This window comes from Mytilus edulis, chromosome 3 (genome assembly GCF_963676685.1).
Source record: "Mytilus edulis chromosome 3, xbMytEdul2.2, whole genome shotgun sequence".
NCBI classification, from domain to species: domain Eukaryota; kingdom Metazoa; phylum Mollusca; class Bivalvia; order Mytilida; family Mytilidae; genus Mytilus; species Mytilus edulis.
Genome location: NC_092346.1, coordinates 33,741,914 through 33,886,092, shown reverse-complemented (window position 1 = coordinate 33,886,092; position 144,179 = coordinate 33,741,914). Strand labels below are relative to the sequence as shown.

General features: G+C 32.9%; 1 protein-coding gene and 1 long non-coding RNA gene across 4 annotated transcripts; one reads left to right on the top strand and one right to left on the bottom strand.

Annotated features, from left to right (window-relative positions):
* The first annotated feature begins 24,088 nt into the window (after window positions 1–24,088).
* On the top strand, window positions 24,089–32,480 carry LOC139516282 (uncharacterized). 3 transcript variants are annotated; one of them, XR_011662936.1, is made up of 4 exons: window positions 24,330–24,530; window positions 29,807–30,087; window positions 31,232–31,468; window positions 32,136–32,480. It is a non-coding gene; the product is annotated as an uncharacterized lncRNA (long non-coding RNA). The 3 variants fall into 3 exon arrangements; XR_011662937.1 differs by having other exon boundaries at window positions 24,334–24,530; window positions 29,807–29,922; window positions 32,136–32,478; XR_011662938.1 differs by lacking the exons at window positions 24,330–24,530; window positions 29,807–30,087 and adding an exon at window positions 24,089–24,263 and having other exon boundaries at window positions 32,136–32,477.
* A 12,436-nt stretch (window positions 32,481–44,916) lies between these two features.
* LOC139516284 (neuroendocrine convertase 2-like) lies at window positions 44,917–139,683 on the bottom strand. Its single transcript, XM_071306289.1, has 16 exons — window positions 139,402–139,683; window positions 136,531–136,647; window positions 116,914–116,994; window positions 114,706–114,834; window positions 106,036–106,100; window positions 97,114–97,202; window positions 74,893–75,065; window positions 73,624–73,827; window positions 71,822–71,925; window positions 68,648–68,757; window positions 67,097–67,214; window positions 61,535–61,851; window positions 55,688–55,744; window positions 53,436–53,927; window positions 52,383–52,436; window positions 44,917–46,159 (listed from the first exon to the last, which is right to left on the bottom strand). The coding sequence occupies exons 1-16, from the start codon at window positions 139,579–139,581 to the stop codon at window positions 46,023–46,025; spliced, it is 2,427 nt and encodes an 808-aa protein (XP_071162390.1). The 5' UTR covers window positions 139,582–139,683; the 3' UTR covers window positions 44,917–46,022.
* Between the last annotated feature and the right edge of the window lie 4,496 nt (window positions 139,684–144,179).

Genomic DNA, 144,179 nt, shown 5'->3' with positions numbered 1-144,179 from the left:
ATACTACTGTTGCCTTTATTCATGATGATAATGTGTACGTTAAATCCATGCCTCTATAAGAGTATTTAAGAGGTGCAAATTTTTGTGTTATCATTATCTTTTTGATGCAGGACTGATGCCATGACTTTACCTACGACAAAGATAAAAGGCAATAGGATGTTTTAATGCTAGACAGTGACCTACGTCTACGTGAACGCCAGAATGCAATAAACAGTACAAATGACCGATCACGTACTGGTTGCCCCAGATTAACAACATTGCGTCATATCGCTACATCTTACGACAATATTTGCAGAATCTGTTCCTCTGTGCAACTCATATTGCTCGTCAGACATAAGGAATAAACCAGAGACAAGTCAGTGATGATACAGTCCGGCGTCGATTGAAATCTCGTAACCTGAGTTGTCGTAGTCCTGCCAGGGGACCTGTTATGACACGACCTCATCGCCATGAACGACTGAAGTGGGCCACCCATCGACAAAATTGAAGACATCAGCAGTGGAGAACGGTTATCTGTATAGACGAATTTCAAATGCAAATGGTAGGACACGGATCTGGAAAAACAGGGCGAAAGTTATGCAGATAATTGTATAATACAAAGAGATCCATGGGGAGGTCCAAGCTTTATAGAGTGGAGCGGAATCGGCTTGAACCATAAATTAGGACCTGCCGTCTTCCGGAATCTTGGACCAGGTAGAGGAAATAGTGTTAACGCAGCCCGGTATACTGATCAAGTTCTGCGACCATATGTTGTGCCACATTTTGCACGTTATAAAACAACACTTTCAAGCATGACAATGCACGTGTGCATACATCCAGAGCTACAATGGACTTTCTACAGCTAACAAACATTACAGTTATGTCTTTGACTGCTCTTAGTCCGGACTTAAGCCCCATAGAACAACCATGGTACGAGACTCAGATAAAACTGAATGACGTCTATCCAGATCAGACAACTGCTGTTGAACTTCGAGCATCTTTTTTGCAGGTGTTGGCTAACATTCCTATGCACTTTATCAACCGTCTGATTCATTCCATGTTCAGGAGATGCCGTTCCGTAATCAACGCTAATGGCGACAACACACACTACTGACTGGTGACCTGTACTAATTAATCATGTGATATGTTGGTGAAAAACTTTATCAATGAACAGTGAATGAACTGAAATGATGGGAATTTGTTAAATAACAAGGACATTTAAACGCCCATTAAAAAAGATATAGCATTTATTCTTTCATCATTTTTACCTTAAATTACTGCGACTCTCTTTTGCGGTTCAGTATATAAATATTCATATCTGTGTAATTTTGATTGACTGATCAATCGCGAGACTTTAATATCATATTTATATCCGTATAACATGTATAAAATGCAACAGCTATGACAGCAGGTGCTATACGTGACAATTTACAAATAATGCATTGAAAAAACAACTGAATGTTACGGTTGTAGCATAATATATAATTAAAAGAATAAAATGCTCTTTTTTTAATTGTTAAATCAATGACCGTTTTCCCGCTTTATGCAAACTGTGCTTTAATCAATGCGTTTAAACTTCAATAAAACAAATGAATGGGTTGATTGCTTACCTGTTACCGATAATATGTAAATAGTAAATGTAAATTTAGGACCAATTTCAATTAATAATTAATACAACTGGTAGATCGCCCGGGATTGGTTGAATATAAATGTTACTTTATTATGATTATTTAATACCACTAGACCATGTAGACTATTCTGCATATTGGGCGGACAGAGATGATGCGCGAGATATCAACATTACTGACCATGGTAACCGATGATATGATGGAAAGACACGAAAAATGTTTATTTTGAAACATGCCACTATTAGACATGTTCACCATAAACCGAAACCGAAACCGATACCGAAACCGAAACCGAAACCAAAAATAATAATAAGGTAAATGGTAAATGTTAATTATGTTTCATTAACTCAACCCTTTTACTTCATTTTATTGTTTGAAATTTAAAACACTATATAGAGTTTGTCTTCAGTTAAAAAAATAACATGAATCTATCAAAAAAGCAAAATTGAATTCAACGAGTTTTAAATACACTTAAGTTATTAATCTACATTTAAGATTTGGACGTAAATTTATTATTGATAATGTACATTAATCATGAATGAAGTTTAGTCTAAGGGAAAGAACTGTACATAGTTTTATAATGTATTCAATATCGATCCGAAAATATGTATATATAAAGGGAACCTTTAACTAACACTTGAACGGAAACAAATACTTATAAAGTCAAACAACTTTTATTTAATTATAATTAAGGGACTACTGGTAATCTGTTTCAGAAGAAGGGGGTCCAAAAAGATTGATGGTGCTATCGGCAAAATAAATTTCAACAGTATGATATACATGTTCATGCTTTCACTCTCCTTTCCTTTTTCTTTTCTTTTTTCTGGAACACGTTTGATTACCCCTCTTGATGTGCTAGATTCTTCAATATTCATCCTCAACTTTAAAGCAAATTATTTCATTTTTTAAATTGCTATCAAGAAAATAAAATCTGACTTTAACACATTTGTAATGGACATACTATTTACAGTAGCCTTTTATATTTTTCAAAGTATGGCTTATAACTATTTGTTCTTGGTTTTAGAAAAACTCTATTTCATGAAGCAATCCATGACATTTTGTCAATTCTTCATCAAGCTTTCAGATCATTGATAACATATCCGTCAGTTGAAAAATGGGAATCTACGAAGGGTGATTGGCCAGAATTGGAAGAAACTGTTGGATATATTGATGGCACCTACCATATAGCAAATCGTCAACCACAAACCAGGCATGATTTTATAGTGGACATCGTCGTATACACTATATTCATGTACACTTAAGTAATAAGAGACACAAGAAAGAAAATAAGATACATCAAATATGTTTTCTAGGTCATAACAATGACGCGATGACTTACAGATTGATGGATGCGATCGGTTCACACTATATTTCACCGTTTTCTCGTGATTGTTACTTACTTGACGATATCATATATCCATTAGAACATCCTATTGTAATACTATATACCAGGGGCGGATCCAGCCATTTTAATTTTAAAAAGGGGGGTTCCTTACCCAGGACAAAGGGGGGGGGGGGGAGATTCCAATTACATGTTCCCATTCAATTGCATTGATCGTCCAAAAAAAGGGGGGGTTCCAACCCCCTCCCCCCCCCCCCTGGATCCGCGCCTGTATACTGTACAGGCAGCTACGCAACTAACATTCATTTATCTACGATGAACGCGAATGAAAAGATTCGTGCAGAAGAGTTTATGTAGAGCATTCCATAAAATGAATATACATTCATCAAATATTTAATAGATTCTCTTTATAGACATAGAACATTATTGCACCTGTTATAGCACTATGTGAAGCTATTACCGTACAACAAAACCTGCTTAATTTACATCATAAATAAATTGTCTCAACATCTTAAATTGTATATTACTTTGGTGTAATCAAATAACGGTTAACTTTAACTTTGCTTTTTGATAGACTATTTGAATTGATGAATTGAAGTAAAACTCTGTCTTTAGTAACAAATTGTTGAGTAAAAAGGTTAAACTAATTAACATTATAAACATTTATCATTCCCTTCTATTTTCCGACGTAGTCGGTATAGTTTCGGTTTGTGCCCTTTGAACTTAAGGACGCTTAACTATGGCAACAGAATACGCATGCTCGAAAATACTTTCTGTGATTGGGCAAAATGCTGTCATGATTAGTGATTTGGTTGTGTTTGAAAAAAACGTCTCGTTAATTATATCGTGATGAAAAGCAAGTGAAAAACTATAAATATTTGAACTAGATCTTACAAAGATTTATATTTTTATTAAAATAATTGTTTCTCCAATAGCTCTTTGCATCCATGACAGCTGATTATTCGGGACAATTATATAATCTTTAATGTAAACTTTGTTGTACGAACGTAAAATTGAGAATGGAAATGGGGAATGTGTCAAAGAGACAACAACCCGACCAAATAAAAAACAACAGCAGAGGGTCACCAACAGGTCTTCAATGTAGCGAGAAATTCCCGCACCCGGAGGCGTCCTTCAGCTGGCCCCTAAACAAATATATACTAGTCCAGTGATAATGAACGCCATACTAATTTCCAAATTGTACACAAGAAACTAAAATTAAAATAATACAAGACTAACAAAGGCCAGAGGCTCCTGACTTGGGACAGGCGCAAAAATGCGGCGGGGTTAAACATGTTTGTGAGATCTCAACCCTCCCCCTATACCTCTAACCAATGTAGTAAAGTAAACGCATAACAATACGCACATTAAAATTCAGTTCAAGAGAAATCCGAGTCTGATGTCAGAAGATGTAACCAAAGAAAATAAACAAAATGACAATAATACATAAATAACAACAGACTACTAGCAGTTAACTGACATGCCAGCTCCAGACTTCAATTAAACTGACTGAAAGATTATGATTTCATCATATGAACATCAGGCACAATCCGTCCCGTTAGGGGTTTAGTATCATACCATCATAACATATATGAGAAGAACATAACCCGTGTCATGCCAACAACTGTTTTTAGAATAAATGTGTTTAGTTCCGATGCAAAGACCTTATCAGTGACTCAATATTAACGCCAAAATATGCAATCTTTAATGACTTGACAACAGTATCGTAATTATATCCCTTCTTAATAAGTCTATTCAAAGGTTTTGTAAGTTTCTGAGGTGAATACTGACACCTTTGTGCTTTATAAAGAATATTACCATAAAAAATTGGATATGAAATACCTGAACGTATTAGAAGTCTGCATGTTGAGCTATATTTACGAATGATGTCTTTATACCGATGATAAAATTTAGTAAATGTTTTGACTAGTTTGTGATATCGAAAACCCTGGTGTAATAATTTTTCAGTAATACATAAATTTCTCTCGTTAAAATTTAAAACATTGTTACATATACGAGCGAATCGTACAAGTTGAGATATATAAACACCATAAGATGGTGACAAGGGAACGTCACCATCTAAAAACGGATAGTTAACGATAGGAAATGAAAAATCATCCCTTTTATCATAAATTTTAGTATTCAGCTTTCCATTAGTGATATAGATATCAAGATCGAGAAAAGGGCAGTGGTCATTGTTAGTATTAGCTTTATTTAAAGTAAGTTCAACAGGATACATTTCAATAATATACATACTGAAGTCGTCATTATTAAGAGCCAAAATGTCATCCAAATATCTAAAAGTATTATTAAATTTGTTTATCAGATGTTGTTTCGATGGGTCTTTGCTTATTTTTGTCATAAATTGTAACTCATAACAATACAAAAACAGGTCCGCAAGAAGTGGTGCACAGTTAGTCCCCATTGGAATTCCGATAATCTGACGATATACGGAATTTCCAAAGCGAACACAAATGTTATCTAGTAAAAATTCAAGGGCATAATATATAGTATCAAAGCATGTCCAATTATATGACTTTGAGAACGTACCTACGCAAGTGAGATTTCCGCGGGGTTTTGGTGAATGTAAACAGAAAGATACGAAGACCTTAAGTCATTGTGCTTCTGAAGGTTATCGAAATGATAGTTTTAAACATATATTCAAATTAAAATACGTCGGATATTTTTTTTTAAAGATAGTTCTTGTTGGTTTTGGTATCGGTTTCGGTTTCGAAATCGGCTTATGCTGAACATGTCTATTGACAAGAGGTTGTTTTACGTATTACGCGAAAAGGATCCTCGCTACACGAGGCATCCTTGATTTATAAACAGGACGTGGCTGGGTATTTATACATATCATAAACCAAAACCGATGCCCCTCTTCATAAAACAAATCATCAAAGTTTATATAGCAGACAATATTTTCAAACTCAAGTCAACTATTTCCTTTCAATAACATCATATGTAAAGCAAATACTTCGCAACCGAATTACACCAAAAGCTTGGAAATCTGTAGTCAAAATGTTTTCAGTACAGAATGTGAAACTTGGGGTAACTATATATTTTTTTTTCTTCATATGTATTGTTTACCACTGAGGATGTACCACCACACAAAAGAACATTGTATGTCGTTGAAACCCTTCCATGTTTTAATCTTCAATCAATGTAATAAGAAATCGAAAATCAAAGAACGTTAAATCAAATCATTACATAAAAAGCAATGCATTGTATAATAATTGTTTAGTAGAATAATTTACAAAAAACACTTATGAAAAAGCAAAGCCAAATAAAATAAATTACGATTTCATAGAATAATGATACATGTATTTAAATCAATGGTTGGTTAGTTAAAAATAATAAGAACAACACATTTAATATTTGCATGCGGGCCGAAGTGCTTTTCTAGAATAATTTTACCTAAAAAACGCCCTAAGCCGAAAATTCGAAAACGATGATCAATTTGAAACTATTCTACCTGACATTGAGCAAAATTTCCAATGTTGTTCTTAAAATTAAATTGAGCAAAAATCTCCGATTCACTTCTGTCTACTAGTATTTTCAAGTATTAAAAGCAATCATAAGCTTAAAAAACATTCAGTGGATTATCGGATTTACAAAATTGAGATTGAGATGTAAATGGTTATGTCCCTTGTTTGTAGAGTGAATGTGTTTTTGAGCTCCGATAATTCGTCGATTTTCTGTTGTAAAACATTCTTGGAGCCAAATTGTTTTTGGATTTTCGTATGCATAGAGGATCTATTAATGATGCCACTCTAGAAAAATAGATCAGTGTTTAGGTGCGGTCTTTGAAAACCACCGTGTGAAAAGCAATGGCCCAAATGTAGCCTTTTCAATAGTCGTCTGGCGCGAAAAGGACGATAACTCAATTCTAGAATTTATTATTTTTGGAGACGGTCAATTTCCGGAATTGCATGCTTTATAATCACGATTTTTTCTTTTGCCGTCTACGACAGAACTATTGCTGCATTCTTTGACAGAAGGTATATTTAACAAGCCAGTATTATCAATGTATTATCGTGGTATATTTGTTAGAAATGTTGGATATCTGAATTAATTGTAATTTTGGCAAGGACAATTCGACACTTCCCCTGTAAACATGATTTTGTAAAAATATCACTTATCGGCATCTCCGGGCGGCAAACCAGATCAATTTCCTGATGATCTTTACTACAGCCTTCTGATTGTTATAAATTGCTACATATTACCGCTTTTTTTTTCAAATCAATGTTTGTTTATATTATCAACAAATGTGAGTAACATTCTAGGTCGAGTTGTCGTTCGTAGTGTATAGTATGTTTTGAAACCATTGTTTGTCTCTGGTCCAGGTTAGCAGTTGTTTAACAACAATAAGCAACTGAAACACATGTTATCTTCAGTTTGTGTGTTTTTCTCTCTTTCTAATTAGTAATTGTTTATAATAACAAAATGTTTTAAATACATTTGGAAGACAGGATTGTCATGTAATTGTTATTTCCCTTGTTTAATAATAGAAATTGCGTGTTTCTATATTACATGATTTACATGACACTATTCAGTACATATTTATTAAATTGAATAGATGTTGTTGTTTTGCATTTATTTGTAAAAGATGAATATTTATGTTTCAATATTTGCATCGTTGCTTATTATTTATAACCTTTGTTGAAAGACTTAATCATTTTATATAAGTTGTTTGGATATATGTTGTTTGGAAATAAAAACAAGCACGACAGTGACCAGGTGAATGTTTATGCAACACAGGTTATTGTCAAAGTTAAACAAGCATTTCCGAATGCGCATATTGGTGTGTGTTGTATCATTCCGAGAAAAGGTAACAGTAACCATATTCACACAGTCAATGAAACAGTTACACATGTTGATGTGTGCTGACGCCAATGTCTGTAGAGAAAGACAGTAAACAAATTAAACCAGGTTCTCAAGATGATTATGAGTAATAATACACAAACCGAAATTACTATCGTATTTGCTACTTTTTATGTAAAACAATAAAAACAAATCAATCCAAAAAATGTTATATGTACATATGTTTTATTCTACTGATTTGCAGCTTTTGAATTGTTATTGTAGATTATTTTTCTATCTATTATACTTCAAACTGTATCGATATATCTGTATTGTTATTATTTTAGGTGGACAATTTGAAATGTGTTAACCAAATGTGTATTGTTATAATTGGTCAATGACTCGTAAAATTGAAAGTAAACTTAAAACGGTGGCTTTCAGTGTATATGTTCCGGACCATATGAGTATTTGGACCATACGCGTATGGTCATGACCATATGGGTATATTATAGGATTAAACACATTTTTTCTAGAGGTTATTGATGTGTAAACCGGGGCGATTAACTCACAAACTGAATAAAAAGTCCGAAGGACTTTTATGTCAAGTTTGTGAGTAAGAGACCAGGTTTACACATCAATAACCTCTAGAAAAATGTGTTTAATTCTTATAATTCTGCATCCAAACATACGCAATTATTAATTCACATTATTTGATTGATGGCTGCTATATTTACCATCAAAAGCACAATGGCATGTCGTAACTAAGCAGTGGCCGCCATTTTGACTTTCTAAAAACCATAAATGTCCGATAAATGCAACAGAATCTAAAATGAAATAGCACCTACCTCAAAAACTTTATTTTAATTAAATAATATCCGAATTTGAAGCGTACACGTAACGAAATAATCTCTCCCTTGAATATTTTCATTCGTATGACGTCGTGTTTTTCCATGACGTAAATTCGCCAAATCCTTCATGAAATTTCGCGGAATTTTATTCAAATTTTATTTTTATACATTTTCGAAGCTTTTGTGCATTTATTTTGTTTCTTTTTTTTGTTAAATATGCATTTGAATAGAAACAACTGTTATGCAATTGTTTTATAGTCTCAATTGGATGAAAATCACAGTATCCCTGCAAAAATGTGTATCGCGCATGAATAGATTACGAAAGTAGTTTCGGAAACATGGTTTATCGAAGTGTAAACCAAGAGAAAAATTCCCAATTGACCAATCCAATTCAAGTATTTATAGATATGCAAATGATATAAGTATTATACTCATATGGTCCGACCATACGCGTATGGTCCGACCGTACGCGTATGGTCGGCGTAATTAACACTCTGTTACAGTTTACTTTCAATACTTCTAAACCCTTCATATGGTATGATCGTTCATTTAAAAGACGCTATCATATAGGTAATTTTATTATTATATTAAAATAAAACGATTAGCCAAATAAAAGTTTCACACAGTTAATGTTACCAACTTGTCAAAACTATAATAAACACATTTTATACCGATGGTCATTACCGATAGTCATTACCGATTTGTTATTACGAGAGAATGGCAATATGTCGACTTAAAAAAATAAAAAATAAAAAATTTCTTGATGAACTGTTATACAAGAAGTCACTGGAAAGTAACATAGTTTATTAAGTTATCTAGTGAGTATTGTGTATTGCAGTCATGCTACGTACGATATTTGAGCTCTAGACCGTCTTAAAAACACCGTAGACATATCGGAATGACCAAACACCTCGGTATCACTGTACGCAGCTACAAAAAGGTTAGCCTTTCACTCGCAAACAAAAGGTGTAAATGAAAAGGATCACGTGCACAACCAAGACTTGCAAATGCAAAAAAGTTATGATACCGTGTGGAAGTAAATGTCACCCCAAGCCTACATGCAAGAATGTAATTTGCGATGAAAACTAACTATGGCATCATTATCTAATTTTTACGTAGTATTTGAATTATAAAAATAATACATTGTATTGTAACCATTATTGTTTTTTCAGATAAAGTTTTTGTATTATTGAAACGTGTATAATGTAATAAAAAAATATACCTACATGGTCCAAATACTCATATGGTCCGGCCCGTTAATAACCAAACGAGTATTATACTCATATGGTCCGGAACATATATAAAGTACAAATCCAGCTAGTTCATTGTCACTATCATATGCGAGCGTATCTATTGTAGACTAAAGGATCATGAACAAACTGTATTTGTTTACGTTTTGAAAATACCAAAATAATTGATTTGAAGGTAATTTTCGACATAGTTTCATTGTGATATGTCTTTTTACTGTACAAAAACAGCATTCAACTTCAAATAAGTGTTATAAAAGCAATACAATATAGCATATCGATTATTGAAAGCGATCCATTTTATCTATAAATGCTATGCATTATCTCTATTAGTGCAATAATTTCTGATGTGGAATTTTGGAAGATGCGTGGAATTTTTATTATAGATTGATGGATAAATGGAGACTTGCAACAAATGGAAAAACTTAATTGATGACTAGTATTTATGATATTTTCAAATTGAAATACATTCATTCTTCATCAAATATATAGCTATTCAAGCTTATAATAAAAACGCTTTTCAAAATGTCATATTGTATTCTTTTTCGATATTTTTTTTGCAGTTAAAGATTGATATTGTGCCGTTTAAATGCAGTTCCGGAACAAAAATCGTGGCTATGAATTTTGTTCCAATTAATATTAAAAGTTTTAAAAAAGTTAAATAAGTTCCTGTGATATTTGTTTTAAACGAGTATGCACATATTTCATAGAAATCAATGAATAAATTCCCACAAAATATTTTTGTTCTTGTTACACTTAAATTATAATGCTTCCTGTTACACTTGAACCATAATGCAAGCTTAATGCTGTACTGAGTGTGCTTGCGAAGCATCGGGGCAATATCTCGAGTAAACATGAGTAGTATACATGTTTTTTTTCTAAATAGTTACTTTAAATCAGTAATCCGATTAAATTTTAGGATTTACTACATTATTTTATTTTTGTTCTAATATTGGGTAGACCTACATCTGAATGTGCAAGGCTTTGTCATACTTTAAGGATGTTTGCTCCTCAAATTCAAAATAACAAGAAAGTTTTCCTGAGTGTTTTTTTTTAAAGTTCATTCATAGGCAAGTCAAAAAATAAAAAAAAATATATAGGTCCGTGTGCTTATTTTTCCGTACCGCAGCTCTTTATTGTTCATGAAAATGGCTTTTGCATAAATATCTGCCTTTTCCAGAAATCTGTATATGTCCATTAGAAGAAACAAAAAACAATCATTTCAATAAGTATGAACTCTTTTTATTGAAATAATGCTGAAAAAAATGTCATTGTTTCATTTTACATAAAAAAAATCGTAAACAAGTAATTTTTCACAGTTATTGACCTGTTTGAATTTATAAAAAACAAGAAAGTACGGGAAAACATATGACATCCAACAAAACTGTTTGAAACATGGTTTAAAAATAACAAGAAATTTACAATAATTTCTGAAATTTTTTATTTGGGTTTAACCTTGAAATTAAGAAAGAAAAAAGTATAGGTCCGTGTGCAGCGAACATCCTTAAACGAAATGTCAACTCACAAAATTGTACTAAAATCAAGGTGAATGTAATTAATGTCTACTTGATGCAACTGACTTACTAATTTCAAATTGAAACATCCCACATTATTTTCTGAGACATCAAGAGAAAGAGAAAGAACTATTTGAATTCGAGATCAAGAAGTTTTTTTTTTTATTTTTTCAATATAAAGATATTACAAACGCCATAGCATGTACGGTGATATAGGATTATTACTGAAGTCAAACTTCGCTAGTATTCCTCACAGACAATCCTTATAACACGTATAACTATATAATGCAAAAGAAAGTCATCTAAGACTCATCGGTGGCCTTCGGCTGTTATCTGCTCTTTGGTTGAGTTGTTGTCTCTTCGACATATTCCCCATTTCTCTATTTCTTTTTAATAAATCGTATTATGAAAACGAACTTTTGTAGTGTTCTATAGGTAAGGCTCTCAAACATGAACTAAAACTACCTGTTGACCGGTTAGTTGGTTGAACGACTATCCGAGTAACCGGTTAGGCAAAATTGTGCGTTTTTTATCCCTTTTTATCCCATCTCGTTTCGGTTTGAGCCATAGATAGATATAAGAAGATGTCAGATTATTATACTTCACGTTAAAATGCCATATTTGATAGGCTGATGCGAGGGTGTTAATTTACTCAATCTCATGGCTGAGAGGGTGACAGTATTTTTGGAATGTTACCCTCTCGTCTAGACCAATCAAAAATCGATAGTTTAAAGAACAATGAATTGATTTACGTTTTCATTGGCTCAGATTTTATTATTTGACAGTCAAAATGAAAATAATAAACATCTTGCTTTTGTTGGGTTTTTATACGCCCGTCAAAATTTTGACAGGACGTATTATGGTATACAAATGTCCGGTGTCCGTCCGTCTGTCCGTCCGTCGTACCGTCCTTCCGTCCGTCCGTCTGTCCTTCTGTCTGTTCGTTCAGGTTAAAGTTTTTGGTCAAGGTCGATTTTGATGAAGTTGAAGTCCAATCAACTTCAAACTTAGTACACATGTTTCCTATGATATGATCTTTCTAATTTAATTGCCAAATTAGACTTTTGACCCCAATTTCATGGTCCACTGAACATAGAAAATAATAGTGCAAGTTTCAGGTTAAAGTTGATGGTCAAGGTCGATTTTGATGAAGTTGAAGTCCAATCAACTTCAAACTTAGTACACATGTTTCATATGATATGATCTTTCTAATTTAATTGCCAAATTAGACTTTTGACCCCAATTTCATGGTCCACTGAACATAGAAAATAATAGTGCAAGTTTCAGGTTAAAGTTTTTGGTCAAGGTAGTTTTTGATGAAGTTGAAGTCCAATTACCTTCAAACTTAGTACACATGTTCCCTATGATATGATCTTTCTAATTTAATTGCCAAATTAGACTTTTGACCCCAATTTCACGATCCACTGAACATAGAAAATAATAGTGCAAGTTTCAGGTTAAAGTTTTTGGTCAAGGTAGTTTTTGATGAAGTTGAAATCCAATTAACTTCAAACTAAGTACACATGTTCCCTATGATATGATCATCCTAATTTAATTGCCAAATTAGACTTTTGACCCCAATTTCACGGTCCACTGAACATAGAAAATAATAGTGAAAGTTTCAGGTTAAAGTTTTTGGTCAAGGTAGTTTTTGATGAAGTTGAAGTCCAATCAACTTCAAACTTAGTACACATGTTCCCTATGATATGATCTTTCTAATTTAATTGCCAAATTAGAGTTATGACCCCAATTTCATGGTCCACTGAACATAGAAAATGATAATGCGAGTGGGGCATCTGTGTACTATGGACACATTCTTGTTTGTTTGTAAAATTAAAATGCGGGACTACAATGACGGTTTCTTTTACACCTATCATCGATTGAACTTTAAAAAATAAATTTCCAAATCGGCAACAAAAAACTATTAGACGAATTAAGTTTTGAAGTAAATCATAGATTGCATGTTTATCAAGGACAATAATGACCTCACACAGGTCATTATTTTATGCCTTGGAGCATATATCATTGAAACATGGTATCGTCCAGGTTGATTCTGAAAAAGAATGACCTGTCGTTCTGAAAGAAAATAACTCCATATAGGTATATAAGAATTTCGAACAGCGGTATATTATAGTCGCCTTTATCAAGTTCTTCATTACATTTGAGAACGAGCATGCGTTTATTATAATTTATTTAAGAATTGAATGCTCTTTTTTGTAAATTTTTTGGGGGGGTAAAAGGGGTTGACCGAAGTTCATTTTGTATGAAACGCAGACAAAAATGTGCGCACGGTCAACGCTTTTACAACCCTATAAAGTTACAAAAAAAAAAGCATTCAATACTTATAATTACATTTGTACCTATAGGATCATGAAAACACGCCTTTTATCAAGTTTTTATTTCATTTAGTTGTGCACTTTATTGTGGGACCTCGTGTCATGATGAATGAAAAGTTGCATTGTGTAATGCAATTGATTAAGGAATATCATGAGATTGCTAGTTAGCCAATCAGAATAACGTATTATAATGAAACATACATCTGATGTAATTATTAAAACATGAAAACAAAACAAAAAACACAAAAAAGTCATACATTTCTTTAACAACCCATTTTGATCCTTACAAAATAGACCTATTGCCAAAAGTATGCATACATGAATGAAACAAATAGTAGGCTCCAAATCACAAAATTACTTAAAAAGCTTTATGAATTGCAAGACCAATTTTAAAACTTTTTTCATTATGCTGTCATTATTTCATCAGTCATTTTCAATTTTAAAGATGTAAATTGATCATCAACGTATAAAGATATATATATGTGAAATCAACATGGATGGCTTGTTTAATTGCGTCCATTTACGAGAAGTTCCTAATATAACCATAAAAAATCTATTTACGAAAAATACTGTTATTTAATTTATCGTCAATACAAAACATAACATTAGAGTTTGAGCGTAGGTAGATTTGCATGTTAATTTATACAGATAAATAATTCTAGATACCTACGCGAAAGTAACAACCGAGTAAAAGAAAAGTTAATCATTTATCCATGTATCGGGATATGACTGTGCTATTACAAGTATTCTGATGATCTATTTTTTTAATAAATTATCGTTGATCAACTAAACGAGATTGATTTTCGCGCTCGAACCGGTGTCTTATAGCCATTTCCCCCCATGCCAATTTTGAGAGTGAGAAAAGCAATTGAGTTGAGATGATCAACGATAATTTATTAAAAAAATAGATCATCAGAATACTTGTAATAGCACAGTCATATCCCGATACATGGATAAATGATTAACTTTTCTTTTACTCGGTTGTTACTTTCGCGTAGGTATCTAGAATTATTTATCTGTATAAATTAACATGCAAATCTATGACGACGTTGTTACTTTCATTGATAATTTTTCATACCACTCGACTCCGATGAGTTAGGAAACTATCAGTCAGCAAAACCAAAGGACAATTTTTTTAAATAGTGATAATGGTTCTTATCTAAGTTGTCAGTATCTAAATCAAATTATCTTTATACGCTCTATCTGTAAAAGAAGATACCTTTTCGAATATATGTGGCTGCAAAAGGGGCATACGTCACACAGGCTGCGTGTTGACACGTTCCATTCAGTGTACTTTGTACTATCTGCATCTAGTTAAACGGAAACGGAACGATAAATGAGTTTGAAAACTATAACACACATATGACAAACGCAATATAATTTGAAATGACGGTATTGTAAAATATTAGAAGAAAAAGTCTGAAAATAAAAAAAAATAGCAACATATACAACGATTAAAGTCTGTATAAAGGAAGAAAATCAATTTGGTCATGTTGCATAACACGACAGGTGTTTCTGGTTGAGCAGATATCGTTCACCTTTTCATAAAACCTCCTGTCCATGTTTCAGGGGGTTGAGGAGTTCTTGTTAAATGTCTAGTTTTCTGTATAGTGTCTTGTTGACTTGTTTTCCTTTCACCCTTTGACGTGCAAGAGATATGACTCTCTCCTAACATGAGTCAGCCATTTATCGTCTCCTTCCGACGACTATTATCGTTTCTCAAGACCATACTCGCAAATGGTGTCGAGGGAGAGCCGAAAATTCAGTCCCTGAAATTTACTCACCGGAACGGGGACCGAAGCAGGAACCTTTGTGTTAGTAGTCCAGTACTACACTACACCACAGCATTAATGTTATATTATGTTATTGACAACGAACATGGAGATCTGATAGATCTGGCATCATTCTAGAACGTATCCTTAACCTTGAATATGGTGTGTCAGCTAAACATAAGAACAAACTATAAAACTCAGTCGAAAATGCCTAAGTTATCAGATGGATGCACCAGAGGGATACACCAGATGGATACACATAGAAAAACATTAGCAAATCTAACAAAAACACAGAATGGCCGGTTACTTATTGTTCCAAAAACAAAACGACACTTAGTACAGATCTGAGAGTGTCCATAGATACTTACAGTTAGTTAAAGCCAATAAGAACTAATAAAAAAATCATTGATCTAGGACTAAAATGTCAATCAGTACACATTCAACATCCAATGGATTTAGTGTACAGACGTCACTAAAAACACGACCTTTTGCAATTTTAAACTATTATAGGTATCGACAGTTTGTAGTACCGTGAGGGTATATATGTATAATATCTAGTATGGTTCTATTTACTAATAACTGGTTCAATATTAATACACAAAAAAAAACAATATTGAAAGATTTAATGACAGTGTTGCATACTATGTAATTCCTTTTAGAATAAGTTAAACTTTATTAAAATAGAAATAAAAATGGAAATGGGGCATGCGTCAAAGAGACAACAACCCGACAAAGGAGCAAACAACATCGAAGGTCGTCAATGTGTTATTTTTAAAAAAGAATGGATAAATTTACATGTATCGTATATTAATCCCGGGCTTGGTGTACAACATAAACGCAAAATTTAAGATATTTCGTTTTAAATAGGTTTTTTACCGGTACAGACAAACATGCAGACAACATCTTTGTATCTACGTAAGAATTCACTAAAGGTTTTACCTAATTTGTGATAACGAAATCTCTGACTTTACAATTTACAAGAAATACATAGATAGCGTTCATTGAAATCTATAACGTCACTACAAACATAAGCATAGCGAACTAGTTAGGTCATAAAAACACTGTAAGACGGTGCAAAGGGAACATCAACGTCTAAAAAGGGTAAATAAAATAGGAAAAATTCATCCCCTTTGTCGTAATTTTTTGTCAATCTAGAATTTTTCTAAATCTAGAAAAGGAATATTATTTCTGTAAGTATTTGATTTATTAAAAGAAAATGCCTTTGAGTAAATTTCTGCAGTATAGTTAGAGAATTCTTGATTATTTAACGTAATAAAAGTATCACCAAGATAATAGTAAGTGTTATCAAATTTATAAACTAAATAGAATTTGTTGGTTCTTTACTGAGTTTGGACATAAACTGTAATTCAAAGCAGCAAATAAATAAGTCTGCTAATCAAGGGGCACAACTGTTGCCCAAAGTAATACAAACAAACTGTTCTCAAGGAGAAAATTAAGTGCTTGCATTACACACCTCCAGTAAGTATTTCTAGCATATTTCTTATTCGAGAACAAAGGCTTCACAAGAATTGCAGGGAATAAATTTGCTACCAGATTTATCAAACGACCATATAATTAGTTAAGAAAACTTGGGTTTGATAAGATTGTGTTGAAGTCAAGCATAAAGAGTGGAAAAGACAAACCTGTCAACCGAATCAAAAAGAACACCAAAAGAACGTAATTCATCTACATCATCCAATGATTTTTGTTATCTCCAAAAATAGGTAATCTAACTGTTTTCATATGTTATTTGGCATAAATTGACGATAAGTTCCTTGATAGTAGTTTATAAACTGGTTAAAAGCACTGAATTGCTTCTTATACTCCATGTTGGGGTCATTTTAAAGCCGACTAAACGGTAATGTTTTTCTTTTTAATTACTGAAAGCCTTACGGTTGCCCAAAATTGCCCACATCCACTACATTTGAATTTCATTGAATAGTTGTCTTATTTGCAATCATACCACTTGTTGTTATTTTTTTTTTTTGTAGCGTTTCCAAAAATTAAATCAAAAAATGTTTTTAAATTTGATGTATGATGTCCTTGTTGACGTATTTTTCTTTTTTGACCTCTGTTTTAAATTTTTATATAAAAAACAAGATGTTGTATGATTTCAAATGAGACAACTCTCTACACGAGACCAAATTACACAGATACATGTATAAACAACTTTAGTCACCGTACGGGCTTCAACAATTAGCAAAAACCATACCGCATAATCAGCTATTAAATTCCCCGAAAGGAAATGTTGGTTTTTGTTTCCAAAGTCTCATTTCAATGTTAACGTCACTCTTGGTTTTTTTTATAATTTTGTTCAATTTTGCCCTAAAGGCTGCCAATAGTTTTCATTTTATAAAACATAAAAACAAATTATAGACATCTCCTTTATAGGTTTATTTTACTAATCATGCGGTTCTAATTCCTAAACAAGATCATTTAAGTATAATATACTTATTATAATGAACTTTATAAAGTCATTATTCTCCCTTCGTTGGCATTTAAACGTTTTATTGAAAACCAAATACCATAAAAAGAGAGAAGAAAAAAGTGCCTGCACCTTTAAAAGTATTTTTAAAACTAAAATGGGACTTACATCATGGGGTTCTGAATAGGATTTGCTCTTAAAAATAAACTAAGTACATTTCTGTAATTGAAAAGAATAGGACTTACATTCTGGGGTTCTGAACGGGATTTGCTTTAAAAAGAGACTAAGTACATTTCAGCAATTGGCAATTGCAAAGAATGTGACTTATATTATAGGGTTTTGAACGGGATTTTGTTGGATGGATTTTTTTTTGTATTCTAAAATTGTCCTTCTTCTTCATTGCAACATATTTTATTATACTCTAAATAAGATAAACAATTATATTGTAGAAAAGTTTCAATCCTCATGACGATTGTGTATTTTAAAATTAAACAACTTTTTCAATTCAAAACCTGTCCTTCATCTACTTAGCTATAATGAAATTGTTGATTTTTTTAACGATTGTATTTTAGGCAGTCAGAGGGAAGCAGGAATAACAGTGCCACATTAGTAAAACTCATACACAGTAAACAATGGAAATATCATGTTTTGGTTGTTGTTTTTTATTGCAATCGCTCGTTCGTTAAATATGGATATTGATTTAAGAGAAATAATTTGTTGCTTAAATAGTTATGCTATTTTTTTTATGAATACAAACATTTTTCCTTATTTGTTATGACATCGTTTTATTTTGGTCGCCGAAACGCTATAGGGCTCTGTCAAATAGACACTCTAAATTCGTTTATGATTACATAAGCCTCAACTCGTAGTTTAACATTTGAGTTCATAGTTAAATTTTGACTACATTAATTCAGCTAACATTAATTTACCACTAAGTTCAACCATTAAGTTATCATATCTTATATTTCAATGTTAATGTCATGGTTCACGGTAAATAGTCATGTTTAAATTTGTATGAATGAGTATATAGTGACGATTTTTTTTCTATTTCACCAATTTTGAAAGTAATTGAAATTTTTTTTTTCTAATATAAATTATTAAAACGCTATGGTTAATTTAGACTTATCCTAAACGTTCCGTTATACATTGATCATTTAATTTCTTTCATGATTAACGCTTCATAGAGTCCGCTATAAAATACTTAATTATGCTGTATTAGTCACGATTTTTTTCATTGACTGGAAAAGTGGTCAGCGACCTGTATGATAGTAATGACATTGTAGTTACAAATGTAAAACAGGTTAAAAAAAAAACTGCAGCTTAGCTTTTGCGCAAATTGGCATTCCATTTGCAAAAAACAAATTTTTCATTTGCGCCTCAAACCCTATTTCAATTGCGCAAAAAAAGGTCAATATAAGTAAATAGTATTAAACATATTACCAAAAAAGGACTTGATAATAAAGACAGTTTTTGTTTGCCAAATTAAATATGTTCTTCAGAAATCAGTCGATATTAATATTGAATCACACAAATAATCAGTTGAGCGGGCAACCGACCCCCTCCCCTGGATGCGCCTATGGTAAGGTTAAAACCACAGTTCTGCTGTGAAATCTACCTCATCATAACACCTAACACATAACACATATAAAACATGAATGAAAGCTGGAGTAATTCTAAGCCCGATATACTATAAAGTATTGTGTGTGTACTACATGTACCTGTAGTTAGTTCAGTCATGTAGTAATTCGATATAAAAAAATAAAAATGAGAATGATTGCTTTTGAAAAAATGGAATAATATACATAAAAGTATACAAAGGGGAACAATTGCAAGTTTTGTGACTGGATTTCGCTTCTTATTACGCATTTCAATTTTCATTCTTTTATCTATCTTTTCAAACGGTAATTGCGACAAAACAGGTGCTCGTTTAAATTTTAGAACTTTACGACGTCATAATACGAAATCATAAAACCCGCATCAGGGTTCTTTTTGTTAGATATTTCAGTTCTTACTTAAACACGAGAACGTACCAATAAACAAGAGTAAGTTCCTCCTCCATACAATTTTACTCGTATACGTTTATCGTTCTAAGTAAAACAAGACAACGTATCAAAAGATAAGAGTAAGTTCCTTCTCCATACCATACTACTAGTAGACGTTTATTGTTCTAAGTAAAACAAGAAAACGTATCAAAAGACGAGAGTAAGTTCCTTCTCCATACCATACTACTATTATACGTTTATTGTTCTAAGTAAAATAAGAGAACGTATCAAAAGACAAGAGTAAGTTCCTTCTCCATACCATACTACTAGTAGACGTTTATTGTTCTAAGTAAAACAAGGGAACGTATCAAAAGACGAGAATAAGTTCCTTCTCCATACCATACTACTAGTATACGTTTATTGTTTTAAGTAAAACAAGAGAACGTTTCAAAAGACAGGAGTATATCATTCATCAACATATATTGATGTAAGCAGGTTTGATACTTGCGTGTAGCTTGCTTTGAGTAACTGCGAACATTCTTTGATTAGGTTTTTTATATTCCCTGGTCAAAATCCCTCTCAGTGATTGTAGTTTGTTGAGTCATTAGGGAACGACCATTTAACTTCTAGGGGGAAGGGGGTTATGTTTTTTTTCTCAAAAATATCCTGAACCCCAATTTGATGAAAACAATATTCTGGTCACGTGTGACAAAACAAAATGTTCTGCATTCTGAATGAAAATTTCACCAATACCTTATAGTGTAAAATTATCAAATCTAAACAAGCACCTGTTTTTTCGTCATTACCGTTTGAAAAGATAGATAAAAGAATGAAAAACGTATAAAAATTTTATATTATCAAATACAAAAATATTTTATTTTGTACCTTTAATGCATAACATGAAGCGTAATCCAGACAACAAACTTGCAGTTTTTCCCCTTTGTATATGTGTACTAATTCATAATTTTAAAGTATATAATACAATTGAGAATGGAAATGGGAAATGTGTCCAAAAAACTAAAAATCACAAAAATACTGGACTCCGAGGAAAATTCAATCGGAAAGTCCCTAGCCAAATGGCAAAATCAAATGACAAAAAACATCAAATGAATGGAAAACAACTGTCATATTCCTGACTTGGTACAGGCATTATCAAATGTAGACAATGGTGGATTGAACCTGGTTTTATAGCTCTAACTTCTCACTTGTACGCCAGTCGCATCAAATTTAATAATATTGATATTGCTGCGTGAACAAAACAAACATACAAAGTAGGTAAAAATGTCACAAATAAGGGTAAAAAATAAAAAACAGAGACAAAGTGATTAAAAATTGATTTAGAGTTGTCTCTCTTTGTCTGTTGTTAATTGTAATTCACAAGTACCAAATTTAAAATACTACAGACTTTCTGTATATTATACTCATTTGTGTAGAAATTCCATCCTTTGTTTTTCATTTATAACTTTTACAACTATCATTCTTATTACACATACATTTTATTACAACAACTTGTATTTACATTTTCATGACCAGAATATACATTTTGTACATTTTTACTTAGTCTACAGAGTATTCTAAAATATTTTGTTGAGGCGCCAGGGTGACTACCAATTACCTATACACAATGGCTATCAGCTGACCTATGTTAACATAGTGTCATTAAACCCCTGGTAGTTAAACACGGTTACACCACCACCTACCATTGGGAGTGACCGGGGGAAACACTTGTTTTACCAATGCTTCAGTTATTAGTGCCCCACCTGTTGGCATATGTAGGCCTTCCCTCTATAAGATACGGTGGAGTAGGTCCCATCTGAAGATCCCACCGTTACCACGAACCACATTTTCAAAACCTGCAAATTGTAGAACTTGTCAGGCCTAGAGCAAGGGCCGAGTGAAATAATCCCTCAATCTCTACCAGTCTCCCTGGACCGCCACACGAAAGCCCGTCAGCTACCAAATTTGACGTGGGTCTCACCTCCACAAAATTTTCATTATTTAATCATTGGAAAAGTTGATTTTGTTGTGCGTAGGAAAGACTCAACCCCCGTCCCCTCTTCCAGTTTGTGATAAATCGGTTCCATCTGTTCTGTATAATGACACTTCACTTGCACTAATGTTTTCATGTGAAATGGTTTTCCATTCAAAAGTTTTTGTTCACTGATTTCACTCTTTTTCTCTTCTGTTCGATTATTACACCTGCATTAAAGGATGCAAAATGTCAATATCTGCGCTGTAGCATTGAAGACCATATCATAATAACACTTTTAGATAAAGCCTGGTAACGTGTGATAAAACATTTTACATTTTAATTAAACCCTTCCCTGTCAATTCTAAAGCTGTCAAATCATTAGCTTCACAGTGAATAATAATAAAATTAAGAAAAGGTAAACAATGTCTTTTTGCATCCAGTAGGGAGTTCAAATCTTTAATCTGTAAACCAGGTTGCCCAATCCAGTATGTTGTAACACAGTTGGACTCAAATGCCAGGTTGGTCATACTATATTTCTTCGCCTCTATATTGTCCCAATGAACAAGGGAACTTCCAACAATCCATAAAATCTTTGGACCTTTGAAAACTTGTTAGCCTTTTGAAACTAGAAAAATTGCAACCTAATATAGCGAGAATAAGCATGCGATTTCCATCTGACTAATTTCACGATTAACTCCTCTGAGACCCCCTCCCCTGTCTGCATAGTTCCGTGGCTCCGCCAATTCAAAAACTATGTGACCTAAAATGAACTTTACTAATATGATGAAAATGTGAAGACTTTTCCAGTATACTGCTGAATTGGTATCTAGTTCAAGGCATACCGTTATATTGAATACACACATCTGTTTTGTTACAGGTAGGTCTACCTTTAAGTATTCGTTAGTGAGTCGTATCAGACAGTAGTTTTTTCTGTTCTCATGTATCAGAATTTTAAAAGAAATGCACTACGAAATCATTGTGGTCTCGGACCTCATACTAAATTCCGAATTATACACAAGAAACTAAAATAAAAAATACTTGATCTAAAACAACCTATCATATCTGATAACAATTGCACTGTAATTGGTGCTCTAATGTCATTACGGTTCCCTCCTTGAACTATTTTTATTCCTTCTTATGACCTGCCAATTATAAAGAATTTGGTAGTATTCTGTATGCCTTGTATTTTATGATGGTATGAAACTCCGGATATATAAGATGATATTGTATCACCAGAAAGACTTTGTACTGAAAACAAGCAATACAATATAGCAAATCATTGACTGGCACTGGCCAATGCTGTTTCAATTTGTAAGATGATCTAAAATTATAAAGTTTTGACACAGCCAAATTCTATGATTTTTGTGTCCCACTTCCTGTGTTTTATTAACCATACTTTTCCCTTCAACTCCGTCTTTCTTTTGTGTGATTTCTTCGTTCCGCACTCCCTGTCCTTCTTTCCTACTGGTCGTCCTTCTATTCTTTCCAATGGCCCTTGATGGCGATCCCCTGGTGTAATATTTTTTTTTAGTAATACAGAGATTGCTTTCGTTGAAATCAAATATTTTTTTACATACACCAACGGATCGTATACAAGTTGAGGTATATAAACACCTTGAGATGGTGACAAGGCGTAGAACGTCACCATCTTAAAATGGATGATTAACAAAAGGAAATGAAAAATCGTCTCTTTTATCATACATTTTGGTATTAAACTTCTCGTTAAAGTTATAGTTACCAGGATACAGGAAAGGGCAATGTTCAATGTGTTAGTATTACCTCTATTTAAAATCCGTTCGGCAGGATATATCTCCTAAGTGTACATACTTTTTTTTTTGTTTTTTTTTAAATATTATGTCGGTTTTTTTTATCTGGCCAACATTTGTAACTACCATGTCATAACTATCATAAAGGTCCATGACCTTTTTTGAAGTCATTTTCCACTCAGTGAATATCTCGAATCGTTTATAATACAGCACATCAAAAACGAATCTTTGAATTATAAAAATCATAATAAATTAAATGTCAAATATATTAACGTTTAATGGGTTTAAATTAACATCAGTATTCAACGAATTTATTAAAAAATCAATTTTCAATTACTTTGATACAATAGAGAGAATCGTCCCAACAAACACCTTCACGCACCATATACGGACGTGCCTATTTCACCGTGAACCATGAATTCAAAGTAATATTTACATATAAAATATGATAACTTCATGGTTGAACTTACAGTAGGACAACCGGAAGCGCCTGAGTAAGGATTTCGCCGCTCAGTGATACGGTTCACTAGACGGCGTTGTCAACACGTAATGGCGGCCATTATTTGACGTTGGATTTGGCATTCCAAGCTGAAAAGTTGCATTTATGACATTCTTGGATGCTTAAACTTTATGCTAAACAACACAAAAGGTAAAGGTATATTCCAGATATTTAAGTTAATTATTATCAAACTAAGTCGGATCAAAAAAATTGATTTAAACGGCAAAGATAAAATGTAAAATTATATAAAACATGAAAATTGAAATCCAATATATCATCATTTCCTTTCCATATATTAGTATTGAATCAACTATTTACTGGTGAATTACATTCGGATTTCGGTCTAAGGTATCCGCACTTGTCTCCGGAAATATTATACCCACACAAGTTGTCAACATCCGTTTTTAACTGGTCAGGGTGTTCTTCTAGTCTCGATAACCCAGACGCATATTTAAATATAGCGTCTGGGGTGATTAACCGGACTGGTCAGATATTTATAGGGGGCGTAACAAATAATTAAATATAGAACATATCTATAAATAGCACTTCCGTTATCCCCATTATATTTAAAAAAAATAATAATAACAACAGTAAAGATCAGTAAACAGTGTAACGTTACATGTATATCTATTAAAACTGACATTCTTGTAGCTGATCCTGTTGCCCAACTTGCAGATGGGCAATCTTAAAAGAACGATAAAAAATACTGTAATTAGCGGCGATCTTTTTTTCTGAATTTTTGTCACATGTAAAAAAAAATTAAAGACATGATTTTTTTTCGTGGGAAAAATTTGGTTGATTATATCATATAAGGAAACACTGTAGCATGACTGTATACTGCCCTCCTTATAACAAGTTCTGGATCCGCCACTGGTCGTGTATAGAGCAGGGCCGTAACTACATTGAGGCAAATGAGGCAAATGCCTCATGTTGGAAATAAAAAAAAAAAAAAGAACTGAAACAAGATTGTCTTCATATCAACCTGACTGATTGTGTTCACGGAAAGTTTCTTGCAATAGTCCGCAAATAGTCAACAAATAACATAAGGACCTAAGAGCTACGGTTCCGCAGCTAGCAAGAAGCAAGTTCTCTTTACTCTCTGATGTCACCCCTGCATGTTTTTCGTGATTCATGTTTCTATTTTACTTTTAGTTTTCAGAGTTAATGGTCTTTTGTTTGTACTTTTGTGTCCCGGGTTTGTCTTTTGTTCATTTATTGTCCTACGTTATAACTATAGTCTGCAGAGTGTTGACTTTCATTTGTAAAGTATTGTTTTGCAATGTTGCATGTCCACCGATGTCCAGACATTGTACGAGAAAATATTTTAAGAATATACGATGCTACTGGACATAGAAAAAAATTGTCGTTTCTGCATGGAGAATTGAACTTGATCATGTTGATATCAAAGAATACAAAACTGGCTCTTTTTTTGTAGATAAAACTAGGTAACTGACATGGTTTAAATTAAAGTAAGACCACCAATTTCCCGGTATCAAATCATCTTTAAAAAAACGTCAATGTATTGCCATATGACCTTTTACATTGAAGGGTTAAACTTGCATGAAAACGTGACCCTTAAACTGAAAATAAAAGAATATGGAGTAAACGTCACGTGCACAGGACCTTATCTGACACAAAGGCATAGAAAAAATACAAATGATCAATGGCCAAAGTTTTTTTCCTGTCCTTCATCTTGATAATTGATGGATCATTAATACCGTAAAACAAGGTCAAGATGGTCCTTAGTGTCGGCTTAAGCAGTACTAGTACTTAAACTGTATACCACTGCACTGTCACTATATGTAAATCTAGTCACAAAAAAATCACCAAAGTCTGAATTACTATATATATCAAGCACAATACAAGACAAGAGCAGACAGACATAATGATTATGAGAATTTCGGTTTTTGCTTTATCCTACATATCGGTCTACTTTTAATGTTGTCCCCGTAAAACCTAAAAGCCTTAAATTACAATGAATCTGTGTTTTTGCTTTGAGACAAGAATATTGTCGAAAGAAATAGCTAAAAATTAATTGCGTTTCAATGTAAGAAAGCGTTCTGGAAACGCTTAGAATGCACGATTTTGCGTAATTTTTCTCAGAGCGTCTGGGCTCTTTGAGCGGCCCCCCAGACCCCTCGCCAAAAATTTTTCGCCTCGCTACGCTCGGCGAATATATTTTGCCTCAATATTTAAAGAAGCTAGTTACGGCCCTGTAGAGGATACCACGCTCTCTGTGCGCTAAGAGAGGGATCCGTAGGTGGACCGTTGTACATAATCCAATATACCTTAATTTTCTGGCGAGTTATAATTTCTCGAACATGTATTCCCAACGGGCTATAATTTAGGACCTCATCTTTATAATTATTGTTATTTTTTTTTCGTCCTGAACATTACCATTATTTACCACAAGACGATAACCAAGCAACCCAACTTGAAGATCTATTTTTATATTTTAACACACCACGTTTAATATTCTCTTATCTTCATACTATAAACTACCATTTTTCTCTATTTTCATATTATAGCACACCACTATATATATTCTCTATTCTTTATATTGTATCACATCGTCCTGAACATGCATGAAATATTTGCCACTTGACGTTAAGCAACCAACAGTCGGTATATTGTAGCCACGTTAGTCTGTATTCCTTAATTTTAATTTTTATCCATTTTTCTTAGTTTTGTCTCATTCTTATTTCTGTAAATTCTTGTTATAATTTATGCTTTCCTTTTTATAATAATATTTCAAATATCTGACGCACTTACCTTACTCGAAAAGCACACATCAAGTTACGTTTATAGAAAGAAAAACAACTCTAAGATTACAATGTAAAATTGAAAAACCCTGTTTAACAACTTATCACTGGCAGATCAGTGAGATCACACAATGAGTCAACTCAATTTTTATTTACAAAATTAACTGATCTTAAAATTGCTAACGACAGAATAGTCTGAATGTTTCACCAATAATCTATATCGCCTAATCCTTTTGGGAAGAAAACATTTGGGGACCAACCTTCACACAATACCACTTTGCCAGTCTCCGTGTCTATGAAGAAATACAGAAGTTAACCAGTCATTCATGAAACCCAATACTCTTTGAATGCATGTTTGAATCAATCACATTGAAAAGGTGGAATGGGATTTATCCCATACTGCATGATAACTTATACAAAAAATAACTGAAAAGTGTATTCTCCTACTACAAACTATTATAATATCCATCATGACATTTGTATAAAAGGGCAGCTTCACAAAAACAACAACTTCGAATTCTCCTGTACATGTGAACCTTTATATAAAATAAGGAGATTGCTAATGAGGCAACAACCCAGCAGAGTTCAAATGACATGGATATTCGCAAATAGAATCACTGCTCGGCCTCCAATATTAAGAAAACTCCATACCATATAGTTAACTGAGAAGGGCCAGACATGTAAATGAGATACAACGCAAACATGAAAACTGTTAAATTGTTTATATGATTTTTAATTTGTTAATACAAATCTTTAAAATTCTCCGACATATCTGACAACCATGTGTTTCTTGATGTTTGTTTCATTTACTTAATATATGTCTGTGTACCTTTTTTCGCTTTGTGGTTGCTGTCAAAATAATGTTAACCCAACATTTTTGATACTGTGATTTATTTATAATGATTGCTGCTGCAGTAATTAAAAAAAAAATCTTTGAATCTTTTTTCTTATAAAATTGAAGCTGTTTATGATACAATGAAAATTCGAATATTTATATAGTTGTTTTAATTCTTCACATTTTACACATAACAACTGTGTCCCGAAATCATCATTGGTTTGTCTACAAAATAAAGTAAATGTTAAAATCATATTAATTTTTGGTCACCAGCATAGCATATATGAAAAACAAAATGTTTGGAAAAAAACATAAATCATATAGAAATATACATTTAGAAATGTCTTGGTGCAAGCTGAATTCCGCTACGGGATGCGAGATTATCTCGCTGTGGTGATGACACGACCCATTGGTGGCATTGGGTTGTTTCCTGCTCTCTTGTCGGGTTAATGTCTCTTTGACACATTCCCTGTCTGTATTCTCTATCAAAATTATGCATGAATTTTTATCATTGTTAAAGGCCATACATGCAGTTGCCTGTACTTGCTCTCATCCACCTCCTTTGAACTTGGGATGGATAGTTGTCTCATTGGTATTCATACCGCATGTTCTTGCTTGTATAATGTTGACCTTTTGGTACTTTTTTCTCAATTTTTGTTTAAGTCAACAAGATGTCCTCTTAATCATGTTGATGTCTACTTTTGGTAATGTATGTCATTGGGTTCACCGGTTGCTGCCTCATTGACACCTCCTTTCATTGATGCTGCATCTATTGTTTTACTGTCTTGTTTTACATCAAAAACAAATTTACAGTGTATTCCTCATGCCATGGTTTTGTTTCAAGGTTTAGATAGCCAATTGGTATATATTCACTGACAACATTTGTATTCTTTTAAGGACTTTTTTTAGTGTGAAAAAAATGCCTCTTAAAGTGCAAAAAAGTATTTTTCGTTTTTAAGTTGACCAGTCCAGACTTTGTTTACTAACAGTATATTTTAATTACTTTTCATAACAACGTGTCGCACTTCTTAAATGTTTGTATAAGCTAAATGCATTTGTTTAAAAAAAAAAATCGAGCATAAATCATTTTGACCGTTTGGTGTATGTACAAAATCAGTGGCATCTTCTAGATATACTTTGTTTGTTTTTCGTCTGCTTATGTTTTTGAATTGCGTTCCCTTCTTCAAATGTGTACAACATTGCGCATCTCTCCTCCCCCCCTTTTTTTTTTACACATATCAAAATGCAAACTCCTTTATACACTACATATAAATACAACAAACTTATCTTGGATGAAGTTCATATTTCGGCGTCATATTACTTTTCCGTCAAGTATTTTTAAAGTTAACAACCCCAAAATGTATTTATAGCGTACACACGACTGTTCGAGTGGTCCCAGTCAATACAAAAATTGCCATTTATTGTATGATTATTAACTTGCTTACGTAGCACGGACATGCATGAAAGAATATATAACTACTCGTTGTTTCAGTTTGCATTAAAATTTATGTAACAGTTTGTGGTGTTATATCATCTTACCAAGGTTTGGTGTGCTGTTATTTTCCTTCGCGGTCATGGAAGCCATGCTGTCTGGTGTTTTCCACGACTTGTATGTCGTCACAAACAAAATATAAATAGCTTTAAACAACAATCGGTACACTCGGGCTTTTCAATAGTATTATCGTAATATAATTTCTTCCGAAGTGAGGCCCCTCATGGGGGGGGTCCTAGTAATCACATAATCACCATCTTTTTGCCAATATAATCACATCATCATTAAATATTTGCTTATCTTTAGTAATCAAATAATCATAAACTAAAAATACAGTCCTAGGTAATCAAATAATCATGAAATATTTGGCTTAATAATCAAATAATCATTAAAAAAAATGGCCAAGTAATCACATAATCAAAAACCCCATGAGGGCCCTCCGAAGTCAATAACCAACTTCTTGGTTATTCGTCTTGGACATTATCTTTAAAAACAAGCTAAAAAAGCCGATACTATTCCGAATGTCATAAATTACCATTTTTATATCACTTGTCATCCAGACGCTCTACTTTGAAAAATAAAGCGGCTGGATGATCGAGACTAGGTGTTCTTCACGATCTCCATGGAAGATATTCACGCTTTCACTTTTTGCTCAGATAACAGAACATTGTAAATCTCTAACTGCAAATACTGACCAAAATGAATCAAATTCGAAAGCACGTAGGATCACGTTTCATGCCGATTGCAAGTTCTCTAAAAAGGGGGGTAATTTCAAGGCCCCAAAAAGTGCAAAATATAGGCTACTGAGGCTATACGAATTTTAATGAACGTCTCGGGTTCAACTCAAAAGTGGACCCACTTTTACTGTTGGCTGTTTTATACCAGGTATAATATTTCATTTGGAAAAAAAATATTTGTGTCCCTGATGATTTCATATATTACAATTATACAGCCGGACAGCAAACCCCTGATTTGTCCGTTAAAAACCCGGATTTATTATTCGAGAATCAAGTGGAGATAATTTAAGAGAACGTCGTCAACAGATGTCGCTGCGTAGAAAAAATAATGGCAGTGGCTATTTGACCGGCATTGGCTAAATAGCAAATATGCTATTTGACCGGCACCGGCAAAATAGCAAATTTGCTATTTAGCCGGCACTGAATAAAACTGTTCATTGATGTGATTAATAGAGAATAAAAAAGCTTAGTAATAATTTAAAATCATTTTATCATGAAATCAAGCATTAAAAATATAGTCCAATAATTTTTTTTATTGAAGATGCTCATAAATAAATAATTTATAACTTTATAATATTAATTAAAAGCATGAAAACACATTTGTATATGTTCCGGACCATATGAATATTTGGACCATACGCGTATGGTCATGACCAAATGCGTATACTCATATGGTCCGACCATACGCGTATAGGCTATAGTCATATATATACAACTAATCATGCTAATTAGAAATGATAATCCATTGACAATATTAATTACTTTCAAAAAATGTACTCCAACTTACATTTGTAATTAATATCATAATATTATCAAATTAATGGTGTTATGACAGTGGTGGTTCATGGATTCAAATTAAAACTAGGTTGTGAGTGACCCGAAAATGTATAAAATTTCAGCTTGCATATATTTATGTACATTATTATGATATGTTTGCTTTGCCTGCAACTTTTATGTATTGAGCAGAAATTTATAAAAATAGATATATAAAATTGAGAATGGAAATGGGTAATGTGTCAAAGAAACAGCAACCCAACCAAAGAGCAGACCACAGTCGACAGCCACCAATGGGTCTTCATTGGAGCAAGAAAATATGTTTTCTCTTGGTAATTTATTTGACAAATTTGTATTCATGTGAAAAAACTATGTGAATTAAGTTTTTTATCCTTCATTGAACTTTTGATGTCGTCCCTAATAACAATGCAAAGTTAATTAAATTAATTAAATTTTGCTTTGAATAATTAAGTATAATAGATTTAGTAATTGTATTTACATTTGCTTTATATTTACAGGATGGAGAAAGATGTTCACTATGAATCAAAAATTCAAAACAGAGGACTTTTTAATATATATCAACAAAAACACTATCAGAACATGCACATATACATGTATACAATGTATGATATACATACAGCAAGAAAACAGTAATCAAAAGGAAATGGAATGTCAAAGACAAGTAATGTTGAAAGTAAAATTATTTTGTTTAAAATAGAAAACAATATGACTAGAATATATTAAAATGATTAAGGGTAAGTAATTCAAATCTGTCTGTTCAGGGTAACACCAGTGGGTTTATATTTACAATGCGCTATGATTTCAATCCCACGAATATGAAACAAAACATGATGGACATTATGAATTAACACTATTTTGATAATGAAAAAGACTGAAAATATTTTACATTTAACAGTCCGACAAGAAATTGCCAATGGAATACATTTGGAATGGAAGTTAAAATTTATAGTTTATACATGTAGGTCCAAGAATCATACACAGACTTTTAAGGCCAAATAGTATACTTTTAATAGTTTAAAGATTTTATACTACAACTTAACAAGTATTATCTATGCTGTATAATTTCAAGATAGTTTCATTTGGATTTAAAACCTAATTTCAAGAATGAAGGGTGCAGTAATTTAAAATTCATTTATCATGTTTTTAAAGATTAAAAACAATATAAGGGAATTAACTCTTACATGATGGGCATCATATCCATGAGAATGTCAGAAGTGTTTTAATAAACTTGAACATTTTTTCAGATAAGAGAATGACTTAAGCAGACCATTATTGGGTCAAAAATGCCCATAACAATGAAATATAATTATCATTTATCATTACTTTTTATCAACAAACTTAATTTAATAACAAAATAGCAAACTTAATTTAATAACAAAATATGTTTTTTTTTATTTTCAGTACACTGTCAGCATGGTCAGAAGAATAATTTTACTGGAGGATGAAAATTTTGATACCTGGAATCAGTAATGTATATGAAAATGAAAATGAGATATATTCATGTACAGAATGGTAACCGAGGTGGTTCAAGTGTTTATTAGCAGACATTTTTGTTGAACTTATGCAGGATTGAATAAATGAAACTTAAGCTGACTATGGGCTGAATGTGTAGTAAAAAGAGGATTTTGAAATATGCAAGATTCATCAACATCAATTATTAAAATGTGCACAAGTGAAATGTCACCATATTTAGAAAAAAAAATCAGATTATTGACTCAGTTGTTTTCATGAAAAAAAAGTTTCAAAGCAATATCACTGTTGTATAATTAATTAGATTCCTCATTTTTGTCGAGCCTGCAAAGAAACCTCTAAAAAGGGAAAGTGATCCGGCTGCTTTGGAAGCGGAGTTAGCTAACTACTCAAAACCTTTATATCTTAGAAGGTTGAAAACCTGGATGCTTCATCCTTGGTATATAGATGCCTCATGTACCATAAGTTTTCGTCAGTCACATGTCCAATGTCCTTGACCTCATTTATGTTTCAGTGACTTCTTGAAAAAAAAGTTAAGATTTTTTGTAATGTTAAATTCTCTCTCATTATAAGTAATAGGATAACTATATTTGGTATGTCATACCTTGCTAGATCCTCATGCCCGTCAGACAGTTTTCACTTGACCTCATTTCATGGATCAGTGAACAAGGATAAGTTTTGGTGGGTCAAGTCCATATCTCAGATATTATAAGCAAAAGGTCTAGGATATTTGGTGTATGGAAGGACTGTAAGGTGTACATGTCCAACTCGCAGGTGTCATCTGACCTTGAATTATTTTCATGGTTCAGTGGTTATAGTTAAGTTTTTGTGTTTTGGTCTGTTTTTCTTATACTGTAAGCAATAGGTCTACTGTATTTGGTGTATGGATTGATTGTAAGGTGTCCATGTCTAGCTGACAGGTGTCATCTAAACTTGACCTCATTTTCATGGTTCAGTGGTAAAAGTTAAGTTTTTGAGTTTTGGTCTTTTTTTCTAATCCTAATACTATATGTAATTGGTAAACTATATTTGGTGTATGGAAATATTTTAAGATCTATATGTCAGTCACACAGGTTTTATTTGAACTTGATTTCATTTTCATGGTTCATTGGTCAATGTTTAGTTTACTTGGTTAATGTTAAGTTTGTGTGACAGTTGTAATAAAGCTTTATATTTAGAACTATCAACATAATATTAATGATTAGTAAAGAAGGCGAGACATTTCAGCGTGTGCACTCTTGTATTGTATACTTCTGAAAAACGAATATATCATCCCTCTGGACTCAAGTGTTTCCCTTTTATTTTACATGCATGTAGTTTAAAGAAATCTCACTTTTACCTTTTGGCTAATTCAAGTTTTCCCATTCCAGAATTATTTGACTTTTTTCATGGTAAATTAGACTTTTACCTTTTACCCATATGTTGTAAAACTCTATTTTGATTCGATATTTTTTCAAGAATTGAATCACAAGGATGAATTTGATCAAATAAGCTCACTTTTGGATATATTTTATCACATACATGTATCACATACTTAAATAATCTGTTAAATTGAAAATGGAAATGAGCAAGGTGTTAAAGAGACAACCCAATCAAAGAGCAGAAAACATGTCTGACAGAGCAGAACCAATAGTGTGCTTAGATTGATTCCCTTCACTTTTGCCCTATTATTGAGATTTAGTGAAAGGATTTAATTATTTTATCCCTATCAATTTAGGGAGAGGGGAATCAGTATTCAACACTGCATTACTACATGTATATATCCTACCACCAGTTACAAATGTATGATACAAACAACCATGCAACATACCCCCTGTGACTGAGAGGAGAAAAGAGATGCACAACATACAAAACATATTCCATATGGCTAGCTACATTGCATCATTTGAAATACTTCATTGATTTTTTAAAGTGGAACAGTTTTTTGTAAGAAGTTATTTGTTAAAGGTACTACAGTTCCCTTTCAGTTTGCCTGCTTAAGGCTTGATTACAGTTCTTATATGAAAATCAGAAGTTTGGGTATGATTGCCAATGAAACAACTCCTCACCAGATACTAAATGACTAAATATAGATCTCCGACAACCTTCAACATTTATTTTAGAAGAACCAATAATGTATAGTAAGCTACATATATATATATATAAAAGACCTCTAAATAACATGACACAAGACGACCTGAAAAGGAATCTTCTGGGTCTGTATCCAAAAGTGAAATATGTTTAAAAATAAAAGCATATGATGCAAGGGATGCAGATTTATAAATAGTCAATCCAGAAAAAAATCCTACTATAGATCTCTAATGTTATGGTTTATCAAAAAGTTGGAAACAAACTTTTACATACTTCATTCAAATAATTTACATTAAACAAAATAACAAAAAAAAGATGAACAGATACTGTTGAATGGATATAAAGGTAAAGCACCTAGGACAGACAAGTACTAGTACAAACACACCAGGATTTTCTTCGAATTTTCACACCTAGTCATACATAGAATAGCAAATGGTCGTTCCCCCCTTTTCCCCTATGCATAGATACATGTATATTACTATATATGTAACACTAATATAGTAATTATAAATAATCATTTTCCTAAGAAACTGCAGATTTAAAATATGTAAAGTCATGATATGATTGAACCTTCACTGCAAATCAAAAATTGAGAACCATAAGCCCCTAAAAATTACGCATGCCTTTTATAAAATTAAAAGAGCCCCCCCCCCCCCCCCACCTTTTGACAAAACAAAAAGAAACAAAACAAACCCAAACACATAACGTAACGATAACTGTATCAATGAACGAAAAGAAAATTATTAAAGAAATCGATATGACCAAACAGATAAGTTGTTCATTTTAAAAACTAAGCGGTAACAATATGCACGAAATTATAAATCTTTTCTCAACTTTAAGTGTCAATCTCATGATGATGATGTAGTAGGCCTTTAAAAACTGTTAGTTTACCAAGTAAGGCCTGTTTTGGTATAACGTTGATATGGATTCAACATATCGCATGACTTTCTTGACATTAAGATAAACAAAATTGATACAAAGAAGAAAAGACTCCAACTTTTATTGACATTTTACGTTGACATTTTCGGCGCCGGAAATTGACAACGTTGATCTATGTATTGACACAACATCGGATGGGGTCGATTCCGGCATATTCTGTTAAAAAAATCAGTAGCACTTAAAATTTATTAATGTCTTAAAATATATTCATTTTGTTTCAATGATATTGAGTTGATAATTAATTTCGAGAGATGAATAGCTATCGTGTACTTCAGAAACAAGGGGAAAGGAGGACCACGCCCCCATAGTGGGGACATACAAAATAAAGATGACCGTTCTCCATTTCTACTCGATAGAAGTGTCTAATTTTTTCATAACATCTGCATTATGTACCAAAGATTATAAAATGAAAGTATAAAAAAAATCGAGGCGGAGATTTTTTGGAATCAGCTAATAATTATAGAAGACAAATAGACGTAATAGAGAAATAGGCGAAAATGGCCCCTTCTTCAATTTCGAAAAAAATCTATAATTTTACAATTTATTGACACAAATTGATATTTTTATAGGGGTTACATATATAAGGATTCAGCTATTCTTGATAGTTGAATGAATATTTACTTTAAAAACAGAATCTTTCCCAATTTCTAATTCTACCGGCCATGCAAGGAAAAACCTATAAAAAATTGAGACCCCTACTTTAAAATGGGTACAATTTTTTGCCCTAATTTGGACACCCCTTTTCTTTACGGATTTCGATGTGAAAAACTAGCGAAATTACGATGTAAAAATTTTAGGGTAATTGAAGGATAGGCTTTTTTTGTACCCCTTTTCAATATGGCTATTTAATTCTACAGTGCAGAAAATCGAAATCCGAAATTCTATGTTCACATGTGAAAAAATAAGATTTTCTTTTATTTTTTTGTTCAAACATGAAAATAATAAGTAAACTCATATATTTTCTCTTATAAATGTGCTTACAATCAACACCATTTACCGCCGGTACTTTGCTATAAACGAATGATTTTTTTTTACAAAAGCGCGCCATTTTTCGGCTGACGTCGGCCGACGCAAAATAGTCCAATTTTCGGCGTAGGACTACTGAGCGCCGCCGAATCACATTTTGGCCAAAAAGGCACATCCGGTTGTCCTACTGTTAGTGATAAATTAATGTTAGCTGAATAATGAAGTCAAGGTCAGATCCCGTTCACACTTGGACACTCTGATCGATTTAAACTAGAGCGGTGCACTTTAGATCGATTGAAACCCAATAAAAACGCTTTAAATCGATCTTAAATCGTTCGGTCTAGTCATATAAAACACCTAAAGAGGTACTTATAGTTCAGTTTGAGTCCATCTAAAGTAAACCTATCTTACTTTTAAAATTGAACGCATACATTGTGTAAGTAGATCTTAACTAGTTCGTTGGAATCGAAAATAATTTGTGAGCATGTATTAGGAAGAATTTTACGTGTGTTTTATAACAAAATTTATGACTTGTATAAAAGGGCTGAAAAACAATATGAACAGCATTATAAACATTTGAACTTGTAATTTAAGTTAAACAATGACTTCATGGATTGTGTTTTGCAAGAGTATGTATCTATGATGATAGACACTTGATACTGTATGTTGTGTGTAAAATGTACTTAGTAAATTTTTTGAAATACGACCTTTAAAGGCGCAGGCTCTTTTGTCTTCTCTTTTTATGGTATTTGGTTTTCAATATTAAAAGTTTAAATGTCACTGAAGGGAGAATGACGACTTTAATAAGTTTATTATAATATTTCCGTCAATATAAGATGTCATGATCGATCTTTTGTAGGCGTGACGTAGAAATTAGAACCACATGATTGGTGAAATAAAAGTACATTGGAGATGACTTTCGTGCAAAATTAAACAAACTTTAAAAAAAGCCGAGAAGGACGTAAAAATCAAAATCAGAGTTTAGAAACGAAAACAGACATAAAATTTAAAACAGTGGTCAAAAAACCGAAAAAAAAACCCATTAAATTTACAAACATTTTTTTTATTTTTGACAAACTATCAAAATCATCAACCGCGGATTTCCAGGCTTCTGACTTGGGAAAGGCACATGGCGTAGTAGGTAAAATTAGTTTATTCTAATGTATCGAAGTTTTCAAGTCTTTAACTGTGTTTAACCCAACACGTGAAGATTAATGTTTAAAGTAAACAGGAAGGGTATGTAGAGTTGCAGAACTGGTACTTTGTTGGTAACTTCGCTTGAGCTCAACAAGCAATGCATCATATAATGGGCAGCCATTTGGGGAAGGTTAACAATGGCCGAATTCTCCATAGAAATTAATATAGTTAATAACCATGTCACAATTGTTATTCCGAACTATGCAACGGTTACCGAGTAAACTACACGTATGTTTTTTTATTTATAGGTTTCTTTTATTAATCTCCGGAGTTCACCACAAGAAATATTATTAACTGTAAAATGAAAAGTAGCATGAAATGAAGTTAAAATGAATATGAGATCCCTGCATAATGTTCTTGACACCGTTTTGTTAAGGATCAACTTATTTCTAAATGAACACTGGAAAGTAGTTGTATAACGCTCTTCAAACAGAATATTTGCATTAAATTGAAAAAGATTCATGCATTTTGATATGTTTTTAATGACTTATTGGGAATATACGATATTGTCCTTCACTTAATTACAGTTATAAACTAAGACAAAAAGTCATTTTTAAAGCCTATAATGCCTTCAAATTTTCTGTAAAAAACCCGGACCATTTGTCTAAAAACCCGGACAAATTCACAGTTGCTCTCGAAAAAACCTAGACAATAACAAACACTGATTTATTTATTAAACACAAGGAAGTTGAGCTTCTTTGTTGATCAAAAAATACATAGTATTCAATATAAGATGGGTAGTAATGTTAAAAACTGTTATAATTACGAAATATCCGTTAATTGAACTTATCGCATGCTTTATCACTCGAAAAACCCGAACTACACTCGTAAAATATGGACCAAATCACTCGAAAAACCACGATCCTAGCCGGACATTATACCTAACGTGCATTTTTGCGAAAAATCAATTCTACCAGACATTATCATTTGGTCTACAAAAAAATCTAAAAAAGGGACCTGCACAAAGAATGACATGTATGCGTATAGTGGTAAGAAAATAAAGTTTGGTGCTTTAATATAATTTAGGTCTGAATATCATTTTAGCATGCTGCATGATTGTAATATATTTGCAACAATTTTTTTTTATAATCAACTGAACAATATAGGAGCACTTAGATTTATTTAATACTTGTATGCTTTAGTTTGTGGGCTGTGGAAGAATTTTAATATAACTAAAATCTTAACTGTTTTAAAAAAAAAATCGGACAACCCTTTGTTGGGATGCTGCCCTGAATTAGTAATTTTAAGGAAATTTTACAGTTTTTGGTTATTATCTTGAATATTATTATACATAAAGATAAATTGTAAACAGCAATAATGTTCAGCAAAGAAAGATCTACAAATAGGTCAACATGACTAAAATGGTCAATCGACAATGGGTAAAAATGTTCAACAGGTTAAGTAAGACCTATCTGCCCCGACATTTGCAGACTAAAAATAGAACATAGGGGTAAAATGCAGTTTTTTGTTTATATCACTGAAACTAAAGCAAAAGTGTAACAATTGCATTATTAAACGCATCAATTGTGAATTAAAACATCATTCATTTAAGCGACACAGGCTCCTTACAGCCTCTAGTTAATGAATGATCCTCATAACTTGGAAACTTAAAATCTAAAATTTATGAAAATTTAAAGGGAGCTCACATCAATAGATATAAACAATTCATAAATGTTTCATGAAAACTGCTTAAAGCCTTTTTGATTTTTCATCCAAAAACTTGAAAATCCCCTTTTTTATCAATAAAACCACAAAACCCAGAAACATTAAAATCTAAAATTTATGAAAATCAAAAAGGGAGTTTATTTCAATAGACAATATTAGCAATTCACCAAGTTTAATGCAAATTGATTATATTTAAAGCACCTTTGAGTTATTGTTTGATATGTTGATGACGGATGGACAGACGAATTGACAGAAAGACAGACGAATTGACAGAAAGACAGACGAATTGACAGAAAGACAGACAGAGGTATACCATAATACGTTTGTAAAAAACTATATATTATCAAGTGAGTCTTTTTATTATCAAAGAATATAGTGAATAGTAATAGCCTGGGTATGTATACATGTATATGAAAAATCATTTAATGAAACTTAATTTACTACATGATTTTTTTAATCCGACCAGAAAGTACTTCCTTTCATCACCTTGTTTTATTCTAATTTAAAGAGGTGATGTATGTACAAGTATTGATGAATATGGTGTTGATGATAACATTACATTTTGGATTTTAAATTGTTGTTCAAATTTCTAGCCAGGGGAAATAGCTGTTGTTAAAAACAGTTCCTAAATTGATTAAATACAATAGATTGATACAAAAAAAAATAGGTCTAGGTTGGTTAAGACTTGGTCGAGTATGGTTCAAACTAGGTCGAGTATAGTTCAGACTAGGTCGAGCATGGTTCAGACTAGGTCGAGTATGGTTCAGTGATGTATAAAAAAGTTCTGGTCGAGTAAAGGTCGAATACAGGTTCAGACTGTTAAGTATGGTTCAGACTACAGTCGAGTAATATCAAGTAAATTTCAGACCAATTCAGACTGGTCGAGTAAAAATCAGTACAGTCGAGTACAAATATAGGTCATTTCAGTCAGACTTTTACTGGTTTGTAGTGCTAAGAATGCAAAATTTCGCATGTACTCATGTCATCCCATCCTGAAATATTTGACTGGTTCACAGAAGGAACAGTTTTTGCTCTTACTCATTAATAAAACGCGATCAGCGCAGTAGCGAAACATACATATTTAAAAGCCTATGCATGGTTTGACAAAGACGGGGGTCGTCATCAGGACCTCCGCACTTGAGACAAGTTGCTATGCTATCACATTTGCATTCAGAATACATCGTGGATATCACATGAACATTAATGAGTTAAATTTATTTTTGACTGCGTAAGGTCCATTGATAAAAAGTTCCTGCACATTTTAGAACTATACATCCAATAATTGAGTACTGCAAAGTGGGGAACATTAATCTTATCAAGACATTTATTGACACTACAAAAAGAGGACGTTTGACAAGGACAAAATGTTGGCCCATACAAGAAATTATGTGAGGAATATATAACCACAAGTAGGGCGTGGTACTCATTAAACCCCATTCAAACTGGACGTGGTAACGTATTTACACATCACGTACAGCCAATCAACAGACCATTCTTCTTTTCAGTATGGGTTTTACGGCCTGCTTACATAGGTTTAGCTAATCACAAATATATACGTTATGGGCCGGTCATATGCGTGTTATTACTTATGATCAAAAATCAAGGACAGAAGATGCGAATCATAACATTTATTATTCGCTATTCGTAAAGTACTAGCCTGTGTTACGTCATTTAATCTATATCCTCATAAAACTGTTGCCATGAATAGAATATACATACTTACATTACAAGTAATTGTTAATACTCATTTGCTACTTACTTTTTTTAAGCTTTCACATTTAAATTCCAGGTACTCCTTACAAAACCATCCCAGAGGATCTTCTTTCCGTATTGTTCTAAAACAACATTTATCTGAATATGATCCTTTTTCTGAATTTTTTCTGTCTATGAAGAAACAACATCAAAAAAGTTTCTGTGGTGCACACTGAATAACCAGCGTAGCGGCTTATTTAAAAGTGTGCACCACATTTTTTAGGTTATTTCGAATAGACAGAGAAAATATTACAGTCATTCCTTAAAATGTAATTCTAAATTCCATTTTTAAAGAGTAAATCATGAAAAAACTTTAATGACGTCACAGTCACATGACCAAAATATGTCTTTGAGCTGATAGATAAAAAAAAACAATTTCAGCCAATCAGAAGACGTGTTATATCCAAAATTAAATTATGAACTAGTGACAGAGAATACACCGTTTAAATAATAATAAAAGAATACTCATAACAGTTTAGTTTCATGAATTTAATACGGAAATTGAAAACAATTCAGAGAAAGTAAAAACTTCCAACTATTCCATATCTTGACAAATTCTTTCTTCCAAACTTTCTGCTTGAATAATTAAGAATAAACCGACGTTTTTGTTAATCATTTTCAGTACTCTAACACGAATAGGCTGATTTTTCTTTTGTGAACTGTGTGTGGTTTAAAATACAAAGTTTTGGTCGACCCGGTGATAAGTCTCATACACATAAATTGAAGGTTTATGTCTTTTTTTTCAATCGGAAAAAATGCCTTTTTTTGGCAATTGCATGAAGTCATCGGCTACATGTAGTCATGTTTTATTTTGGATTTATAGCACAAACAATTGCTAAGGAAGTTGCATATTTCAAATGTTTTATTATCAAAAATGTAAAAAAAACAACATATCACAGTTAGAGTAAGTAATGTATATAAAAATATATATATGAGTTTATTTTACAATTACATTTTAGAATTTATTCACGACGAAAAATTCTCTTTGTTACTCTTTTATTGCTGCGGGTTTTTTTGTTTGTTCATGCTTTTAAAAAGACAATCGTCACGTACGTATATAAATATCAAAATATCTACTTTACAATTACCCACGTAATGTTTTATAAAAACAAAAAATATATGTGTAAAAATCTATGCATTATAATTTCAAGCATGTCAATGCTATTATATACTTAACAACACAAATAACGCACCACATCTTACCATATGTAGTAGCTTCACACTATCTTGTTTTTACAACAAAAATAATTTAAGTATATAACCTTGAAATTAATGCAGACTTTACAGTAAAAATTTAATTATAGTGGTGATGTTCCAGACCATATGAGTATTTGGACTGTACGCGTACGGTCCGGACCGTATACGTATACTCGTACGGTCCGACCATACGCGTACCGTCGGACCGTATGAGTATACGCGTACGGTCCAGTATGAGCTAACCATACATGTTATTTGATCATATGGGTTAAATTGAAACAAGCATTTATCACAATCTTTATTTTTAGTTTTACAAATTGTTATTGATAATTTATTACAATTAGATAGATAAAATGAACAAACGAACAATTGAAATTAAGTATTTGTTTAATTTTATATCTGAATCCTATGTGGGTACTCCCGCTCAAGGTGACACAATTCAAGTAACGTAATATTTTTTACATTTTCATGTATGCAGTTCATGCATGTTCCTTTGCATTTGCATGTTTTGGTAAAGTTGCTAAATATTCTAAAACAATTGACCTCCCACATTATGTTTACTTCCGATATCCTCAATTTCAGTGATCATATGAAATCAACCGTGTGATTATTTTGAAAAAGTACGCATACGGTCCAGACCGTACGCGTACGGTCCAAATACTCATACGGTCTGGAACAGTGACCATAAAGTCAAAAATCAAAAGTCTGAGATAAGCCAATTTCAAATTGGTCACTGATTAGAATTCGATTAAAACACTGAAAATCAAAGTCATTTCCGTTTTGTAGGTTGATACTCACGACTTTAATTTTCACAAATTTGGGCAACATTTGTTTGTTTTTGGTTAATAATGTGCTTTTGATATGTCAGGCAAAAAAATAAAATTCTAATCTTCACAGAATTTGGTATTTATGACTTCAGAAACGTTGTGTCAAACTTTTGATTCATTTGAAATATTGTTTTAAGTAACATGAAATAGAAATTTATACTCCAAAGAAATTACTGGATGTGGTGCGTTTCTTTTCTTGTGAAGTATAAATGTACAATCAGTAAATTTTTTGGTAAATTTGAAAACTTTGCATACTAAGTCTTGTACTTACAATTGAAATGGTGTTGGCTGCAAAGATTGTAAGTATATTTGCACCTGCATACTATTAATACCTACTTAACGTAAAGCTGCGAATATTACAAGAACATACATGAAAATAACGTTTTGCTGATATATAAGAATATACATTGTACCATGATCATGTGGACCAAAACTAATAGGATATTTCATGTTGCATGATTATAAGATGCCAGTATAATGTAATAGTACTCAGAGAGCATATCACCGTACTCGGACATAGTTTTCGTTTTCCGAGCCGACCAGTCTTTGCTTCAATCATGATTGTCATGTGCAAAATAGCTGTTTACCTTAACTAGATCAGGTCATATTTGTTTGCGATTATAAAGATTGGATCTTTTCTTGTGTTTTCCTACTTTTAGTAAAATGTTATACTTTACCAAACTCCGAAACAGTGGCAGTTTAGCAAAGCAACGTCACCGCTGTTTCAGAGTTTAATATTTTACGTTTGTGTCTGACATTATCAAAGCAAATGAGTGTCGGTTCTGTGCATTACATATGTATCAGTTAAATGGTTAAACTACTTCCTATTTTTCCGAATAGCTACTTAATAAAATGAATACTCTGTTTTTATACATTTTTGTATGCTGCAGTTACATAATATACGCATTTTCCTTGTTTACTTATGAAAAGAACAACTTATATAAATGAAATTCGAGCAGATGGAATAACAAATGTACACTCTGGACACCACAACAAATGTTATAAACAATACAGTATTAAATCATACACACATATCAAGATAAAAAAAATTATAATTAATAATGCTTAGTAAATATCACTAGATATAGTAAACTACAAAAAATATCACAGAAATGTTCGGTATAACTAAATATGGAATCATGTTTTTTAAACGTCTTATCAAAAGCAAATTCGTGGAAAATGGTTGAGCTTAGCTTAAAACTGACCGAGTAGTGTTAAACAAATTTTGAAACATTATTTGAAAATGTGAAATATCTAAAACGAAGCGAGCAACACAGTGACATTCTGCAATAAATCGTTTGCTGAAGACCGATTTTGATTTTGGCATGTTGGGACACAGTGACATTCTCCGATAAATCGTTTGCTGCAGACCTATTGTTATTCCAGCATGTAATGACACAGTGACATTCTCCGATAAATTGTTTCCTGAAGACCGATTGAGATTCCAGCATGTAAGGACACAGTGACATTTTCCGATAAAACGTCTGTTGAAGACCGATTGTGATTCCAGCATATAAGGACACAGTGACATTCTCCGATAAATCGTTTGCTGAAGACCGATTGTGATTCCAGCATGTAAGGACACAGTGACATTCTCCGATGATTTTTTTGCAGAAGACCGATTGTGATTCCGGCCTGTAAGGACACAGTGACATTTTCCGATAAATCTTTTGCAAAAGACCGATTGAGATTACGGCATGTTAGAAATCTCCAATGTTTCTTCAATTGACTTAAACTAACATGGTTCAGTGAAGAATAAAAGGAAGTTACAATTTTTAACAATAATTTTCATTTGTATGCCATGGGAATGCAAATGTTTACATTGTAACTCTATCATATAACAGGCTATTATTTGAACTTGGAATTATTATCAATTATGGAATTTACATAATTTCTTGGTTTGATTTTTTTTTTTTTAATAAATTCCATGTTTATTCTATACTTTAATGTTCTGTACTGTGCACAACACTTTCTATTACAAAGAAGATAGTACATTTTCAATAGACTGTACTGTGCCGCGCACAACACAATCTATACAAAATACATTGTATGGAAAGTGTTATGAACAGCTCAAAACATTATAATACCAAATAAACATGGAATTTATTAAAAATTTCAAGCACAAGAAATTATGCAAATTCCATAATTAAAAATAATTCCAAGTTCAATTAATAGACTGTTATATCCATAAAGACATATAAAATGGTAGGTAAAATAATGCAAATGCAAGGCAGTTCCAAAATTTGAAATGTGTAAATTTTGATTTCCCCTTCTTAAAGCTGGACAGAGAATTTATTTTTCTCCTGAAGGGATCAATTTGAAACGGATCTGAGTCTGATTTCTTTTTCAGCTATCACTCAAAAAAAATCAAAATTTTTCATTTCAAAAAAACATTATATCAGATTTAAATGTATTTGATAGGATGAACGTTATATACAACATAGTTACATAAAGTACGTTTTACATGAATTGACCTAGCTTGCCATGGTAAAGTTTAACAATTAGGAGAATTAATATATTGTTTACACATGTTTTCTAACAATAACATTTCAAATAAATCAATGAAAAAATAAACAAAAAGTAGAAAAATATTAAATTACAGTAACACTACATGTATAAAGCAAGGATATCTAATAAACGATTGCAAAAGGAGACAGCAGCTAACCATGCACTAAAAACAATAAAACAAGGCTATAAATAGCTCATTATTAAGTATTTCTCTTATTTTCATAACAAAATCTACAAAAACAATCGGCAACAATTTCACATCTCAATATTGGAAACAAAACCTAAAGGATTTAGCATTTTTGTTTTTAAAAACAGATATATCACTCTGAAAATTATGTGTACACGTACTATCACTCTGAAAATTATGTGTGCACTTTCTTGCATTCACTCTGAAAAGTATGTGTACACATATAACTGCTTCACATTTAACTTTTTAACGTGAAAAAAAATGTAAGAACATGTAACATTCGTTTTCGGACAGCAAATAACTGCAAATTATGGTCCCAAATCACGGAATAATTACGACTTTAACCTTTACATTTGAATCTTGACACTTTTGTAGTGTTAAATTAATTTAAAGATACAGTTATGAATTCTCTTATAATATAAAAACAAGTATCCGTTTGAAAATGTCTGGCTTTCCATGTTGTTTTTGATTATGTGTATACTGATATCATTGTCAAGTGTCATCTTCATCCTAGATCGATGGATGCACGGCAGGTTTTCCAGGAGATGTACAACCACAAACATTTCGTAATACAAAGAATGCGACAACAGCAACCACTAAAACAGCACTTGTAACTGTCCCGGCTATAATAGCTGAATATTTGCTCGCTGAAAAAAAAAACGATACCACTAAAAAATGTTTTGAATAAAGAATTATTTAATTCCACTGCTTAACGTTATGTCAGTTTCAATAAGAGTTTCTCTATCCACACAAAAGGCGCTAAATTTATTTCGAAGGTGATCCAATTAAATTGGTCTGCTGGTGGATCAAAATAAAAATGTTAATTTCTGCCATTGTCGCATCATTGTCAGAAAAAAATAACAACAAGGACAACGTACCCCTTTACTTATACTCCCGTTTCACAATATTTAATATATTAATTTTAGTATCAACTTTGATTTCTATTTTACATTGCACATGTTGCAAGACCATTTAGATTTAATTTTGTTCCGGTCCCGAGGACAATCCGTATCAAATTTGTTGTTTACAGAATTTTGAAAATGGGATTTTTTCCCAACAGTTATAAATTCATTAATCATCAGTAATCGAAAGCTTACTATTAAGGTGTTGGGGGCGAGCGCTCATAAACATGTTTAACCCCATCACATTCTTCACGCGCCTTGCTCAAGTTCGGAGGTTGTCGTTGGTTCATGTCTGTCATGTTTGTATTTTGTAAATTTTTTTGTTATAAATTGGGTCGTTTATTTCTAGTTTCAATTGTTTCACATTTTTCATTCGTGGCCTTTTATAGTCGAGTATACTGTATGGGTTTTTCTCATTGTTTATTGCTTATATTCACATCGTTTGAACTCTGGTTGAATCATACCACATCTCCTTATTCTTATATTCTTCAAATATAACTTTTAAATATCAAACAGTATTAAACGGTGTTAACAGACATTTGTAGGGAAGACACATTTCACGAATATTTCTATTTGCCGAAAGATGGTTTTAAGAAAGTTGTAATTCTTAGATGTTGTATGTGGGTATTCGGAGTCAAGCGTCTTAGATTTGTATTTTACCGACAGATGTAAAATGATTTGGAAAATCGGATTCCGTTTATTCCAAAATAAAACAATCTAAGCTTCATGAAAGGTTATGAAAAAATCTGAACATAGCTGCACGACCAGATCAATTTTGTAAAGATTTGCATCAAATGACGTTGCTAACCGAAGCGAATGTATTTTGTTTCAGCATTACAATAATTAATTTTACTTCCAGCAGAAATTCTACTATGGTTAACTATGTATTCTAATATGACGTGATTATTTCGCTTTGTAAACAACACTGTGATAAAATTCTCGATATATCTACACTTAGCGCAGACTCAGAGATATACATCATAATGGCTGTTACAATATACTTCCCACGTAAATCTACATGTATTCGAACCTATTTGCAGACCCTTTGCCAATTTTGTTGTTTTAAAAAGTGCAATTAAAAAAAGACCAATTAACTGTTATTCGTATTCGGATGCATAATAAAAAGAAGTAATGCACAAGAGCTCGGAGAAAACAACAAAATAAAAATATAATAAAATTCCGCGAAAGTCTATTAATTTTTTTTGGCGCATTTAAGTCATTTCAAAACATGACGTCATACAAATGAAACCGCTAAAGTTGAAAGTTTTCAGTTACGTGAACCATCGAAGTTCGTATGATATTGTATTAAACTGATTTTTGAGGTGGGTTTTGTTTTATTTTCTTTTCTATTGCATATTTGCATATTTACTCATTTCAGCAAGTCAACATGGCGGCTCCTTAGTTACGAATGTCAACTTTGGATTTGACGGAAGCTTACGAGAAAATCATGTAAATTAAAAATGGCAAATGTCGGGTTCGAGAATTAGAAGAATTAAACAGGGTTTTTTTTCTAGCTGTTATTCACGAAATTACCCATGCAAGCTACGGATTTATTTAGATATTTGAGCTTTATCTAACAGGGAGTAAAAAAGATCAGCAACACACACACCAAACCAACCCTCGCTTCAGTATTTTAATGACCGTATTTGTCCTATTAGAATCGAAATAATTCATGGAAGCCATAGATTGTTGGAAATTTACACATGGCCTGGGCTGTGATATTCGTTAATTTTATCCCTCGCTAACGCTCAGGATAAAATTCGAATATCACGGCCCAGGCCATGTGTAAATTTCCAACAATCTATGGCTGCCATGAATTATTTCTCAATTATATAATAAATCCTCAAAATTTCAAATAACATCTGTCATAATTGCGGGATTGGGCTATTTTCAGGAACCTTCAATTTGGAAATCTGTTAAAAAATAAGGCATTTATATAGTTACAACCCTAAACATGCTAAAGTAAATTTTATTAAAAATGGCCCTACTCTGCAATAAATTTGGAGGTAGTTGGCACTACATCAGTGTTTCGTAAACATGGTAAAAGAGACGATAAAATAACTATCTCCATGTTCCGTAAACATGGTAAAAGAGACGATAAAATAACTATCTCCATGTTCCGTAAACATGGTAAAAGAGACGATAAAATAACTACCTCCATGTTCTGTAAAGATGGTAAAAGAGACGAAAAAAAACACTGCCTCCATGTTCCGTAAACACGGTAAATAGAGGCAATAGTAGTATACCGGTGTTCAAAAGTCATAAATCGTAAAAAAGACGATAAAATAACTAAAGTTGTAGATTTCTTTATCCAAGGTATAAAGATAAACAAAAAATACCTCAATCAGTAAATTAATAATCTTTGAATTTTTCCGATTAATATATTAATTTTAAGAGACTTGGGGTGATTCAAAGCTTGACTTATTATATAGATTATGGCTGTCTTTTGTTGAAAACTATTTCTAAAATATATTGCCTTTAGATGTCTTGTTGTTATTATATTTACGTTGCAGTATCGTTAACTTAAACGTTTGTTCATATATATAAATTTATGAAAATTGTAATTTTTATGGAAGTGTTTAACTTTAGTGGTTACTTTGTAAAACTCTGTTTTTAATTATTAGGTGGTTTGTAATAAAAACCTATTTGTAGTTTGCTATAAAAAAAAAATATAAAAATAAACAAGCATTCTAAGAGTAATTTGCATGGCAATACATAGCCCCCTTCTGGTTAAAAGATCATTGTACTGGAACAAAATGCTAATTTGATTTATAACTTGTCATGATGTAAAACTACAAAACAAATATCAAATCAGTATCTTCAATCATGACGAAAAAAAAGAGTGGAAAACTGATTATTTGAGTTAATTTTCCAAGTCCAAGGATCATAACTCTGCAAAAAAATCATTTAAACTTAACAAAATTCGAACTTGATCTATAACTCGTCATGTTAAAATTGTACATGTATACAAAATATCAAATTAATATCGTCTAGCATGATTAAAAACATGCCTAAAACTGATTACTTGCTTGGATTTTCTAATACCGTGTTAACACTACGAAATCTGCTCTGGGTCAAACCCGGGATAATTAATCCGAATTAATTACCCCATTTCACATTTGATGAAAAATTAATCCAGTTTGGGATTTTCCGTCAACAAAAATAGAAATGCAAGCGCCAAAATTGTAACCCACATCTGTCCACTGTATATATTTACATTCTTATTATTCTCACAGTTGCATTATTTCATAAGTCTGAAATTCTTCACCGCAATCCTGATCGACTGCTTCGGAGGAACTCCACATGAACCACTTTCCGTGTTTTCAAAGAACGTCATTTAAAAAAAAAAAAACAAAAAAAAAAAAAGAAAAAAAACAAAAAAAGAAAAAAAAAAAGAACGTCATTTTATCCAAATTGCCCCCATTTGCCCCCAAAGAAGCGACGGAATTCTTAAAGGTTTTGAACAATTCGTATTCTCATCATTTGTCATTATGCAGGTCTTTCAACATAGCTAAATACTCTTATCCCTCTTGCTGCCGCTTATTTGATATGGTTATATTTCGTGTGCTAGAAAATATAGGAGCTGGACGTCTGTGACGTGAAACGTCAGAATATAACGTCATTCAATATGTGACGTCATTCAATAATTACTTTACATTGAAGACCTATAACCCGTTCACACTATGCCTTTTTAAACCGGGGTCGACACGAATTAGTTAATCCGGGTTAAATTTAGGTAGTGTGAACGCATTATCCCGCGGCGAACCCGGATTAAAATTACCCCTTATTTGAGGTGGAGTTAATGTGGGGCAACCCGGGTTAACTACTTCACTTCTAAATGTGAACGCAAAGTGAAGTTAATGTGAGGTTGTTGCTATAGTGATATATATGACGTTTGCTTAAATAAGTCTTCAATGTGACGTCTCCTGCCCTCCCCCCCCCCCCCCGAATATCAAACGGTCGCCCCCTAATAGGTAAAATAGTCCCAATATGGGTACAGCAGTCATCACTGTGTCACAATCTCAAAACAAACAATTTCCTATCGTTAATTATCCGTTTTTAGATGGTGACGTTCCCTTAAAGCTTGTCACCATCTTACGGTGTTTATATATCTCAACTTGTACGATTCGCTCGTGTATGTAACAATGTTTTAGATTTTAACGAGAGAAATTTATGTATTAATGAAAAATTATTACACCAGGGTTTTCGATATCACAAACTAGTCAAAACATTTACTAAATTTTATCATCGGTATAAAGACATCATTCGTAAATATAGCTCAACATGCAGACTTCTTATACGTTCAGGTATTTCACATCCAATTTTTTATAAAAATATTCTTTATAAAGCACAAAGGTGTCAGTATTCACCTCAGAAACTTACAAAACCTTTGAATAGACTTATTAAGAAGGGATATAATTACGATACTGTTGTCAAGTCATTAAAGATTGCATATTTTGGCGTTAATATTGAGTCACTGATAAGGTCTTTGCGTCGGAACTAAACACATTTATTCTAAAAACAGTTGTTGGCATGACACGGGTCATGTTCTTCTCATATATGTTATGATGGTATGATACTAAACCCCTAACGGGAAGGATTGTGCCTGATGTTCATATGATGAAATCATAATCTTTCAGTCAGTTTAATTGAAGTCTGGAGCTGGCATGTCAGTTAACTGATAGTAGTCTGTTGTTATTTATGTATTATTGTCATTTTGTTTATTTTCTTTGGTTACATCTTCTGACATCAGACTCGGACTTCTCTTGAACTGAATTTTAATGTGCGTATTGTTATGCGTTTACTTTTCTACATTGGTTAGAGGTATAGGGGGAGGGTTGAGATCTCACAAACATGTTTAACCCCGCCGCATTTTTGCGCCTGTCCCAAGTCAGGAGCCTCTGGCCTTTGTTAGTCTTGTATTATTTTAATTTTAGTTTCTTGTGTACAATCTGGAAATTAGTATGGCGTTCATTATCACTGAACTAGTATATATTTGTTTAGGGGCCAGCTGAAGGACGCCTCCGGGTGCAGGAATTTCTCGCTACATTGAAGACCTGTTGGTGACCTTCTGCTGTTGTTTTTTTATTTGGTCGGGTTGTTGTCTCTTTGACACATTCCCCATTTCCATTCTCAATTTTAAATATTTTTTAAAAGCAAAAAAAGCATCTATAAAATTTAAAAACAACATTCATTGCTTCGCGTGTTGTTATGTGTATATATATATTAATCTATGTTGAAAAACCTGCATAATGACAAACGATGAAACTTATATCATTTCCGTCGCTTTTTTGGGCTAAAAATGGGAGCAATTTGGATAAAATTTCAGACTATAAAATAATGCATCTGTGATGAAAAAAAAATGTAAATATGTACAATGGACAGATGCGGGTTACAATTTTGGCGCTAACATTTCTATTTTTGTTGAGAGGGAAAATCCCAAACCGGGCTAATTTTTTATCAAGTGTGAACTGGGGTAACTAATTCGGGTTAATTAACCCGGGTTCGACCCTGTGCAGTTTTTATAGTGTGAACACGGTAATATTATATCAAAGCCTGTAATTTAGTGGTTGTCGTTTGTTGCTGTTTCTCATATTTGTTTTTTGTTTAGTTCGTTAGTTTGTGTCGTTTAAATGGTTTTACATTTGTCATTTCGAGGCCTTTTATAAATTTCCAAGCGGTATTGCTTTTGCTCACTGTTGAAGGCCGTACGGTGACCTATAATTGGGGAGAGGATCTGTACAACGTCAATATTGCGAATAAACTGGTGACACAGAGACGTCTAGCCTATACATAATTTACAAACAGGGGTGATTCATCCTTCATTTTGCTGTTGTATAGATGAAAATTTGGATATTTGAGAAAAAACAGACATATTACTAGTATAATCATGGAATAATCTTTCAATTACGTTAACAATTTTGGTTTTGTTTTGTACTGTACCCTCATGTGTACATAGTGTACTCACCAGATCTTGATCCGACATTGCTCATACTATTGGTAGTATTCATGGTGTTTGTTTCTGTTGCAATAAAAAAAGTGTATTATATCAATTATATATAAATAAGAGAAAGGAATGTAATGCGTACGCAATAACTATGTATGTAAGGATATTTTGGGTACATACGTCAATGCGACAGACAACGACCAAAATAAACAGATACATCCATAGAACTAATAACTCTGTTTTTATACACAAAATACATCGATAGAACTAATCACTCTGTTTTCATTGTTTTCATACACAAAATACATAGATAGAACTAATAACTCTGTTTTCAGGGAGCTACCAATTTATTTTTATGGGGGGGGGGGGGGGGGGGGGAGCTAGGATGAAATTTGAAAAAAATAGGCAGAACAGGAGTTTTGAGTAAAAAAGAAAAAGCATGATGGGATTCTTTGCCAAAAAAAAAAGCAGGATGACAATTTGTGTAAAAGAAAGTCAGAAAAAACTAATAAAAAAAAAATGCAGGACCGAACAGAGTGAAATATAAAAATGCAGGACAGAGATTACAACTAAAAAAAAATGCAGGACAAACTTTTTCATCCTAGTCCCCCCCTGTCTCAATTATCAGACAGATATCTAGTTATTAGTTCTATTTTATCTGAAATTATGCGAGGAGGTTTACTCCAGAATTTAAATGACTTTTTTTAATAACCAAAGAATCAGACAACTGAATAGTGCCTAATCAATGCGAATCCGTGATTTATGTACCTTTGTTTATTTGACTGTATATTCATTGTAAAGTCACCGACGGTGGCAGGATTCAAATGATACATTTAAACGGAAATGATCAGTTCATCAATGATGTAATTGTACTAAAAACTAAAGTTACAAGTCTTTTAGGCAGAATATGCGTTCGAGTTATTTACATTAATTTGTCACTATGTATGCCCGTACACTATTACTCATTTGGCTTGTAAAAATGTCGGTGTCAAACGTACGTGGTACAGGTTATTCTAAAGTCATTTATTGGTATGCTACACGTAACTTAATTATGATACAAACTTCACTACTTACCCTGAGTAACAGATGTAGCTGGAGATGTTACCAGAGTATCTTGTGTTGTTATAACTGTAGTTTCTACAATATTCGTTGATGTAATTTTGGTGTCTGTAGTTGTTTTTGTTGTTAGTATGTCAGCATTAGTTGTTGCTTTTGTTGTTATGCTATCAGTAGTTATTTTTCGTGTTGTTACAGCGTCAGTAGTTGTTTTTGTTCTTGGTACGTCTGCAGTAGTTTTTGCTGTTGTTGTTAGGCTGTCAGTAGTTGTTTTTCGTGTTGTTACAGCGTCAGTAGTTGGTTTTGTTGTTGGTATGTCAGCAGTAGTTGTTGCTGTTGTTGTTAGGCTGTCAGTAGTTATTTTTCGTGTTGTTACAGCGTCAGTAGTTGGTTTTGTTGTTGGTATGTCAGCAGTAGTTGCTGCTGTTGTTATTAGGCTGTCAGTAGTTATTTTTCGTGTTGTTACAGCGTCAGTAGTTGGTTCTGTTGTTACAACGTTATTTTCTTGTGCTGTAAAAATAAAAGACTGAATGTTTGATTATTGCTTAACATATAATTATACGTAATAACAAGCGAGCCGACATTTCCAAATATAGATTTTGATATTCTAAAAAAACTTTCTTTATATGAGTTAGACGATAGAAGTTTACATAGCGTTCATACTAAACTACTAGTCAATACATTTGTTAATAACTTTTCGTCCAATCAAATATAACCATTTAAAACATTAGTCATCTTTACTTATACTAGTCATCATTAGTGCAGCACACAACATTTAAAATCATAGTTTGGGTTTCCATGTGAAAATTGTGATCTATGACATCAATATTTTCTGATAACTTTGTTTAAATAATCGGAGAATACAGAATGAACTGATGAGAAGAATGGTATATTGTTGGTCCTCATCAGAAACCCCTCCTGCCCCATAGCATCGTCATTGTTATACGCTGTAAGCAGTTATATAAAATGTAGGTAATTCCAACAAATTCCTAGAGAAGATTTTCTGAATTTTCGACAATTATTTTTTTTTATATATGACCTTATAAAAGCTGGGGTCACACATTCACGATTTTTGCTGCCGTCCTTGACAAGACCATTAAAATTTGTCAAAAGTCTGATCAAGATCCTATGAATCGTGGCTGGAAATTCAAACTTTAATTAAAATCTGTAAAAACATTTATTGAATCACGAAAACAATCAGATATTGTTCAGGAAACGCCCAAATTCAGCCGTTTCCAATCGAATTTGTCCCGATCATCCCGTTTTCGATTCGATTCTAATCCGATTTGTATCTTTCGCATGGTACAAAACGACCAAATCTGTCCCGACAGCGTCCCGATTCTACCAAATGTGATCCGACAGAGATCAGACAGAGACCAGACAGTGAACCAATGTTGACAGAAGATACCCGTTAGAAAACTGTCGCTAAATTAGGTATGATCATGTATAGTCGGAATGCAATTCTATCACAGTCTGCTGTACCGCATTGCAAACGGTTTTGTCTAGACTCCGTCGTATTGTCATCTGTAATTGTCGGGACTTTGACGTGTATATCATTGTCGAATTTCGTATTAACAACGGGACTATTCCGGAACGGTTTCGGCAAATACTGTTCGCATTTGGCCAGATCTGTATGAAATCTGGACTCAATCGTAAAAAATACAGCAATAAAAAATCTCACGATCATGCACGTTCCAGAGGACAACGTCCAGAAAACGCAGAATTTTGTTACGATTTTAATCCGATACATCAGAATCTGTCACGACATAGTCACGAATGTATTCAGACTATACACAATCGGCTGAATTTCCCCGAATATTACGGGACACACTTAACTGTCGGGGTGATTGGCCGACCTCTTTGGACCATTCCTGATCCATAGGAATTTGTAACGAACGAAGATGACTTCTGTAAGACCACGTTAGGACATTCCAGATCAATGAGGATAGTAATTCGACTTTTTAAATTTTCGTATCTTAGCGCTGTCTGATCTCAATCGGGAGCCATAATCGGCACTGTGTGAACCCCGTATTATGTGGTTTTTCAAAACCTTTTTATGTAAATTTTACATAATTATATGTACACATATATCACATATAGTTATTGATATATATTTCAAATAAATGTATGTAAAATATTGTAACTCAGTGAAAAAGTAGTGTTTGTTAAGTTAAACAAAATTAAAGTTATATCACATATTAGCGTCGAGTAGCATGCTGTTCGGAGCTTGAACTGCCGGTGATTTTGAATCAAGTATACGTAATACCCACCTAACCATGGGTCTGCTGTAGTTCCGTAAAATGTAAGGGACCAGCTGTCTAAGGTTTCTGGAAATACAATGTTAATCCAATAAGATATATAATGTTCTATTTTTATCAGTTATCCATATATAAATTAAGTCATATTAAAAAGATAAACATTACCAAATACATTAATTAAACATATATAGTAAAAGAGTGTGAGTTGGAGCTGAAAATGTCCTAAAAGAGCATCCAGAAATAGCAAAGATGAACTTTGACTCAGGGGCTGCAACATCATCTTGAGGACAATTACATAATGTAATGAATTAAAACATTAACCAGACTAAGGTATCATTAGAATTATGCAAACACAAAAGCACTGGCGACTGAACGGATTGTACTCCGGGAACCTAAAGTCATCTAGTCCATTCACGCATCAACCCATTTGAAGCTACACTATGTGGTATGTAGATATAAAAATAAGAAGATGTGGTATGATTGCCAATGAGACAACTCTCCACCAGAGACCAAATGACACAGAAATTAACAACTATAGGTCACCGTACAGCTTTCAACAAGATGAGTAAAATTCATACCGCATAGTCAGCTATAAAAGGCCCCGAAATGTTAAATGTAAAACAATTCAAACGAGAAAACTAACGGCCTGATTTATGTAAAAAAATAATGAATAGGAAGCAAATATGATATACAGCAACAAGCGACAACCACTGAATTACAGGCTCCTGAGTTGGGACAGGTACGTACAGAATGTGGCGGGGTTAGGTTAGTTTGAAGGCGCCAATCCCCCCTCACCTTGGACAGTGGTGCAACAGTTCAACACAAGAACAAACTATAAAAATCAGTCGAAAAGGGCTAAATTTTGACATCAGATGGATACAAAGCAGAAATACATCTAACAAAAACACAGAGTGGACGTGACAGGGTACTTATACCTCCACACAACAAAAAGACACTACGTATAGATCCGAGAGTACTCACAGTTACTGACAGCTAGTTCAAAGCCAATAAAAACTAATAAAACAAATAATAATGCGTCTAAAACTAAAATAGATAGTTTATTAGTAGCTTCAATTAAAAACTAAAGTTAAATGCTTAAAAAATCAAGGGGCAATTAGGAAGCGAGACACATAAAAAAAAACAATCACACACACACTCATACCGATTTATATTAATCTCAATGACATGATCAGATAAGCGCTCATTTAAAAAAAAAACGCCACTGATGAGTCTTATTTAGACGAAACGCGTCTGGTATCTGGTGATATTTTACAATCACTAGGTCGATGCCACTTTTAGTGGACGCCCACGAGGGTATTGCTAATCCAGTAGTCAGCACTATTTTGTTGAGATAAAATATTATTTAAATGTTTATTTTCTGTAGATTTACTGTTTATAAAATATGAATTATTCCAAAATGAGGGTTGAGGAAGACAAAAGGAGTTTGCAAGTCAACAGGTGGCACAAACTTGAGTGCGTTGTAACTAAGGTCAGTTACAGTTGGTGTATAAGTATGTGTATCGTTTTGTCTTTGTGATCAGAATGCGTATGGTTAATTATTTTCAATATAGTTATTTAACAGTTGTGATGATCCTTAATTTCCTGGTGACAGAAGATGAGTAGACACTAGACAGGTTGTCGTCAATAAACTTCACTGGTTGAACCATTATGAACAAGAATGTGTTCATAGTACACGGATGCCCCACTAGCACCATCATTTTCTATGTTTAGTGGACCATGATATTGGGGTAAAAACTCTAGTTTAACATTTAAATTAGAAAAATCATATCATAGGAAACATGTATACTAAGTTTCAAGTTGATTGGACTTCAACTTCATCAAAAACTACCTTGACCAAAAACTTTAACCTGAAGCGGGACAGACGGACGAACGGACGGACGAACGACCGGTACGACGGACGAATGAACGGACGCACAGACCAGAAAAAATAATGCCCCTCTACTATGGTAGGTGGGGCATAAAAAAATAAACGGTTGACTGAAGCGAAATCTCGGCGAATATAAACAAGGATAACTTTGTGTGTACAACTATAATTAAATAAATATAATATAACTAATACTAGTATACGGTCAAATCAAAAAGCTATTTCCGGAATACTTCCGGATTGTGAACACAAATGAATTACAAGTTTGAGCTTTCTAAAAAGCTATGGACTGCTTCGCGCTATCCTAATTTAAGGTAATATGTCTGCATATGTTTGTTGATTTAGTATTGGAAATGTGGTATTTTTAGATATTGATTGATATACAATGGATGTACTTTAAGGGTGTGCGTTATACACCCATGCTTTTAAAAATGTTTAATTACTTGTTGAAAATTAAAACAATTATAAATTGACACGACTCTTGATTTGTGCCTCTCTGGAGGTGTGCCTAGATTGTCAGAAGTTATGAAATACAGATAATGCATTTTTGTAAACATTGTATAGGAACATTGTTTAGCAAACCAAATCATGCATATTGCAGAGTAACAAAGCAAATAAACACATATTGATAATTGATATTTCAATATTGAATTTATCTGTGAAATATATGCATAACAAAACGAACATGAATTAATGACAGTTGATCGGAACTGAAATACACATAGTTAATTTTCCGGCATTTGATGTCTCATCCAGGACGAGAAAGTCTGTAATTCTTTATCTCATTTAGGCCAATAAATAGTGCTGCATCTCAGCCGCATCATAATGCAACCAATCAGAATCTAAATGTGATAAGTAATTAATTCAAGATGGCGTGTATGTCGACTGAAACTAATAGCTCCGTACCGTGATGCGAAGAAACTAGTATAATGAACCATAGGTGTAATCCACTGACCAGTATAGGTTGCACGGTAGTATTTACAATCCGGAATTTAGTTGCTCTTTTGTGTGCCTTATTTAAGTCAATGTATCTGAAGACTGTAATTGGACATAAAACAAGAATGTGTCCAAAGTACACGGATGCCTCACTCGCACAATCCTTTACCATGTTCCATGGACCGTGAAATTGGGTAATAATCTAATTTGGCATTAAAATTAGAAAGATTATACTATAGGGAACATATGTACTAAGTTTCAAGTTGATTGGACTTCAATTTTATCAAAAACTACCTTGACCAAAAGCTTTAACCTGAAACTCCCACTTTCATTTTCTATGCTCAGTGGACCGTGAAATTGGGGTCAAAAGTCTAATTTGGCTTTAAGATTAAAAAAATCATATCATAAGCAACAAGTTTACTAAGTTTCAAGTTGATTGGACTTCAGCTTCATCAAAAACTACCTTGACCAAAAACTTTAACCTGAAACTCCCACTTTCATTTTCTATGATCAGTGGACGGTGAAATTGGGGTCAAAAGTCTAATTTGGCTTAAAATTAGAAAGATCTTATCATAAGCAACAAGTGTACTAAGTTTCAAGTTGATTGTACTTCAGCTTCATCAAAAACTACCTCGACCAAAAACTTTAACCTGAAACTCCCACTTTCATTTTCTATGCTCAGTGGACCGTGAAATTGGGGTCAAAAGTCTAATTTGGCTTTAAAATTAGAAAGATCATACCATAAGCAACAAGTGTACTAAGTTTCAAGTTGATTGGACTTCAGCTTCATCAAAAACTACCTTGATCAAAAACTTTAACCTGAAACTCCCACTTTCATTTTCTATGTACAGTGGAACGTGAAATTGGGGTCAAAAGTGTAATTTGGCTTTAAAATTAAAAAGATCATATCATAAGCAACAAGTGTCCTAAGTTTCAAGTTGATTGGACTTCAGGTTCATCGAAAACTACTTTGACCAAAAACTTTAACCTGAACGGACGGACGGACGACCGGAAGCACAGACGGACGGACGAACGGAGCTACAGACCAGAAAACATAATGCCCCTCTACTATCGTAGGTGAGGCATAAAAAAAGTATCTACTGAACATACTTTCTCAAGCTGAGGGATGAACCAGGTGTAGAAAAATATGAAATAATTTTACAAACAGATGAAAATGATTTTTGAGATTATTTTTTTATTTTTGTATTTACTGCATAAGAAAAGACCTAAACATACTAGTGGTCTTGATAGCAGAAAAAGTAACTGTCATAATACATATTGATATCTATTTCTGAATATTATAATGAATGTACTTCAGTTAACTGTGTGAATAGATTTTTGGGCAGTGTTAGAAAGTGGTAAAAATTCTAAAAAAGGCTATCATTATCCTTATGGGACAGGAAATACTACCGTGCCACCTATATCCATGACCTTTCATGCTTCAAAACATCGTGCGTATAGTTTGACGAGATGTAGTTTTAAATTCCATGAGTGGAATGTTAGAAACTACTTCTTTTGCTATGTATTAAGATCAGACAAATGGTGTAAGAGCCTTCTTTATGTTTCAAATTTCTTGGAATTTAGGATTTGGTTAGACAAGACAAAGATTCATGTGAGTATTGTGTATGCAGGCTTAGAGTTCAAGAATTTTACTCAAAATATATTTCTAAACACTATTGACAGTTTACCTTCCTTATCTACGTTCCATGCACTACAAACCAGTAAAAGTCTGAAATGGCCTATATCTGTCATCGACTGTACTGATTTTTACTCGACCAGTCTGAATTGGTCTGAATTTTACTCGACATTACTCGACCCCAGTCTTAACCATACTCGACTGTACTGATTTGTACTTGACCCTTATATTTGCCATTGAAAATAGTCTAACCTATTACTTGACTTGTCTGAAACAGTCGTAACCCATTCTCGACCTGTACTAGACCTTTTTTTTTTCAGTCTAAACCATACTCGACCAAAGGTATGAACATTACTCGACCAGTCTGAACCAAACTTGACCAAATAACCTCTACTTTTTTTTAAATTTAACTGTTAAAATAAATTTCTTTTTAACTGACATGACAATTCAGCCACAATAGAATAAAAAAAGATATATAAAAACAGATTTTTACATCTACATGATTCTCAGATTAATCAAATAATCTTATAATAATTTAATGATATTAATTTTAAAGGTTTAGCTTTTTGTTAAAAAAAGATATCTTTTACCGAAAACCCCACCTATACTGAGAGTAATAAAACCTTGTTAAGGTGCTTCTTGTTTGGCAAGTTTTGTTTTTTTAACTTAATTTTCCAAAATTCCTAAATAAAAACTACATAGGTTTAATGGTAACACACAATAGTTATGTAATTATCTTTTTAATGATGTAACAACAGCCAACAAAATCAGTGAAATTGTTTAACCTTTTATTAGTAAAATCAAAAAGGGATAAAAAATTAAAGAAATTAATAAAATTGTTCTTCTGATAAGTGGTGAAGTTAAAGTAATACCTCCTGCAAACTCAGTAGAAAGATCACACCTGGTCAGACATGTCAGAGAGTATTAAATTCTAAATAACACTCATTCAAAATTGCAACATCCTGTTTAACTTAAATCGCAAGGCCTTTTGAATTCACTAGATAAGTAATACACGAGTTTAAGAAATTTATGGCTTTCTCTTTACTTGTAAAACACACATGTACTGAGGTAAGTAAACCTTATTAAAGTGCGTCTTGTGAGCCATGTCTTTAATTTAAAAAAAAATTATTTAAATTTAATTGAAATAAATTTTTACTGCAACTTTGGAACACAAGCAGGGTAAGCCTTTCGCTTTATCTACAAGGACTTTTTATGGCTTTTAATACTCTTCAAATTCGTATTTGATTTGACCTTCCAACTGTTTTGTTTCGAACGCCATTGACGAGTCTTATGTAGACAAAACGCGCATCTAGCGTACCAAGTTTATCCCTGTTATGTTTATGAGAATGTTTTATTATGCTTTGACATCAAAACTACAAAAGTTAAAATTATATTGGTTTACCAGTTACGACATTTGAGAACGCCAAGTTTGGTCTTATTTCCAGGGTCCAGCTTCCAATGGGATTTTCATTCCAAAAATGAACTGACATAAAATCCCAGGTTAGACTCCCTGCTGCAGAATTATCGGTAGCGTCCTTATTTCTGTAGTGCAACAGATGACTTTTGGTACCAGATGGAGATACCAAGTACATCTCCGTAACACCTCTGGAGCTTGTGTAGGAGAATGTAATGTCAGCTACCACGTGCTCAAGATAGTTTACCGATGAACAATCACCAGATGTTACAGCAATAGAATCAGAGGCCGTAGTACTGGTGCTCCTGTAAGGTACACATGATACTTTTACAAAATTTTGAATTACACGCCGGTGACTTATTGTTGCTTACACCTGCATAAATTGGTCTCTTGTCGATAGTTGTCTAAATTGCAATCATGCCACATCTTCCTATTTTTATATAAATCTCAAAATATTTTGCAAGAATTGTTTTTTTAAGTAAGGCTATAGAATTATCTAGCAAAATGTGTAATGCCTAGAAAAGAACGCATTGTGAAACATTTTAAAAGTTAGTTTAAGGAAAAGTGATAACCATGAGCAAATCCTTAAATGATCTTTTAACTGTTTATACAGAAAAAAAGCTTCTTGTGCAAAAATGTGAGTTTTTATGTGTTCAGGTTATTGTATAATCACTAGCTTGGTTTATTTGTGTTGACTATTTTGTCAATTTTTTCATCTAATAGCGGTAAAAAATCTACCCATATTTATAAGATCTATGAAATTGAAGTTGCTATCAAAACAGCTCACGTTTGATGAACTGATGAACGTTTTTTTTTTTGCCAGATTGCTTGATTTCGTAAGGAAAATTCAATAAATACTATGTCTTATTGTACAAACTGGTTCGAACCGGGTTTTTTTCAGACATTATGTTCACTTTAAAAAGTCCAATTTTTCTTTTAAGATATGTTCTCTAAGTGCGATTTCCATTGTGGAAAATAGCATATCATTATCAAAATATGGCAGATTTAGGATATAGTAAAATCAATTGTTAATATCAAATTAATAGATATATTTTATAGTTATTTATTGTTTGAAACACGAATTATGTTTTGGTCTAGTTATGATTCAATAGAAAAATTCATAAAATGCTAAAAAAATACATTCCAATTGACAAACACAAACACTTGTGTAAGTGGGTTTTTTTCTCAAGTCGCAGGTATAATTCTAAAGTAAAACAAAATTAGAGTTGTTGACGTGTTCTATTTGATGTTTTTATTTAAAACTGTCATTTGCATATCAAAATGTGACTTCTTAGATTAGAATAAAAAGATGTGGGATGCTTGATAATGAGACAGCTTTCCACCAGTGACCAAATAACGTTGATGTTACGCTATATACTACTATTCCCCATGCTCAGTTGAAAGATCGACTACACCATCTCATAAAACAGAGCTTTTTCTATAAAAATGGAAATCGTAGATACAAATTTCTTGTTTTGGGTTACAATAATTCATATTTTGTGAAAAATCACACTGAATCTCCCAGAAAATATACAGAAGATGATATTATCAAAATGCTGGACTTTTTGATCGACAATAAATTTGTTGAGTTTGGAGGATTTATATTTCAACAGACAGTCGGTATTCCAATGGGTACTAATTGTGCACTCCTGCTGGCTGATTTGTTTTTGTACTCGTATGAAGCAGAATTCATTCAGAACCTTCTAAAAGACAAAAAGAAAAAGCACCTTGCGAAATTCTTTAATTTTACTTTCCGATATATTGATGATGTTCTATCATTGAATAACCCATATTTCAGCCAATACTTACATCTCATATATCCAAGTGAACTTGAAATTAAGGATACCACTGATACTAGAAAGACTGCTTCATACCTTGATCTTTTCCTCAATATTGACGTAGATGGACGACTTCACACGAAAATCTATGATAAACGGAACGATTTCAACTTCCCAATTATCAATTTCCCATTTCTCAGCAGTAACATACCCTCTGCCCCTTCGTATGGTGTTTACATATCACAATTGATACGTTATTCACGTGCTTGTTCACACTTTACGGACTTCATATACAGGAGTGTGCTCCTTACGCAGAAACTGCTCCAACAAAGTTATGAGGAGGACAGATTAAAATTGACACTCCGTAAATTTTATGGACACCATCACGATTTGGTGGATCCATACGATGTTTCGTTGACCAAACTAGCTAAGGACATTTTTACCACATGGTAGATTGTGTTTTGTCATAATGTCGTCTAATCTTTTAATTACCAAACGTGACTTATTCCCGATTGTGACTGTTTTGCCGAGTGTGAACTCGCATTACTATAAGACGTGGTACGGTACTTATCCATCCCAAATTCATGTATTTAGTTTAAATGTTTAATGTTATATTTGTAATTCTCATCGGATTTTGTCAAATGTGTTGACGTCTTTTCTATTATATTTATGTGTTATGGTAAAGAAAATTAATCACCGCCTTCATTTATCAGATTTGATTTCGTTCAAAGTAATCAGTACGATATTTTGCGTTTGAAGTTAGATTCATAACAAACCTGACATAGTTTTATAATATAGTTAATTGCTACCTCAGTTTTATATTAATAAGAATTAAAATGTGCTTTGTTATTAAATGCAATATCAGTATTTAGTTCAAATATATAATCTTAAATTAATCCTAATTCTATCTTATTCATTCTTATGTGACGTCATTTTTCATTTTTTGATGCTCTGTTTTACTAATTCAAATGACGTCATTTTTTCGTCATTTTTCAGTTTCAAATAGGACGTCACTTGGCGTAGAGGTTTAAACGTATTCGGATGTGTCTACTTTTGTGTTTCAAATGTCTGGTTATGTAAATGTATTTCAGTTGTTTCCTGTAATTAGTTAATACTTCAGCTTTATCATGTACATCTTTTGAATATTCATTTTATTAAATTTACTGTTTGCATAAGTATAAATTACTCTAAATTATAGGGATTTTCTGGTAACTTAACAGAAAACCCTTGCCGTTTTTGGCACAACCTTTTTGATCTTTTGGTCCTCGATGCTGTTCAACTTTGTACTCGTTTCGGCTTTCAAACTTTTGTATCTGTGCGTCACACATAGGTCTTGTGTGGACAAAATACACTTCTGGCGTATTAAAATTTTGAACTTGTTGCCTTTTGTTGGCTGTTGTTCGTGTGATTCTTTGTCAATTGTGTTCTCCAATTTATTTATATTGTAGTCCTGTGTTGTCATTTTGATGTTATATTTCACATGGCCATAAAAGTGCGAGGTTTGGCATGCCACAAAACCAGGTTCAACCCACCATTTTTTCCCTTTAAAAATGCCCTGTACCAAGTCAGGAATATGGTCATTGTTATATTATAGTTCGTTTCTGTGTGTATTACATTATAACGTTGTGTCGTTTGTTTTCTCTTATTTTTGAGTGTAAATTCACATTGCGATAAGACGTGTCACGGTACTTGTCTATCCCAAATTCATGTATTTGGTTTTGATGTTATATATATATGTTATATTTGTTATTCTCGTGGGATTTTGTCTATATGTGTTACATTTTAGTGTTATGTCGTTGTTCTCCTCTTATATTTAATGCGTTTCCCTCGGTTTTAGTTTGTTATCCCGATTTAGTTTTTTGTCCATGGATTTATGAGTTTTGAACAGCGGTATACTACTGTTGCCTTTATTTACAAACTATTCGTCATCGTACGGCCTTCAACAGTTAGCAAAATCCCTATCGCATAGTAAGCTATAAAAGACCCCGACATGACAAAATGTACAAAACAGACGAGACCAACAGTTCGAGGTAAACTATCTTAACCAAAAACCTTTACATGAGAGTGTACTTATTTACAATTATCACATTTGTGTGTTCAGTGAATCATGTGTTATTGATGAAACCTGTTTTTTGGCGTATAATTTGCAAATTGCACATCAGAATGAAACATGTGTACTAAGTTTCAAGTTGATGTGACCACACCTGTATGGTAAAAACTACAATTCTAAAACTGTTACCTCATACTGGACGAACTAATGGACGTAGGCTATCATTAATATACAGAAAGAATGTATAAATATTCATTTGTCATTTGATGACTCTAGATGATTATAAAAAGGACAAACATTACATGTATAGACCACTTGCACTTTTCATTGTGTTTCTTTAGAAAATCTATAGAATAGATCAACAGCAAAAGAGTTGGTCAAACTTACGTCATAGTTTTTACTTGTTTACAAATGGAGACGATCGAACTTTTTTTTGAGTCTAGCTATATATCTTCATACAGATTGAAGTGTACGGTCAAAGGTGGTTTTTCATAAGTTTGAAAAGTCGGAGACGAATTTAACATTTGAGATTCTGAAATGTTTGTTTTATAAATCAATCGGAGTAAGATCATTGCTGATCCTTAAGTCAGCTGATTGTATAGTCAACCGACACTTATTTTCTAACGAAATAACCTCTTAGCAAATTGTATGTAAATTTCAGCTATTTATAGCTTTAAAATCGAGGTAATTTAAGTGCGTTTTGGTAGTATGAATGAAAGAATTGCGATTTACTGCATTATAAAAGCCGGGTTTTGCCGCCTTTTTATATCTGTTTTCAAAGACTTTAAAAGTCCAACTGCCAGCTATGTAGTTTTGAATCAATATATAACATGACAAACTCCAAATCGTGCACATATTAAAGTGGATTTATTTTTTTCTCTGTTAAAAAAGGTTTGAATATCACTTTAGTATCTTTCGCCTATCTTTTGCAAAGATATTAGCTCTCTCTGTTTCTACAAGGCGGCTGGCAATTTGAGGACATTTGCAGACTTTATAGGATATATTTTTTTTAATTATTGCACTAAATATTTAAACTCAAACTTTCAAACAAGGTGAAAGGAATAAGCTGTTTTATTTCCACCAAATTACATCCGTATAAATGTTATCTAAGTATTTTTTATTTCTGTTTTTAAATATTTGTCAACAGCTGTAAATGTGAGATGTCATTGCACGCCTCGAGTCTTGATTCGCGTCTGTTTTATATAAAACACGATAAACGTGAGTCAATGTATTTCTTAGAATATTTGGATACTATCTAATTAATTTGAAATCATCCACAATAGATTGGTGTATTTGTTATTTGAAAATTAATATGTTTACATTCATTTGGCTTCAATGACAGCATGTGCGAGTTTGCCTGGTCTAATTTTTAATCAATACAAATTTCGGAATAACGCAATTATGCATTTCCGGTACAACTAACTACCCACAATGCGCAATGGTCTATTATCCAACATGTTTGCAGTGGAAATATAAACATTTTATTACCACAGTTTATGGTATTGTCAAGGCTTTGATACATACTTCTGAATATGATATTAAAACCATGTGTCTGGATATGCGATGAGGGTTTATGCGATTCCTATAATTCTCATTTCCATTTTTTCTATCTGGACTTTTGAGATATGAAACATCGATGTATACTCATTTTAAAAGGCAATACAGACTTTTAATATAATTGTTTAGGTCCATTTATCATAATAATCTAAGATAAATACTTACAATGAAGGAGACCTGGTAGATGTAGTGCACTTTTGTTGTGTTGGAACTGTTACCCAGATTTTACCATAGCTCACCATAGCATCAGCGTCCATTAAACCAAAACCAAGAATCTGACTGACTAAAAATACAAAATATAATGCTATCAGTATTCATCATTTAACTCTCCCTCCTTTTCAGACTCAAACTGATATTACCAATATGAATAATTTAAAGCTGGCATGCCTGTGATAAATTGATATTTTCCAGTTGTCTCGAATTGTATCTGTGTACGACCAAACGTGGGTTTCTGAAGAATAATATATATTACTTTTCGCAATAAAAAAGATGTCCTGTTTTTAAATAATTATATTATCTTTCCCGTGTCATTCCTGGAAGAATCTTTTCATCTAATTTGAGTTTCCACATCATTTCTATTTGTTCTGGGCAACACGACGAGTACCATAATTGACCTAGGAATTTCTAACCCTTCCAGAGCATCTAAATATTTAGATATATGTTTGGTTTTTTTTTTCGTTTTTCGTATTGTAGACCGTTGTTTGTTTTTCATTTTTTCTGTTTGCATAGATGTTCGTGTCATTCTATTACTTTTGAATTCTTATTGCCTTCAGTATGTACTTAATTATTTTGTTAAACATGTTAAATTTATAGATTCTTATATTAGTACCATTGAATTATTGGATTTATCCAATAGAGATAGTTAAAATTTGATTATATCACTATCGAGATTGGATAATTCCGATAATCCACGGGTAACTATGTAAGAATCTGTTTCTCTAATGATTTTCAAATAAATTTTCATATTTGATAAACGAAAATCCCCTTCGAGTGCCTTGAACATTCCACAAAGTTGTCAATTTCTCTAACACCATTCGATCCATTCAGTAAGTTGATAATGGTTATGACCCTCTAACTAAGCCAATTATCTACTGAGATCAGCGGCAACCATATGCTGATTAAATATTCTCATACAATGGGTCCAGAAAAGGTTAAATTGCCAAAGCATTAGAGAAACAATGATATAAGGTCTACGCCGTTATAAAATCAACCCATGCAACGTTTAAAAAAGACATGTAGAGGTCAATATAACAATACACAAATGTTTACAAAATATATCCGGTTCTACTTATGTAAATCGTCCCAATCTTAAAAAGCTGTAAATAAATTCAACAAACATCATCAAAGATTTTCCATTTACACACACACACAGTATGTTCGATGTTGTGAAAGACTATGAGTGTAACTGTGGTGGTTTATCTGAAATCTCGAAGAGGTCAATCCGTTATAATGTGTCTGATACTAATAATTGAGTTTTCAATCAATTAATAAACCAAAACAGATATTTTCAGATGAAGAGAAATATTGTTTGATGACAAAAGAATGTTTACCAATTAACACCAACGTGTTTATGTTGGTGTAAATGGCCTAAATGCTAAATGCTAAATTCAGGACCAAAAACGTGGTTATCTAGATTTGTTTTTGAATGCAAAGTTTTACTCGCGTATATCATCCAAGATCAGTTTTGAAATCATAATTACTTAAAAAAAAACTCACATTCTTTATTTGCCCCATTCATTGACCAATCAGAGTAGGTGTCATTCAAACCATTCCTGTTTGATGTGAAAACTATCAGATGTTGGATGTCTCTCCAAGTTAGATCGGAACTATAATTGGGAATAAATTGGAAAAGTAAATAAAATATATCAATAAAATGAAATAAACTCTTAACATGCAATGTAAACGTTTCAATATACAATTGTATATGATATGTATCACCGAGAATATAACATAACATTATCAAAAAGTCACCTTAAAGGTTACTGAAAAAAAAGACAGATATCAACATTGAAAAAAAACTCATTAAATATTCATTAGGCAAACAATCCTGAAAAATTGCGTTCACAAGTTTATAGTAAAAATCTATTAAAGTCCATAAACCTTGTAAAAATGAGATACATTCAAATTGGTTTAACGAATATGATGAAAAATAATTCTACCAAGTATGAAAGCTTTCTGTGAAATGGTCGGACGAACGGCAGACGGGACGAAGAATATTATTATGTCCAACTGATGCACTCGCGGTGGGGGACGAAATACCAAACAAAATCTAGATATCATCATACAGACTGCAACAATGGACAGATGTCTATACAATTTTCTAATCTCGAAATCGCCTCGAGCCTAGACAAAAATCAAAGATACCAGGCTTCTGTATGCCAGAAAGCGAGTGTCGTAAACTAATACTTATAAGCGACGCTAGAATCATATAATTAAAGGACCAAATCAAGTTTGAAGTTGAAAAGCATTGAGGAACAAAAATCCCCAAAAGTTTGGCCAAATACATCTAATAAGATTAAAGGTACCAATCTTACTGCAACAGATGCGCACTTATCGATCAGGTTATCTTAAGCTGGGGTTAGAAAATCCAACGAATTTCGAACAATTCAAAGAATGTTCAAAGTTTTGTGAACAATGCTATTTTTTGCCAACACAGAAGAGCTGAAAAGTAGTGAAAACAATTACCACAAGGTATCACATATTTGCCATCAACACCAGATTCCCCTAAAGTAATAAAAAGACATTAAGATATGACAAAAGAAAACCCAATAAGAAGTTACATATTTCGGACAATCACATAAACATGTGGCAGTATGTCCTTCCTCTTTCAATCTCGATCAATTGGCTAAAGTCTAGAGGTATAGGGGGAGGGTTGAGATCTCATCAACATGTTTAACCCCGCCGCATTTTTGCGCCTGTCCCAAGTCAGAAGCCTCTGGCCTTTGTAAGTCTTGTATTTTTTTAATTTTAGTTTCTTGTGTACAATTCTGAAATTAGTATTGCGTTCATTATCACTGAACTAGTTTATATTTGTTTAGGGGCCAGCTGAAGGACGCCTCCGGGTGCGGGAATGTCTCGCTACATTGAAGACCTGTTAGTGAACTTTTGCTGTTGTTTTTTCTATGGTCGGGTTGTTGTTTCTTTGACACATTCCCCATTTCCATTCTCAATTTTATTAAAAGAGGTTACACAATAAATACCATACACTTATAACCAGTAGAGAAAATAAATTGAAAATGTGTCCCTCGGACACATATGACTCCCCCACTTGCATATAGCGTTATACAGGGGCATAACTCAAGAACGGTAAAAGTGCCGCCACCCAAATTATAACTCGATCTGTGTTTTGTGGTCATAAGCATTGTGTATAAATTTCATAACATTTGGTTGCTGCAAACTAAAGTTAGAGAACGAAAACAAATTTTGGGACGCACGTACGGACGGACGGACGGACAAGGGGTAACACTTAATCCGTCCTCCGCTGCTGCGGGGACATAAAAGACTTGGCTATAGATTAACGATATTCAATCATTAATTGATAACAAATCCTCAAGTACAAACACACCGATAATGAATAGTATTATGTTGTATTAAATTATGCTTGCAGTTACATTTTACTATAACCAAGCACAAAGTTTTTAACCTGCTACATGAAACCATGCCTCCCTACACTCTAATATCTGTGGCTGTAAAAGATCCATGTAGCAACGTCATCAACAGGACAGAAAGTCACGTTCCAAGAAGGAACTGTACAGAATTTTAATGACAAAAAATGTTAATCTAGCATCATGACATCAATTTGAATTGTGTATTGATTTTCATCTAAACACACCAGTCCTATAAATGTTTAGGTACGAAACTAATACCCCCGCCGGCAGCCTTACCACAAATACTCGGTCAACAGAAACAAAAAGCACACTAGATCCGTAAGTTAACATTATACCCTAAGGTTAATGTACAAAACGTAATTTGCAGTCATTGCACAAGTTCGAACATTTTCATAAAAACATTTCAAATTCATAAGGCCGTAATTTTGTCAAACAACAACCGAAACGAAACACAATCATCCTTTGTAATTTATCATTATACACTAATATTTTCAAAAGAAAAAAAAGTTCTGTAGATATTACTTAAAATGTTCCAACAAGTTAAATTTTTATTAAAGTGTCTACGTCCCTACTTTTGGCCAACGGTTTGATTAGAGAATTATGGAAAGACGAAATGACGGAAATGGGAACACTATATGTTAAGAGTAGTCGTTATAATTCTACTTTGCATTTATACGCGCTTATTTCATAGTATATATCAATATATTAAGCAGATACATGAATATAGGATCAAAGCTGCACTTTGAATTTCAAAAAATCTTATTGACAGCTGTAGGTAATGATACTTTCTTTTAACCCGGGTGTATATCAGCAATATTTGCAGCTTCTAAATCAACCTGTAATAGGTAATTGTTATTTATCTGCTATGAAAAAATACTTTTTAGCATAGATAATAAAAAGTAAAATCACAAAAATACTGAACTCAGAGGAAAATCAATTCGGAAAGTCCATAATCACATGGCAAAATCAAATAACAAAACGCATCAAAAACGAATGGACAAGAACTGTCATATTCCTGACTTGGTACAGGCATTTTCAAGTGTAGAAAATGGTAATACATACTTTGCCTTGAGTGTGGGACATTTAAACAACAAAATGTTCTAATGCGTATGTTTTTGTGAAACGAGTCAGCAGTTTCAGCAGCATTTTTATCTATTTCAAGCAGGAGGAAAAATTCAGAATTGATTGCATCAAATTTTGAGCAAAATAAAAGTGACTAAACGTTATAATATTTACCTTGCCTCGTGTGTTAAAGAAATCAATAGTGGCTTAAAGAACTTACTTCGCCTCCAGTGTCAGGGCAACAATACCAGACGCTAAAGGTGCTGCGTACGACGTCCCCTGGATACCATCACTTTTACATCCTGATGACGTTGTAGTAGTTGTCTGAAATTAAGGATGTAGTTGAGTAAAATTTAAAAAAATCGAAAATTTAAAATTGATAATATAAGTCAGAAAAGCTTTAGTAAAGGAACAAAATCAGCTAAAAATATTGATAAGTTATGGAACTCCTTTTTAAGATAGTTGATTTTTTTAAATGGCGGGAAAAGAACGCTGACTCGGAATTTTACCTTATATTTAGCATTGGCATTATTTGGGTCTTAAATCGTAAGAAAAAAAATCTAGAATCTGCTCAAATTCACAAAACTGACCTGATTACACCCTTAATATATTTTAATTTGATTTTCCTTTGATGTCTTTGTTACAAATGACAATTTCGTTGTTGATATATCATTAGACATCTTAGTTAACGTCACAACGTGAGGTTTATCTAGATTGTTAATGTCTTTTATGTATCTTTTAAAAATAACTTCAGGAATAAAATGATTCACGTAGGATTTTACACTCAGATATTACTGACATCAATTTTCTTCGAGGGTATATATAAATAACGGTGAATGAAATTTAATTCTTTGTGACTATATTTTTATAATTATTCGTAATAGTTCTAGAAACCGTTTAAAATGATCAAATAAACAAGAGATTGATTGGAACCTATATTGATTGTTGTTTACTTAATGTCCAGTGGCAAATATTTCAAAGTGGGTCTACTGGATCAAAAGGATCGACACTCTCTCATGACTGGTCTAGTATTATACGTTCCCTTTCCACAAGGACTTGACTGAGTACTTATATATCCCGCCAAAATGCAGACTCTACGACAGCATGGATCTGAATGCAAGATGGAATAAGTCCGGGTGATCATATCTCTAATCCACAGTAACCGTTGCAATCAATTTCACCAAGACTCATACAGGCCAAATTAGACAAATATTAATATACTGCACTATTCTAATTTTGCAAAGATTAAGACATACATAAGTCGGATTCCACAAAGACTAAGATTTATGCAGATATTGTTTGAATAAATGCCATTCCATTCTGAGATTAGCAAGAACTTTTTTGTTGCTGCCAAATGCTTTGTATATTTGGTTTCTAACAGTTTTTGTCTGAAGGGTGCTTAGTGAAGGTTATTCCCTGAAAATGTGTCGTGCATAATAACATAAGTACATATAAAGGTTGCCGGCTAGTGTATAGAAATGTGGTCAGCTTGGCTGACAGGAATGCTGAAGGGAGGGGATATCAATACATAGTCTCGTTGGAAGAAGAACGTTAAATCCCGGGTTGAGTCAGAAATGTTTGGAACTGAAAGTTAAACAAAGATATCAATCAATTATTGACATGACAATAATGTGTCTGTCAACACAGATCAGTACTGAATTTGCAATTGGGTATAGTCATAATAATGGACATTAAATTCAATTACAAATGGGATATTTTCATCAGGAGTTTCAATAAATCCATAAAAACATATACCTAATACAAAACAATTCTGTAACAATACAAATAACCATTGGAAACAGGAATTTTGAAAAAAAATACTACATGTTTTTTATTTTTAAAATCTACTCCATTTCTACCAATAACTGTTTTAATCAGTTTATTGATCTACATAATACTTGTCTTCTTCTCAACAAAAATCACAACAAAAATATATGCGCATGACAAATGGCTTGATAAATATTGATTACCGTCCCTGCAACTCCCTCAAAAGATTTTATCATGGTAAAATTCTAGACTTACCAGGTATCTGTCATCCTGGCTGCCACCATATGCTACAGCTAAGGCAGGAGCACATACTTCAGAGTACCATGCATTTTGACCAATCATTGCACTAGAAATGGCTACAGTATAAATACTATTGACATAGCCGTCAGCATTACAGTTGTCTGTAGTTTCTCCGTTACCTGCTGCCCAAATGTAAATAGCACCTTTACCATTCCTTCCCTGCAATATGTAGATACCTTATATAACAAGAAGCTCTAAAACGTTTTTATCGCTCAACAACTATTCCATTTCCACGGATAACAATGACCAAACTCAAATTTTATAAAATATGTTCAATCAGCTTAAATTTTCGAGTAAATAGTCGGCCTAATACTGGATTTTCAAAAACATTTCATTGCATTTAGAGTTGACCAGAAGTATCATAAGCTAGCATTCTTGTGTTTTAAGAAGGGTGTGTTTTATGAAAGATCTAAAGATTGAGTCAGCTATCTTTCTTCTAATAATATGGATCTGCAAATTCCGAAATAATGTAAAATATAGTGCGTTTTAATTAAACATGCAGATTTTAAATTTATTAAAATGCATATCGTATCTTCTTTTTTTTCGTTATTTGGAGCATGGATGTTGATGACATATATTTAATTGTTTCCGTCAAATTTATTTACACCTGTCTATTTTGAAGGCTATATGTTGCCCCTGGATGTCGTTTGGTTATTTTTGTAGCTGTGTTGTTGTATAATCGACGTTTACTGTAAATATCTTCTCTTGTATTCCTATTTCGCGCAATACCTCGAAATTTTAATTTGATAGACGAACAGTTTAAATGATAAGGATCGATGTGTACACTACAAACCAGTAAAAGTCTGAAATGGCCTATATTTGTACTCGACTGTACTGATTTTTACTCGACCAGTCTGAATTGGTCTGAATTTTACTCGACATTACTCGACCCCAGTCTTAACCATACTCGACTGAACTGAATTTTACTTGACCCTTATCTTTGCCATTGAAAATAGTCTGAGCTATTACTCGACCAGTCTGTAGTGATACCTGAAGAAATGCAGAAGATAGAAAAATGAGGCTAAATGTGTCAATGCGATAAGTATATTTCCAACGCCAGCGAGTAAAATATTGTAGATTCATAATTCTATACTTCATGTAAACCCGGACAACACCATATTAAATAATAAACTTAAAAATAATATTTCATTCGTGAAAAACTAGAACAATATGTCAATTAGATATTAACCCAATGACACAAAAAAGAATAAAATGGCTACTTACATTAGTCACTCCATTCAGCAATGCTGCCTTTGTCGCTGAACCAGGACCAGTAAAACCAGTTTTATCAGCAGGTCCCCAGCTATTGCTGTATATATCAACATTTGACAGATAGTGAGAAAGACCTTGAGCTTCCTCTGAATCTGTTATAGCAAAGTTACCCAGTAACTTAATTCCTTTAAAAGAAATAAATCATGTCTCATAGGCTGTACAGTTTCTGTAAATCATAACACCTTTATTGTATACAGGGAAATACTTTTGATAGAGGGAAAATGGAATCGAGATCAAGATTTAATAGGTATATATGTGGGTTTTTAATGAGATACTTCCAATATTTGGTGCATAAAGGTAACTAACAAACGTCATGCATGCGGGGCTTGCAAACGTGTTAGGATGACCGATTGTTTGATATAACATCTTTGTTAGACGTAAATAGATATCAAATCAGGGTTTTGCACTATTTGTGATATGATATTATATTATGTTACTGGCATCAACACATCAAGGACAACGTTTCCGGATATTAACACCACTTTCCACTCAAGAGTCAGTAATCACGTCAATTTACAACTTATTGTCTCGAATCCATAATGTTATACTCTGAAGCTATAATTATAATCTATCTGAATTATCATACAATGGTTATTTTTCCATAATAAGGAAGCAACTACTTGATGTTAAGACTTTAATCCTGCATTTCGTTCGCTGCATCTTTGGACTAAAATAAAATTCGTATTTGAACTGATACTGATTGATATTTTGCATAACGTCAAAAGGAGTTAGCTAGACGCATTTGTGTGCAAAAAACGAAAATACCGAACTTAAAATGAAATTAAAAAAAGGGGAATGTCCATAAAACCAAATGCTCGATAATATCAAACAACGGAACGAATGTAAAACAACTGTCATATTCCTGATTTGGTACAGACTAATTTGTTGGTTTAACAAGGTGTTATAGCTACCTAAACATTGTTTGACAGTTGTGTAAAGTTCTGAGTTTGTCAGTCTTTTAAAACGTCTATAGAGTACAGAGGTAAGATAGAAATTCTCCTTCAAAGCTATGAAGAAGAGCACTGTATGTTGTACATAAAGACCTTGTGACATCAGGAGAAACAAAGTTCGAAATAAACTGTGTGAAATAGCATGGACAAATATGTAAGTTGAAGGCAGTAAGCTATTGTACACAGATTGATTTTATGGTCCACGATACAGGAATTTAGAGACCTAAGAACACCTATATCAATCATTGGATTTAATCATTTACGGCAATACATTACCAAATATTATGCTGACAAAATATTTAAATAGAGTCATCAATTGGATGAAGAGAGAACTACGTAACAAAAACTACATATATAAAACATACTGTTACAATTAACCATTAACGGTCCTAAGCATCATCACAAGGAAAAATTCATCATTCATAATTTCAGTTTTATCACAAATGTAAACCTCATTAGAAACACAAAAGATGAAAATGACATGGTCGACCACCAAGCTGTCATATTTGAACAATATCAGACATGCTCCTAAATTAATATTGCTACTTCTGTTGTAGCTTTGGATTCGTTCAAAACTTAGCAAAATTGATGTATAACTCCTGTAAACCAACTAATGTCCGCGACTTTCGCGAGTAGAAAAATAACACGAATGTAAGTTGTCATGAACATGTGGAATTTGATCTTCCCTTACATAAATAAACCAAGGAAAGAAAATGATCGCGAAAAAAAACCGACGCGAAGTTGGCAAGAGATAAATTTACACGAAATAAAGTATGCGCGAAATTATGTTGTTTTACAGTACTTCATATCAAAGATTGTAACTACTAAATGGAATATACCTAGTTTAAATAAAAAGATTAAATAAAGGCGATAATAATATACCGCTGTTCAAAAGTCATGAATCGATAAACAAAACTAGGAACGTTTTAGTTCATTGTGAAAACCGGTCAAAGTAGTTCTAGACACAGAACACCAGAGATACATCGTACATTTTTGTAAATACATGACATAGATTGATAACCTGCTAGATCTATATAAAATACTGATGGATTCAGTCGAGGATTATACCAGGCAATGGGTAAAACACGAGAAAGAATACGTATATACTCTTTCAGAATGGATAACAGCTGTGAGGTTATTGATTCATTTCAGAAACTGAACAGGTCTATCAACATGCATGCTATCAATCTTTAAAGACCCAGATGTTGCAAACACATCAAAGGAATGGAAAACTACTGTGATATTCCTGACTTGGTATAGGCATTTCTTTATGTAGGAAGCACTTGTCCTACCTCCATGAAAAGTATTTTGTTATCCCTACAGATAAAGCCTCAACCAACATCGTTGTTGTGTGTAAGTCACATTACATAAACTACTTGCAAAATGAATTAGGTATTAACAATTCACTTAGAAACTCAACATATACCAGCAGGAAGCTTACTAAGGAGGAGATCCTGGATAATCATAGGTCTGTTTTTTATTCCTTGGAATGTTAACAAACGATGAAGAACTGGATCTTCCTTCATTATATTGGATACCTAAAATACATAAGTGTCCTTACAAACAACGTTATATTGCTGGGTCTTCCAAGAGCTCCAAGAAACCTCTTTCAAAATTATAAACATCAATGTTATCAGCAATCAAAGCTGGGCTTGAAACTTATTGTGAAACTACATAATCTAGATGTGGCGTGAATACTAAAACAATTCCAAGATCTGTTAGAATTCATACACTCTAAAAAGGCAACAGTAGTATACCGGTGTTCCAAAAGCCATAAATCGATTGAGGGAAAACAAAATCGGGTTACAAACCAAAACCGCGGGAAACACAACAACTATAAAAGGGAAACAAAGGAACCACAGGAACATGGAGTGCAACAAAAACAAACGCCAACACACATAGAAACGAACTATCTGATAACAACTGCCAAATTCCTGACTTGGTACAGAACATTTTAAGAAAAAATGGTTGGTTGAACCGCAGATGGCAGTTAGGTCCGCTGCTGTATGCCCTGAGGTAATCGGTGCCCTCAGGTAATCGTGGCAATAGTGCCCATTTGCGTAGTAATAACATGATCTAAAAATAGAATAAACTAAAAATACATCATTGTACTTTCTATTTCGACTGACAGTATATGTGCGAAAAATAGGAGAAAACAGGAACACATACAATTTTTTACAATAAGTTACGACAAATAATTCACGAAAAAAATTCAAATATTTGGTTTATTTGTGATCATTGCAACGTGAACAGATATTTATTTAGTGAAACGTAAACGACTTAAAATAATTAAAAAGAAAACACTTTTTGAATGGCGATTTAAACTTTTATAATAATAGTTGTCAAAAACTGGTTTCATAGAGATTTATGTAAATAAATGTATATACAATTATTTAAACTAACTATTAAAGAATAAAAGTTATCCACACATGCCTGAGGCAGCAAACATTTGATTTTCGGGGGGGGGGGGGGGAGTCCCAAGGGGGAGTCCCAAATCCAGGACACAATTAGGGGGTTCCAACTATATGTTCCCATTCAAATGCATTGATCTCCAAAAAAAAGGGTTCCTATCCCCAGAACACCCCTGGACCCGCCACTGAGCTGTTACAAAAAATATCGCTATAAACTGTCACGGCATTATTTGAATTTAAGTGTATGCATCTTGAACTGTAGGATAAGCATTAACACTAATGCAAAATTGTTAAATAATTAACACTTTCGTTGGGTTTTTCTTATCTTTGTTTGAAATGTATTTTATTTAAAGCTTCTTTGTGTACCATTCTTTGTTTATTCGAAAGGGGTAGTAGATATAAATATATATATATACAATTAAAATAGAAGAACCTAGATGGCGATATGTATGCGTTCAATAATGATACATATAAAAAAAGAAGCTGTGGTATAAATCCCAATGAGACAACTGTCCACAAAAGGACACAGAAATTACCAACTGTAGGTCACCGTACGGCCTTCAACAATGAGCAAAGTCCATATCGCATTGTCATCTATAAAAGGTTCAGAAATAACAATGAAATCCAATTGAAACGAGAAAATTAACGGCCTTAATTATATAAAACAAATGAACAAAAACAAATAGTAAAGAAACGACAACCACTGAATTACAGGCTCCTGACTTGGGGCAGGCACATACGTTTTTTTCTTTCTCATAAAAGTTGTACAAACAATCGATATGTGAAAAGTATTCTATCAATTATATCAAAGTATATTAAGCAAAGCATACATTTATAGATCCGTATTTTACTCGATTGGCTTTAAAATACTAGTAGTTAATAATATATGACACTAACATATGGACAGATTACGCATATATTGATTTTGGTTACTTCTTTTAAAGTAACATATATAAGTAGAAAATGATAACATTTAATAGATAGGTTATTGAAAATCAGTCCATCTTGTCCGACTGCATGAGGGGCAGTGGCGGATCCATCCATTTAAAAAAGGGGGGTTCCCAATTCAGGACACAAGGAGGGGGTTCCAACTATATGTTTCCATTCAAATGCATTGATCTAAAAAAAAAAAAAAGGTGCTTATACTCAGAACACCCCTGGACCCGCCACTGTTTCTTCAGGAAACCATTGTACTACTCTGCATGGTAGGTAACCTCAGGGAATCATTGTACTACCCTGCATGGTCAGATAACTTCAGGGAACAATTGTACTACTGTGCATGGTAAGTAATTAGGGAATCATTGCACTACCATGCATGGTCAGGTTACTTCAGAGAATCATTGCACTACTGTGCATGATCAGATTACTTCAGGGAACCATTGAACTACTGTACATGGTCATGTTACCTCAGGGAACCATTGTACTGCTGTGCATGGTCAGTTTATTATCTCAGGGAACCATTGTACTACTGTGCATGGTCATGTTACCTCAGGGAACCATTGTACTGCTGTGCATGGTCAGTTTATTATCTCAGGGAACCATTGTACTACTGTGCATGGTCAGGTTACCTCAGGAAAAATTGTGCTTCTGTGCATGGTCAAGTTACCTCAGGGAACCATTGTGCTTCTGTGCATTGTCAGGTTTCCTCAGGGAACCATTCTGTTATCCATTTGTTTTATGTGTTTGGACTTTTGATTTTGCCTTTTGATTTTTGATTTTCCTTTTTGAATTTTCCTTGGAGTTTAGTATTTTTGTGTTTTTACTTCTACTACTGTACATGGTCATGTTACCTCAGGGAACCACATTACTACTGTGTATGGTCAGGTTACCTCAGGAAACCATTGTACTATTGTGCATTGTCATGCTACCTCAGGTGACCATTGTACTACTGTGCATGGTCGGGTTTCCCAATGGAATCATTGTACTACTGTACATGGTCAGGTTACTGCAGGGAACCATTGTACTTCTGTGCATTGCCAGGTTACCTCAGGGAACCATTGTACTACTGTGCATGGTAAGTTTATCTCAGGGAACCATTGTACTACTGTGCATGGTCAGGTTACCTCAGGGAACCATTGTACTACTGTGCATTGTCAGGTTTCCTCAGGGAACCATTGCACTACTGTACATGGTCATGTTACCTCAGGGAACCACTGTACTACTGTGCATGGCCAGGTTACCTCAGGGAACCATTGTACTACTGTGCATTGTCATGTTACCTCAGGGAACCATTGTACTACTGTGCATGGTCAGGTTTACCCAGGGAACCATTGTACTACTGTACATGGTCAGATTACTTCAGGGAACCATTGTACTTCTGTGCATGGTCAGGTTACCTCAGGGAACAATTGCACTACTGTGCCTGGTCAGAATACTTCAGGAACCATTGTACTACTGTGCATGGTAGGTTTCCTCAGGGAACCATTGTACTCTTGTGCATGGTCAGGTTACCTCAGTGAACCGCTGTACAACTGTGCATGGTCAGGTTACTCATAAAGATAGACAAGAATGAGATTTACAGATAATTTAGTAGACTGAATTTTTTTCTGAACTAATTTTTTTCTGTTTGTTTATAGGTTTATGGTGAATGGAAACATAAATATAGACTTTTAAAAAAATCTTGCATCTTTTTGGGATATCATTCCAGGAAAATGGAAGGATACCATGTTTACTTGAAGTGGTGAGGTCTAGTAAATATAGCAAACAGACAGTAGAAAAAAAAATGAGTTGACTTCACGATTGCGGAACGTTTTATTCTTCGTGGCAAGACCCCCTTTTTTCAATTAAATCACAATTTCACTTTGGTACATACATGATATGAACATGATTTTTTTTCTAAGATCAGCTGTTTTGCATGTAAGCCTATGGAGCAGTCAATAACAAGACTGCAACCTTATGTTAATTTGATTTGAATCGATTATATTTGTTGTTATTTTTTGGGTTACCTGAGGTAATCCTGTTATGAAAGAATACTTCGTAGATACTTTGCTGGTATATAGATATAGGAAGATGTGGTGTGAGTGCCAATGAGACAACTCTCCATACAAATAACAATTTAAAAAGTAAACCATTATAGGTTAAAGTACGGCCTTCAACACGGAGCCTTAGCTCACACCGAACAACAAGCTATAAAGGGCCCCAAAATTACTAGTGTAAAACCATTCAAACGGGAAAACCAACGGTCTAATCTATATAAACAAAACGAGAAACGAGAAACACGTATATATTACATAAACAAACGACAACTACTGTACATCAGATTCCTGACTTAGGACAGGTGCAAATGCATTTATGCTGTAATTACACAATTTCTTAATTTAAAATGTAGGACTTCATAGATTTGTATTGTTTATGCGATTATATGTAAATGTTACATGAGTTCACTTGAGTTAAATGGATTGTATTTGTCGTTATAATTGGGGTTACCTGAGGTAACCCTGTCATGAATGAATACTTCGAAGATACTTTGCTAGTCTTTACACTAATTGTAATAAACTAACTTATTCATTTTGAATGTAGAAATTCATTGAAGTTATATTGTTTATGAGATATATATGTAAAGGTGATCTCAAATAACTTCAGTTAAGTGGGTTATATTTGCAATTATATTTGGGGTTACCTCAGGTACCCCTGTTATGAAAGAATGCTTATTAGATAGTTTGCTAGTGTAAACATTTATGTTGTAATCAAACAATTTCTTTATTTTACATGTAGGACTTCACAGATGTAAATTGCTTACGCGATATTTAGAAAATGCGATCTGTCTTAACTCGATTTAAATGGATTATACTTGTAGCTATTTTATGGGTTACCGGAGGTAACCCTGTCAGGACAGAATACTTAGTAGATACTTTGTTAGATTATGTATTTATAGTGTAATAAACCAACTTCTTCATTTTCAATGTAGGAATTCATTGAAGTTATATTGTTTATGTGATGTAAATGTAAAGGTGATCTGAATTAACTTGAGTTACATTTGTTGTAATTGCTGTTATTGCTTGGGTTACCTCAGGTAACCCTGTTATGAAAATAATATTAGTAGATACTATGCTAGTGTATACATTTGTATTTTAATCACACAATTTCTTAATTCAAAAATGTAGGACTTCATAGATTTGTATTTTTTATTTGATGTTACTGGTATGGTTACCCGAGGTTATCCTGTCATGTGAGAATACTTTGTAGATAGTTTTCCAGAATATACATTAAAGTTGTAATAAACGATTTACTTTTTTATAAATTTGAACTTCATAGATGTGTATTGTTTATATGATATTTAGGAAAGGCAACTTAAGTTAACTTTATTTGAATTGATTATATTTACTGTTATTTTTGGCGTTACCTGAGGTAACCCTGTTATGACAGAATTCTTCGTACATACTTTTCTGGTATATGCATTTATGTTGTAATTACACAATTTCTTAATTTAAAATGTAGGACTTCATAGATTTGTATTGTTTATGCGATGTATAGATATATGTTACCTGAGTAAACTTGAGTTAAAAGGGTTGTATTTGTTGTTATTATTAGGTTACCTGAGGTAACCCTGTCTCAGGTAACCCTGTAATGAATGAATTCTTCGTAGATACTTTGCTAGTGTTTACATTAATTGTAATAAACAAACTTCTTTATTTCAAATGTAGTACTTCATGAATGTTGTATTGCTTATGTGATGTACATGTAAAGGTGAACTCAGTTAACTTCAGTTAAGTGGGTTATCTTTGTAATTATGTCTGGGGCTACCTCAGGTACCCATGACATGAAGAATGCTTTTTAGAAAGTTTGCTACTGTAAACATTTATATTTCGTTGTTTTAAATGAAGGACGTCATAGATGTGTATTGTTTATGTGATATACCGGAAAGGCGACTTAAGTTAACTTCATATGAATGGATAATACTTGTTGCTATTTTATGGGTTACCTGAGGTAACCCTGTCATGACAGAATACTTAGTAGATACTTTGCTTGTATATGCAAGTATGGTGTAATAAACCAACTTCTTCGTTTTTAATGTAGAAATTCATTGTAGTTATAATGTTTATGTGATTTATATGTAAAGGTGATCTGAATTCACTTGAGTTAAATAGGTTGTATTTGTTGTTATTGTATTGGTTACCTCATGTAACCCTGATATGAAAGAATTCTTAGTAGATACTTTGCTAGTGTATACATTTGTATTGTAAATCCCATTTTTGTTTTATTTGAAATGTAGGACTTTATAGATTTGTATTGTTTATGTGATGCATATATATTTAAAGGTGACCTCAGTGAACTTGAGTTAGATGGGTTATCTTTGTTGTTATTGTTATGGTTACCTAAGGTAACCCTGTAATGAATGAATCCTTCGTAGACACTTTGCTAGTGTTTACATTAATTGTAATAAACAAACTTCTTTATTTTAAATGTAGGACTTCATGAAAGTTGTATTGTTTATGTGATGCGCATGTAAAGGTGACCTCAGTTAACTTCAGTTAAGAGGGTTATATTTGTAATTAAGTCTGGGGTTACCTCAGGTACCCATGATATGAAGAATGCTTTTGAGATAGTTTGCTAGTGTAAACATTTATGCTGTTATCGGACAATTTATTTATTTTAAATGTAGGACTTCATAGATGTGTATTGTTTATGTGATTTTTTCTGAAAGGCGACTTAAGTTAACTTGATATGAATGGATAATACTTGTTTCTATTTCAAGGGTTACCGGAGTTAACCCTGTCATGACAGAATTTTTAGTAGATACTTTGCTAGTATATCCATTTATGGTGTAATAAACCAACTTCTTCTTTTTAAATGTAGTAATTCATTAAAGTTATATTGTTTATATGATGTATATGTAAAGATGATTTGAATTAACTTGAGTTAAATAGGTTGTATTGTTGTTATTGTATTGGTTACCTCAGGTAACCCTGCTATGAAAGAATTCTTAGTAGATACTTTGCTAGTGTATACCTTTGTATTGTAACTCCACAATTTTTGAATTTGAAATGTAGGACTTCATAGATTTGTATTGTTTATGTGATGTATATATATTAAAAGGTGACCTCAGTGAACTTGAGTTAGATGGGTTAACTTTGTTGTTATTGTTATGGTTACCTGAGGTAACCCTGTAATGAATGAATCCTTCGTAGACACTTTGCTAGTGTTTAAATTAATTGTAATAAACAAACTTCTTTATTTTAAATGTAGAACGTCATGAAAGTTGTATTGTTTATGTGATGCGCATGTAAAGGTGACCTCATTTTACTTCAGTTAAGTGAGTTATATTTGTAATTATGTCTGGGGTTACCTCAGGTACCCATGTTATGAAGAATGCTTTTGAGATAGTTTGCTAGTGTAAACATTTATGTTGTAATCGGACAATTTCTTTATTTTAACTTTGCTAGTGTTTACATTAATTGTAATAAACAAACTTCTTTATTTTAAATGTAGAACGTCATGAAAGTTGTATTGTTTATGTGATGCGCATGTAAAGGTGACCTCAGTTTACTTCAGTTAAGTGAGTTATATTTGTAATTATGTCTGGGGTTACCTCAGGTACCCATGTTATGAAGAATGCTTTTGAGATAGTTTGCTAGTGTAAACATTTATGTTGTAATCGGACAATTTCTTTATTTTAAATGTAGGACTTCATAGATGGGTATTGTTTATGTGATTTTTATGAAAGGCGACTTAAGTTAACTTGATATGAATGGATAATACTTGTTTCTATTTCATGGGTTACCTGAGGTAACCTGTCATGACAGAATATTTAGTAGATACTTTGCTAGTATATCCATTTATGGTGTAATATATCAACTTCTTCATTTTTAATGTAGGAATTCATTAAAGTTATATTGTTTATGTGATGTATATGTAAAGGTGATCTGAATTAACTTGAGTTAAATAGGTTGTTTTTGTTGTTTTGTATTAGTTACCTCAGGTAACCCTGCTATGAAAGAATTCTTAGTATATACTTTGTAAGTGTATACATTTATATTTTAAATACACAATTTCTAAATTTAAAAATGTAGGACTTCATAGATTTGTATGGTTTATGTGATGTATATATATTTAAAGGTGATACCTGAGTTTACTTGAGTTATATTGGTTGTATTTGTTGTTATTATTGGGTTACCTGATGTAACCCTGTAATGAATTAATTCTTTGTAGATACTTTGCTATTGTTTACATTAATTGTAATAAACAAACTTCTTTATTTCAAATGTCGGACTTCATGAAAGTTGTATTGTTTATGTGATGTATATATATAAAGGTGACCTCAGTTAACTTGAGTTAGATGGGTTATCTTTGTTATTATTGTTATGGTTACCTGAGGTAACCCTGTAATGAATGAATCCTTCGTAGACACTTTGCTAGTGTTTACATTAATTGTAATAAACAAACTTCTTTATTTTAAATGTAGCACTTCATGAAAGTTGTATTTTTTATGTGATGCACATGTAAAGGTGATCTCAGTTAACTTCAGTTATGTGGGTTATATTTGTAATTATGTCTGGGGTTACCTCAGGTACCCATGTTATGAAGAATGGTTTTTAGATAGTTTGCTAGTGTAAACATTTATGTTGTAATCAAAAAATTTCTTTATTTGAAATGTAGGACTTCATAGAGGGGTATTGTTTATGTGATATATTGGAAAGGCGACTTAAGTTAACTTGATATGAATGGATAATACTTGTTTCTATTTTATGAGTTACCTGAGGTAACCGTGCATGACAGAATATTTAGTAGATACTTTGCTAGTATATGCATTAATGGTGTAATAAACCAACCTCTTGATTTTTAATGTAGGAATTCTTTGAAGTTATATTTTTTATGTGATGTATATGTAAAGGTGATCTGAATTAACTTGAGTTAAATAGGTTGTATTTGCTGTTATTGTTTAAGTTACCTCAGGTAACCCAGCTATGAAAGAATTCTTAGTTGATACTTTGCTAGTGTATACATTCATATTGTAATTCCACAATTTTTGAATTTGAAATGTAGGACTTCATAGATTTGTATTGTTTATGTGATGTATATATATTTAAAGGTAACCTGAGTGAACTTGAGTTAGATGGGTTATCTTTGTTGTGATTGTTTTGGTTATCTGAGGTAACCCTGTCACGTAAGAATACGTCGTAGATAGTTTTCCAGAGTATACATTTAACTTCTAATAAACCATTTACTATTTCATTTTGGACTTCATAGATAAGTATTGTTTATATGATATTCAGGAAAGGCGACTTTAGTTATCTTAATTTGAATGGATTATATTTGTTGTTATTTTTGAAATAACATGAGGTATCTCTGTTATGAAAGAATACTTCGTAGATAATTTGTTGGTATATGAATTTATTCTGTAATGACACAATTTCTTAATCTAAAATGTAGGACTTCATAGATTTGTATTGTGTATGCGAGGTATATATAAATGTAACCTGAGTTAACTTGAGTTGAATGGGTTGTATTTATTGTAATTATTGGGGTTACCTCATGTAACCCTGTCATGAATTAATACTTCGTAGATACTTTGGTAGTGTTTACATTTATTGTAATAAACAAACTTCTTTATTTTAAATGTAGGACTTCATGAAAGTTGTATTGTTTATTTGATGTACATGTAAAGGTGATCTCAGTTTACTTCAGTTAAGTTAAGTGGGTTATATTTGTAATTATGTCTTGGGTTACCTCAGGTACCCATGTTATAAAGAATGCTTATTAGATGGTTTGCTAGTGAAAACATTTATGTTGTAATCAAACAATGTCTTTATTTTACATGTAGGCCTCATAGATGTGTATTGTTTATGTGATATATCGGAAAAGCGACTTTAGTTAACTTGATATCAATGGATAATACTTGATGCTATTTTATGGGTTACCTGAGGTAACCCTGTCATAACAAAATGCTTAGTAGATACTTTGCTAGTATATGCATTTATGCTGTAACAAACCATTTTCTTCTTTTGTTATGTAGGAATTCATTGAAATTATATTGTTTATGTGATGTATATGTAAAGGTGATCTGAATTAACTTGAGTTAAATAGGTTGTATTTGCTGTTATTGTTTGGGTTACCGCAGGTTACCCTGTTATAAAAGAATTTTTAGTACATACTTTGCTAGTGTATACATTTATATTTTAATAAGACAATTTCTTAATTTAGAATTTAGGACTTCATAGATTTGTATATTTTTTATGTGATGTATATATAAAGTTACCTCAGTTGACTTGAGTTTAATGGTTGTATTTGTTGTTATAATTGGGGTTACCTCAGGTAACCCTGTCATGAATGAATACTTCAGATCATTAATTGAACTTTTATAAAAAAAAAAAAAGTTTATAATTTTACCAGCCATCCCCACCCTACACGTACATACGAAATAAATGATCGGTGAATACAATAATAAAATCATTTGGGAAGTTTGTTGACATCTTTGGTATTTGGTCACATTAAAATTTGGTATTAAGATCTATCTAAATAAGAACTATATTTTCGTGCGTATTTAATCAATAGCGCATTACCACGATTACCTCAGGGCACCGATTACCTCAGGGCATACAGCAGCGGACCTAACTGCCACCTGCGGTTGAACCTGGTTTAATGGCTAGCAAACCATCCCGCTTTATGACAATGTTAAAATATCGCTAAAATGACAAAACTACGTGACAGACATACAACACAAACACTCATAACAGAGAAACGCACAATCAAATAATATAATAGTCGACACAACATGCAAACCGCAGTCCAACAACGAACATATTCCATCAACGACAAACACCACAGGATATCAAAAACAGTGACGCGCTTACGTAACTAATATGCAATCTCGAACTTTAAACAATTATTTTCACAATATTCGTCCAAACAATTTTCATGACAGTGATGTTATTGAAAGGCAATTTTATAATTATTTGGACTACAAACGTTAAGACATATTAGATTATCCAACCGAAACCATAACAGAAACATCAAAAATACAATAGTATTAAAACATTAAACGTTTCTACACTTAACACAAGTATTCACAATTTCAAACTAAAAGATAAATTGAAAGAGTTGGTCCTGCTTTGCATTATTAAAAAGAATGGCCAACGTAGATACTGGTATCTTGTCTTAGAGAGGGATAAATCGTACTTCCTAAAAAATCACTCTGATTCAAACAAAAAAAATATCTCAAATTGTCAAGATGCTTGATTTCTTAATTAACAACATATGTTGGTGATCGTTTTTTTCAACAAACAATCGGCAATATATATGTCACGAAATAGTACACAAACAGATTGTCGTCTAATCTTCAGGACACACCAGACAGGTCCATCAAAGATTGTCCTCAATTCGGTATATATGGTAAATAAAACAAAAATGACTTCTCTGTCAGAACAATAAAAACAGGTCTTTTAAATTCAGACTCGCGACCCACACAATGGAAAAAATGCAATTCAAGTTCTGAACCTACACCTTAATAAAAATTTGATTAAATCTTTCATCACCTGTATGATGACACATACGGAAATCTATGGGATGGGTTGTAATGGCAACACTTCAAATTAAATGGTCATGCATGAAGGTTTTCTCTTTGAAGTGTTATGATGTTTTTGCAGGAGAATCGTAGAGTTTTAGTTGGAATTTATGAAATAGTTTAATACTAGATACTTTGTTTTATTTTAATCTTAATGTCAAGTAGATCTCCCGGTTTTTGTGAATACTACCGCCGACCCTATATTATAACGTCCAACTATACAAACCAGATATAAGTTCTTCGTTATTGGACACTGACGTCATTTTTAACTTCTTCCGATGCCGGTATGTTGTACAAATGTAGAAAGACTCAATAAAGTTTATTTCTACATACTTAGTAGTGCTGTCACACATTTTCAACATCTTATTTATAAACATAAACCTATGTACGATATTAGCAATTTTAATAATTTTGTTTCTGTTATTCCGTTGATTTTCTCTGATAGTTGACGTGTTTCCTCGGTTTTAGTTTGTTACCCTGATTTGTTTTCGCTTAATCGAATTATGACTTTTGAACAGCCGCATACTACTGCTGCCTTTATTTGAAACATTTACAGAAAGTGCACAATAGAATTATATGGTTATTATTGTGAGAAAGTTTCCAATTTTATAACACGGGGTTAAGGAGGTTCGGATACAAAATGGGTACCATAAAAAGCAATGGCAAAGTCAATGCTTTGGTCAGGGAAATCCCAAAAATGAGTCTGGTAAAAAGATAGGAGGCGCACAATAGCATTAATTACACTACGGGGCAAAGGAGGAGATATGGGACCCCCTAAATAAAGCAATGGCAAAGTGCTTTGGTAAGAGAAACTTCAAAATAATTTTCTTAAAAAAGCAAAATTATAGAGTTTAAGATTGTGAAAAAGTTTTAATGCATTTGGTGAGGGGTTTAGAAGGAATTGCAGATACAAAATGAGTACACCCTAAATCAAACAATTGCAAAGTTCGTGTTTTTGTATGGGAACCCCAAAAATAATTTGGACAAAAAACACAATAGGAGGTACAGAATGACATTATATGGTTATGAGTCTGAAAAATTTTCATTTAAATATGATAAGGTTATAGGAGAAGCAAAGGAACGAACGAACATGCAAACGGACGGACGAACGAAGGGACAGACGGACGGTTCGTCTAACTTCCCATCACTGTATACCATTCGCTTTCGATAGAAGGTGTATAATAAATCTCGCAATTTACTATGCAACGATATTTCCGAGTGACGAATAAAACTTTGGAACACTGAAGAAAATAAAGAATCAAAGCACTGTAAGCGCTGTAGGCAGTTAACCAAAAACCAAGCCAAACATAATTATAAAAACTGTTGCAATGTTGCTTCAATTTTTTTTTTTTAAGATTTTTAAAAAGAACAAACATTAAACATTCATATATTGTACATTTATGTTCATTTAATGAATTAATCATTAAGGCAAATAATTCATATTTTGTCAAAGTTTTTAAAAGCAACGCATATATCAAGTATATTTTTTTTTCATGGTCATGAGTCTGCAGTGATACAAGTTTGCAATGATTGCAGTTCTTCTAGTTGATAGTTAACGTTGGTATTAGTTGACTTTTAGTAATTCAAGTTGACTGTAATAGTACGAGCTTGTAAAAGTATGAATGGACTTCCCTGGAAAGAAAACTGAGTTTGTGTTCAACAATACAAAAGTTATGAGACACAAATCAGACAAATGTTTACTACTACAGGGATCAAAGGTGAGGTCTGTCTAACCTGTCCATAGTAAACGTAAATGTCCCCCACCTTCACCCCAAGTCTATGATTTCTGAGTTTGGAATAAAATGACAGGTAATTATAAAACCAGTTGGTCAAACATTCTTGGGCTTGCAAGATATGTTTTATTTAAAATGAGCCAAATGAAAATGAAAATTTTTATAGGACCAGAAATAATTCAAATTATAATTAAGGTAAATTCTTTAAACCTACCAACTATTTTCCATCAATAACATTTTTTTAATTATCAAACAAGAGTGCACACACTGAAATGTCTCGCCTTCTTTACTAATCATTGAAATTATGTTGATAGTATAAAGTTTTATTACAACTGTCACATAAACTTAACATTAACCAAGATAGCTAAACAAAGAACAATGAACAATGAAAATGAGGGCAAGGTCAGATGAACCATGCCAGCTTCCATACAACAAATATAGTTGACCTATTACGTATAGTTTAAGAAAAATAGACCAAAACACAAAAACTTAACACTGTGCAATGAACCGTGCAATTGAGGTCATGGTCAAATAAAACCTGCGGGACTGACATATAGATCATAATATATTTCCATACACCAAATATAGTTGACCTTTGGCATATAATATTAGATAAAAAGACCAAAACTTAAAAACATAACTTTGACCACTGAATCATGAAAATGAGGACAAGGTCAGATGACATCTGCCCGCTAGACATGTACACCTTACAATCATTCCATACAACAAATATAGTAGACCTATTGCATAAAGTATGAGAAAAACAGACCAAAACACAAAAACTTAACTATAACCACTGAACCATGAAAATGAGGTCAAGGTCAGATGACACCTGCCAGTTGGACATGTGCACCTTCCAGTCCTTCCATACACCAAATATACTAGCCCTATTACTTATAGTATCTGAGATATGGACTTGACCACCAAAACTTAACCTTGTTCACTGATCCATGAAATGAGGTTGAGGTCAAGTGAAAACTGTCTGACAAGCATGAGGACCTTGCAAGGTACGCACATACCAAATATAGTTATCCTATTACTTATAATAAGAGAGAATTCAACATTACAAAAATTCTGAACTTTTTTTTCAAGTGGTCACTGAACCATGAAAATGAGGAAACTTCGTAACATGAGGCATCTATATACAAAGTATGAAGCATCCAGGTCTTTCACCTTCTAAAATATAAACCTTTTAAGAAGTTAGCACACGCCGCCGTAGCCGTAGCCGCCGCCGCCGCCGGATCACTATCCCTATGTCGAGCTTTCTGCAACACAAGTTGCAGGCTCGACAAAAAATGATTGTAACATAATGCTGTTACGAAGTCTTCCAAACAAAGCTCCCATAATTATTCATTCCCATGGTCGCCTGAAATTGGACAAGGTCTAGTACACATTGGTTAGGTCTAGCAAAGTGACACGCATATGTGACGCCAATGAGATTGACATTGTATGTCATTCAATCTTTTTGAAAGGACAAACAAGAATGAATATGGTATTTCAATCTTATACAAGTTCTCAAAACACACACAAAAGGGGGTGGGGTGACCCTAGGGACTACCCTTATATTTCATTTAATGTGTTATCTTGTCCCATACATGAATATATATTGTTTGGGGATTGGGATCTCAACCGTTATCAAGTTTTCAAACAGGTGGGGGTGGGGTGATCCTAGTGACTTCCCCTATATTTCAATTGATTTGTTATATTGTCCAATACATGAATATATATGGTTTAGGGGTGGGGATCTTGACCGTTACCAAGTTCTCAAACAGGAGGGGTGGGATGAACCCCAGGGAATCCCCTTATAATTCATTTGATTTGTAATATTGTCCCATACATAAAAATATATTGTTTAAGATTGTGGATCTCGACCATTATAAATTCTCAAACAGAAAGGGGTAGAGAGGCCCCACGAACTCCACCTATATTTCATATGATTTGTTATATTGTCCCATACATGAATATATATGGTTTAGGGGTGGGGATCTTGACCGTTACCAAGTTCTCAAACAGGAGGGGTGGGATGAACCCCAGGGAATCCACCTATATTTCATTTGATTAGTTATATTGTCCAATACATGAATAAATATGGTTTAGGGTTGAGGATCTCGAATGTTTCCAAGTTCTCAAACAGGAGGGTTTACAGTGACCCTAGGGACCCCCTTATTATTCCTTTGAGTTGTTATATTGTCCAATACAGGTATATGTATGGTTTAAGATTGGGGATCTCAACCATTTTCAAATTCTCAAACTGGACGGGGAAGAGTGGCCCCATGAACTCCACCTATATTTCATATGATTTGTTATATTGTCCCATACATGAATATATATGGTTTAGGGGTGGGGATTTCGACCGTTTCCAAGTTCTCAAATAGGAGGGGTGGGATGACCCGCAGGGAATTCCCCTATATGTCATTTGATTAGTTAAATTGTCTCCTACATGAAGATATATGGTTTAGGGATGGGGATCTCGACCGTTACCAAGTTCTCAAACAGGAGGGGTGGGGTGACCCCCAGGGACTCCACTTATATTTCATTTGATTATATATATATTGTCCCATACATGAATAAATATGGTTTAGGGGTGGGGATCTCGACTGTTTCCAAGTTCTAAAACATGGAGGGGTGGGGTGATCCTAGGCAGTAGGGACTTCACCTATATTTCATTTTATTAGGGGTGGGGATCTCATCCGTTTCAAAGTTATCAAACAGGAGGAGGTAGAATGGCCCAATGGGCTCCACCTATATATCATATGATTTGCTTACATTCAGGTATCATATATTATATAGTTGCACTATTTGTGCCTGTTCCAATTCAGGAGCCTGTAATTCAGTCGTTGTCGTTTGTTTATGTGTTACATATTTGTTTTTTGTTAATTTTTTTTATATAAATAGGGCCGTTAGTTTTCTTGTTTGAATTGTTTTACATTGTCTTATCGGGGCCTTTTATAGCTGACTATAGTGTATGGGCTTTGCTCCTTGTTGAAGGCTGTACGATGACCTATAGTTGTTAATGTCTGTGTCATTTTGGTCTCTTGTGGATAGTTGTCTCATTGGCAATCATATCACATCTTTTTTTTTATATAAGAAAGTTCCAGCTATTTTAAATGACCTATCAAAATTGAGAAGAAAAAAATACCCCTTGAAATTGCAGTAATATGTTTATTTTTAAAAGCATTTAACATGCATTACCAAAATTTATCACTGATAAAGAAAATTTATACTGTTACCAGGAACATATATATTGTCAGATAAAAAATGGAAAACAACACGTTTTATAATTTATTGCGTCCGAAGCGCTTTTCTGGATTTACCTTCATCAGGAGCGCTCAAAGCCAAACATTTGAAATCCGAAGATGTATAAGTACCGAAAATCGTTGAAGAGCTTTATGTAAAAAAAAAACTAAAAGAAATAGCCTAATTCATCTAAAGCCAACTTTGCCTAAGGGAGTTGAAACCTTAGTTTCATAATAATTTCAAAATTTATAAACAGACAATTTTAGTAAAGTTTGTTAAATCATGTCAGTACCGAAGCACTGACTACTGAGCTGATGATACCCTCGGGGACTGATAGTCCACCAGCAGAGGTATCGACCCAGTGATGTAAAAAATTGAAAACAACACGTTTTATAATTTATTGCGTCTGTTCCCAGCTGTCACATTGTATTGGATTTTGACACTAAAATTGGTGTACAAAACTTTTTCTGCTTTTTCTTTCTTTTACATATATGTTTTGGTTTTCAATTCTAGTGTTTATATTTCTTTACCATGCAAAGATGTATTTTGTCACCTGTCTGGATTTTTTTAGTTAAAAGCCAAAACCCGGGATTACCGTTATCCGTTTCCGGAATCGGATCCGATATTGCAATTGTCTTCTCGCGGCAGGCATTTTGTTTTCAATGTTGTTTTTGACAGATAGTGGAGAAACAATTTACTCGGTTTTACACATTATATGTCGGCGATTTTCTGTATAAAGCTAGCGGTTGAACAAATTGAACATCGCTGTCATAAATAGTAATGATGAAAATAAGTTTGAGATCGTTTATTAGATCGAAACTTTGGTAAATACGTTTGCAAAGTTATTTTTTATTTTCTTTCAAGGTCCGTCGGGCATGTCGGGCGTAGCTAGTAACCAAGTAGAAAGTCCGACTGCAAAAGTGGAATGTCGCAGACCTCGGACAATCGCTAATTTGAACCCCTGCGTCCAAATTGAAAAGATACGAAAATTTCGTCTTCTAATTCAAAATTGCCGTCAACAGCGTGATCAGTTGAACTTATATTAATAGACTACTGACGTAGTTGACTACGTATTGACAAAAAACAATATTCCTACGACTTTTGCAATTTGGGAAATCTTAACTACTAGTACTTGTCTTTAGAGATTTACGGCGATTAAATATTTCATACATTTGTTCTTTGACATCTTAGCCAAAAGCTCAGGGGATAATAAACTACATAAGAATTCCTAATGTGCTCTACTTCCTATGTGCAACTTCAAAACTTTTGGGAAAATCGACGATCATTTAAGGTTTTTCTGGTCATATTTTTTATAATCCAGAATGAAAAGTATGAAATAACTGTCCAATAAGTTATCAATAACATAGTAGCCAGCTAGATGATAACAATGGCACATATTTCAGCATTTATTGGGTAGAACACAAATCCAGGGTGCTCGCATAAGGCAGCTTAACTGCCTGGCTTTTTATAGCAAAATTTAAATCACAACTTCGAAAGTTGTACGGACGATATCATCAATATGTTTGAGATTTAGCCTCCTTTCCTCTTTGATAAAATCTTATCTACGGATTGATCTTCTAAGGGGCATCATCATGGGCATCATGTGGGTGCCACTAGGCAGCAACATGCGTACCCTTCAACATTTTTGGAAGCTCTTTTACATTTTTTTTTAGACTACAGCATTTTACCATTTCAATTTGGCAAGATTGACAACCTCTCACTTGTATGACAGTCGCACAATATTCCGTTATATCGACAACAATGTGTGAACAAAACAAACAGACATAATAGGTAAAAGTGAGAAGTTTAGCTCGCTACAAAACAAGGTTTAATCCACCATTTTCTACATAAGGAAATGCCTGTATCAAGTCAGGGATATGGCAGTTGTTTTCCATTAGTTTGATGTGTTTGAGCTTTTGATTTTGTCATTTGATAAGGGACTTTCCGTTTTGAATTTTCCTTGGAGTTCGGTATTTTTGTTATTTTACTTTTTTCTGAACTGGTATTCATAACAGCGAAATATCAAGTCTTTTATTTAATTTCTTTTCTATTTCAACATAATCCTTTGCTCCTGGATGTTATTTTCTTTCTATTATCACCCAGATAATCAATAAGAATAGCTTCGTGTCTTTAAATGTATCTCTAAATGAGAATAACACATCATAATTACATTAGATGTATGTTTCATTATAATACGTTATTCTGATTGGCTAACTGCACATCACATGTTATTCCTTAAACAATTGCATTACTCAATAAAACTTTTCATTCATGATAACACGAGGTCCCACAAAAAGTGCACAGGTGAATTAAATAAAAATGATAAAATTCGTGTTTTCATGATTCTAGGTAAAAAAAATGTAATTATAAGTATTGAATGCTTCTTTTTGTAACTTCATAGGGTTGTAAAAGCGTTGACCGTGCGCACATTTTTAGAATGAAGAGCTTTCGCGCTTCATACAAAATGTACTTCGGTAAACGCTTTTACACCCCCAATGAAGTTACAAAAAGAAGCATTCAATTCTTAAATAAACTTCTTGTGTCCGAAGCACTTTTCCTGATTTACCTTCACAAGGAACACTCAAACTTATCCATTTGAAAGCCAGGGATGAAAATAAATATACATGTTTCGAGCTATATAAAAAAAGGACCCTAAGAAGTATACCTTAATTCATCCAACGTCAACTTTGCCTGAGAAAGTTGGAGCCTTATATTTCTTTAATAATGATCAATTCAATAACAAGGAATTTTAGAAAAGATACTTTTGCATTATTTTTCTAAACAAATGAACAATTCCATCATTTTCTGATATTTCTCTTTTTCCTTTGTTTCTATATTTGTATTTGTTATTTGTTAGCCAGTATCTAAATGATACATTTTGTCTATGTCTTTTCAATTATTAAATGTGTACTTAAACTAAAGTTGCTACTGAGATGTCCAGACTGTCGGTCTGGAGGATACATCGTGTTCCAATAAAACACGTGATATATGTTAAACCTATATCCCTCTTTTGTTTAACCTGTAAGAGGAGTTGCGTGAAATCACTTCCTGCTAGCTTATAAGCTGTTATAATAATTGTATGATCTTATTTTCATGCTCCAGTTGTTCGGATAACTTTTCCGGATAAAATCTGTACTAGTTTTGGTTTTTATCGCCAATTAAAAGAAATTTTGAATGATAGAAGAAGAAAGTGCCTTTTGCTAAGCTTTAAAATCAAATTGTAATGGTAAAGTATTGTATTAAAATATGTCATACTATATCATTTAAGTCTCAGTTCCTCCTTATCTGTCCAGGACAATATAATTCTTGAAATTTGTGTTAACTTATATTATCACACTCACCTATGAGAGTGGAACTATATGCGACACCAACTACACAGTTATTGTTATCTTTCACCGCTGCAATTAATCCACTGACTTGTGTTCCATGACTAAAATATAAGATGTCATGATATGAAATCAGATTTCATTTCATAATAGAAGACCTCATAGAATTGTCTATTATATTTAAAAAAAAAAAAACACGTTCACAGTATCGTGGCGAACGCTTTTAAAACATTGCATGAAATACATTAGATATTAAAATACTAAATTGTTTTTGCTGTGCTGTGTTCAATGTACATGACTTGAATAAAGTTTAATCAGGAACGTTGGGCATGTTGGACGCACCAAAGAGTTTTTTTGTATATATAAAATATATATATGATACCGATTCTGTCAGACATCTACATTTGATTTCTTGTTATTGATAATTTTATACATAGCATAATTCCATATATTAGTTTAAAAACATTATTATACCAACATAAACGGTACCAATTGTTATACACCAGATGTATAAATGGAGAAAAAAGGTCCAGAGTAATTCGTATTAACATTCAAAGATCTGATTAAGAAATTCCTGGTATGCTTTTGGAGTCTTCGTAAATGTCTCCAAAAGCCAGTTGATTATAGGTCTGGATAATCAAAAGGGTGTAAAATAGGGAGAGTGGTTCAAGATATCGTCAAAAAAACTTAAAGGCCCTTTCTGATCCTTCAATTATTCCTTCAATTTTTATGAAATTGATCAACGATTAAGGAAAAATAGATACAGAAACGTGCAAGGGAATTTCCGGCAACTTATATTAGTATCATTTTTGGATCGTACGGCAAATAGTCAGTTTGTTATTCGGACTTTAAAAGATCAACAGAGTCTGAAGACCTATCGCATCTTTCTGTCTCAAAGAAAATGTCAGAGATGAAAGTCCCATCAAAACGATTTCCAAGCAACTTGCAGTCTGTGATATGTAAAGAGGACTAAAAAGACCAGTTTCGTATTCAAAATTGAAAAGGCAATAAAAGGTCATATCAGCATGTAAATACTTGCTGAGCCGTCCTGGTCATTAAATTGAGCATACAGTGACCGACGACATAGATACAGTCACAATCAATCGCCAGATGGTACAATCTGCTGTTTCTGATAGGTTATGAGGACTCCAAAAGCCAGTATTATATTTATTAAAAATGAATCTCTAAAAGACTCTAGTTCCAGGGTGACCACAACCTGATTTATATTTCATACATATAAGGGGGGGGCAAGGGGTTTAACTGTTATGCTGTTATGGGGCATTTTAATTCTTTGTTATCTGTTATTCTGAAAATATATTTACTGTTAGCTGTTATTGTCTTATTCTTTGTTAGCTGTTATAGGACTATTATCTATTTTGTTATCTGTTATTGTGAGAATCTATTTGCTGTTAACTGTTATTGAAAATTGGAATGTTAGCATTTTGACAGCCAATCTTCCGTAGAAATTGAAGATAATTTAAAATTGTGATTTGAATGGATAATAGTCTCATTGGCACGCTTACCACATCGTCTTACAATGTATATCTATTGGGGTCTTTCTACTGGTAATATCGGGTGGCCCTGTATTTGCAGAAGAATTTCAGTAACATACATCACATAAACATATTAAAATCAATTGGATCCAGGACTATTCCAGTATATATTATTTTTATCCTTTGTAATAAATTCCGTTGTCTGTGAACATGTAGCATTTTGTACAAATTATAATTCACCTATTACTTGTACAATAACTTACAGTATAGATTTTGTTAAAACAAAAATAAAATTGGTACACCCTATAGATTTTTTTTATTCAATGACCACATAATAATCTTTATGTTGTACTATTACACCACTGTCCCTGATTAGGGGAGGATTGGACACCAACTAGCATGCTTAAGTTGACGCAGTCACATTCTGTATGTGCCTATTTCCAAGTCAGGAGGCTGGATTCAGTGGTTGTAGTTTGTTACTGTGTTACTAAGTTTCTCGTTCACTATTTTGTGGATAAATTAGGCAGTTAGTTTTCTCCTTTGAATTGATTTACATTACTAAGTGGTATGGGTTTGAATTATGGCTTTGGGAATTATACAACATCTTTTTCTTTTAGCATTTATATTATAAGTGCTACTCCCTCTCTTTTCATTTAAATGAAAGAGAACCCTGACCACCATATTTTTAAAAGCTTTTTAACTGCTTCACATGGCGAAAATTGAAGCTCAGAAACCATTGATGCAAATAATGATGTGTCTTCAGTTTAATTTTTCGACAAATACCCTTTTAAAATTCCTACAGCTTCTACAATGCTGTATCCAAATTTTCGATATTCTATAATTTCACATAAGATGCATGATTGGTGTTTCACTTGGTGTCATCCAAATTTTCACTAGGTCCAATTTCTATTTTACTATCAGAATTGAGTTAATTTCTATTATCAGAATAACCATAACTGGCATGCGTGTGTCAGTTACATGTCCTGTCTCCACTGATCTGGGTATTTTTGTATTTTATAAGTAAGTTTTATCATGAGGTCATAAAATAAAAAAAATATATTGTGCATCAATGGTTTTTTTTATTACTTGTAAAGTACAAATGTATATATATTGCTTTTCAGAAATAAAAAATCTAAAAATCAAATTTATAATAAAGTGTCACTGGCTGCACTACTTTCAAAAATTAAATAAAAAAAACTAAATCATTAAAAATTGATCCCTCAAATGCCTTAGATTAAAAATATCCGTATATCAAAAACAGAAACTAGTAATTTCGTTCAGAAAAATTCAACATCCATACTATAACTTATTGTACAAGTTACGGAAAAAAAAATCAACCAAGGCAGAACTGCCTCAACGGCCGAAACGTCTTGTTTACACAAGTTACAATTTTCTAGGTCCATACCACAAGTTATATACTAAGATCTACGAGTCATCTACTGGATTGGTCCTGGACAGATTTATTTTCATATTTCATTTACTGTTATCTGTTATTGTCCCTTTTCAATTCCTTGTTATCTGTTTTTCATCAAATCAATTCACTGTTTTGCTGTTATGGGGACCCCCCTTGCCCCCCCTCATATAACATTTTTCGATGGAAAGTAAGGCAACCCATGGATGCAGATACTGTCAACATTTTATGGAGGAACAGAGGAACGGAATGTCAATTTGATATCTTTCATTCCGCAGATAATACGTTGCCGAGAATTAAGTCTTTTTGGCTCGATCTGTATTTATACATAACTTTAATCTTACCACTACTAACTGATACTGACAGACTATGATGGTTTGTTTGTAGCTTTTCTCCGGTGGTCTTTTTAAATATGTATTTTGATTATCAAGCTTACTTTTCGTATTAAGACAGCAAGTAACCAAAATTCCTCTTGAAATTGTTTGTATATTATTTAAGTAAAGATGCGACTTTTCAAAAATCGCATTACAATATATATGTTACGGTGCTTGTTTTCGAGAAAAATGAGGTTCACAATGGGGAATTTTTGCAATTTCGTTTAAATATATTATGACGGACCTTATATATGCAACACACATTTTTTAGATTATGTTTTACCAAATCCTGATTTATTCTCATGTAACTACTATTCATGCTAACCATACTTCTTTATGGTTAGAAAAAAATCAATTCTTACCTAAGGTACTAGAAAATAACGAATAATTGAAGTCGAACGAATTTCATAAAGCGATATTTGAAACCCATCAATGATTTTTTGTGGGTTTTTTAACTTCGTGAAACAATTCTTTCAATCCATACCCACACTTAATTCAAAACATGCCCAACAGAACTAGTTGACCTTTTTTGGCAATCATTTAGGCGTTGGTTACAATGAGTCGTTGTCTTCGATGGTGATACATCAATTGATAAGGGGAAAACCAGGGTTTCAGTGCATACTAATTGATTTGAAAATTTAACATGACTTATCAATTCATCTTTCGAAATACAAACTTTTTTAGACAATGAAGTAATGAATGAAATTTATGTTTTTACGTTTAAAAGTATTTTACAAGAATTGCATATTTAAAAATAACAAGAGTGCACACGCTAAAATGTCTCGCCTTCTTTACTAATCATTGATATTATGTTGATAGTCCTAAATATAAAACTTAATCACAACTGTCACATAAACTAAACATTAACCAAGAAAACTAAACATTGACCAATAAACCATGAAAATGAGGTCAAGGTCAGATGAACCATGCCAGGAAGACATGTACAGCTAACAATTCGTCCATACAACAAATATAATTGACCTATTGCTTATAGTTTAGGAAAAACAGACCAAAACACAAAAACTTAACACTGAGCAATGAACCGTGAAAATGAGGTCAAGGTCAAATAAAACCTGCGCGACTGACATATAGATCATAAAATATGTCCATACACGAAATATAGTTGACCTTTTGCATACAGTACTAGAAAAAAAGACCAAAACTCAAAAACTTAACTTTGACCACTGAAACCATGAAAATGTGGTCAAGGTCAGATGACACCTGCCAGCTAGACATGTACACCTTACAATCATTCCATACACCAAATATAGTAGACATATTGCATACAGTATAAGAAAAACAGACCAAAACACAAAAACTTAACACTGAGCAATGAACCGTGAAAATGAGGTCAAGGTCAAATAAAACCTGCGCGACTTACATATAGATCATAAAATATTTCCATACACGAAATATAGTTGACCTTTTGCATATAGTACTAGAAAAAAAGAACAAAACTCAAAACCTTAACTATAACCACTGAACCATGAAAATGAGGTCAAGGTCAGATGACACCTGCCAGTTGGACATGTACACCTTACAGTGCTTCCATACACCGAATATACTAGACCTATTGCTTATAGTGTCTGAGATATGGACTTGACCACCAAAACCTAACCTTGTTCACTGATCCATGAAATGAGGTCGAGGTGAAGTGAAAACTGTCTGATGGGCATTAAGACCTTGCAAGGTACGCACATACCAAATATAGTTATCGTATTACTCATAATAAGAGAGAATTTAACATTACAAAAAATCTTAACTTTTTTTCCAAGAAGTCACTGAACCATGAAAATGAGGTCAAGGACATTGGACATGTGACTGACGGAAACTTCGTAACATGAAGCATCTATATACAAAGTATGAAGCATCCGGGTCTTCCACCTTCTAAAATATAAAGCTTTAAAAGGTTAGCTAACGCCGCCGCCGCCGCCAGATCACTATCCCTACGTCGAGCTTTCTGCGACAAAAGTCGCAGGCTCGACAAAAATTTACGTCAACAATGTTGACTGCTGTAACCCAATTTTTGACATTTTTACCTATTATGTTTGTTTGTTTTGCCCACACATTTTTGTCATTTTTTTTATGATAGAATTCTATTCGATAGTCATACAAAAAAAAGTAAAACAACAAAAAAAAACGAACTCCAAGGAAAATTCAAAACGGAAAGTCCCTTAACAATTTGCAAAATCAAAGCTCAAACACATCAAACGAATGGAAAACAAGAGTCATATTCCTGACTTGGTACAGACATGTCCTTATGTAGAAAATGGTGGATTAAACCTGGTTTTAAAGCTAGCTATACCTTCTCACTTGTGTGACAGTCGCATAATATTCCATTATATTGACAACAATGTGTGGACAATACAAACAGACATAATAGGTAAAAGCGAGAGGTTTAGTTTTACTTGGAGTGCGGTATTTTTTTTTTTTTATTTTTTTTTTACTTTTTAAAAAGAATCTACTGTTGCGTTTCTAAGGTCCGTCAGTATACTGTGAAACGTTTTAGAACTGGTATTCATAACAGTGAAATATCTAGTATATTAACATTAATCGTTTTAATAAATATGCATATAGAAAAATGTAATACTATAACATGTGCATTTCATTTGAGAATTTGATTAATTTCATATTATATGAAAGTTTTACCGTTTCCTTTTCACAGAAATCATCGAAAGAAGTTCCTACAAAATTGTATGTTCTATTTGTCGCCTCATATTTTACGGGTAATTCACTTTTCTTCGTTCGAAAAAAAATAATATATATATCTCCCCGTCAAATACAAAATGCGGAATACATGTAAGCAACAAGTCTGGCACAATACACAATGTTGTCTTATGTCAGTATACTATGAAAAGTTTTAGAACTGGTATTCATAACAGCGAAATATACAGTTATATTAATACTAATCGCTTTAATAAATATGCATATATAAAAATGTAATACTATAACATGTGCGTTTCATTTGAGAATTTGATTAATTTATATTATATTATGAAAAGTTTTACCGTGCTTTTTTACTGAAAACATTGAAAGAAGTTCCTACAAAGATACAAAAATGTATGTCCTAATTGTCCCCTCATATTTTACGGGTAATTAACTTTCCTTCGTTCAGAAAAAAAAAAATATATATATCCCCTCCAAATAAAAAATGCATAATACATGTAAGCAACAAGTTTGTCACAATACACAATGTTGTCTTCTGATTTCACACGAACAGAACAAAACATGTGTTTGTAACTGATGAGATGGGTAGGCTGGTCCTCTCCCTTGCAACATACGGGTATCTCAGAGCCAAACAGATAAAAGACAGGAAACCAGTCTAATGAGATGGGAAGTTTACTCAATATTATATGTTTTATTAATTGACATGTTTTGTCAAGTGTCCTGTGACAAGATTTCATCATACAGATTGTATCATTATAAACCTGGTCATAACAGGACATTGAACGTTAATAGTCGATCTAAAAGTTACCTCCCTTGAAACTGTATCAAATATTCGGTAGAATTCCCTCACATCTATACTAATAAAATAACACACTCCACATTGTGAGGATTTATTGCGTAACATTGACAAAATATTGATTAAATCATATCTTATACACACAAGTTGTCGGTAAAATTTCCCTTTTCAGTTCCTTTTGTATTCCCTGTAATTGAAAAATACTGATATCTTACAAATTCCAGCTTCTCTCCGATACGATTAAATTGTAATGTTATTTATGGGACAGTGCTTCCGGGTCGTTACCTTACATTGTAGGATCCACTTATTCATGATCTAATTGATTTTTGTGTTAAATTCTGCAATTTGAGACATATATGTCTTTTAAGTTATGTCTTACCTTCAAGTTAATTGAAAATCGTTCCATTACAAACTTTCTGGTGACTTGTGATGGAAAAATCAACATACCGTGAATAACATATAAGAGTGGAATGATTGCCGGAAGTTCGGTTGTACAAAAGCGGGATCTGTGAAACAGGCAAATCAAGCCCTCTTATTTCTATTTCATATAACTTTTTAAATTCAAAATAAACACTCAATAAGGGGTTTACAGTGATCCCCAGTCCTAAAGCTTTCGTTTGATACAAATGCACCAAAATAACTAAATATTTTAAAAGTAACAGCTATGAGTATAAACTATTTTGTTTTAGATATGTACTAAAGTCTGGTATTTTCCCAGACCGAGACTGAATTAGTGTTTCAACACCATAACCATCTCTTAACCAAACATTATATTGAATTTTTAATTTTGACTCGATGTTTATAAAATTCCATGTTTTGTAGAATTGCATATGCCACCCCCATCCCCCCTTTTCCTATTATGATACTGCTACTGTTTCAACTGAAATTGATTTATTGATTTTGAACAGAATAAGCATTCTTGAGTTTAATTAATTCGGATTACCATTTCATTGAAGTATACACTGCATGTGCATTAAAGGAACCAGGGTCGTTTTGACCCGCTACTTGATCTCAACCGAAGTTTCTTATTCACGTTCACCAAGTGAAGTTTTGCACTAATTAGGGGTCGCACCGTGCCGTTCAGCCCTAATTTTTGTAATCCATAGTAAGTAGGCATAATCATAGGGATATAAAAGCTTTTAAGTGTAATCTATCAAAGGTCTGTATTAAGGACTAACGATGGTCGTTAGAACTTTTACAGACCGGTTAATGTCATATAAGCTACTTGTTTTTTCACTCGTTCTGTTGGTTGATACCATTTGATATTGTCAGTTTTTATGGACTTCTCCCTTTTTGAATTTACCTTGGGGATAGGTTATTTTGTTATATCATATACTAAGCATTGATATGATAGCTTTTGCATATGTGTAATGAGCGGAAGTACACAAGCCATAATTTCCCACCCAGGCTGATAACCCATATCAGCCCGGGCTGATAACCCATATCAGGGGCGTTTCGTGCAAAAACCCATAACAGTGCTTCTCGTGCAAGTTATTTCCGGTGTTTCTGGTATCGATTGTTTACTTTTCCATTGTGACGTCAGATATTTTTTAATGACGAAGTCAAAATTTACGGGAACTTTTGTGGGGATAGTTTAGTACTTGCTAACAAATGTCATTGACAATTAATAATTTTATAGTACAACAAACATGGAGTAATAATGGTCATAAAACTCTTCCAAATTTTCAATGTTTTAAAAATGCCTCATTAGGAAATGTTACCGGAGGTACTGGAAAATTATAGTATATTTGATTCATAATTTAACTTCTTTATAAAGTTTTTGACTGTTTTAGTTATTGCATTTGTTTATTTGCCTTACATAAAACTATTGTCGGAAGTATATGATAAAGCGATTAATAAATGGCCTTTTCCATATCAGCCTCGACCCATATCAGCATCTCGACTCCGTCTCGGGCTGATATGGGGGTCTCGGGATGATACCCAGGCTGATATGGAAAAGGCCATGTATTAATCTCTATATATTATTTTTAAAAGATAATAAAAAGTACGGCTTCCATGCTTTTCTTAACAAGCATCCAAACGGTGTCAACTATTGATGTTGCAGTAATCTGCAGTATTCATATATATTCAACAGAGTACTGCGACATCAAGAATAGAATTTAACACTTTACCAATTTTGTACGTTGAAAGTACTCTTCTGGATATTGTTTAGTATATATGAAGGTTAATTCTTACCTTTTGCCTGCAGATGGATATGGATTATTACTGGAACCATAAATGTTTATGTCATTGGCTGTATCCTGAAACACAAAAGTATTTATTAATGAATATAACATGTTTAAGTTAAAAATCTCCAATTGATATGAAACTAGAGGCTCTCAAGAGCCTGTGTCGTTCACCTTAGTAAGTTGGTCTATGTGCATATTAAACAATGGACACAGATAAATTCATGACAAATTGTGTTTTGGTGATGGAGATGTGTTTGTAGATCTTACTTTACTGAACATTCTTGTTGCTACAATTATCTATATCTATAATGAACTTGGTCAAGTAATTACAGTGGAAAATATTTTCTAAAAATTTACAAAAATTTATGAAAATTGTTAAAAACTGACTATAAAGGGCAATAACTCCTTAACGGGTCATTTGAAAATTTTGGTCATGTTTGACTTAATTGTAGATCTTTCTTTGCTGAACATTTATGCTGTTTACAGTTTATCTCTATCTATAATATTATTCAAGATAATAACCAAAAACTGCAAAATTTTATTTAAATTTACTAGTTTGGGGGCAGAAACCCAACAAGGGGTTGTCTGATTTGTCTGAAAATTTCAGGGCAGATAGATCTTGATATGATTAACAATTTAATCCCTTGTCAGAATTGCTCTAAATGCTTTGGTTTCAGAGATATAAGCCAAATAAAATTGAGAATGGAAATGGGGAATGTGTCAAAGAGACAACAACCCGACCAAATAAAAAACAACAGCAGAGGGTCACCAACAGGTCTTCAATGTAGCGAGAAATTCCCGCACCCGGAGGCGTCCTTCAGCTGGCCCCTAAACAAATATATACTAGTCCAGTGATAATGAACGCCATACTAATTTCCAAATTGTACACAAGAAACTAAAATTAAAATAATACAAGACTAACAAAGGCCAGAGGCTCCTGACTTGGGACAGGCGCAAAAATGCGGCGGGGTTAAACATGTTTGTGAGATCTCAACCCTCCCCCTATACCTCTAACCAATGTAGTAAAGTAAACGCATAACAATACGCACATTAAAATTCAGTTCAAGAGAAATCCGAGTCTGATGTCAGAAGATGTAACCAAAGAAAATAAACAAAATGACAATAATACATAAATAACAACAGACTACTAGCAGTTAACTGACATGCCAGCTCCAGACCAACATCTATATGTCACCCTTATGTACTATTTTTACCCATGGCGGCCATCTTGGTTGGTTGGCCAGGTCACGCCACACATTTTTTAAACAAGATACCCCAATGATGATTGTGGCCAAGTTTGGTTAAATTTGGCCCAGTAGTTTCAGAGGAGAAGATTGTTTTAAAAGAATACTAAAATTTTTGAAAAATGGTTAAAAATTGACAATAAAGGACAATAAATCCTTAAGGGGTCAACTGACAATTTGGTCATATTGACTTTTTTGTAGATTTTACTTTGCTGAACATTATTGCTCTTTACAGTTTATCTCTATCCATAATAATATTCAAGATAATAACCAAAAACTGCAAAATTTTCCTTAAAATTACTAATTTGGTGGCAGCAACCCAATAACGGGTTGTCTGATTTGTCTGAAAATTTCAGGGCAGATAGATCTTGACCTAATAGACAATTTCACCACTGTTAGATTTTCTCTAAATGCTTTGGTTTCAGAGATATAAGCCAAAATCTACATTTTACCCCTATGTTCTATTTTTACCCATGGCGGCCATCTTGGTTGGTTGGCCGGGTCACGCCACACATTTTTTGAACTAGATACCCCAATGATAACTATGGTCAAGTTTGGTTAAATTTGGCCCAGTAGTTTCAGAGGACAAGATTTTTTTAAAAGAATATTAAAAATTTTGAAAATGGTTAAAAATTGACTATAATGGGCAATAACTCCTGAAGGGGTCAACTGACAATTTTGGTCATGTGGACTTCTTTGTAGATCTTATTTTGCTGACCATTATTGCTGTTTACAGTTTATCTCTATCCATAAAAATATTCAAGATAATAACCAAAAACTGCAAAATTTTCCTTAAAATTACTAATTTAATGGCAGCAACCCAACAACGGGTTGTCTGATTTGTCTGAAAATTTCAGGGCAGATAGATCTTGACCTAATAGACAATTTCACCCCCTTGTCAGATTTGCTCTAAATGCTTTGGTTACAGAAATATAAGCCAAAATCTACATGTCAACCCTATGTTCTATTTTTAGCCATGGTGGCCATCTTGGTTGGTTTGCCAGGTCACGCCACACATTTTTTAAACAAGATACCCCAATGATGATTGTGACCAAGTTTGGTTAAATTTGTCCCAGTAGTTTCAGAGGAGAAGATTTTTTTAAAAGCTAAAATTTTTGAAAAATGATAAAATTGACTATAAAGGGCAATAACTCCTTAAGGGGTCAACTGACAATTTTGGTCATTCTGACTTTTTTGTAGATCTTACTTTGCTGAACATTAATGCTGTTTACAGTTTATCTCTATCCATAATAATATTCAAGATAATAACCAAAAACTGCAAAATTTTCCTTAAAATAACTAATTTGGTGGCAGCAACCCAATAACGGGTTGTCTGATTTGTCTGAAAATTTCAGGGCAGATAGATCTTGATCTAATAGACAATTTCACCCTGTCAGATTTTCTCTAAATGCTTTGGTTTCATAGATATAAGCCAAAATCTACATTTTACCCCTATGTTCTATTTTTAGCCATGGCGGCCATCTTGGTTGGTTGGCTTGGTCACGCCACACATATTTTAAACTAGATACCCCAATGATAATTGTGGCCAAGTTTGGTTAAATTTGGCCCAGTAGTTTCAGAGGAGAAGATTTTTTTTAAAGAATACTAAAAAAAATAATTAAAAATGGTTAAAAATTGACTATAATGGGCAATAACTCCTTCGGGGGTCAACTGACCATTTTGGTCGTTCTGACTTATTTGTAAATCTTACTTTGCTGAACATTATTGCTGTTTACAGTTTATCTCTATCTATTATAGTATTCAAGATAATTACCAAAAACGACAAAATGTCTTTAAAATTACAAATTCAGGGGCAGCAACCCAACAACGGGTTGTCCGACTCATCTGAAAATTTCAGGCCAGATAGATTTTGACCTGATAAACAATTATACCCAGTCAGATTTGCTCTAAATGCTTTAGTTTTTGAGATTTAAGCCAAAAACTGCATTTTACACCTATGTTCTATTTTTAGCCATGGCGGCCATGTTTTTTAATGAAATGGGAATTAAAACACAAACGTTATTCTAGATACCCTAGGAATCAATCAGATGAAGTTTGGTTTGAATTGGTTTAGTAGTTTCAGAGGAGAAGATCTTTGAAATAGTTTACGACGACGACGACGGACGGACGACGACGACGGACGACGACGACGACGGACGACGACGACGACGGAAGGACGACGAGTGACGACGACGGACGACGACGGACGCCAAGTGATGGCAAAAGCTCACATTTCCTTTTAGGAAAGGTGAGCTAAAAACATCGACTCTCATGTCTGACAACTTTTCTGGTATTTAATTCAGAAAAGCATCACACTCATAACATCTGGCATGTTTCTGCTTATTATGTGGGTCATTATAAAAAAAAGTACAAATTTCGACGAGGTAGTATTTTGAAAAATGATGTTATTGTTTAACACATTTGAATGTGGCCCTCTATTCTATAGTATGGTAGCAACGATATTCAGAAATATGCAATGGGGAAAATGAAGAGTTCCTTCAATTTTAACAATTTTAGGTCATCCTTTGATAGAATCGTGTCAATGGTGTTACCAATTTAAAACATACATTTAGGTACCTTATATTATTGTTAAACAGCAAACAACTGTTCCAATTTGTTGATTAGGTTTAAATTACGACTTATTGACATTATTCATATAGCTGTGCATTCTATTCAAACATAAATTTCAGAAGACATTGTCGTAAAAAAGTTGGCTGTCCTAATTATGGCCGTTGTAAATACTAAAAAATACACTTAAACTGAATATATGTAAAATGTATAAGATTAAATGATAATAATATACCTAATCCTTGAAGTTCGTATACGACCTAAAAACCTTTCATTTATGAATAAAAATTAATATAGTAACACCACTTAAGTTCTGAACACAGAACCAAGAACACCGAGCAAAAGAAAAAGATGAAAAAATACTTCTAAGGCTAAAAATCTCAAATTATATAACACTAGAACACACCCGCGAAATCGCGGGCATTGAGAGCGGAGTTAAAAGTATGTAAAGTGTTGTTAGAAGTTTTATACCTCCTCCTTCATTTCCAAAATTCCCAATTTTTGGTTTTCTATCAATTTCAATATGAACATACATTTAGTATGTTATGAACATCAAGTTAAGTAAGGAGCCTGTATTTCAGTGGTTGTCGTTTGTTTGTGTGTTACATATTTGTTTTTCGTTCCTTTTTAGTACATAAATAAGGCCGCTAGTTTTCTCGTTTGAATTTTTTTACATCGTCATTTCGGGGCCTTTTAAAGCTGAGTATGGGGTATGGGCTTTGCTCGTTGTTGAAGGCCATACGGTGACCTATAGTCGTAAATTTCTGTGTCATTTTGGTCTCTTGTGGATAGTTGTCTCAACATGGCAATCATACCACATCTTTTTTTTGTAATCAATGAATTTTGTAAAATATTTAATGAATGGAGAATTTCAGAAAAGGTATCAAAAGTTCACATGAATAATTTTAGCGCTTATCTGTATATTACTATATAAATAAAGTGTATTTACTTTCAATTCTTAGTTTAGTAATCGATCCATGGTGGTCAATTGACATAGTATACAGACCCTCTCCATTTAATAAACTCTGAACAGAATTAAAATACACTTAATTCGTACTATTTGTTTGTTCAAAGTATACAGAAAAACGCAAACCGGAAGTATAATCTGACTTAAAGTTTCGTCCAATGACGGGACAATATCCGGATGCCTTTTTTCTCGTTTTTCTCCTAAAATAACTCAATCTGAATAATCATATGAATGGATGACAAATGCGACTATGCACTGTATATATAGGACACAGAGTCGTGTTGATTAATTTATTGTGGAAAGAAGAGAAGCGACACCAAAAATGAGGTCTTCTCGTTTAATAGTATAGATAACATCCATTACTAAAAATGTCAATAATGTTACTAAAAAGTGTCATTGGTGTTACCAGGATACATCAGTTTGTGAACACTTTGTATATATGTAATACATGATATTGTTAAAAAATTGTTAAATAAGTATTGTTTTTCATAAATAATATGATGTTTCGCTTGTTAAACATGAAAGAAACACAAAACAATGCTAATTGTCATGATATATTCAGTTGTGTTACTAAACTGGTCAATGGTGTTATTTTATCAAAATGGTCTCACCATTGACAGTAACACCAATGATTTAAGGTGTATTTTAAGATTCAGTTACGAAATAAGTGTTCCATTCCTCTATTATATATGTTGTTACTGGTGCATGTTTCTATAATTAATATATTTCATAATTCAAAGTGAAGGAAATGTTTTCAAAAAATGATTTTAACAAGGGTACACCATGGACACAATTTTCATTTATGATATAGCTTTTGCTTAATTTTAAAATTTTTTCACTAAATTTTGAACATAATTGTTTGTTTTCTTTTTCATAATACCCCAGTCCCACTAGGCCACGATCGCACTACGATCTGTGAAAAAAATGCAAATTTTGATGATCGTAGTACGATCGTGTAGATCGCAGTAAGGTCGTATCACGGTCGTGGTGAGGTCTTCAAGATCGTGATGAGCGTGGTTAACTTTGAACATGTTCAAAACAATCGTGGTGCGGTCGTGGCGAAATCAGGTCGTAGTAGAAGCGTAGTGAGAGCGCACTTAGATCGTAGTAAGATCGCAAAGGTCGCTGTTCCATCGTAGCAAGAGCGTAGCGAAAGCGTGATTCTATTCAGAGAAACTGCGCTACGATCTCATTGTGACGTTATTACGACCTCACTACGACCATCACGTTCTCACTGCGACCCAACTACGCTTCCACTACGACTATACCACGCTTCCACTACGACTATACCACGCTATTCACGACCATAGTACGATTCTAGCACACCCTTGCCGTCCTCATCACGCTCTTCTTACGACCTGACTACGTTCATACTACGATCATCATTTTCATTGTCATGTTCACATTAAATATATTAAATATCTCAAGGTTTTGTTTGTCTGTATGTAATTGGGACTTCTTAGTCATTTTCTCTTACGGCTCAACCATGCTTCTCGTTTTCATATAGATAAAACCGTTGATTTTCCCGTTTGTATGGTTTTACACTAGTAATTTTGGAGACCCTTTATAGCTTGCTGTTCGGTGTGAGCCAAGGCTCCGTGTTAAAGGCCGTTCCTTGGCCTATAATGGTTTACTTTTAAAAATAGTTACTTAGCGATGGAGAGTTGTATCATTGGCACTCATACCACATCTTCCTATATCTATTGACACAGGCTGTGTCATCTCTGCTATCGTTCACTAAAATATCGTCATTTCAGCTTTATGGACCAGCAATAGGTTTTAATTTAGGTCGGATTGGTCGGTCCGACAAAACTACTTGATCAAGATTCGTTACTATCAGAGCTCCCTCTGCATCTACATCAACCCCTACCACCACGCCCTAGTGTTCTAGTAGATTTTGGTGGCATGACTATTGTTTTCGAGAAATCTACGTATTAATCAGAAATAGAAGGAATGGAACTGTATTCATAAGGAACACGATGTTGACGTTATTGCTGAGAGCGTAGTAAGATCGCGGTATAATCGTGGTAAGAACGTGCTATAATCGCAGAAGAAGCGTGGTAAGATCGTGTTGCAATCGGATAAATCGTGGTACGGTCGTAGTGAGAACGTGACGAGCGTAGACAGATCTTGATAAGCGTAGTGAGGTCGCAGAATAAGCGCGGAAAGAACGTGGTAAAATCGTAGCGGGATCGTTGTAGAAGCGTAATGAGGACGTAGTAGCATCGTGAAAGCAACGAAAACTTACATTTTCATGCCGCTCATACCGCGACCTCACCACGATCTTTATTTATTTCAGATCGTGGTGAGCGTGGTGCGATCGTGGTCTAGTGGGACTGTGGCTTACATGCTTACAGGTAACATTGCTAATGGAGAAACTGTTGTAAATGCCCAAATCTTGCAAAAGATAACTCTTATCCTACTAATTTGTCCTTTGGTTACACCATTGACTTAAAAAATGTAACATTTCCTTTTGGTGAAAATTTTTATTATAAAACCAACATACACCTCCTAAATCATTAAAAAAATGTTTGTATGTATCAAAATGCAATAAAAAGTGATAAATCATAATAACAAATGATATGAATAATAGTCCTATTTCAGTCTGAAAGGATTAATAGTAAAAAATAACAGTTAATTCTGCCTATCTCCAAGGGTTTGAGAAAACATTAAGGATGTTTTTATAACATTTCATACTGTAAACTGTATATTGTGTATCACAAAACATTCATAGCTAACATATGCAAGTGCTATTTTGATATATTTGCATGTCTGTGACGTTAAAAGACTCAATAACATGGTTTTGCATGGTTTTTTTTTTATAATGACCCATGTAACAAATTTGTTGACAGTAATGTCAGGGGATCATAACTTTTTAATCGGTTTTAAACACCTGTTTATTGTGGAAGACATTTGGTTGCACTTTAGCGTTTAAATCTAGGTTACCTTGTGAGTAGCAAAATTCTGAGTACTCTCTTTCTTTCTACAGAAAAAGCATTGTTCGAATATTTTTTTAACCAACTTTTTAAGTTATATTCTGCAGTCCTAAACAGTGAGGGTAACAAATTTCTCGAAAAGACCTTTCATTTTTCACGTGAAACCACCGTTGCAGGGCAAACTCATGGGTGACTCTTTTAAAACAAATCCGGGATCGAACAGGACTTTGTAGAATTGTGAAGGAAACACTGCATTATGGGAAGGATTTTCATGCAGTTTAACACGATCGAATGGTTTGGGTATTATTGAGGCTGAAGATATTATAAAAATTTCGGCATTGTTCAGTTCGGGTAATATTGGTCTCCTTATGAATGATAAAGTGCTGGTTGCAATACATTGTTCAAGAAAGCGATTAGTAAATGAACTTGTAGTTGTTAACACATGACCGAACTAAATAAGTACATGTATGTCGTTCTCTTTACTTTTACAGCAAAAGCAAAGGGCGAGCACGCCAATAATAATTCAATTTTCATTGTTACCCCTTACTTGGCTAATAATTCACGAGAAGCCTTGACTATGTTGAGGATGAAATATATTATTTATATATACCTATTAGTAAATACAAGTAAATTGAATATTTAATATAATTAATGGCAATCGTTCTGTATCAGCCATCCGTGATGATATCGATATCAGTCACGGTCTCAAAAGGCTTTATCACACCGAAACAGAAATATGTCTGTTTCAAGTATTATAAAGGTTTATAGAATGACTTTTTTTTTCAAAAAAAAACCATATCAGCCCTCGACCACTGTAATGCCTCTCGGGGATTAAATGCGGTTTCGGCTTGATACAGGTGTGATATAGAAAAAGATATCTGATATTCTTCATTTATATTTTTTGAATTTTTTGCCCTGAGCTATTACTTTTTTTATTCAGAAATGTCATATTTGATACTTACAACATTTGCAGCAAGATCAGGATGGTCTGTTTGTAATCCGTCGTCCAACACTGCAATGACGATACCAGAACCAGAGTAACCTGCTGACCAGGCGTTACTGACTTTCATTGTTGGAGTAACATCGTCATTCTAAAAATGATAATTGCGATTCTTATTTCTTCCACTTTTCGTGCATTTAGAGCTATTTTCTTATGTTTCAGCTTGTTGTTTAAAGGTTTGGTTGTCTTGCTTGCTTTGTCTGTATAAATGTTTGCTCAAGCATTGTAATTAAGATTGACATCTGCAACCAATAGATAGGCGGTGCTTCAGCCTGTATACATTATACTCTGCATTATACTTAACAGCCAACAACATTTAAGTATAGTATATACAAGCTTAAGCCCCGCTTATCTATTGATGACATTTGGGAATCTTTTTTAAGAACGTGTTAACGTTCATTAAATTTCGGATATGATTTTCCGAAAAATAATTTCGGAATATTAAGTGTGATAGAATCTATGTTTAGGCTCACCTAATTAAGTTTCTGCTAAAAACACACTAAAAGGTAAAATAATCGTCATTTAAGAGCAATCACCCTTGTAAAGTGTCTACTATCGCTTTAAGCAAAATTTGACATGTGCAGATCTTGCTGATCATGTTTTGCTATCAAAAGTGTCCAACTTCCTATTATAGTTTTTCAAGATGATAGGCATCAAAACAATAAAAATGGATAGAAATCGTCATTAAAGAGCAATGATCCCTATAAGAAGTCGACTGACGATTAACTGGCCATTAGACTTGTTTTGTGTACAGAGTTTGCAAGACTGTGTCTTTTTGTATGGTTTTATGGCATTGATTCACAGCCATCGAAACCACACGATTTCAATTTAACGGGTTTAGTTCTGCTTATTCAAGTATTAAATTAAATAATCTATCTATTATCTGGATTTAAAGATTTCAAGCAAAACCGCCAACAAATGGTAAAAGTCGTCATTAAAAGGCAATAACTCCAATAAGGAGTCGTCGGATGATTTCGGCAATGTTGGCCTATTGGTAGATTTTGTCTTGCTTATCATTTTTGCTATTTAAAATGTCTATCGACTATTATAGGTTTCAAAATATAATGCATAAACGCTAAATAATTGGTAAAAAAAAAACAAAGGACAACAACAATAAAGAGTCTTCACACAATTTTTGTCATAAATCGTATTAGAAGATCTTGCCGTGTTTATCAGTGTTGTGTTCAAGGTTTCCCTCTATCTTTGAAAGTATTCAAGACAATAGGCATGTGTTTTTTTTTAATTGGTAAAATTCGTCATTTAAGGGCAATGACTACTGTAAGAAGTCGTCTGACAATTTTAATGTTTAAAATAAAGATTTGGTAGATCTCAACAATCTGAATATGTTTAGCCTTGTCATATATTTTTTATCTTATCATGCTTATAGACATTTTTAAAGATAATAGACAACACGTTTGTTTATGTGTTACATATTTGTTTTTCGTTCATTTTTTTTTTACATAAATAAGGCCGTTAGTTTTCTCGTTTGAATTGTTTTACATTGTCTTATCGGGGTCTTTTATAGCTGACTATGCGGTATGGGCTTTGCTCATTGTTGAAGGCCGTACGGTGACCTATAGTTGTTAATGTCTGTGTCATTTTGGTCTTTTGTGGATAGTTGTCTCATTGGCAATCATACCACATCTTTTTATAACACTTGCATTTTATCCCTATGTTCTATTTTAAGCGGGGTCATCGGACACATTTTTTTTTCTAGATACCGGTACCGTAAGATACCCCATTGATGATTGTGGACACACAGAGGGTATATTAATATATTTTTCACCTTTCATTTTTATTGAGAGGACTATTAATGTAATTGTTATTGCATCGTTTTGATACACATAATTCGAAAACAGTAATTGTATATCTCCATTGGTTGAGCCAAATAACCACAGACAGTCATCACACTTTAGAAAAACTGTGTTTTAATTTTTATTAAAGACTCTTTACATGACAGGCAAATATATAATTACAGTTTTACAACCTACATCGTACCAAATACAAATTTGATGATAATATGTATAAATGCCATTGCCATGACTGTTTGGCCTTTGCACTTTTTTCAAAAGACAACAAAAATGCATTTATATCTTAATTTAAAAATTGGTTTTGCGAACAGTTTGCCTGTGATAAGCTCTTCTGCAACATTTGTAATCTAAGAACCTACCAAATACCAAAGATTACTCCATTCTGTATCCACAGTTCTTGGTACTCTTACATGGCCTATTTCTTGTTGAACCCATTTAATCTACAAATAAATATTAACCATTTTTGAAATACAAACGTAGTCATTTCGGAGTACTAGTCCTACTACATGGAAGAATTAATTATATACATTAACCCAATCAAGATCGAACATAACTTTTGTTTGTTCGGGAATCAATGTTACTACGCGAATGGCTGAGTAGTTAATATTGGTCGGATAATGCTTTAAAGAAAAAGGTGGATCATCGGTATATATTTCCTCAGATAGAATTTTCTGATACATGTACTTTGGGAAAATGAAGCTTTTACTATGCTTTTTTTCAAAAATATAATAAAAAGTATGGGTCCCCGTGCTATTTTTCAAGCTACAAGTAGTGCAAAATAGCCCAAATTTGAATAGATTATTCATGAAAAAAACACATTTTTGTGAATAAAAAGAAATCTATGAGATTGAATTTTGAAATAAAATATGAGAAGACAGGTCTTATAAAATGCTTTACGAAAATAAAAAGAAAAAACGGTGTCACTGAACTTCTTTTCTTACTGCAAGTAAAAACAAAAAAAAAATCACTATCATTCCAGTATACAATTTTTACTATAAGAGTTATCTCTCCTTAAACGGCCAAGTTGAAAAATTGATTCTAAAAACAGAAATATTGGTATTTGTTTAAACATTTTAAATAACGCAAAGTAAGGACACAGTATCAGTATTTTAATCAGATTGAAGACATAATAATGTAATACAGCAACGTTGTGAGCAGTGCAGATAAATATGATAACTTAAAGGCTGAATGCACGTAACTGAATGAGGATTTCGGGATACATGTAACAGCATGAATCCGTAGTTATGCGAGATCTCTATTACAGTAGAAAATGAACAATGATGCGGACGTGCAGGCAAGGAATTTCTCTGATCAGTTTACTGCAAAACAATATATTGGAGTCATGTTTTCCCCGAACACATGATTTGTGGAGAGAAAGTCATGTTATTGGAAGTTTTCTAAGTTTTGTAAAACTTATCACATGCACCGACTTTTAGACTTTGAAATGCTGCTCGTATTGGCAATGTGACAGTTTTCTTACATTGTAATCATAATGTAGGAATATATTAATTAAAATAATGTAACTACTTACCTAGTAATTAAATTTTTCTGATTGTATTATCTGATACAACGTTATCTAAGTTAGTAAAAGCTGCAAAATTGGACGATGTATAATTTTTTAGAGAATACGGATGTTTAGTACCACGTTAGCATTTCGTTTGGGGAAACATTCTAATTATAAGCCTACTTGTATGGTAAAATATATAACACGATTCATACATGATAAGCAATAAAATAAACAAAAAATAAGATACAATTTTGGTAAACTAAAGCTAATACAAATTTTGCGTATTGCACAGTATTCATTACTCTTATCGAGTTTTGTTTAGTTACATTATTTTTTTTACTGTAAATGGAAGGGGAGGTCTTTTTAAAAATTTAATACTCTGCCAAAATCTAGTTTGTATTATGCAAAATAAAAAAGGTATGAATTCCTATTTTTTATAATAATTACATTAGATGTTTGTTTCTGATTGGCTAACTGCACATCACTTGTTATTCTTTAAGCAATTGCATCACTCAATAAACTTATCATTCATGATAACACGTGGTTCCGCAATAAAGTTCACAGGTGAATTAAATAAATTGTTTTATAAAATTCGTGCTTTCGTGATCATATCTAGAAAATGTAATTATAAGTATTGAATTCTTCTTTTTGTAACTTCATAGGGTTTGTAAAAGCGTTGACCGTGCGCACATTTTTAGAATGAAGCGCTTCCGCGCTTCATACAAAATGTACTTCGGTCAACGCTTTTATACCCCAATAAAGTTACAAAAAGAAGCATTCAATTCTTTAGTATAAAATGTACAATTTTTGGAGCTGATTTTATAAGAAAAGAAATTTACTTTGAAATCGAAGCACTAAATTGCCAAATACTAGTCTACAATCTTAACGACACTTAAAATGATTTTTAAGTTAATGCTTTTAAGCCAATGTTGTTAAACTTTGCCTGTCCTGTTACTTTTATGTTTCTTTTATGTTATAACAAGTACAGTGGGTAAAAAGTGAATATATATGTTTTTTTGTATTGATGAAACAATAGTAACATGAACGAAAACTCGTAATAGTCGAACGAATATTCACAGTAACAGGAACAAACATTTGCAATAACAGGAACCAACATTCACAGTACAGTAACAAGAACCAACATTCGCAATAACAGGAACCAACATTCACAGTAACAGGAACCAACAATCACAATAACAGGAACCAACTTTCGCAGTAGCAGTAACCAACATTCGCAATAACAGGAACCCACATTCGCAATAACAGGAACCAACATTCGCAATAACAGGAACGGACATCCGCAATAACAGGAACCAACATTCACAGTAACAGGAACGAACATTCACATTAACAGGAACGGACATCCGCAATAACAGGAACCAACATTCACAGTAACAGGAACGAACATTCACATTAACAGGAACGAACATTCACGGTAACAGGAACCAACATTCACGGTTAAAGGACTGAACATTCACATTAGCAGGAACGAACATTCACATTAACAGGAACGAACATTCAAGGTAACAGGGATGAACATTCACAGTGATAGGAACGAACATTCACGGTAACAGGAATGAACATTCACAGTAATAGGAACGAACATTCACAGTAAAATTAAGGAACGAACATTCACAGTAACAGAAACGAATATTCACAGTAACAGGAACGAGAAACCAACATTTGCAGTAACAGGAACGAGGAACGACAATTTGCAGTAACAGGAACAAACAATCACCGTAACAGGAGCGAACATTCACAGAAACAGGAACAAAAAACGAACATTCGTAGTAACAGGAACGAACATTTACAGTAAAAGGGGCGAACATTCACAGAAATACGAACGAACATTTGCAGTAACAGGAACGATCATTCACAGTATTACGAACGAACAATCACAGTAATAGAAACGAACATTCACAGTAACGAAAACAAACATCCATAGTTAACTAACATTCCCAGTAAAAGGAACGAACATTCGCAGAAACAGAAACGAACATTAACAGTAGCAAGAACGAACATTCGCAGTAACAAGAACGAACATTCATAGTAACAGGAACGACCATTCATGCAGTAACAGGAACGAACATTCAACGTAACGAAAACAAACATTCACAGTTATATTAACTAACATTCACAGTAAATGTAACGAACATTCGCAGAAATTGAAACGAACATTAACAGTAACAATAACGAACATTCGCAGTAACAGGAACTAAACTTTGCTATAACAAGAACAAACATTTACAGTAATGGTACCAGTTATGTCCACCCTGTTACCAATCATTTTAAAATTTCATTATCAAAATATGTTTTGCAATACCAACTTTTATTTCAACTGTTTACGTTGTAACGTAAGGTTATATAACTTTATTTTAAACTGTAGATTTTTTCCGTTTTTGTCGATTATTTCAGCAACGTTTCTAATATTCTTGAAGTATATGTTAATTGTTAAACTTTTTCAACTTCGCCCCCATTATGTTACCCTAATTCTACTTGATTGACATCATCAAAAGAGCGTTTAATTTTAAGAAAGGAGAGGTTTTCCGAAGACATTTTTAAAGTAACAGGATGGGCATTCATATTCATGTGTTTGTAATTTTCACTATATAAAATGAGTTATTTTAAAATTTGAATATTGCTAATAAATATAAAATCCCCTTTAACAATATAAAAAGCTATTCTGTATGTAGAAAATATCAAAGAAAATGAAGCACATAAACACAAAGGTCATGCAATTTTCGATATTAATATAATCATATTTCAACTAATCAGAAAAAAAAACATTGATAATAATTTGCATTAGTATAATATTGTTATATATTAATACCTTGCACATGTTGTATACTTTAAACTAAAACAATGAAATTGAAATTTACATATCTATAAATTGACAAAACAATTAAACCGATAATCAAGCAGGTTTTTTGTAATAACCTTATACTAAGAAGTATCGGTCACAGAGCTATTTTTCTAGCAACAGGTTGTGCAAAATTGTCAGTTTTTGTATATATTAAACATAGAAAAAAACATCTTTGTATGAGTAGAAGGAAAACGAAAAAAAGGAAAAGATAGCTCTTATAAATTTGAATCCAAAAAAGAAAAAAGAAAAATTAGTTTTTTTGCTAGAAAAACAAATATATATGATTTCTGCCCATTCCATGGACAAAATAAATTATCTGAGCTACCTCCCCTATATCGCTTAGTTAAAAACAATTGCAATTAAACAATAATTATTATGTATTTGTAATAACAGTCGTTATAATAATATACAAATTATGTATATTTCTTCATGTCACTAAACGTTTTACAAATGAATCGCATTCCTGTCTCACAGTTTTTATATTGTATTAATGATTCAGACCGATTGTTTTCTTCTATTTTACAATGTAAGATGGCGGCAAACAGTCGATTATTTCTTGGGCTTTCTTAAGGGCATCCGATACAGTTTCAAGGGAGTTAACTCTTGGCGCGACGTTAAGCATTTGAATTCCCGCAAAACGTCACTTTTTGCGGGACGTAATGCGTGTCATTTTCCGTAATAAGAAACTTAATGCGGAATTTCCATGCTCCAATTTCTGTTTCTCCCGCATGCTAATTTCGACGCCATTAATATTAGTCAGTGCATTTGATTCTACCAGGATGACAGTCTAATAACATAATAAGAAATAAAACACATTACTGTTTCTTTGAGATCTTCAACAAATATCGTATAGTGAGCAATCTCAAGACGACTGACCCTTTTGGTGTTACTAATATCATGCATGTCAATTAAAATTTTATTATCATTCATCGATTTGGTCCGGATCCGATTTTTTATTACAGCACAGAAAACCAATGATATTTTAAAACTAATACCGAAAATTTATGTACACGAAGAAGTCAATTTCCTTTCTGAACAATTATTCAATTTATTTATGTAAAAAAAATAATGGTATGCCGTTAATACAAACAATGATACAACTTTTATAAGGCCAACTAAAATTAATTAGTAGATTTTCATCCAACTTTTGAAAAAAAATGGGGCGGGTGGGAGGATTTTATTTTTTATTTTTTATTTCATATGAAACTATTTTGTAAGGTTTTATAAATATATAAACGTTATAAAATGGCTTATTTTGCTCATTATTAAAGGCCATAAGATAACCTTGGCTATAGTTCTTAATTTCCATGTTACTTGGTCTCTTTTGAATAGTGTCTGATTGGCAATCAGTCCACATCTTCTTTATTTATACATGTATTATATTTTATTCCAGACATATGCTGCTGCACATAAAATTCAACTTCCAATCTCTTCAGAATTAAACTGACCAAAAGACATCTCAAAGTCACAAAAATAGTCTTCAATATCAGATGATCCATCTCATGTTACAAGATTCAAATCTCATTTCTCTGACAAATATCCAGTGGGAAAATTATCCAACATTTGACCATATCAAAGTGAATGACAATAAAAGCTAAATTCAAATAAAACTATCTGTTTTATTAAACAAAACAAAAATGACATTGAATTGCAATATATTGATACTTATATTACATGAATATATTAAAACAAAGAGTTCAAACATTTTTGTAACAATATTGTATCATTTATAAAAAAAATTGGTTATTTAGGATTAAATTTGTTCCTAGTACGTCTTTCAACAAGTTTGTTACCATTATCTTTACAACCAGTGCATAAAGGATAATATTTTTTGGCTTCATCTTCATCACCTGCCTCAGCAGGTTCAAGCTCATCAGTTCCACAAAAGAAACAAACATCTTCAAAACCAGCAGAATAATACGTTAATTCAATAGTACAGTTACATGTTATGTTTTTTCTTAAGAACACAGTTTTCAAAACATGGGTTTCTTCTTCAAGATCTAATTCATCAAATGAAAAACCACATGTGTACTGAATATCAGTTAAACAATTTGATAGTTGTGTCCTTCTGACACCCCTTACTACCTTTTTGGAGTAAAGAACTCTATGTTTATCACAATCGGAACATAGAACAACCATTTCAACATTTTTAGCGTACTGAGAAGATGGAGAAAATGGTAATCCATGTTCAGATGATGGTTTACCAACGAGTGATGGTCTATACTTCTCTGAAGTTGGCTTTCCATATAACTGATCAAATGATTTATATTTGTCACAATTAAGTGGCTCTGGGTCTGGAAGATGATAAAGTGTTTCAAACATTTCATTACTTAAACGAGGTTTTTTGCAAACATGACATGATGTTTTACCACATTTTTTTACACTAAAAATGTACTGAGCAATTTTACAATGATCATTCAAAAAACTGACAAACAATTTTCTTTTTTTAATATCCTGCTGAGTACTATCTGTAACTTTAATATCCTGGTCTATTTTCAATATTTCTCGTCCGAGATCAAATATTTCACCCTCTGTTGCTGGATTAAATACCTTTAAGTTTTTATCTTTCCATTTGAGCCTAGTTATTACATTTGACAATAAAATACGAACAGGTTCAACCGAGTCTAAAACCTCTTCCTCAATAGTAGGATATTTTTCTGCTAGTTTTCTAATTTCACCTAATGAATTTGCAGAATCTAATTGTTTTTCATAGTGCTCTGTTTTTTCACGCATCAGTCCTAATGACTGGAAACCCAGGTTCAAGATAGACATTATTCTTTCAGCTGGATTTTTCCAGCTATTTTGTGGAGGGGTTCTAGCAACACAAATCATATCAAGATCAAATATAAGAAACAGGCAAATCAAAGACATTTGAACTGAAACATATGTCAATCTATGGTCGGGACCCCCATCGCTGTAAAAAATTAAAATGGGCTTGATCATACCATTTTCTAAAAATGAATTTTTCAAAATTTTAGACATTTCAGTTGCATGTCGCCATGGGGAAGAAGATTGAAATGCTGTTTCTTTTACACCAACAAAAACTTGCCCACCATAAAATGTTTGTTCAATTTCATCTGGAATCTCTGAAAATAAATTTACACTTGGAGTTATTGAAAATTTTGTGAAGTCGTGATCAGCAACCTCAAATTTCTTTCCCATGGCAACAATGACTTGCTTCCCCCTTTCCACAGTTGCAACTGGATATCCAGGCTCCCCAACTTTTAATTTGTGCTTATCATCCATACACACAAAATTACAAAATGGTTTATACATTATTGCAAACTCTTTTTGGTACCTAAAAATAGCAGAAGCATAATGCATATCTACATGAGTCTTTCTAAATTGGCGACTTTGAATCATAAATTTTACTTTCAACTTGCCTGTATATCTATGAGAAGATTGAAAATTGGCATGACGTGGCCAAAATTGCCAACGCAACCATTGCTGTGAAGGGACTAAAATGTTTGGAGCTAATTTAGCTTTAACCTGTTCATAAAGATCTCTAACTGAAAACGCATCTGCCAAATGAGTTATAACATCACCCCCCTTATCAATTTTGTCATGCCGTCTGTCATCTACAGCTAGTTCAAGCTTCTCATTTATATAGTTTTGGCATTCTGAAAGAAATTCATTATACTTTTCGGGTTGACCCCGGTTATTAAGTCTTAAGTCACAAATAAGTTCAGAGTCTTCATTGTCTAAAATTTCACTAATGCGCCTGTCAACCTCTGTCTGTGATGCCGTAAGTGATGCAGACTGGTCCCCAGTCAGACGTCTATAAGCCTCTCTTAGAAACGCAGATTTATTGGAAATTGTGCGACCAAACAAAGAAAGAAATTCACGTCGCATTGCCCGACTGTGATACACCGGGAGTGATTTACGCAAATTGCATGCTATTTGCATGTTCTTAGTAAGTAAATCACTCTCAGATACCATTGGAACTTTCCACAGAAACATCAAGTGTTCTTTTGATCCTGTGTATGTAAATTGACAGCATTTTACAGGTACTATTAGGCCTTTGAAATAGTCATATCTTCTGTTTGGTTCACCAGGACTGTAGTCATTGACCACAATAGGAGCAAAAAAGTCACTATGTATAATAGCAGTATGTAATAAATTGTATCTTGCTTGCTTTGTAGGATTGATATTAGAGACAGGTGCTAAATATTCCCACCTCTCCTTGTCCCCTTGGAAAACTTTTTTCGAAGCACTGCATTCTGTTCTGTACTGCTGCGAAACTAAAAAATCAGCATACTTTTTCAAATTTTGTCCAAATTCTAAAAGAATAGTTTTTATTGGCAACCACTTCTCTCGTTTTAAAAAGCCATTTTCCGTAAGAAGTAAAAGTGCAGTTGAATGACTGCGTAAAATGTTTTCTTGAAGACTAGTTGAATCAATTTTCTTTCTCTTTCTTAATTCAGGTTTATAGTACCCATTAAAATGAGTCAGTGCTTCGGGAATATCACATGCTCGGCTAGCTAATGTGTGGTGGTTACCGTCCACATACCACAAAATGTCTGTTAACGTATTAACCAAATTCACCCCAAGACTGTCTTTGTTAGTTGACAAAAAGCCCACATTTTGTGCCCTTAGCCACTCAATTATATCATTAAATAATTTGTTCTTTTGGTTAAGTTCATGTTTTATGTTAGGCAGATGATTAGCTTTATTTGCCCCCTGCATTAATATAGTAAAAGCATCAGCTTTAGCATTGTTTTCACAGTTTTCATTTACATCTTTATTAACTCTGTATTCTATGTAGGGGCCAAGGCAAGGAACCGCGTCGCACAACTTTGTGCTAGGATCGATTTCCGTATTCAATTCACTTTTTTTGGTTCCAATATGTGCCGTTATTCTAGAGTTTTGAATTTCGTTCACAGGCGATTTATTGTCCAGATTTCCAGACGCGAACTCGTTATACAAATCAAAAATGGTTTTTTCATCACTGAAATTCGTAGCATACCACGCTTTCTTTTCGTTTACACCGCATTTTACTCTAAGAATCACGAAAACCATGTTGAATATTGTTACCGGAAGTTAACAAAACGAAGTTTTCGACACGGATATCGGTAACGGAAATGAACAAAATCCGGAAATCGTAAATTTTGAAAAATAAAAAAAATCGGGGCGGCACGATTTTTGAGGGGCGGGCGGGGATGAAAATCTATCAATTAATTTTAATTGGCCTAAAAGAACAAAGTTTCTATTTCCTCCACGTTGCACGTAGTTTATCTAAAAAAAGGCAATAGCAAACAATATGTTTATACACCCGTAAAAATTTTGACGGGACATAATGGTATAAAAATGCCCGCGTCCGTCTGTCCGTCGTAAATATGGTACAGCATATTATCATTAAACTGACTATAGCTCAAAACTTTACACACTTCTTGAATATATAATTCTGAAGAATTTGTATATACTTTTGAGAATGATTCAGAATTTGATTTTAGAGTTATTGAGTTTATGACAAAAAGGGGGTAGGGGTTCACATGTCGCGCCGTATCTCAGAAACTATCTATAATTATTGCATAAAACTTCACATACTTTTTAGTTAAATTATTCTTAAGATCTGTATACTTTGGCGATGATTCTTTAATTCATTTTTGAGTTCTTGAATTTTTATTGAGCTTCAATTTGGGGATCATATAAAACATGTTGTGATATATAAACTTCCTATTGAGCAAGAATAATGAATGAGTCAGGATATACCTAGCATGACTTCCCGTACAACCCCCGTGTTATTTTAAAAACATATATTATGTTGGGTTTTTGTTCATAAGACGAAGGGCGTATCATGCGCTCGAAGCACAGCTGTTTATTTTTTTCTTTATTTTTTTTATAGATATATTAGAGAAATGACGGAATGACAGAAAATATATAATGCAATTTTCAATATAATTAATATTTCCAAATGGCATAACTCTTTTAAAGAATTGATATGCACTGATTTTCGAACGTGTCCATACGATATCAGTTTTATAGAAAGTTGGCAAGAATTGTACACTTGAATAATATAATTAACCAGAAGTCCTGAAGGACAGACAGGGGAATGGACATGCGGTATTTTATGTACGCGTTGTGGTGAAAAAAATATATAGTTATTTACCAATAAAATTACGCTATGAGAGAATGATTTTAATCGCAACTAATCGTAATATATCCAGTCCTCTCGCTATTAATTCAATCGTTTTTTAGCCAAATCAAAAATATCAAAATTATAGTTTCTCTGTCTGGACAAAAGCATCCATTAGCAAATTGAAGATTCCCCTTTTGTAAGATTTTGCTTCTGTTTTCTGACCACATAAAACAGAAGATGTGGTATAATTGCCAATTAGACAACTCTCAACAAGAGACAAACATGACACAGAAATTAACAACTATAGGTCACTGTACGGTCTTCAACAATGAGCAAAGCCCATACCGCATAGTCAGCTATAAAAGGTCCCGAAATGACAAGGTAAAACAACTCAAACGAGAAAAGTAACGGCATAATTTATGTGCTGCAATTTATGTACAAAAAAAGAGGTTCCGTTTGCAGGAGAATGCTGAGTTCACACGTAATTCGAATTAGTTTAATTCGCATTCGAAATGTTTTACGTCCTAGCGTAAATTCTAATTCAAATTGCAATGCGCGTCAAAGGAGTAGGTCCGGTAAGGACCGATTTCGGCCTCAATTTTCAGGTTCATCTAACGAAAGATTTTAGACACTTTCTAAACACTTAAGTGTCTATTTCAATTGATTCAATTAGTTTATGTGAATGATTTTAACTTATTAAGTCATTAAAAACGCTCCGATTCAAGCTTAATTATGAAAAATCTATCAAATATGCCAAAAATCGTCACTTTTCAGATGGTTTTTGTCAAAAATGAAAGTGGCCGCATCCGTGTTCATCCTCAACCTTTATATACATTATGTATTATCATCAAATACAACTTACATTTCAATATTATGAATGAACACGAATGCGGCCACTTTCATTTGAGACGGAAACCGTCTAAAATTTAACTAAAATGCTACAATTGTGAAGATTTCAGTAATTTAGCATGACTTAATAATGCTATTACCCGATATATGTGCATTGTATTGTCAAAAACAGCCCATATTTATGTAGCAGAAGCATTCTACTTTTCAATAGATATCTAAACGATTACATTTTCACAATTTTCTAAAACTGCTATATTTTGGGGCCAAAAAGGGGTCTTACTGAACCTACTCCTTTGATTACTGTCCAATCGACGCTAACTTTTTTAAAATTCGTATCAACAAAAACGGATTTTCTCAGTGATAAAAACGTAAAATAAAGGATATTAAGAAGTATTTGTAATGAAACAGCAGCCAACCAAACAAAACAAAACAAAGAACAACATCTAGAGGTCATCATACAATATGAAATAATATACGAGTGTGTACAGTAAATGTACCTGTATGTCATGTTCTAAATTGCCGAGTCTTTAACTGTTGAAAGCCGTAAAAATTATCAACAGTCCGTAATAACTTTTCTTGAGATGTTTCTCACTTAGACCACAAACACAGAGAGGTATTTGTTATTCACATGATTTTACTTCCGAAAACAATGTTACCAATTTATAGATAGTACTTTACAAGCAATATTTATACATCTGAAAAATGTCGCCGGTAATTTGAAGCGATAACGTCGAAATTGTCTGCCAGCGACGTCGTGCACTTTAGCGCTAACGTTGAGGTTACAAAGGGGTGACGCAATTTTTTTAGGATAAATCGCGATTATCATGGAATCCAGCACGGTGACCTATATTTTTTATTTGAGATTTGGCGAAAGCATGAAAAAATGCAGTTTATGCAGAAAAATGATAAAAATGACATTTTCAGAAACAGTTTTTTTCCCATTTTTTTAGGTTTAGAAAAATACCACTTTGACCATCTGGTCCGCAATATCAAGCAAGCCTTGAATACTTTTATAGTTATTCGTGTAGTGATTTATTTTTTTTCTTTATTGCCACTTATCACAGCTTCAGATTGAACCCGATCTTAATAATTTACGACGAAGAATATCTGCTCCAAAAATTTTATAACATTGCCTAATTTTTTTACAAAATTGCACAAATCCCCAATTTTCAGCCTCAATTTTCTCGAAAACAAGCACGGTGACCTATGTTTTATTTTGTGTTTTATTTTATAACTCGCCTACAACATATTTCAAAATTATAAAAATGACATTATATCGAGAAACTGTATCGGATGCCCTTAAAGTACAAATGGAGGGTTTCGTATCGTTGAGTTGCAAGTTGCGAGTTGAAAAGGCCGAGTTGCGAGTTACAAAAGTCAAGTTGCGAGTTACGAAGGTCGAGTTGCGAGTTACAAAAATATTTTATTCTTGTTTGGTTTGTATACAGTTTTTCAGATACTTTAAGAAATACGTGAACTATATTTGGTTTATGGAATGATTGTAAGGTATATATATATATATATATATATATATATATATATGTCTGGCATGTTTCACCTGACCTTGACCATATTTTCATGGTTCATGGTTCATTGGTCAATGTTGAGTTTCTCTGAATTGTTCTGTTTTTCAAATACTGTTCAAATAACTAACAACTTTTTAAAACTGCACTTTTTTCATATTAATGTAAAAATGTTTTGACGTTTTATACAGACAATTGAAACTTTATTTAATCAATTTCCCACCTACTGCACAATGAGTTTCGTGTATAAAAAAAGTTAAAAGACTTATATTTGTCATCTTTGATTCATGTTATTCCTAAATTAACTTGGTATGATAGAAGTTACATACTCCAAAACTGCGTCTTTTGTCTCTTTTACAAAAGCATTTTTGACAGCTACATGTATAGAATAAAGAATGGAAACTGGGAATGTGTCAAAGAGACAATTACCCAACCAAAATATACAAGTCAACCCAAGGCTACCAATGGTTCTTCAACACAACGAGAAATCCCACACCCAGAGGCAGCCCCGAGCAGGCTTCGAAACACCAATGTACACTAGGTCAAGACAATGGACGCCATTCTATGCTCCGAAACATATAGATGAACCAAAATTAAAAAATATACATTTTTTTACACGAGACTCAGATGAAGTTCAAACAACAAAAAGAATCAACAATACTGTATACAATTCAATAAGCAATCATCATTCAAAAATGTTAAAGAGATACACCAAAAAATTAAAATATTTTTCCCCATTTTCACGCAACTCGACTTTTGTAACTCGCATCTCGACTTTCATAATTTGCAACTCGACTTTCGTAACTCGCAACTCGACTTTTGTAACTCTCAACTCGACTTTTGTAACTCGCAACTCGACTTTCATAACTCGCAACTCGACTTTCGTTACTCTCAACTCGATACTCGACAACAAGTGAATCTCGTACAATGAAAGTACAACGTTTTACGTTAATTGGTGTTTTTTCAACCCGGTCATCTATACTGTTAATCGAAAAGACCTCATTTTGTGTGTCGCTTCTTCTTCTTCCCTTATAAATTAATCACCATAACTCTGTGTCATATAGGTACAACTGTACCATGCATAGTCGCATTTGTCATCCATTCTTATGGCTATTCAATGTGGGTTATTTTGGGAGAAAAACGAAAATAAAGGCGTCCGAATATTGATTCCGTATTCAAACCGACTTTTAAGTCAGATGTGACTTCCGGTTTTAAAATTGAGATCCAAACGTATGCTAGAATATAAAAATGAAAAATAAATAAGCCAATCAGGGTGTTGTTCATATCGTGGTTTTTAAATCGTAAGAACCACTACTATTATACCTCGGTTTAAACTTGCTCATAATTTTCATTATTACTCGGACGGGGACAGTACAATCATTTTAGAGTTTCTCTGCATGTATACTATGATTAATATACTACTAAAGTATATAGAGACTGTCTATATAATATAGCAGTGATCGCCTTGGAGAAGAAACTTAGAATTAATAGTTAATAGAAAATTAAATACACTTTAATATTTAATATATAGATACGAATGTTCATAGTATACAGAAACGCGAAAATAATGGAATATAACAGAAAACAAAATAATAACGGACTTTGAAAAAAAGAGAGAGGGCTTAAAAATATTGCCCTGTCTCCATGTATATATGTAAAGTGAATTTGTATAATCAGGGATTATGTAGAATCTCTGATTTTTCAGGGAATATGTAGAATCACTAACATCATTAGTAATTATATATAATCCCTGAAAATGACCAGTGATTTTACATAATCACTGAAAACTTTAACTATTATTCCACAAATTCCCTAATATAATTTCAGGAAATATGAATAATTTAAGGATCGTTTGTTTGATAATAAAAATATAGACAAATTATGATTTTTGACTTTCATATTCCTTGCCAAATGAAATAATTTTGCTTTTAAACACAGAGGATGATCTTAAAGATATAACCAACACAGGGTTTCGAGATAAATTTGAAGACTTCAAAATTAATAATATTAAGCTTCCCTCTTTTTAGCGATAACTTTACATGTAGTGTTTGTTTATTAAAAGCCAGCATTAAATAGATATTCATGTTCTATTTGTAAATCCAAGGAGCATGTTAGTTGTGGTACATGTAAAACAAATGGTGAAGAAGATTATGAACATCTGTTTTTTTTGTTTTTGTTCAAAGTTTATCAGGTCAAGATCTATCTGCCCTGAAATTTTCAGACAAAACAGACAACCAGTTGTTGGGTTGCTGCCCCAGAATTAGTAATTTTAAGGAAATTTTGCAGTTTTTATTGGTTATTATCTTGAACATTATAATAGATAGAGATAAACTGTAAACAGCAATAATGTTCAGCAAAGTAAGATCTATACAAATAAGTCAAACATGACCAAAATTGTCAGTTTACCCCTTGAGGATTTATTGCCCTTTATAGTAATTTTTTAACAATTTTCATAAATTTTTGTACTTTTTTGTAAATTTTTAGAATATATTTTCCACTGTAATTACTGGGCCAAGTTCATTATAGATAGAGATAATTGTAGCAACAAGAATGTACAGTAAAGTAAGATCTACAAACACATCACGATCACCAAAACACAATTTCGTCATGAATTTATCTGTGTCCATTGTTTAATATGCACCAAGGTGAGCGACACAGGCTCTTGGGATCCTCTAGTTTGGGGGGTACCTATACAGATGTTTTTAATGAACACTTTATTTCCCTTGGGCGGGTCATAATATCTGATTCAATATGTGAAGGAAAGTGTTTTTTTTTTAAATATGGATATTGTGGTAAAAACAGATATGAAGCATTTTATTTTAATATATTGTGTTTAACATTTTAAGATATTGTGCCTAACATTTTCAAAATTGGGGTTATCATTTTGATATTTTGCTCTTAACATTTTACAATTTATGTTTATACAGTGTAATGCTGTTTTAATATGATTTTATAGCATAAATTAATTGACTTTTATTCATTTTCTTTATAAATAGACTATTTCTTCATTTCAGTTATTATGTATAATCCCTGACGTTTTTTCTAGTGATTATGTAAAATCACTGAAAATTTTAGTGATAATATATAATCACTAAACTGGCTAGCTAGTGATTCTACATAATCACTGATTATACAAATTCACTGTAACATATATATGACTTTTGATATCATTTCTTAACTTCTCGAGACATGAAATCTTTTACAAAAAATCATCCTAAAATAGTTAACATACTTTCAACCAAGCTTAAAATTCCGGTCGCAGTTGTAGCTAAATGAAAGAGAGCCATTTTATGTAAGATATTATTCTTGGAGCAATTGTTTTTGTCATAAGTTAAATTCACAGCAATTTAGTTTAAAACACCGAAATTAATTCACATTCGCTGACTATTAGTTTTATTAATATTTTTTGCCTTACAGCTAATTTCCTAATGCATGTAGGGTAAAACTTTGGTTGGCTTCCTTGCTTTGTTTGTATTAATGTTTACTCAAGCTCTGTAATTAAGATTGACTTCTTTATATATAGGTATGTAAACCTGTATATATATATACCAATATATGCTATTTAATTGAATGGGACGTTATCAAAATATAATTATGCAAAATATACAAAGAAAGCAAGCAGGCAAACCAAAGTGTTGATCTACATACAATAGGAAATTAGCTGTAAGTTTCAGTGAGATTAGACGATGTTTATCATTTCTCCTTAAGACAATTTGAAATGAAACAAATGACAAACAAAAATGACCCTTCGCCATAATTTTATTTTTACTATAAGATTTTGTCAAATAAGCAGTATAAATAACTGCATTGCAAGATCGGACATTATTTTACGAGAATCATCCAGACATCAGTTACATGCACATGTTGCCGGTATGTCAAAACTTTAAGGAATGATTAATTATCGGCCTAACCTTGTGAATACTCAATTTTTGAAATTTTTGAAAAATTGACACTAAGATTAGGATCGTTGCATAAGGAACATGTTTACTAAGTTTTAAGTTGATAGGACTTCAACTTCGTCAAAAACTACCTTGACCAAAAACTCTAACCAAAAATTTTAACCTGAAGGGGGACAGACGGACGAAACGAACGGACGCACATACCAGAAAACATAATGCCTATGCATAAATCGGGCATAAAAATAACTTTCACCTATCCTGTACACAATTGGCACAAACGAAATCTACGCAAGTGAAGAAGAAAAAAATGAAATGCAGAATGACGCAAATATAAGACAAAAAATGTACGCATGTGAAAGAGTGAAAAAAAAATGAAATACAGAACGGCGCAAATGCAAAAAGACGAAATCAAAGTTGATATTTTATTATTTTTATTAGAACGAAGGATAAATGTAGTGTAGTATCTTATGTGTCCAGTTGTGTTAAATTTCCACAGGATATTAAAGTAGCGAACGCATAATATTAATTCCTTTTTTCTTGGGAGACGTACAATGTAGCGTACCTACGTATCGTACACCATCTTGAAATCCGTGAAAAACGCGAAATAAGACGTTATTTTTCGACGTGTTTTCATTGCTAGAAACAACGTCATAAAGCTTTTATGTCACTACCAAGTTGCGTTAGCTGATGCGCATAAACAATAGGCTGTTTGGTCTTTAAAATATTATTTTTTTCTGCGCGTTCATCGTTAAATTCAATAATAAACAAAAAACATTCATTTGAATGATTATAAGATATTTTTGTAGTTTATTTTTTTATCAGATAGCAAATTTTATACAGTACATTTTTTGTTGCGTTAACCAATAAAAATAAAATTCATGCGCCAAGCCAATTCAATGACACAAATATACAATTTACGTGTGATAAAGGTTACGAGTGGGGAAATTAAATTCCTTGTCCCCTATTTTAAAGAATTATAAGGATTAAACGCATTTTTAAAGGAATTTATTTGTGTATAAACTGGACCAAGTCACTCACAAATATATCATAACAGTCCTTCGGACTTTTATTTGTTTGTGAGTGAATTGGTCGAGTTTATACACCAATAAATTCCTTTAAAAAGGCGTTTAATCCTATAATAAGTAATTGTTGATTGGATCTTGAATACCATACTGTAATTTTTTACCGTATTTAATGTCTTCTGTCCGGGACAGGTTTCCGATTTTATATCTCATTCTAGTCAATAAAATCTTATCAACATCAAAAGGCAACCACTGAGGACCGATTGTTGTTACGCAATAATTTCTAATTTGGCGTCATTATCATATGAAACTAATAGCTTTAATTTGATGCGAAGCAGACTTCAATTAATAAGAGTCTTAGAAATGCATTGCATAACTGCCTCAAAATTTGCATATTTCATAAATAATCTTTACCGATTGTGTTCTGCTATTTTACAATCTAAGATGGCGGAATACACCAGATCAATCTTAACAGATGTAAAGGTGACTTAATAAGTATACAATTTTGGAAGCCTGGAGTTAGATCCGTGCTAAAAATGCGCCCTCTTGACTCTGTGGAAAGTATAAAAAGTTACGACAAGAGTGCACACACTGAAATGTCTCGCCTTCTTTACTAATCATTGATATTATGTTGATAGTCCTGAAGATAAAGCTTTATTACAACTGTCACATAAACTTAACATTAACCAAGAAACCAATAAAACATTGACCAATGAACAATGAAAATGAGGTAAGGGCAGATGAACCACGCCAGGCAGACATGTACAGCTAACAATTCTTCAATACAACAAATATAGTTGACCTATTGCTTATAGTTTAAGAAAAACAGACCAAAACACAAAAACTTAACACTGAGCAATGATCCGTGAAATTGAGGTCAAGGTCAAATAAAACCTGCGCGACTGACATATAGATCATAAAATATTTCCATACACCAAATATAGTTGACCTATTGCATATATAGTATAAGAAAAAAAGACCAAAACTCAAAAACTTAACTATAACCACTGAACCATAAAAATGAGGTCAAGGTCAGAAGACACCTACCAGTTAGGCATGTACACCTTACAGTCCTTCCATACACAGAATATACTAGACCTATTGCTTATAGTATCCAATATATGGACTTGACCACCAAACCAAAACTTAACCTTGTTCACTGATCCATGAAATGAGGTCGAGGTCAAGTGAAAACTGGCTGACGGGCATGAGGACCTTGCAAGGTACGCACATACCAAATATAGTTATCCTAATACTTATAATAAGAGAGAAATTAATATTACAAAAAAACCTAACTTTTTTTCAAGTAGTCATTGAACCATGAAAATGAGGTCAAGGACATAGGACACGTGACTGACGGAAACTTCGCAACATGAGGCATCTATATACAAAGTATGAAGCATCCAGGTCTTCCACCTTCTAAAATATAAAGCTTTTAATAAGTTTGCTAACGCCGCCGCCGCCTGATCACTATCCCCATGTCGAGCTTTCTGCAACAAAGGTTGCAGGCTCGACAAAAACAAGTGCGACAACGTTTATTTTTTATTTGTTTTTGTTAGGGACAAACAGAGAAACCGAGTGAGGAAAAAGTATTTCAACTAACTGCTTCACCATAAAATTAAAACATCCTATCCCAACTATACTAAACAATAAGAAAGTTTAAGGCTTTTATTGTTAATATATTTTTATCATTATTTTTTTTTTGTTATTCATATTCATTGAAATGTCCTTTATGGGATTTTTGTATTGTAATGTATTACCAAATAAGAAAGTAATTTTAAAATGTTAAACCAAAACGTGACTTTTTTACAACCAGCGTGCCTTTAACATGTTTAAAATGTCTTGCCACCTAATAAAGATGCATGCAACCTGCATTGCTACACAAGATTTCAAAGTCCAATAAGCAATCTTGTCTTTGTGTATGCATTCAGTGAATATTCATATGGCTTATAAATTGATCTCATGCAAATGACTATTAGCTGTGAATCATTATAGCTGTGAAATACTAATAATTGTGAATTATAATAGCTGTGTATTATTTATAGCTGTTAATTATCATAGCTGTGTTTTACTAATAGCTAAGAATTATAAATTAGCGCTTCAACCGATGTCATTCAAAGTTAGTCCAGCTATTTAGTAACTATGTGAAGGGTATACCAGATATGGAACCGCATCATCATGGGTAACCACGTAATAATGGAAAAAATAACACTATAATTCATAAATAGTCTTACCCCTGGACTTCGTCTCAATAGATTTACATCAGTGTCTTCTCTAAGAGTACTCAGTTTTTCTTTTGTTCTTGTCTGTCTGATCTGTGCTTTGATATATACCTCTTGTCCTATCCGAAACTGAAATAAGTCGAAAAAAGGGGTGAACATCAATCGACATTCGGGCATTCTGAAATAATATCAATTTCATTCTTTATAAAAACCTGTAGCCCTTTTCACAAAAAATCTTAAGTATAAAATTAATCTTACGATAAAAATATTTAGTTGAATTGTTAAGGAATATTTTAGACTTACGATAAATTTTACACTCAAGATTTTTTGTGAAAAGGGCTACTAGTACCTACTAATTTAAGTATAAGACAGAGAATTTATTTTATTAATTTGCAACGATTTGATTAATTTAATACACGAACAAATGCAATTGCAAATATGTGTATTCTTCGTTTAACAGTTTAATCAAATTGAAAATAAATATCTATTAAATTATGTAAGACGACCTGTGTTTGCTGTGATCATCTAATTAAGGAATGACTGTAATATTTTTTCTGTCTATGAAGAAATAACATCAAAAATTTGGTGCACACTGAATAACGCGCAAAAGTACGGAGGTATCCCGGGAATCTCATAATAAAAAAGGTAATAGATTTACTCAGTAACTTCATGGATTTCACTATTTCAATTATTGCTGTAAAGAGTATATTTGGTACGTTTTTTTTTTAGCTCAGGATAGATCAGATCTCGGGTAGCTCATGACAAGCAACATTCCGAAGTTACGTTGGATTCGATGATACGAGGTATTCAAACCACAAATAGATAATTTTTATTTATCGTTCTTTTTCGAAATTTTCCTTTGATCTTGCTGACTGATAATTTCCTTTCTCAGCGGAGTCGAGTGATATGAAAAATTATCGCTAGAAACTAAGGTGTTGTCAATGAAATTGACATGAAATTGACAACTTCGTCATAGGTAAAATAGCCATAAGCAGATTATCATTGGTCATCTCAACTTGATTGCCTTTCTCACTTTCGCCGTACCGACTCAAGCTCAAGCTCAAACCGGTGATACACTATTTAGCCGTGTAAGAGAGCATAATCAATATTTAAGAGACTCGTCAGTACGAACAACGCCATGTGCAGTGAACATTTTGATAGCTGTTGAAATGGGTATTTTCCGATATTTCCGGTTTATTAAAAAATATTTATTGACAATGAAGGTTATTGTTAAACTTGTTTTATCATAAATTATATTTGTATATATCAATCCTCCAGCTTTAATCTCCATCGTTTTTCTAACGAATGATACAGAAATTAATATGCAAGAAAAATCAGTACAAGAAATACTTTACTCATAAATAACGGCAGACTGTATAATAGATTACAAAAGCAATATTACAATAAACAATATAATAGAAAGAATGCTCTAAATCAGGGGCCGGTTTCACGAAGCTATCCTAAGACATGTCATAAGACATATCTTAGGACATGTCTTATGATCCTCTTATGACTATCCTAGGACATATCTCAGACCTCGTTTCGAAGCTGTCTTAGGATCATCTTAGCTAAGACATCCTAAACCTGTCGCAAGTTCTTTAAATTTTCAAAATAAAAATATGATCTACGGAAAAAAATCATGTAAATGTAGTATGGCTTACCATAAATTATTCTAAACGTATTGATTAATATAATGACATAATTTGCAAAATAAATATAAAAAAATAAAAGTAATTTATAAATAAATTATCTTTAAACAATACATCAATATAAATATGAAATTTTCAATGCAAAATTAAGAAAAAAGAATATAAAATTATGACATTGTTTTGGTACAAGTGAGGTGAATTCAATTTCGACTTTATTGGTTATAAAAGGTTAAGAGATAAAATCGTGCACTTTTTATATCAATACATCGAATTTTCATTGTTGACAAATCCTGATAATCCGTCAATGTATTATATATGTTTTAAGCAGGAACAGGAGAATAGATAATTAGATAATATTAAGATAATTTGTTTTCAAAATTAATATAAAAAATGAGTGTAATTTATATAAATAAACGTATAACTATCCTAAGACCATCATAAGACACCTCTCGCGTTGTCCTAACTTTATGACCTTTAAGAGATGTTCTTATTTAGGACCGCTTTGTGAAACCCACTTAGGACTAAGATATGTCGTAAGACCATCCTAAGACATGTCTTAGTCCTAAGACAGCTTAGTAACCGAACGATACACAAATCAAACGGGACTAAGAGAAAGATCTGATTTAAATACGATTGTATCTAGACCTACCTCTAATTTCATTTTACTCTCTTATAAAAAATTATAACTTCACCAATAACTTTCGTTAAAACATTTATTTGTCGTTCGAGACTCAAGTTTTTTTCCCTAGCAAATCTTACTAGATTTATACAATGTATCGAAATAAAATGCCTCCCCCTCCCGCAACAAAAGTAGATAAAAGAAAGTTAAATTTAAATTACAAAAAATCAGTATTATTCATATTAATTAAATGTAGCAATTCAAAAACCTTGGTATTAATTAATTTTAATCCAATTATGGAATAATATTGTATATTAATTCTTAGCCGATTTGTTCTTAAAACTTTTTATACATGAGTCCTCTTTACAGCTAATATTACATCGGATAATATGAATATTTCTTTGCTTTTATATGCTTTAAAATGTTCAATACATTTGTACAGCCTATGATGAAAGTTAAACTTAAATAATTACTTTTAAATAATTTCATCTTAATTATCATATTATGGACAATTCATTCCTAACATAAAGTCCTCCTATACCCACTTGACAAAACCCAAAGATAAAGAATAACGCTATTATTGTTGTTCATCGTCTAACAGTTATTGTATCCTACCTGATCAATATACTCAAATCCTGGATGTTCCTTATTAAACCATATTTTAGGATCGTCTTCTCTTGATGTTGTGAATATTATCCTGTCAGTAAATTCTCCATCTCTGAAATCTGATCTTCTAAAACCACAAACCGAATGGAACAAGTATATTAAACTAAGAAGAAAAAAATAAAAGTTCATTTTTGTTCAATTCAAAAGGTCAGTGTTTTAATATTTAATCAATATTTTTCGGCATATGTCACGTTAAGAATATGAACACAGCTACGTGTTACTTTAACTAAAGATTTTTTTTAAAGTTATCAATAGTTTATATCTATATATATTATTGATACACTTCAGAAACTGTTCTGTGTCATTGGCTGGTGAATTTTAAAACGCAGTTTCCATTAATAGTAGTACGTACCGTAGGTGTATATGTATCTCCATGAATTGTAATTAAAAAGTAAAATAACAAAAACACCGAACTCCAAGGAAGATTCAAAAAGGAAAGTTCCTTTTCAAATGGCAAAATCAAAAGCTCAAACACATCAAACGAAGGGAAGACAAGTTTCATATTCCTGACTTGGTACAGGCATTTCCGCATGTAGAATTCGAAATGGTGGATTAAATCTGGTTTTATAGTTAAACCTCTTACTTGTATGACAGTCGCAAAGATTTCAATTATATTGACAACAATGTGTGAGCAAAAGCAAAATCAAACAGACATATATCGCCGTTTCAGAATCTAATGCATCCTGGGTAATATTTTCAAAAGCGTACACCAAAGCGTTTTGATTGGTGTAAAACGTCCTAAACAATCGAAATTCAACCAATGACGTATACGTAACGTTATTTTCACTTTGGGGTACGAACAATGAAATTACCCATGATGCTTTAGATTCTGAAACGGCCATATTGGTAAAACTGTAATAAATTGGGGAACAGCAACCAACATTGTTTTATAATCTTAATCACTATAAAAAAAAACAGATATGTCAAGAAAGTCAAGAAAGAAAAACAAAATGGCATATAGACACTATAGACAAAGCACATAAGCAAAAATGAAAGACAAGAATACAAAAAATAAGCATAGTACAATAACACAATAGCGGGATGTGTTGATACCGAGCCACGCCAAAAGGATAACACAAAAAAATGGACAAAACAGTAAAGGTTGAAAATATACAATGATAAATAAAAAGAACACTATGTACCGATTATCAGGTTATCTGCATGTTGATATCGTAAAATATCAGCTGCGAGACATAATATGAAGCTTTTTGTCGAGTGAGCGTATAATATGTTCAATACCGTAAACATGAACACATTACAAAAATTTCTTTCTGTTATTATATTCAAATTTGTTTTAAAGGTATTTATAATTCTTCTGATTTTTTTCTTATTCTTTTTAAAGAGGACATAAACAACGTACTTTCTATTATAATATTTACATAATTACTGACAAAAGTCCTAAAAATATAATTGATACACAGGCACTTGTCTCAGAATTTTTTTTCCCTATATACCTTAATATAACACAAGGTACTTAACTCGCAATTTTGAAAAATGTCAACCGGTCGCGAAATTCCGTTATATGCCAATTTCTCGGCTGTCAACCCCACTAAAACTTGTTATGCCGTAAATTTAAATTGATTTTTCTGCACAATGGTGTATAACACACTTACCTATGTTGTCGGAATCATCCGTAGCAGGCCTACCCATGTATGTCAACCGTAATTATTTCTTCTACCAACACATTGGACAAAAAAGGTAGGCGTGTTATACACCATTGTGTAGATAAATCAATTTAGATTTACGGCAGAACGAGTTTTAGTGGGGTTGACAACTGAGAAATCGAAATATAACGGAATCTCGCGACCGGGTGACATTTTAAAAAAAAATGCGAGTTATGTACTTGTGTTATATTAAGGTATGTAGACTTATTAGGAAAAAAAATTCTGGGACAAGTGCCTTTGAATTGGTGATAAAGAATTCACTAAGGCCACACCAAATTAATTAGTAGTTCTTTGGAAAACCCGCACCTAAATTGCCGAAATTAAAATAAAAAATAAAAATAAATTTCCCGCACCTCACCTGCTAAAACCAAAAAATAAAAATAAAAATAAAATTCCCGCACGTCGAAAATAAATCCGCATTTTCGACGAACTCGATTCCGGTATTAAAAAAAAATCTTTATCAATTAAGCGTTTGAATATATGCAGTGTTTGTCATTTGTCAAGCATATTTTTGATTCTGATCAAAGACTCAGACAAAGACTATCAAAAAAGTTGCAAAGATGGAAAACGTGCTGATTGTTTCTATGGTGAAACATTCAGACAAAAATAACAACAAGGCATACATATTAAAAAATACGGCAACACAAACAAAATGTCGGACATTCAGGGAACTATATCAAGAAGCCATTGAACGATGTAGCGATGCACAAAGTGAGATTATTAATATTAAAACCATACAAATAAGTAAGTCGAACAGTTTCGATGATTCTAGTATCGAAATATCTGACGAAAATGTGGTATGGTCAATATGTAATGACCTAAACTTTAAATATGTGCAGTTCACAATTGATGATGGATCTACTGCTACTAAAGATGCATCAAATTCTTAGTTATAACATAGGCTTATAAATGTAGGTTATGTAGGTATTTCCATGTTGGTATGTTTTGGTGTAATTTATTTTCTGATATTTAATTGTAAAGTAGCACTAGCTAGAACCCCCATTTTCCACTGTGCTTGGATTGACTGGTTAGTGATCTATATGCATAAACACAAAACACACACCATGCAGTTATGTTACAAGAAGCTAGCTAGCATACTACTGAGGGTGTCTAAGGACCAGAAGGTGCATATACTACAGATGAAAGCAGTGCATATTAAAAGCAGATAGCCATATAAAGTTCATGCATAAAAAAATATGTTCAAAAGTGTATATTTGTGCAGTGTTAATTATACAAACAACAAAACAAAATGAAAAAGAATGCAGAAAGTTGAAATACATATAAAAAGGGAGATAATTTAATTATATCAAATTATGTCCCCTTTCAATTAAGTGAGTTGAAAATTCAGTTGCTTCTTTTAGGTAAAAGATATAAAAATTGAGAGAAAAAAAATATCGCTCGCTCCATATTTCTTCAAAATTTGAGGCGAAGAATTTAAAAATATAAATTTAAATTTCGCTCGCTCGCCCCTTTTTTTTTGGGTAAAATCTCAAAGAACTATTAATTAATTTGGTGTGGCCTAACCGTAAGGAATTATCCATGTTAGATTTAATTCCATTCGTTTATTTCCGTCTCACGGTCCATCTCTCCCATGTTATTCGATTTTGGAACAGAATATGTTGGCCTGGTAAGAACAAATGGAAAACAATTTGCTTTCTTTAAAAAAAAAAAACAATACGTGAACCCAAGACTGCTTCACTGGTCATCAAGATTGTTGCTGAATGTTTGGCTTTTGATTTGAAATATTTCACTGTGAATTAGATAATGATGAGCTTAGTTACAAAATCATTATTGCAAATATATAATAGTGTAGATTCTTGTACTAGTGAATAAAAAGTTTTGTTGAATTTTACTTATAAATAAAAAAGTGTATACACGTTTTGAATTTTCCTTATAAGGCTCGACTGCTTTGTTTATTACTTGGGAGTGTAAATAATTTTTACTTAGTGTTCAATATTCAAATTCCTTTAGTTATCCTATTGTAATTCCCAGTTTACGCAAAATCTAAAGCGACTAATGCAAATTGCATTGACACTGCAAAATAAATTTCAGACCTCAATTTGCTTTTATTATCTGGCTGCATTTATTTTAACTTTCAAAATTCACATACTTTGTTTACTGGTTGCTTTTAATTATTCTCCACTCATTTTAGAAGCGGTCTGTGACAACCAAACATACTTTATTTGTAAATGTAAGCAATAAGGACATATAAGATAAATGGACAGTGTTATTGTTAAATAGATATAAGAAGATGTGGTTTGATTGCCAATGAGACAACTCTCCATCCAAGTCACAATTTATAAAAGTAAACCATTATAGGTCAAAGTACAATCTTCAACACGGAGCCTTGGCTCACACCGCACAGTAAGCTATAAAGGGCCCCAAAAATTACTAGACTTAGTGTAAAACCATTCAAACGGGAAAACCAACGGTCTAATCTATATAAAAAACGAGAAACGAAAAACACGTATGAACCACATCAACAAACGACAACTACTGAACATCAGATTTCCGACTTAGAACAGGTGCAAACAATTACAACGGGTTTAAACGTTTTAAAGGTACCAAACCTTCACCCTTATCTGAAACAATAGTGTAAAGTCTGGACAACTCACATGTGAATTTGGCATTACTTATCTATATACAGCACCTGTAAGACATTGATACATGACTTTGAAGCATGGTTTTCATTGAGGTATATCGACCTTTAGTGTTTTATCTTTTTGTTGTTATGTTCATGTTTTATTCACTTATAAGTAGGTTATTTAGAGAGCAGAATCTGGTATTCATAATAATTGCTAGTATATAAGAGGTCTGTTGTGATATATCACCAAGAATAAAGGAAACCAAATAAATGTATGCTTGCAAATGAAAAAAAACATAACTCTATACAAATATTAATATGTTGCCAATGAGACAAATATCCACCAGAGACTAAATGAATGTCCGCTTGTATAAAAAAAAAATAAAGACCACTGTGCCTCTGTTTACAAATAAGATTAAAAGGTTGCCAATACGACGACTAACCGTCGGATCACAAGTTCCTAACTATACAACTCAAAA

Bases quoted from the DNA above. Each gene is read 5' to 3' on its own strand.
- LOC139516284 (XM_071306289.1), bottom strand. From the start codon at position 139,581: ATGAACTTTTATTTTTTTCTTCTTAGTTTAATATACTTGTTCCATTCG. The intron at 97,203-106,035 runs GTAAGAATTAAC...CTTATATTTTAG, and splicing joins TATCCATCTGCAGGCAAAAG to TCATGGAACACAAGTCAGTG. The intron at 67,215-68,647 runs GTGAGTTTTTTT...TTGTATTTTTAG, and splicing joins GAATGGGGCAAATAAAGAAT to TCAGTCAGATTCTTGGTTTT.